Genomic DNA, 144,179 nt, shown 5'->3' on the forward strand with positions numbered 1-144,179 from the left:
ACCAAGGATCAAACCCATGCCCCCTGTACAGGAAGCAAGGAGTCTCAACCACTGGACCACCAGAAAAGTTTCTATTAGGTTTATTTTTTAACATGGGTTTTTAATTACCAGGATATACCTAATAAAGCTACTGTTACCAAGGTTATAGGACTCCTTTTTCTTAAAAAGCAAAATTTAGTTGTGTTGCTTTCACTAGGGACACACCAGTTCATCTGCCTAGGTCATCAGCAGGTAAGTAGCACACCTTCTATTGGTAAAGAATTTCTATTATTTAGAAAGTTAACTAGCTTTACTGCATGGAGGGAAATATGAAATCTAGTTGAAGCAGGTGTGGGTCAACAGGATGAGAAACAAGTGGTTTTTACTTTCTATGCTCCTTTTACAAAGAGTACACAAAAGTAAAATTTTACTAACCCTGACTCGACCTAATAATTTCAACAGACAACTCAAGAAAAGCACAGGAAACATTAGGATTCTAACAAAATTATTCATATGAACACGTTTAATGTAACATGGAATGCAGAAGATAAGAACCAGTAGTGAAGTATCTTCTTATTTCAACTTAAAAAAAAAAATTAAAATCAAAATAGGATAGTGACCAGAATAATAGTACCATTACAGTCACATTAAATAGAAAAGCTTCCATCAACATCTTACGGATGTAATAAATGTAGTATGATACATTTCAAAGTGTTCCACAACTTTGTAATCCATTTTTCATAAAAATGTTAGAAGACAGGCTTTGGACACCCCATGGAAAGATGAGAAATAAGGTTAGAAATATATAATATACCAGATTTATTTACTAACTCACTGTTAAAAAGTACCTCATATTTCTCTTAGATATTTAAACAAATGAATAATTATTATATTTCACATATAAGACAGGTAGTACTTCAGCTACATTAGAATTATAACAACTTTTAGATGTATATTTAATTGTCACATTTTATAAGTTAATCTTCATTTCTACTTCTTTTAAAGGCTCACCAGGTTGTCTGCCAGTACAGTATTAGGATTGGCAAATGTTGGACTGTACTACATTTAGTTATATCTAACATCCAGTTTCATGTAACATGTGAAATGACACACCCTTAACTGGTATTTAGATATATTTCTTTGAAACAAAAATACTAATTTTATGAATGTGATAAGAAACAATCTTATTCACTGTATGCTTTTTTTCTTTTAATGAGCAGTACAGATAGCAGACACATAACTCCTTACTACCTATACTCTGACCACTAAGAAATGAAGCCAAACCTTAGAAAAATACAATGCAAGAAAAGATTCAAGTTAAAAATATACTCCTTTGGTTAAAAATCATCCCCTTAATAATTTATTTGTAATCTAAACTCAGCATGTCCCACCAGCCCAAAGTAATCTTCTAAGTGTTGTTATACTTGTATCACAATCCAGTATTTATAGAGGTCACCTGGTTGCAGCAACAAAATATTTTAACTCAAGGAAGAGAGTATAGCCTTGCTGCATCAGCTCCTTTGATAGATGTCTTTCTTAAAAGATTTTACTTTAGAAACCTCCGGCACATGTAGTTTTCTTCAGATACTGTATATCCAAACTTTTTGTAGAAACCAACATTTTGTGGTAGACATTCCAGGGTAATCTTATAACAGTTCAGTTTCTTGCTTAGCAAAGTAAGAGTTGATAATAACCTGAAATTTTAAAAAGGGTTGGGGGGAGAGGCATAGAGCATTTGTTAATAAAAATGGATATTAATAACAATGTGAGTGAATACTTTACAAAACTTTGTTTACATTACAAATAGGTTTATATTATGGCCTTTCTTACTATATTCATTTAAAATTCAAGTTACAAATATATAAAGCATTTAAATCACCCAAAGCATTTTATTTTGTTCCAAGTATACTTTATGTAGTAATCTCTGGTCTATTAATAAACAGAAAACTCACCCCAAACCCTCTTTACAAGTAGATTTTAAAATTAATGTTAACACCAAAGACTGGCAGCCTTTTAAAAAATATGGCCAAAATTAGTCTTTGTATCTAAATTCTATTCATACTATTTAGTCAGTGTTGAATAGTCAAAACTGTTCAGTCAACATTCTCACATAAAGTGGATAAATAATTGCTTTGTTCTTTATCATTGTAAAAGCTACCTAAATATCTGTGAAAGAATGTATCAGGTTACCTATGGATTTAGTCTAATTAATATGAAGTGGAAACAGAAACATATACATCTTTATAAATCCTTAAAGACTCCAAACCAAGTATAAAAATGTGATTCTAACTGCCTTAAGGAGAGAAAACTAGGAATTTCTCATGTTGCCCATATAGAAAAAAACCTAATCATTCTGAAGACGGAACCTCTTGCTTGCAGTTACACAATTATAAAAGGTATGGCTAAGTGAACGTGCACCAGAAATACTAGAAATTGGTCTGTTTTGATCACTGAAGTGAAGTCGCTCAGTCATGTCTGACTCTTTGCTACCCCATGGGCTGTAGCCTACCAGGCTCCTCTGTCCATGGGATTTTCCAGGCAGAGTCCTGGAGTGGATTGCCATTTCCTTCTCCAGGCGATTGTCCCAACCCAGGGATCGAACCCAGGTCTCCCGCATTGTAGACAGACACTTTACCATCTGAGCCACCAGGGAGGATATTTGGTATCAAATACTTTGACTAGTATCTAGTACATATGCTTAATATTTACTGAGTGAATTCCTTAAAACTCAGAAAATATTTAAAAGCAAATTCTAACCTATGAAAGTTAAAAGACTTAGATAAATGTATAGAGGATTATACAGTGTAAGGCCAGTTCAGTATATGGTTCTAAAAGTCATATGACTGAGAACATGTCCTTTGTTTTTAAGTATGATAGACAAATTACTTGACTCACCAAAAGTTTCTTCTTCCTAGTAATATGAAAATGTACTACTATTAAAAGTTAATAACTTTAAGGTGTTGGCTGTTTTAACAGTACAGTTCCAATTTCCAAACTTTATGGCAAAAATTATATATAAAATTAAATTCAGTCTAAGCTATAGAGTGAGAATGGGTTCATAATTAATGAGGCTTAAAAAACTTCAAACAGGGAAACATTTTTAACAAGTATCTTGGCAAGAAAATGTAAACTGAAACACAGAGAGTAGCTACTTTATCTAGAGTTACCTTGTTTCTGCCTACTTACAATTTGCCAAGCTGCTTTCCTCTGCATTCATCACTAACAACAACATCTTCTACTCGTCCTCTCTGAAAATATTTACAATGTTTAAAAGACTAAGCATGTAGGTTTTGTTTTTAGTTAAATCAACAAATGATGGTAAGAATTCATTGATAAATAAATGTTTTATAAACCTTAACTTCAAAAATTGCAAAATTTTTAACTTATTATAGAGGAAATATTACAGTGAATCAGTTTGTGACCTAATTCACCCATATCCTGAACCATCCCATCCCATTATTTTAAAACAAATCTCGGAATCCACATCACCAAAATGTAATCTTGTTATTAAGGTACTACATCCATTATCCTATTCCTGCTTAAAAGCAATTTATTTCAGACATACAATACAGTATACTAATTTCTAGTACAGAAACCACACCAAAGTTCATACCTCACAGAATACATTCCAAGTGTTTCAATCATATTCTCACTGAGTTATCTAGATCTTGTTTTCTTTACTATTTCCTGTGAATCATGAGGAGTGAAGGGACTCTACAGGCATTAGAAGGGTCTTGATTAGAACATATTATTCTGAACCCTTTACCAGTGGGAAAACTGATGGGAATTTGTGTTAATGTAGTACATTCCAAGTGTCATTTCTGAAAAAAATTAGCATTAGTGATTTCAAACATTACTGCCAAATTCCACAATGCTGACTTGATTTCTCTACGTCTATACCAGTTCTCTTCAAGAAGATTAGAGATAATAAGGGAACATACCATGCAAAGATGGGCTCGATAAAGGACAGAAATATTATGACCTAACAAAAGCAGCAGATATTAAAAAGAGGTGACAAAGCATACACAGAAAAACTACAAAAAAGATCGTCACAACTCAGATACGATGGTGTGATCACTCACCTAGAGCCAGACATCCTGCAATGTGAAGTCAAGTGGGCCTTAGAAAGCATCACTACGAATGAAGCTAGTGGAGGTGATGCAATTCCAGTGGAGCTATTTCAAATCCTGAAAGATGATGCTGTGAAAGTGCTGCACTCAATATGCCAGCAAGTATGGAAAACAGCAGTGGCCACAGGACTGGAAAAGGTCAGCTTTCATTCCAATCCCAAAGGCAATGTAAAAGAATGCTCAAACTACCACACAATTGCACTCATCTCACACGCTAGCAAAGTAATGCTCAAAATTCTCCAAGCCAGGCTTCAGCAATACGTGAACTGTGAACTTCCTGATGTTCAAGCTGGTTTTAGAAAAGGCAGAGGAACCAGAGATCAAATTGCCAACATCCACTGGATCACTGAAACAGCAAGAAGCTCCAGAAAAACATCTATTTCTGCTTTATTGACTATGCCAAAGCCTTTGACTGTGTGGATCATAAGAAACTGTGGAAAATTCTAAAAGAGATGGGAATACAAGACCACTTGACCTGCCTCTTGAGAAATCTGTATGCAGGTCAGGAAGCACCAGTTAGAACTGGACATGGAACAACAGACTGGTTCCAAATAGGAAAAGGAGTACATCAGGGCTGTATATTGTCACCCTGCTTATTTAACTTATATGCAGAGTACATCATGAGAAACGCTGGGCTGGAAAGAGCACAAGCTGGAATCAAGATTGCCCAGAGAAATATCAATAACCTCAGATAGGCAGATGACATCACCCTTGTGGCAGAAAGTGAAGAGGAACTTAAAAAGCCTTTTGATAAAAGTGAAAGAGGAGAGTGAAAAAGTTGGCTTAAAGCTCAACATTCAAAAAACGAAGATCATGGCATCCGGTCCCATCACTTCATGGGAAATAGATGGGGAAACAGTGAAAACAGCATCAGACTTTTATTTTGGGGGGCTCCAAAATCACTGCAGATGGCGATTGCAGCCAGGAAATTAAAAGATGCTTACTCCTTGGAAGGAAAGTTATGACCAACCTAGAAAAGGTCTGTCTAGTCAAGGCTATGTTTTTTCCAGTGGTCATGTATGGATGTGAGAGTTGGACTGTGAAGAAACCTGAGTGCTGAAGAATTGATGCTTTTGAACTGTGGTGTTAGAGAAGACTCTTGAGAGTCCCTTGTACTGCAAGGAGATCAGTCTTGGTTGTTCATTGGAAGGACTGATGTTGAAGCTGAAACTCCAATACTTTGGCCACCTGCTGTGAAGAGCTGACTCATTTGGAAAGATCCTGATGCTGGGAAAGATTGAGGGCAGGAGGAGAAGGGGACGACAGAGGATGAGACCACCCTTATGGCAGAAAGTGAAGAGAAACTAAAAGCCTCTTGATGAATGTGAAAGAGGAGAGTGAAAAAGTTGGCTTAAAGCTCAACATTCAGAAAACTAAGATTATGGCATCCGGTCCCATCACTTCATGGCAAATGGATGTGGAAACAGTGAGAGACTTTATTTTGGAGGCCTTCAAAATCACTGCAGATGGTGACCGCAGCCATGAAATTAAAAGACGTTTGCTCCTTGAAAGAAAAGCTATGACTTACCTAAACAACCTGTTAAAAAGCAGAGACATTACTTTACCAACAAAGGTCCATCTGTTCAAAGCTATGGTTTTTCCAGGAGTCATGTATGGAAATGAGTTGGACTATAAAGAAAGCTGAGAGCCGAAGAATTGATGCTTTTGAACTGTGGTGCTGGAGAAGACTCTTGAGAGTCCCTTGGACTGCAAGTAGATCCAACCAGTCCATCCTAAAGACCAGTCCTGGGTGTTCATTGGAAGGACTGAGGCTGAAACTCCAATACTTTGGCCACCTCATGCAAAGAGTTGACTCATTGGAAACGATCCTGATGCTGGGAGGGATTGGGGGCAGGAGGAGAGGGGGACGACAGAGGATGAGATGGTTGGATGGAATCACCGACTCAGTGCACAAAAGTCTGGGTGAACTCTGGGAGTTGGTGATGGACAGGGAGGCCTGGTGTGCTGCCATTCATGGGGTCGCAAAGAGTCGGACACGACTGAGTAACTGAACTGAACTGAACTGATACCAGTTCTAACACAGAACAATTTTTAGCAAACAATTCATATTAATAACATTTTTTGTCTCACAACTCTTAAGAGAATGGGAAAATGACTAAGTGATTTCTAGAAAGCAAAACTATTCCAGGCTATATTTTGCTGTCATTTTGCAGTAAAAAGCAGTGGGAAAACAGACTTGTCTGATGCAAACTCGAAGTTGATATCCCTTTTACTCATAAGCATTAATGTGAACACATACCTTAGCACAGGAATGGATGAATTTATGTTCTATTATCAGAGTTGCTGTAGCAACTATCTGGCCTAAAGTTACATCTTCCACAACTGTAACATAGTAATCCCCAGATTTCTTCATGTGCTCAAAAGATTCTGTGGAAATTGGAAAAGAGTGTTATATAGACATTAAACTTTATTAGGTGCCAAGAAAAAAACTAGAATTAGCTGAAATAATTTAATGAATATTTAAAGCTATTTTACTACAGTAAATTACAACTTTGTGTCTAGAGAAAATGGCAGTTATTAAGAATGACCATGTATTTGAAACATCAGCAGTCAGTACTGAATAGAACATAGTACATACATTTCAAAGATCTACTAGCAGAATGAAGGAAGGCTAATACAGCTATTTTACAATCTGATAAAGTAGTTTTCAATTTTCCTTTTGTGATCACAAGTGTTTCATGATTACATGACCCATTTTAGAAATACAATCATCATTTTTGTTTGCTTTGAAAGCACCCTGTGAAATAGATAAAAAATAAGTCTCCATTTCCCAGTAATTTTTCCAAAGCCAGTTAGCAAATAGGAGCAAAAGTGGAATAAATAGCTTCCCCTCAAACTGACTTATATTGATGAAATAACAATTTCTCATCTAATATTCCCACAAAGAATTATTTCAGAATAAAAACTGAGCCCAAGAGTATTAACATACTGTTTTATTTCCACAGTTATATTCTAGTAATGGGTCTGAAATAGGAAGAAATAGATTCAAAGAAGGAAAACAATGACAAAATAATAACCTTCATTTCAAGAGGGTCATATAGAGTACAAAATAAAATTACCTATTGAAGAAAATGAAGAAGATAGGAAGACAGTGTTAAGAGCACTGGATGGAGTTAGGAAGGTTGTAGTTTTTTCCTTACCAACAACTCCCTGTGATTTTGGGTAAGTCAATTGACCTTTCTGGGTTTCTATCCTCACATATTTTTATTACATTTTTTGATGATGAAATTTCTCTGCCACCCAGGTTCTATGCTATAGTAATTATCTAAAAATAGCCAGGTATTTTGTAAAACAGTAGTAGTTACTTTTGGATTCTAGAATAGATTGGCCACATTAAACAAATAATAGCTAATTTGTTATCTGAATATTTTCCAGCTATTTGAATAAAACAAGCAGACACTGAACAGAGTTTGACACAAAAATAAAATCTTGTTTTCCTTTATTTCTTTTTCCTCAGGAAAAAGAGGCTGTAGGACTTACTCATAAATTGTTCTGGGTTGACAACTCCAGTCTCCGTCAGCTGACCTAGTACCTTAAAAAAACCTAGTTTTGAAAAACAGATTTCAAGTCATGAGAAGAGCAAATATATATTAAAAGAAGCAATGTGTCAAGCTGGTGGGCATTATTTTTTCAAAACTTTCTGTAATGAACCATTCTTATTTTAAAAGATTAAACCCATTCTTTCTATATAATCAATATGTAAAACAATAATAGATTTTACTAATGTTTTTGCCTGCATAAGATTTTTGGAATAGTGCTGACCTTAAGACTCAGTATATAGAACCAGCATATACAGTTTTAAATGTAATTTGCAGTAGATTCAATGCAAGGGATGTCAGATTTTCCTAAATACATGCTTTGGTTTTACTTAAAAATGCAAGATTCTCATTATGACCAAATATGATATTATTTGTAAAATACAACATTGTTGAGACAACAGTTTTTTTAAAGATTACTGATTACTGTTATGTTAACATGAACAGCATAGAACTTTGGGAATCTTAACTTTTATATACTGAAGAACTGATTTGACCAAAATAATTTAAGATTTCCTGCCAAAAGAAACTATAAAAAGTTGATTTTTGATTACTGAAATTTAAGGATATTATTTTGGAGAATTTAGATATTTAAAAAAGGAATACATGTAGACAAAACCTTTTGCAACTATCAAAGGCAAATTATCTTCATTCTCATTTTCCATCCAGATTTTTAGAGAAGATTCTTACTTTTGTGTCATTATACAAGGTTAATTTGCCCCTTTTGGCTGCTTAATTAGGAAGGAGCACTGTTGTATACAAGTGGTGTAATACAGTACTGTAGTACAGTAATATCTGGCCTACACACATTGTAATTAAGTTCTTAGTCACTTTAAAATTTAAGCACAAAAAAGTAATATGAAAGTCAAATATTTAAAAAAATTATCAGCATCATCATGTATGTGGAAAAAACAATGCTAACTGTAAGTCTAACTAGCATTTGTAAACTGAGCCCATACCTCTATTCAAATCAGCAGTACAAAGAGGCCTCAAAACCAAACCTTCTCCAGGATGTGTCGGGGAAATGGCTGGAGAAAATGTAGCTGTATTCTGACTCCAGTCCACTTCTTTGAGTAGACTTGGGTCAAACATAGGAGTTTCATCAGGTTTCATCTTTGCAGTAAGATCTAAAACAAAATTTTAAATGTTAAGGCATTTTATTTAATAGAAAATTTTTGATTGGCAAGATTGTCAATTTCTTAATAAAAATAAATGGCACTTAGGAAAATCTTTAACAGGTATGCAAGATACTTACTTTAGTCTATCCTGAATGTAACATCAAATGCCACAGCTAGAGCTATATGGAAAACTCAGAAATTCTGTCATATAGTAAATGAATGACTAAATTTAGAAGTTGTTACACTTTTAAACTCCATTTTTCTAACAGGACTTTTAAAACATTTTTTCCTATGGGCCAGTGCTACTAGCGTAGCATTTTGCATAACTGACTTTTAAATGACTTCCTTTATTTTTTTTTACATTATTGGATTAAGGAATAATTTGTTGGTTTTATCTGATACTAAGGAAAACTACTGAGCATGTACCGTTAAAAAAAAATACGAACCATGAACAGAATTCACTGGAATATTTGGTCTCAGCTATGATAAATTCACACTAAGTATCTATTGGATTTTGTTTTGATAGCAGGTTTTCTAAAAATCTAGAAGTTGCTCAGCTGCATCTAAGCAACTTTTTAAGAATAGCCTGTGTTTTTCATGCTATTGAAAAATGATCAATTATGGTATTTTTCTCTCTTTTTTGAACATTCAGAAATGGTCAGGTTCTTATTAGGTGTAGTCTTAATAAAACTGAAACTAAATAAAAGCTATAACGCTAGAATGAAAATTATGAAGCATAGAAATGGGTGGGGGGGGGCACAGTTCTGTAGAAGAGGGTTGCTGGAGGAAACAGTCTTCCAAACAACTAGTAGGAGACTGTGTGGTAACACTAAACTTTCATTTCTAACACCACACCCAGTTAACAGAAGCCAGAGTTGATCCTTGAACAGCACGGGTTTAGGGCGCCAATCCTCCATGCTGTCAAAAATGCACAGTAGAAAATTCGCATACAACTTGTACTCCGCCCTCCTTATCTCTGGTTCTGTAACGGGGGATTCAACCTACTTTGCACTGTGGAGTACTGTAATACTACTGAAAAAAATCTCTGGGTAAGTGGATCCTTGAAGTTCAAACCCATCTTATTAACGGTCAACTGTATTCTATTTGATACCTGCTTCTAGTTCTTTGAAACAAAGAATTAATGACAAATCTATGTATATGCATAATATACTACCATAAAGCAATACAGGACAAAATTAAAGTCCACTTAATAACAGAATAACTTCCCCCAATAACACAACTCCCAGATGTTCTATTTCATAAATCACAGTATGTCTAAGGGCAACTATTTTTAGCTTTTCCATAAAGCTAGATTATATTGTATAACCCAATGTAACTATATAGGGAATGCTGCAATCTAGCAGAGGCTTTGGGAAGGTACTGTGGTGTAATAATAGAAGTTATTATTTGTTCAGCACTTATTATGTGCCAGGCATTGTTCAAAGAACTTTACACATTACAGACTCACTGTAATAATCCTAGAGTACTGATGATGATTATCTCCATGTTAACAGATGAGGAAATGCAGGTGTAGACAGGTAACTTGCCCAAGGTCACAAAATTATAATAGCAAAGCTGAGATTGAAACCTAGACAAGGAAAGACCACAAGCTCTAGAGTCAGACATGATATTCAGATGTCAACTGTCTGATCATGGCTATGTAAATTAAACAATGTTTCTTTATTTGTAAAATGGAGATGAAACTGTTGAAGAAACGGCTTAGTGTATACAAACACCTGCCAGTGGCTCGCACATTGCGTGCTCAACAAGATATAATTTAGTTAGCTACTAATTTAAAATTTTTTTATATGTTCATGTTAACTTTTCTAACATATATTCATGTTTTTTCACTTTTAATTTAATTCATGAGTCATACTGCTGGGTACAGCGGCTACAAAAAGGTTATGCTTATGTTAAACTGAAAACATTCTTGGAAAGGAAGAAAAAACTTGCTCTAAACACTATGCTAGGATCTAAGAACAGTAAGGAAAGGAAATTGTGATGATTAAAACAATCATTCATAAAATTTAACCAGCTTATGGTCTATTTGGGGACTTCCTTTGTGGCTCAGCAATAAAGAATCCACCTGCAAAGCAGGAGATGCAGGAGACTTAGGTTTGATCCCCGGGTCAGAAAGATACTCTGGAGGGGCATGGCAACCCACTCCAGTTTTCTTGCCAGAAAAATCCCATGAACTGTAGTTGGACACACACCCAGGGTTCATTTGAAACAGGTTTTTCTATAAGTAATTTAAGCGTGTGCACTTTATTTGTCCCAGATAATTGGGCCCCTGAAGCTCTTGAGTACTCTAATCTGAAAAAAGGGGCTTCCCTGATAGCTCGGTTGGTAAAGCCACCGCCTGCAATGCAGGAGACCCCGGTTTGATTCCTGGGTTGGGAAGATCCTCTGGAGAAGGGATAAGTTACCCACTATAGTATTCTTGGGCTTCCCTTGTGGCTCAGCTGGTAAAGAATCTGCCTGCAATGGCCTAGATAATTCCATGAACTGTTTAGTCCATGGGGTACCAAAGAGTTGGACATGACTGAGCCACTTTCAGTTGGTAAAGAATCAGCCTACAATGCGGGAGACCAGGGTTCAATCCCTGGGTCAGGAAGATCCTCTGGAGAAAGGAATGGCAATCCACTCCAGTATTCTTGTCTGGAGAATCCAAAGGACAGAGGAGCCTGGTGGACTATAGTCCATGGGTTGCAGGGTAGTACACGACAGAGCGACTAACACACAAAATTTAGTCAAAGCAGCACTCATAACCTATATTTGGAAAATAAGAATTTCAGGCTAGTTAAAATTCTTAAAGCATTCTGGATAGAAATAAGAATCCATATTCTTATCACAATCAAAAATTAATACCAAAATGTGTTTATGAGCTATTTTATAAAACAGAGCCGTCTCCCGCATTGCAGGCAGACGCTTTACCGTCTGAGCCACCAGGGAAGCATATTTAAGGTTACCTTCTTTTATTTTACTATGTCCCCATGTAGTAAAATTCTGTTAAGTCGCTCAGTAGAGTCCAACTCTTTGTGACCCCATGAATCGCAGCACGCCAGGCCTCCCTGTCCATCACCAACTCCTAGAGTTCACTCAAACTCACGTCCATCGAGTCAGTGATGCCATCCAGCCATCTCATCCTCTGTCATCCCCTTTTCCTCCTGCCCCCAATCCCTCCAGCATCAGTCTTTTCCAGTGAGTCAACTCTTCGCATGAGGTGGCCAAAGTACTGGAGTTTCAGCTTTAGCATCATTCCTTCCAAATTCTGTTGGTGTCTAATTAATATATTGAGGAAGTTAAAGTAAGATGTGATTTGATACTAAATTTCAAAAGATTTTAGAAAACAGCAAAATTGTTAAGTTTGGTTTGCAAAAGATAATTTTCAGTATCTTAAAGTGCCCCCACGTACCACGTTAGGAATTTGAAGCCGAATTCTATCATCACTGGAGTCTTATTTGGGGTTTGGGGTTTTTTTGGCCAGGGGTTGGGGTGAGGGGTGTGCTGCTTGTGGGATCTTAGCTCTCCAACCAGGGATTGAACCCAGGTCTACGGCAATGAAAGCACCAAGTTTTAACTACTAGACTGCCAGAGAATTCCCTCGTTGGGGTCTTACTTTGAAAATTTTAGGTTAATTTTAAAAAATGAACCCTAACCATTAAGTATTTCTCAAAAACCTGTTTAACTACTAAGTTAGCATGTATTTAAAGGCCCATAATGCCTAAGATTAGCACAATAAATGCCTAGTGAATGAATAACAAATGGTATAAGACTTATCTGGAGGTCATTCAGAAAATCCAAAAGAAAAAAAGATTTCCAAACTGCCACAAATTATATCACAAAAACCATACAGCAAATTCATTTTTACTAAGATCACATCAGTTGGTTGACCATTCTTTGGACACAATTTCAACAGGTTTCTCACCATCTTTACTGATATACAAGGGGATGAGCTGCTGCTAGGAACAAGCAACTGAGAGCAACAAGTAATAAATACTGGGAATGAAGATTTCCGAAGTTGATATAAAAATTTAAAACAATCTAAGGTCAAATCTAAACTTGTCTTTATATCTCATGAGCTCTTGGAGCATTACTTTATGTACTAAATGTACACGGCTAAAGCAGGAAGGGGGACCTTGTGCTGTTTGAGACTTTGGGGATCGTCTACATACATTTCATAACAATTTCAATAATAATTTGAATTTTGTTTGAACCTAAGAACACTTCATTCACTGATGATTTTAATTGGCCTGGCTATATTATGCAATTACACTTCAATTGAGAATTTTAAAATTTCTTGATAGTTTATTTGATTCCTATAATTTAGGCCTTATTCCCAGTCCCTCCATGAGCACGCTATAGCACGTGGAGCTTTTGGGACTTGACCTCAAGGTAATAGCCAATGAGTGAATCTTAAATCCTCCAATGTCGTTCTTGCCCTACAGTACCATACTCAGTAGAGGCCAATCTTTACATCATCGTGCCAGACTGGGAGCTATCTCCCCTGTTCTAAAAAACGTCAGTGAATCCTGCCTAATGAAACTGACCTAAATGATTTCCTGAGATCCATTCTAGGATTCATTCACGAGTGTATATCCTAACAAGACTAGTCGCCCTTCAATTTTGTATGGCATTTTAAGAGTTCGATTTACATAAATGTTAGCTCCTGTAAGAGAAGTCACAATACTTAAGTGTCTCTAGAGCGTAGAATCCCCCGTAAGAGACAAAGGATGTCCGTCTTTCCCACAGTGAAACACCAATTTAATCAGTGCAGGAGGTGATCTTCGGAGCAGAATCAGGTCCTCAAGTGGCTCCTGACCGCCGTGGGGTGCTCCTCCGAAGGGAACAGGGGGGCCAACGGCGTTCATGCCCATTTCAAAACCGAAGGCGGCAGAGACTATGAACAGCTGTCTCAATCCCCCACGTTAAAGCTGCCGAACGAGGAGTTAATTTCACCCTAGTCTCTGCTCCTGCCTTGCCAAGGCCACCTCCTGCATGGCTGGACCATTGGCCACCATCCCTAACCTCTGCTCCAGGCGTGCGTTCGCTCAACTTGCTCCAAACTGCCCTCTACGCCCCCATGTGCACCCAGGTGACGAAGATAAATGCCTGGATCCCCGAAAGGAATCTGCCCCCGCCCCTCGCCGGGCCTAGCTCGCCTCGCCCGGGGGTAGTAGTCACACCTGTTTGATAAACCTGAAGGCAGGCCCAGCCCGGCACTCAGGGCATTCGGTCCCGACCCGCTCTCTCTCCCGACCCCCAGACCCTCTCACCCGTAGAGGTCAGCAGTCTGCTCTCCTCTCCAGGCTCGACGGATTCTCACCCACCCGGGTACACTGCACTGGATCCGGATCCGGCTTCAGAGCCAGCCCCACCTCTTCCCGCCTCCCGCGCTACAGACCGCTGCACCTCGGCCGCTGCGCTCGCAGCCTCCTAGACGTGGCAGCACCAACGCCTCCAGCCCGCCCCTGCCGGCTTACGCAGGGCCGCGAGCAGGGAAAGGGGAGGTGGCTGCGGAGGGGGCGGGGGCGAGACCCGGAGGGCGGAGCGGAGTGGAGGCGGGACCTGCGGCTGACGTCAGCACGTGGGGCGGGGGCCGGGAGGCGGTGGAGATTTCTCGGGGACTACAATCTGCCGGCGCGCCGGGAGGAATCCTCATCTCGTCTCGCACCTCCTCGCATGTCAGGCTCCCACTACAGCCTCGGTGTCGCGGTTTAACTGGAAAATAATTTTGCCTCGGAATCAGCTAAGCACTGTAATGGTGACTAGGGTGTGTATCTTTGATTCGGAGACCGCAGTCTCAGCGCCTTGCCCTCTTGTTCGCCCCTTGTTGCACCTTCCCTTCAGTCAATTCATTCATTGATTAGGACTTCGGGTACTCACTGGAGGCTCGAAGCTCCTCATCCCGTTTTCTGAGTCACAGACCCTGCCTCTGTGAGGTGGAGGCCCTGCATTCTACTCTTAAGATTACGTTTTATTTCCCGCTCAAACCGTTTTTGGATGAACACGGTGACTCTCAGCGGCGGCGACTTTGCCTCCCAGAAGGCAATTGACAATGGGTGGTCATTTTCAATCCTGAGTCTAGGAGAGAAGTGTTACTGGCCTCTCACATGATGATAGAGGTGTGGGTAGAAGTCAGGGACGCTGCTAAATGTTTTACAGAATACAGGACAGCTCCCCACAACAAACAATGACCTGGCCTGAATGTCAGTATTGCTAAAGTTGAGAAACCCTGGATTAGGATAAGAAAACTGACTTCTCTGACCTCCTACCTCCCAAGCGACTTACCTAACTAGCAGCTGTCCTCATTTCACAGATTGGGAAACAACTTCAGAGATGTTAACTACTTTACATAACCAAAGTTATATAGCCAGTAGCTCTTCCTTGTATTATATCATAAATTTCAATTTATTGACTTTGTTTTTAATACTTCAAAGGATTAGCATTTTCTGCTTATTTGTGAGACTTAAATTTCAGATAACTTTCTGATTGATGTATTCTCAAACCTTCAAATATCTCTATCCATCCTTGTTTTTGCCTTCATGTATACAAAACAATTAAGATATAAACAAAAGTAAACACTCATCTTAAGAAGGGGGCTTCCTAAGTGGCACTTGTTCAATTGCTGAGTCGTGTCCGACTCCTTAAGACCCCACGCAGCAAGCCAGGATTTCGTGTCCTTCACCATCTCCCAGAGCTTGCTCAAACTCATGTCCATTGAATTGCTGATGCCATCTAACCATCTCGTCTTCGGTCATCCCCATCTCCTCTTGCCTTCAATCTTTCCCAGCAATCAGGGTCTTTTCCAATGAGTCTGCTCTTCCCGTTAGGTGGCCAGAGTATTGGAGCTTCAGCTTCAGCATTAGTCCTTCCAATGAATATTCACAACTGATTTCCTTTAGGATTGACTGGTTTGATCTCCTTGCAGTCCAAGGGACTCTCAAGAGTCTTCTCCAGCACTATAGTTGAAAGCATCAAATCTTCAGTGCTCAGCCTTCTTAATGGTCCAACTCTTATATCCATACATGACTACTGGAAAAACCATAGTTTTGAATATACGGACCATATTTATTGGCACAGTAATGTTTCTGCCTTTTAATACACTGTCTAAGTTTGTCATAGCTTTTCTGCCAAGGAGCAAGCGTCTTTTAATTTCATGGCTGCCATCACTGTCCGCAGTGATTTTGGAGCTCAAGAAAATAAAGCCTGTCACTGTTTCCATTGTTCCCCCGTCTATTTGCCACAAAGTGATGAGACCAGATACCATGATCTTAGTTTTCTGAATGTTGAGTTTTAAGCCATCTTTTTCACTCTCCTCTTTCACTTTCATCAAGAGGCTCTTTAGTTCCGCTTCACTTTCTGCCATTAGGGTGGTATCATTTGTATATCTGAAGTTATTGATATTTCTCCCTGCAATCTTCATTCCAGCCTGTGCTCTATTTAGCCCAGCATTTTGCCTTGATGTACTCTGTTCCCAATTTGGAACCAGTCCACTGTTCCACGTCCAGTTCTAACTGTTGCTTCTTGACCTGCATCGGAGAAGGCGATGGCATCCCACTCCAGTACTCTTGCCTGGCAAATCCCATGGAGAGAGGAGCCTGGTAGGCTGCAGTCCATGGGGTCGCAAAGAGTCGGACACGACTGAGCAACTTCCCTTTCACTTTTCACTTTCATGCATCGGAGAAGGAAATGGCAACCCACTCCAGTGTTCTTGCCTGGAGAATCCCAGGGACGCCTGGTAGGCTGCTGTCTATGGGGTCGCACAGAGTCGGACACCACTGAAGTGAATTAGCAGCAGCTTGACCTGCATGCAGGTTTCTCAAGAGGCAGGTAAAGTGGTCTGGTATTTCTTTAAGAATTTTCCACGGTTTTTGTGATCCACACAGTCAAAGGCTTTAGCGTCATTAATGAAGCAAAAGTAGATGTTTTTCTGGAATTCTCTTGTTTTTTCCATAATCCAACAGATGTTAGCAATTTGATCTCTGGTTCCTGTGCCTTCTCTAAATACAGCTTGTACTTCTGGAACTTCTCAGTTCATGTTCTATTGAAGCCTAGCTTGAACGATTTTGAGCATTACCTTGCTAACATGTGAAATGAATGTAATTGTGCGATAGTTTGAGCATTCTTTGGCATTGCTCTTTGGGATTGGAATGAAAACTGACCTTTTCCAGTTCTGTGGCCACTGCTGAGTTTTCCAAATTTGCTGGCATATTGAATGCAGCACTTTAACAGCATCATCTTTTAGGATTTGAAATAGCTCAGCTGGAATTCCATCACCTCCCCTAGCTTTGTTCTAGTGATGCTTCCTAAGGCCCACTTCCCACTCCAGGCTGTCTGGCTCTAGGTGGCACTAGTGGTAAAGAACTTGCCTGCCAATGCATGAGACGTAAGAGACATAGATCCCTGGATCAGGAAGATCCCCTGGAGAAGGAAATGGCAACCCACTCCAGTATTCTTGCCTGGAGAATCACCATGGGCAGAGGAGCCTAGTGGCCTAAAATCCAAAGGGTTGCAAAGAGTTGGTCACAACTGAAGCAACTTAGCATGCATGCAATCTTAAGAAACATACAACCTTGTTTTCTTTCAGACTTCTGGCCCTATGTTTACAAGTTCCTCCTGAGCAAAAGAACTCTGTGGATTTTATAATTTGTCAGTGAAATAATCAATTACAAAATTGATCACAAACCACAGGAGTTCTAAGAGGTACCCCAGAAGATCTGCATTCAAGACATACTACTCCCTCATTGTACCTTGGGAACCCATTTCTTCCTCAACAGTCAGATTCAGTCAATCTGGCCAGACAGTGACCCTCTTTTCTTTGACTGTCAAGATGAGCTCAAGGTAGCCCAGTGACAGTATCAACTTATAGTTTAATAGAACCATTGATGTGTCCTCTAGTGATTTTTTTATAGTTTCTTTAAAAAAAATAAAATTGGCATAAAACATTGTATTAAACATTAGTTTTAGGTCTTCAACATGATGATTTTGATATATGTATTATATATATGGGGAAGTGATCACCACAGTAAATTTAGTTAACATCCATAAACCTCACATTATTGCAGATTGTGTGTATGTGTGATGAGAATTTAGGATTTGTTCTCTTAGCAACTTTCAGATATACAGTACAGTGTTGTTAACTATGGGCTTCCTGGATGATATAGTGGTAAAGAATCTGTATACAATGCAGGAGATGCAAATTCAGCCCCTGAGTTGGGATCCCCTGGAGAAGGAAATGGCAACCCACTCCAGTATTCTTGCCTGGGAAATCCCATAGACAGAGGAGACTGGCGGCCTACAGTCCACAGGATCACAACAGAATCAGGCACAACTTAGCAACTAAACAACAATTGTTAATTATAGTCACCATGTTGCTCAGTTCAGTCGCTCAGTCATGTCTGACTCTTTGCAACCCCATGGACTGCAGTACACCAGGCTTCTCTGTCCATCACCAGTTCCTGGAGCTTGCTCAAACTCATGTCCACTGAGTCGTTGATGCCATCCAACCACCCCAGCCTCTGTTGCCCCTTTCTCCTGCCTTCAATCTTTCCCAATATCAGGGTCTTTTCCAGTGAGTCAGTTCTTCCCATCAGGTAGCCAGAGTATTGGAGCTTCAGCATCAGTCCTTCCAATGGATATTCAGGATTAATTTCCTTTAGGATTAACTAATTGGATCTCCTTACAGTCCAAGGGACTCTCAAGAGTCTTCTCCAGCACCACAGATCAAAAGCATCAATTCTTTAGCACTCAGCTTTCTTTATAGTCCCAACTCTCACATCCATACATGACTACTGGAAACACCATGAAGTGAAGTGAAGTCGCTCAGTTGTGTCCGACTCTTTCTGACCCCATGGACTGTAGCCTGCCAGGATCCTCAGTCCATGGGATTTTTCAGGCAAGAATACTGGAGTGGGTTGCCATTTCACAGGGGATCTTCCCAACCCAGGGATCGAACCCAGGTCTCCCACATTGTAGGTAGATGCTTTACCGTCTGAGCTACCAGGGAAGCCGGAAACACCATAGTGAAAGTGAAGTCATTCAGTCATGTCCAACTCTTTGCGACCCCAAGGACTGTAGCCCACCAGGCTCCTCTATCCATGGGATTTTCCAGGCAAGAATACTGCAGTGGGTTGCCACTTCCTTCTCCAGGAGATCGGATCTTCCTGACCCAGGGGTTGAACCCACGTCTGCCACACTATAGGCAGACGCCTTACCATCTGAGCCACCAGGGTAGAAGAGTAATCCATAGCTTTGGCTATACAGACCTTTGTTGGTAAAGTAATGTCTCTGCTTTACAATATGCTGTCTAGCTTGGTCATAACTTTTCTCCCAAGGATATATATTTTTTTGGTGTTAGTTTTAGAAGGTCTTGTAGGTCTTCATAGATTCATTCAACTTCAGCTTTTTCGATATTAGTGGTTGGGGCATAGACTTGGATTACTGTGATATTGAATGGTTTGCCTTGGAAACAAACAGAGATCATTCTGTCGTTTTTGAGCTTGCACCCAAGTACTGCATTTTGGACTCTTTTGTTGACTGTGAGGGCTACTTCATTCTTCTAAGGGATTCCTGCCCACAGTAGTGGATATAATGGTCATCTGAATTAAATTCACCCATTCCAGTCCATTTTAGTTCACTGATTCCTAAAATGTTGATGTTCACTCTTGCCATCTCCTGTTTGACCACTTCCAATTTACCTTGATTCATGGACCTAACATTCCAGGTTCCTATGCAATATTGTTCTTTAGAGCATCAGATTTTACTTTGATCATTAGTCACATCCACAACTGGGCACTGTTTTAGCTTTGGCTCAGCTTCTTTATTCTTTCTGGAGCTGTTTCTCCACTCTTCTCCAGTAGCATATTGGGCACCTACCGACTTGGGGAGTTCATCTTTCAGTTTCCTATCTTCTTGCCTTTTCATACTGTTCATGGGGTTCTCAAGGCAAGAATACTGAAGTGTTTTGCCATTCCCTTCTCCAGTGGACCATGTTTTGTCAAAACTCTCCACCCTGACCCGTCCATCTTGGGTGGCCCTACAAGGCTTGCCTCATAGTTTCATTGAGTTAGACAAGTGATCAGTTTGGTTAGTTTTCTGTAATTGTGGTTTCCATTCTATCTGTCCTCTGATAGATAAGGATAAGAGGGTTATGGAAGCTTGCTGATGGGAGGGACTGGCTGTGGGGGAATCTGGGTTTTGCTCTGATGGGCGGGGCCATGCTCAGTAAATCTTTAATCCAGTTTTCTGTTGATGGGTTGCTTCAAAATCACTGCAGGTGGTGATTGTAGCCATGAAATTAAAAGACTCTGGCTCCTTGGAAGAAGACTATGACAAATCTAGACAGCATATTAAAAAGCAGAGGCATTACTTTACCAACAAAGGTCTGTATAATCAAAGCTATGCTGTTTCCAGTGGTCATGTATGGATATGAGAGTTGGACTATAAAGAAAGCTGAGTGCTAAAGAATTGATGCTTTTGATCTGCGGTTCTGGAGAAGACTCTTGAAAGTCCCTTGGACTGCAAGGATATCCAACTAGTCAATCCTAAAGGAAATCAGTTCTGAATATCCATTGGAAGTATTGATGCTGAAGCTCCAATACTCTGGCTACCTGATAGGAAGAACTGACTCACTGGAAAGACCCTGATGCTGGGAAAGATTGAAGGCAGAAGGGGGCAACAGAGGACAGGATGGTTAGATGGCATCACTGACTCAATGGACATAAGTTTGAGCATGCACCAGGAGTTGGTTATGGACAGGGAATCCTGTCTTGCTGCAGACCATGGGGTTGCAAAGAGTCAGACACGACTGAGCGACTGAACTGAACTTCTTCCAAGGAGCAAGCATCTTTTAATTTCTTAGCTAGAGTCACCATCTGCAGTGATTTTGGAGCCCAAGAAAATAAAGTCTCACTGTTTCCATTGTTTCCCAATTTATTTACCAGTAAAGTAATGGGACTGGATGCCATGATCTTTGTTTTTTGAATGTCGAGTTTTAAGCCATCTTTTTCACTCTCCTCTTTCACTTTCATCAAGAGGCTCTTTAGTTTTTCTTCGCTTTCTGCCATAGGGTGGTGTTATCTGCATGTCTGAGCTTATTGATATTTCTCCTGGCCATCTTGATTCCAGCTTGTGCTTCATCCAGCCTGGCATTTCGCATGATGTACTCTGCATAGAAGTTAAATAAGCAAGGTGACAATATACAGCTTTGACGTATTCCTTTCTCAATTTTGAACCAGTCCATTGTTCCATGTTCGGTTCTAACTGTTGCTTCTTGACCTGCATCCAGGTTTCTCAGGAGGCAGGTAAGGTGGTCTGGTATTCCCATCTCTTTAAGAATTTTCCACAGTTCCTATGTTGTGTGTGTGTGTTTGCTAAGTTGCTTCAGTTGTGTCTGACTCTGCGACCCTATGGACTATAGGCCACCAGTCTCCTCTGCTTCAATGTTGGATACATGTAAATCTATAAATGCTATATCTTATTATTGGATTGACCCCTTTATCATTCTTCTTCATCTCCTATTATAGGTTTGTCTTTAAGTCTTTTGTCTGATGTAGATATAGCTACCACAGTTTTCTTTGGTTTTTGTTTGCATAGACTATTTTCGTCACTTTTTGTCTGTTCTTAAAGCTGATGTCTCTTGTAGACAGCATATATTTCAGTCTTGCTTTTGTTTTGTTTTTTATCCATCAGTCATTCTATATATTTCAATTGGAGAATTTATTCCGTTTATATATAAAGTGTTAATAAATATGAACTTATTGCCATTTTGCTGATTGGTTTCTGGGTGTTTTGTAATTGGTTTGTTCTCTTCTTCTCTTGCTGTCTTCTGTTGTGATGGGTGATTTTCGGTAGTGGTTACCTTTAATTTCTTTATTTTTTGTATACCTGCTATAGTTTTTTGCTTTGTGGTTATCATGAGGCTCACATGAAATATGCTATATTTGTTAACAGTCTATTTTAAGTTGATAATAACTTAAGTTTGCACACATTCTGAAGCTCTACGTTTTTACCCCCCTTCACATTTTATATTTTTGATTTCACAATTTGCATCTTTTTATCTTGTGTATGCATTAACAAATTACAGTAGTTGTAGTTATTTTCCGGGTTTATAACTGACTAACCCACCACCCTTACAACATTAGATTATTCTGAATTTAACTCCAGGTCATTAAAGTCTTTTTTTTCTGGGATTTTATCTTGTTCTTTTCTTTGGAACTTATTCCTCTGTGTTTTCCATTTTCCCTGACTGTCTATATTGGCTTAATGCCATGTCTCAGTCTTGAAGGAGTGGTCTGATTTAGAAGATGGAACTTCTTCAATGCCGTTGCAGCGCATGCGTCTCTCTTAAACGTCTGTGGTTATCCAAGCAGCCTTCTGTGTTCTTACAGGCTCCCAGTAGTTCAGGATCTGCCAAGATTTGTCTGCATCCCAAAGGGGAGGATCTCAGTCAGCACCTAGAGGCGGACTAAATGGAAGCCAGATCCTCAGGCAGCATACATTAGTATGTGAATATTTTCCTTCAGGGGAGGACTGGTAAATGAATCTGTCTGCTCCCTCTCTGCTGAGCCCTGAGGGGATAGCCAGTTTAAAACTTTTTTTCTTTTTTGCTATCATCCCATTGAACCCATGAACACAAGGCCCACAGGTCACTGATGCCAAACCTCTGAGGGGCAATCACAAAACTCCAGGTGGCAGATGTGTGCATAAGCGCCTTTCTCAGAGACACCAGTAGTACAGAGTGGGGCACAGAGCGAGCATTAAGGTGGCGCCCACTGGCCTCCCTGGGCTGTGGAGAGGAGGGTTGTCAGCCCCTCAGGCCACAGCTATTAACAGAGCTAATAGTCTTCTCTCATAGAAAGACTGGTCAGTTCAGTCTGCTCCCTCCACCCTGGGCTCGGAAGGGATAACTGGTGAAAAGGTGTTTCTCTGTTAGTTACAGTCCGGTGGGACCCTTGAACAGAAGCCTCACTGGCCACCAAAGCCAGGAGAGCAAGCGGCATCCTCCGGGCAGCAGCCACAAAACCTGGGGCATCAGACATGCACATGAGCCCCTTTCTGGAAGATCCCGGCAACCTGGACGAGGCAGGGGGAGAGTGGGAAGATGAACCCACCAGCCTCTGCGGTTTCTGAGAGCAATACGGTCGGCCCTTGGAAGCCTTTTGAGTTAGAAGCCTGTCCCTTGGGCTTTTAAGGTTAGTGACTATCCTCTTTCATGGAAAGACTAGGTGCATTTCAGTCTGCTGCCCCTGTCCTGGGCCCTGGAGTTTAACCACAGAGAATCCACACAATCTAAGAACTATCTATTGGATTAGTTTGCTATAGCCTTGTGGGTCTCACGTCTGCAATCCCTGTTGGCTTTCAGAGCCGATGTTTTGGGGTCCATTTCTCAGGTGGAAGTCTTAAGAGCTGTGATACCAGCAGTGGGGTCCAAACCCTTCAGTCCTCTGGGAGAAGCTGAGTCGTGAGTTCTCTGCTGGTTTTGTCACTGCACGGGATGAGGTTTACGGTGAGATTATGTCTCACCTACCCGTTTTGATGTTGGGGGGTTTGGTTCATCTGATGTGTATGAGTTGCTCAGTTAGTTTCCAGATATCTTTCGAAGGAAATCAGTCTGTGTGTAGCTATAGATTCAGTGTGTCTGTGAGAAGTGGTTTCAGGATTCTCCTGTGTTGCCATTTTGAAGCAGGAAAACATTTTTCAGTTTCTTCTAAGAAATGCTGCACCACCAACATTCTTCTTGGGATGGGTAATGATATTATGTGGGAAAAAATGAATATCAGTGATTGAATTGAAAAGCAATTCAGGATGTGGGATTCAATGAGAAGTTTTAAGAATACCTTAACCGATTTATTTTCTTCATATTTTTTTCTCAGTGTATGCACAAGAACTGGATATAATGATCCATGTTTAGTTAAGTATAAAAGGCTCTTTAAGAGTTAACATTCCAAGTAAGAAGAAAGTATGTGTTATAGTTTTTCATTGGCCATATTTTTCTTTCTTAGTGGTTTATAATAAACTAATTTTTTATTGTATACCACTAAGAAAAACTAATAGTGCATCTTACAGTAGGTATATCTTAAATAAACCGCTTCATTTGGTTCTCATATGAATTCTGTGAGATCAGGCAAATGAAACTTGGGGAATTTTCATTTTCTTACCAGTGAGGTTGTATTTTATTTTATACTTTTGAACCTAACCTAAAAAACTAGTTCAGAGATTTGTTTTCTGTAACATTCAGCCACAAACTTAGAGCATTTTTACTGTTGAGCAGATCATGTTCCATAATGAGAGTTTTCTGAAAGTGGGATATTACAAATGAAAGATGAAAGATGGGAGTTAAGCGTAGGTGTTTTATGCATGGAGTCAGGGAACACTCAGATATGACAGAAAATCCTGGATAGGAAGCAAAAGATTAAGGCTGGGAGAAATGTGGTGGTATGCAGTGTATCTCAGGTCTGGTCAAAGTGCTTTCGTGGCATTTATTGTTGCGTTATAGATTTAAGTCTTGTTCTTGAATCTTTCAAAGGTGGTTCATTTCTCCTAAACTGTGCCTTCGGATATATAGCTGTCAGTTTGCCTGGATTGGTAGTCAAGTTCTTCCTTCTATGCAGAAGAAACTAATTCTGGAAGGATTATTAGTTTACAGAATTGGTGGGAAGCCTGGTGAGACCCAAGATCAGACAATGATGATAGAAGCAGCCAGTATCCCAGTGAGCTGCTCAGAATCTGGGATGACCAGGATTTTGGCCTTTCAGTTTCCTCCTGTCCAAGGTCAAATGTTGTTCAGTTCCCAAAATGGGGATTCAGATCATGGGCAGCCAGCAAAGCTACTTATACACTGTATTATTATATATTATGCCATATATGTTTTAATATCACTGAATAGAGCAGTTAAAAATACATTTAATATAGCCATATTTAGCTGTAAGGAATTATTTTTTTATTATTGCATTTTTTTTTAAAGAGCACTGTTAAGTACAGTTGTTGTTGTTCAGTCGCTAAGTCATGTCTGACTCTTTGCAACCCCATGAACTGCAGCCAGGCTTCCCTGTCCTTCACTATCTCCTAGAGTTTGCTCGGAACTCATGTCCATTGAGTCAGTGATGCTATCTAACCGTCTCATCCTCTGCTGCCCCCTTCTCCTCTTGCCCCCTAGTCTTTCCCAGCATCAGGGTCTTTTTCAGTGAGTTGGCTCTTTGCCAAAGTATTGGAGCTTCAGCATCAGTCCTTCCAATGAGTATTTATTGTTGATTTCCTTTAGGATTGACTGGTTGGATCTCCTTGCAGTCGAAGGGACTCTCAAGAGTCTTCTCCAACACCACCATTGGAAAGATTCAGTTCTTTGGCACTGAGCCTTCTTAATGGTCCAACTCTCACATCCTTACCTGACTACTGGAAAAACCATAGCTTTGACTATTGGACCTTTGTCAGCAAAGTGATGCTTCTACTTTTTAATATACTGTCTAGGTTTATCATAGCTTTTCTTCTAAGGAGCAAGTGTCTTTTAATTTCGTGGCTTCAGTCACTGTTCGCAGTAATTTTGAAGCCCAAGAAAATAAAGTCTGTCACTGTTTCCATTTTTCCCCATCTATTTGCCATGAAGTACAGTTGACCCTCTGTATCTACAAGTGTGCATCCATGGATTCAACCAAATATGGAGCAAAACCTTAAAAGAATTCCAGAAAGTTCTTAAAAGCCAAACTTGAATTTGCCCCGCGTTGGCGACTATTTACATAGCATTTGCATTGTATTAGGTATTATGAGTAATCCAGAGATGATTTAAAGTATATGGGGAGGATATGTATAGATTGTATGCAAATAACATGCCATTTTATATAAGAGACTTGAGCATCTACAGATTTTGCTATCCTCAAGATAGCCCAGTTGGAACCAACTTGTTGCAGGTATTAAGGGATGACTTTCCTGGAAAACCTGCAAAACATCCCCAGAACTTCGTCCTGCTATAGGCATGGCCATTTTTATTAATTCCTTCCTTGCCAAAAGTTAAAATATATAGGAATATTATTCTCCTAGAAAAAAATCCAGTTTTATTATGAAATATAATATGATTCCCTTGCTGAAATTCACCTATAAAACCAGGCATGCCTATATGGATGGTAGAGGGCCATTTTTAGACGTTTCTTAATTACACCAAGCTCCAGCGGTCACTTGACTTCCGTCTCTGAATTCACAGTCTTTAAGTATCTAACACGTCATTTATCTGTTTGCTTATTGCTTACTGCAAAGGTAATGAATGATTATTTTAAAATTTGCAACATTACAGAAATGCAGAACAAAGAGTAGTAAGTCCCCATAACGCTGCCCTCAGGGATAACTCCTGTTAACAGCTTGGTAGCTTGTACTCCAAACTGCCTGGGTTCCATTTCCAGCTTCTGCATTTAGCTGGCAGCCTTGGACCGGTTATTTGCCCTCATACTGCCTCACTTTCCTCAGGGTGATAGTAATGGCTTATGGGGGTTCGTGAGGGTTTTAATAAGATAATGTGTAAAGTGTTCAGTGTAGTTCCTGGCATATAGAAAGAGCTTAATGAATACTAGTTTTTCTACATGTATTCATCTGGATAAGCTAGATTATGTCACCATTAACAAACAACACCCCAAATCTCAGTGATTTAACACAGTGAAGGTTTATTTCTGGCCAGTGCTACGTGTCTTATCCAGATTGGCAGGACCGTTTCCTCATGCAGTCATTCAGAGACCCAGGGTACTGGAGAGTCCACCATGCTGCGGTCGCACCCTGGAATACAAGGCCCCTTTAGTCACCATAGCAGTGAAAAGAGACTGTAAAATCTCACGTGGAATTTTTACTGCCTCAGCCCATAATTCTCCCCTTCCAATTGCAATTTATTGGCCATAACTGCAGGTCAGCTGAGAAATGTGGAGTGAAGTGGCTGAGTGCTACCAGCTCTGTCACAATCCACTTCTTTCCCCTCAGCATGCTATATTATTATTAAAACTGTGATGTAGTTTTCTGTTTCTTTAAACTTACCATATCATGGACATCTCTCCATATCAATACATGTTCATTTATTAATCATTAAGCCCTTCTGTTTGTCAGGCATTGTTCTAGGTATGGGGTATACCAATAAAAAAAACATTTGATAATCTCTGTCTTCATACAGTTTAATGCATTGCAAATAGGAAGTGTAATAATTTTAAGTATAATATGTTAGAAGTAATAAATGTTATGATGAGGAATAGGGATGTGTTGGGAATACAGTCTTTAAAAAATTTTCATTGGAGTATAGTTGCTTTACAATGTTGTGTTAGTTTCTGCTGTACAGCAAAGTGAATCAGTTAAACATATGTGTGTATCCTCTCGTTTAGATTTCCTTTCCATTTAGGTCAACACAGAGCATTGAGCCAAGTTCCCTGTTCTCTATACAGTAGGTTCTCATGTCTGTTTTATACACAGTAAACTCCAGTACTTTGGCCACCTCATGTCAAGAGTTGACTCATTGGAAAAGACTCTGATGCTGGGAGAAGAATCTGCATGCATTGCAGGAGCCCAGGGTTCGATCCCTGGGTTGGGAATATCCCCCAGAGAAGGGAATGGCAACCCACTCCAGTATTTTTGCCTGGGCAATCCCATGGACAGAGGAGCCTGGCAGGCCACAATCCATGGGGTCTCAAAGAGTCAGACGCAACTGAACGATTGACACTTTCCTGCCGGGAGCCAGCGTGAGGAATACCACCCGTGACAAGGTCATGAGGAAGGAAGCCTGACAAAATGCAAGGACGTGATCAAGCTTCAGGGGTTCCCCCTGGAATTTCCTGAGCATCCACCCCCCCCAAAAAATAAGAATCTGCCTGCTTTTCCACTATTCTGATATTCTCTGGAAAAAGTCAAATCAGGGCTTTAGTCTTCTGCATTTGAAAGGGATGTTTCAGTTAAACCCCCTCTGATAACTCTCTAGCTTCCCTAACAGGTTCCCCCGGACTGCTTACAGCCCCCCAGCCACGAGAGGCACAAAGCTTAAAGCATCTTAAAGATACAGAGCCTTTTCTAAAGAGCTAAAAATCATATTGGTGACGGGTTTTCACTGTTGACTCAATGATTGCCGCCAGCCCTCCATATTCTTTATCTTTTAGGCACCTGGGAGGATGTTAATCAATGTAAACTGGATATGGAAAAAGATATATAATAGTTTTGATGTTAGCAACACTAGACTTTTGAGTTAATTACTTTTCTCTTTGTTATATATCACTGCGCTCCTCTTGTGTCCTTGCTATGTAAGAATGTAACTTTATTTAGTGCTTTCTGAGAGTGGCACCAGACTTTGGGAAGATCAACACAAATAAGTCTTCTGGTTGACAACACCTTATCAGAAAAAAGGCTGTAAAATGTTAATTGGCCCTTTTTGGCCAGAAGATGATGTAAATCACCTAAGACTTGTGTATACAATTAGGTATGCAGAGAGAAAAGCCTGGTTTTGATAAGAGTCTGGGCTGCTAATGCTGCATAACTTTGTGTTACCCATTGATCTCTATGTATAATCAAAAAGCATAAAAGGCCTTCTGAACAATAGAGGATGGGCCAGTCACTGGACTGGTTCCCCCCGTGTCTCCTCTCTAATTTCTGGCTGAATTCCCATCTGGGGTGTGGAGGTTCACCATGTCTACTTACTTGTCCCGGCTTTTAAGATCCACGCGAGGGGGAGCCCAAGGCGGGGCACCCCCTGATATTCAAGAGGATGCCGGTGGCCCAACGTAGATGGTGCAAGCTCCTTGTCTGGAACTTTATTGGCTTCCCACGTAAACCAAGTTATTCAGCCTTCTTTCTCCACTTAATTTTTCTACTACACTATTTCTCCCTAATCTGATCTTATATTTCTATATAAATAAATAAGTTTTCCTTGCCAACTTCGTCCACCCTTCGAATTCCCTGGATCCACTGGGGCTGGACCCTGGCGCTTTCCCTTTTACTGAAAGGTATGATGAAGTAAGTTTTGTGATTATTTTCAGAGGATGAATGTTCCAAGAAAATAAAATGATGTGTGGTTTGGTGATGTGTACATGAAAATGCATTTTTCTATTTTTGTATGTGTTTAAAGTTTTCCATGAAAAAAATTAAAAACAAAAATGTAGCCATGACTCTTTTGTAACCCCAAGGAGCTTGCCAGGCTCCTCCTCTGTTCATGTAATTTTCCATGGGTTGCCATTTCCTCCTCCAGAGGATCTTCCCAACCCAAAGATTGAAAACACATCTTTTGTCTCCTGCATTGGCAGGCAGATTCTTTACCATTGGCACCACCTGGGAAGCTAAACATTTAAAGGCATGAGCAGGTGCAAGGAATGGAATTGTCCAGGCAAGAATACTGGAGTGGGTAGCCGTTCCCTTCTCCAGGAGATCTTCTCGATCCAAGGATTGAACCCGGGTCTCCCACATTGCAGAAAGATTTATTACAGTCTGAGCCACTAGGGAGGTCCAGTTGTAAGACTCACATCTAAATTTTATGTCTGCATTTTGGAAAAGAAAAATCATGATAGAAAATTTAATAGCTCTTCATTTTATAAAAAAAAAAAGAGGGTTTATCAATTTTCTTCCTCAGAAACAATGTTTTAACTTGTTTATTTCTCTGCATCCTCACTAACTCTGGGTACTGTACAGTCTAGCATTTGATTACATTTTGCTGCTTATCACTTCATACTTGTATATGTTAGTCTTGTTTTTCTAATTTGTTAAACTCTTAATCATTACTTTATTATCTCCCTTTCAGTCATTCCTTTAACATGTTTAGACATATTAGAAATTCTCTATGGAAATTATGGAATGAGAAATAAAACTTAATGATGACTTTGTTAAATATAATATCACTAATCATTCTCACAGCATTTTGCTATGTTGAGAATGTAAAAGAAAAAAGTAAGCCACATGAAATATTATATCCACAAGCGACTTAAAAGTTTTGAGGATTAGAGAGATCAAAAATACTTTAGGCACTTTTTTCAAGTAATTGGCCAATGTGAGGTACAGTTGAATAGAGACTTTTCTTAGTCACATACTTGCCATGATTCTTCCAATAGAAATTTTGTTCTTTCAGTGATTTCCTTTCTGTTGCCATAGAAGTAGGCTACATTATGCAAACATTTGAGTAAATTCAGTTTTTCCTTAAAATGACCAAGAGTCTCAACAGTTAGATGACTATGATTGAAACGAAAAATGAAATCAGCCCAGTTCGGCCCAGAGTTTACTGGATTGTCTCACACTTACTTGACCAGATTGTGAGGGCACACCCAGGCCCCAAGGAGGAGTGTCTGAGAGAGCACTCACTTAGAACCACCCTGCATTTAATGGAAGTGGTGACAGGCTTGGTCAAGCAGTGAGAAACTCTTGTCAAATTGGTCTGTTGTTAGTCACACAACTGGAACATCATGTTTAAAGGAAAGTGCATGATGCTGCTAGGAAGCTATGTTGGAAGAGCAGTGGCCAAGGAAAAGAGAATTCAGTCTAGAGAGAACTGCACTTCATTGACCCAGACGACTTGGAAGTCTGATGCACAGAGACTCTTGTTTTCATAACTTAGTTCACCCCCGTTATGATGTATTCTGTGAGGCAGAATCTCTATTTTGAGAACAGTGTTGTTACCTCAGAAAGGAAGGATGACTGCATTATCCTGACATTCAGTTGGAAACATTTTTAGGATTTAGAATGATTTATTTTTTCAGTATCAGACTATCTACTCACCGGCCTTATTTAATCATGAAAACAGCTTTAGAATAGTGGCCATACCTCAATGTCAAGCACAGAAAACATAATAGCATCATTATAACTCAAAGGTCGCAAAACTGCTTTGAGACAATAAATGGTTATTTTGATCTCTGAACTTCAATTTCCTCCTGCGAAATGTGGAGACACAGATTATCCTCCTTCTGTATTTTACTGGTATGGTTTGAGTATACGAAAATCCCAAGCCTGGTTCTTCCAGGCAGAAACCCTAACAAAGGGAAACATAAGGAATCATAAAAGAACCATTCATATGGCACTCATATGTTCCCTATGTTAATTACTAATCCTCCTCTGAAGGAAGGATTTCCTTAGATTTCTACCTGAGGATAGAGCTTTGCTTTATACTCCTCTAATATATCACAGATTCTCTATTCAATGATCTTTCATTCATTCTTTTGTGTGTTGATCATTTGCCAAATATTAAGCTCCTACCATATACCAAGAAACAATGCTAAGGACTGGAGATCTAAAAAGAAATAAGACAGACAACTTCCAGCCCTTATGGAACTGATAACAGAGTGAGGGACACCAATGTTACAAATATCTATAAATGCACTGAGATTATGCAGACGTAGTGCAGGGTGTTATGGGAGCTTTCAACCTGTTTGGGAGGTCACAGTGGATTTTTTGAGATATCAAAGCTAAACAAGAAAAATGAGGAGAAGTAGGCTAGGTGAAGAATAGAGGGGAAAGCGATTTAGGCAGAGGTAACAGCACTGAATTGATTTTGAAGTACTTTGAGAGGAAAGCCAGAGGGGCTGTGGTGAGAGGCAGGAGCCAGTTTTCAGGGGCCTCACTGAGGGCTTCGTCTCTATTCTGAGAGGGATGGGAGGGAAGCCATTGGAGTTTCCTATTTATTTATTTTGCTGTTTTATATGTTTAAGCAGGGAAGTGACATGGTCACTTGCATTTTTAAAAGATCATTCTAGGCACTATGAGCAGAATGGAGGGGATGATCCTGTCCATATACATGTAGAGAAAGCAGTTAGGAGGCAGTTAGAGGAAATAGGTTAGGAAGTTGGCAGAGAAGAGGAAGAAAAAGAGGACTGAGTCAAGAGATACTTAAGAGACAGAGTCAATAGGATTTGATTGTGAAGAAAGGATGAATCAAGGCTGACTTCTAGATTTCTGGCCAAACCGAATGGGTGGATGTCATTTATTTAAATAAAGAATCCTGGAAGAAGAGAAGGTTTGGGAAGGAGAGTCATGAATCATAGTTGACCAGCACATAGCATACACAATAAGACATTTCGAATATAAAAACCTTAGGATGCAAATTACATGTAGATATACAAATATAGGTTCTCATCAAAACTATGTTTATTACTTAATCCCCAAGTCTTCCTTTATAAATTCTGGATATTTATATCCTTTTAGTGGTTGTTTACAGTCCTGTTCATGGGTATTTTATGTCCTTTTAGTACAGGCATTCAGGCTTGTACTGGCTTTAGCTTTATATTGCACCAAGTCTACTCATTCTTATAGAAGTCTTCCCAGGTGGCATTAGTGGTAAAGAACCCGCCTTCCAATGCAGCAGGTGCGAAAGACTCAGGTTCAATCCCTGGGTCAGGAAGATCCCCTGGAGAAGGGAATGGCAACCCACTCTAGTATTCATGCCTGGAAAATTCCATGAACAGAGGAGCCTGGCAGGTTACAGTTCACGGGGTCACAAAGAGTCAGACAGGACTGAGCACGCACACACACATATGTGCACACATTTCCTTATAGATTCTAAAACTGTTGTGAAGTCAAGTGGGCCTTAGGAAGCACCACTATGAACAAAGCTAGTGGAGGTGATGGAATTCCAGTTGAGCTATTTCAAATCCTAAAAGATGATGCTGTGAAAGTGCTGCACTCAATATGCCAGCAAATCTGGAAAACTCAGCAGTGGCCACAAGACTGGAAAAGGTAAATTTTCATTCTAATCCCAAAGAAAGACAATGCCAAAGAATGTTGAAACTACTGCACAATTGCACTCATCTCACACACTAGCAAAATAATGCTCAAGATTCTCCAAGCCAGGCTTCAACAGTACATGAACCATGAACTTCCAGATGTTTAAGCTGGATTTACAAAAGGCAGAGGAACCAGAGAACAAATTGCCAACATCTGCTGGCAAAAAGCAAGAGAGTTCCAGAAAGACATCTATTTCTGCTTTATTAACTATGCCAAAGCCTTTGCCTGTGTGGATCACAATAAACTGTGAAAAATTCTGAAAGAGATGGGAATACCAGACCACCTGACCTGCCCCTTGAGAAACCTGTATGCAGGTCAGGAAGCAACAGTTAGAACTGGATATGGAACAACAGAGTGGTTCCAAATAGGAAAAGGAGTACATCAAGGCTGTATATTGTCACCCCACTTATTTAACATAGATAGAGTACATCATGTGAAATGCCAGGCTGGAAAAAGCACAAGCTGGAATCAAGATTGCTGGGAGAAATATCAATAACCTCAGATATGTGTATGACACCACTCTTATGGCAGAAAACGAAGAACTAAAGAGCCTCTTGATGAAAGTGAAAGAGGAAAGTGAAAAAGATGGCTTAAATCTCAACATTAAGAAAACTAAGATCATGGTATTCAGTCCCATCACTTCATGGCAAATAGATGGGGAAACAATGGAAACAGTGACAGACTTTATTTTCTTGGGCTCCAAAATCACTGCAGGTGGTGACTGCAACCATAAAATTAAAAGATGCTTGCTCCTTGGAAGAAAAGCTATGACCAACCTAGACAGCATTTTAAAAAGCAGAGGCTTTACTTTACCGACAAAGGTCTGTCTAGTCAAAGCTATGGTTTTTCCAGTAGTCATGTATGGATGAGAGAGTTGGACTATAAAGAAAGCTGGGCGCCAAAGAATTGATGCTTTTGAACTGTGGTGTTGGAGAAGACTCTTGAGAGTCCCTTGGACTTAAAGGAGCTCCAACCAGTCCATCCTAAAGGAAATCAGTCCTGAATATTCATTGGAAGGACCGATGCTGAAGCTGAAACTCCAGTACTTTGGCCACTTGATGTGAAGAACTGACTCATTGCAAAAGATCCTGATGCTGGGAAAAATTGAAGGCAGGAGGAGAAGGGGACGACAGAGGATGAGATGGTTGGATGGCATCACCGACGTGATGGACATGAGTTTGAGTAGGCTCTGGGAGTTGGTGATGGACAGGGAAGCCTGGCGTGTTGCAGTCATGGGAAAGAGTGAGACACGACTGAGTGACTGAACTGAAAACTGTAATTTCTTGTTTTCTCTTATCTTGAAATGTCTCATCTAATATCTGATTCATTTGAAGATCACTCCCACAAATTGAAGTTTCTTTTTTTTACTATACTTTTTTTCCCCATGACATGCTAATAAACTCAAACACCTTCTACCTTCCAGCTACTAATCTTCCCTATGTTTTACCAGTTTCCAAAGCTGAACAAAAAATGAGAAAGCTATTATGAAGCTTCATCACAAGCTACTATGCCAAGTGTTGCTGGAGGACACCTGTTTCACAGTAATGAAACAGGACTGAACTGAATGTCTATAAATCTTCACAAAAGATACAGCTAAAAATAAGAATAGAAGAAGGTTGAAAATAAAGGCATGAAAAGTATATATCAAGCAAACAGAAAAACAAGTATAAATCTATCACTATCAGAAAAAGTAAGCTTTTAAAGCTAAGAGCATTACTAAAAATAAAGAGAGTCACTAGATATAAGAATCAAATCAGCAGAAACAACAGAGAACTGTAGAGAAGTCCCACAAATGATAATGAATGATTTTAATACCAATTTCTCAATGGTAGATCAAGCAGACAAAAAAAAATAAAGAATATAGAAAATTTGAACAAAACAATGAATATATTTGATTCAGCGGACCCATAGAACATTCCATCCCAAAACTGCAAAATACACATCTTTCAATGGAATATTTGTACCATATATTGAGGTATAAAGGAAGTATGAACAAATTTCAAAAGAGTGGTATCATACATATTGCTTTCTTTGATCACATTGGGATTAAATAAGAAATATGTACTGAAAAAATATTAAAAGCTCATGTTTGGAGACTAAGAAACATGAACCTCTTAGAAAATAGTGGGAATCTGAGAGTCTTTAAACTGAATGTTAAAAATGTTGCATATTAAAAAATGATGGGGATTGCTGTTTCTATACTTGATGTAATAACTGATATTAGGCTTAGCTTCGTGCCATAAATGACTATGAAAGTGGCAAAGCACAGAAAAGCAGTGGGCACTCTCAAGCAGTGGGCAACAGCACAGATCAATGATCCTTAAACATAAGGGAAACGTGAAGTGACCTTTACAATTGCCTTCCCTTTCTGAACAGGAGCACTTTTGGGTGTGTGGTGCAAGAGGTGGGCTGAAGTGCAGAGTAGCCGAGTAGAAGAGGCAGAGATCAGATTTGAGTTGCTAAGGTGACTGCAATTTGTGAGCCAGTACACCCAAAATGATGGAGCTGTGAAGACGGGAATCTCATAGGAGGTTGTCTTCAGGAGTGTGGCTAAGTGCTTGACTGCACATATATAAGTCAAGGCCATTGTGAGATTGGCCAGGAGAGACTATTAGGGGACTGAGAACTTAACAGAAACACCATTGCTGAAAGATTGTGGAGTTCCAATCCATCCAGAGTGGAGGGATCTTATTGAGTACCTGGGCATTCAGTTGAAACTCCAGTAAGGTCCATGCCTTAAATTAAGGACTAAACCAGAATAGGATCAAGGCAATGAAAAAAAAAAAAAGAATAGGATCAAGGCAAATCAGTGTAATCAACAATGTGCCAGAAAAAAACTCAACAAGCTTTAAAGAAAAACAGTATCATGCAGTTCCTCACAGTGTAGCAGCCAAAACTGTTCCATGTACAGGAAGAAATTATTGGACAACTAACTCAGCAAACAAGGGAATGTGACCCTTAATCAAGAGATAAGATAGCCAATAGAAACAGATATGACCCTGGAGGTTGGAATACGTAGACATAGACTTTAAAACAGCTTTTACAAATACATTGTTCAAGGGTTTAAAGCAAAAGATGGATTTTTCCTTGAAAAATGTGAGTAAACAGATGGGGAATCTCAGCCGAGAAATGGAAACTAGAAAAACAGAACCAACTGGAAATTTTATAAGTGAAAACTGACAGCTAGACAGAGCATTGAGGGAAACTTATTGTCTTAAATGCTTCTATTAGAAATGAAGAAAGGCTAGAAATTAATGCTCAGTGCATAAAACTTAGGAAATTAGAAAAGAAACAGCAGAATAAACAAAATGTATGTGAGGAGACAGTAACAGTAAGAGAGGAAAGTAATAACATAGTAAAGGGCAAAATAAGGCCTTTGTAATATAAGGAGTAAGAAAAAGAGTGAAGCAAGGGAGGAGGGGGAGCTAGTATGAAATTGCATTATGGAGCTGGCCATCATTACATGCCAGAGGTTGCTAGATCTCTTGGAATAGTCCTTCAATTCTGTCGCTCAGTCATGTCCGACTCTTTGCAACCCCAGCAAAGACTGCAGCACGCCAGGCTTCCCTGTCCATCACCAGCGATCTTTCCCAGTGTCAGGGTCTTTTCCAATGAGTCAGTTCTTTGCATCAGGTGGCCAAAGTTTTGGAGCTTCAGCTTCAGTCCCTCCAATGAAAATTCAGGACTGATTTCCTGTAGGATTGCCTGGTTGGATCTCCTTGCAGTCCAAGGGACTCTCAAGAGTCTTCTCCAAGAGTCTTCTCCAACACCACAGTTCAAAAGCATCGATTCTTCTGCCCTCAGCTTTCTTCATAGTCCAACTCTCACATCCATACATGACTACTGGAAAAACCATAGCCTTGAATAGACAGACCTTTGTTGGCAAAGTAATGTCTCTGCTTTTTAATACGCTGTCTAGGTTGGTTGTAGCTTTTCTTGCAAGGAGCAAGCGTCTTTTAATTTCATGGCTGCAGTCACCATCTGCAGTGATTTTGAAGTCCTCCAAAAATAAAGTCTGCCACTGTTTCCATTGTTTCCCCATCTATTTGCCATGAAGTGATGGGACTGGATGCCATGATCTTAGTTTTCTGAATGTTGAGCTTTAATCCATCTTTTTCACTCTCCTCTTTCACTTTCATCAAGAGGCTCTTTAGTTCTTCTCTGCCATAAGAGTGATGTCATCTGCATATCTGAGGTTATTGATATTTCTCCCGGCAATCTTGATTCTAGCTTGTGTTTCCTCCAGCCTGGCATTTCGCATGATATGCTCTGCATATAAGTTAAATAAGCTGGGTGACAATATATAGCCTTGATGTACTCCTTTCATGATTTGAAACCAGTCTATTGTTCCATGTTCGGTTCTAACTGTTGCTTCTTGACCTCCATACAGATTTCTCAGGAGGCAGGTCAGGTGGTCTGGTATTCCCATCTCTTTCAGATTTTTCCACAGTTTGCTGTGATTCACACAGTCAAAGGCTTTGGCATAGTCAATAAAGCAGAAGTAGATGTCTTTCTGGAACTCTCTTGCTTTTTCAATGATCCAACAGATGTTGGAAATTTGATCTCTGGTTCCTCTGCCTTTTCTAAATCCAGCTTGAACATTTGGAATTTCACGGTCCATGTACTGTTGAAGCCTGACTTGGAGAATTTTGAGCATTACTTTGCTAGCGTGTGAGATAAGTGCAATTATGCTGTAGTTTGAACATTAAGGAATAATCCTTATGAAGCTTTAAGAAGCCTTTGGACTTTTGCACCTAATGACCCCAAAAGTACCTGAGTACAATTTTAAAAGAATGACTTTAAAAAATTTTAAAGAATGATTGATTTTCTCCCAAAGGTAGGTAGTTGTATCTGTAAACTAAGATCCTCCTAGACCTCATTCATATCTCAGGTCCCCTTTAATCAACATCCAACACATAACTGGTGGAAATGAATAGTGGGAATAATTGAAATCCATAGAATAATAGCTATCATTGAGTAAGCACATGGCAGTTTTATATAATGTTTGATTCTCACAAAGTAGCTTTTGTTATACTGATTTTATTAATGCACAAACTGAGATTCAGCTAATTTAAGGAACTTGGCCAAGGTCACAAAACTAGTAAGAAGCAGACCAGGTTTGGGAACCAGGTCTTTTATTTTTTTTGTGTGTGAACCCCTAAAACAATGCTTTTTCTAGTATACCATGAAGCCTCCTAGAAGAAAGGATTGAGATTCCTCAATCTCCTTTTAGCCAGTACTCTTTTAAAAAAGCTTATTTGTTTTTAAAAATTAGATCATTCAAATACATGGTACAAAATTCAAGAAATAACAAGAGCATCCAGTGAAAGCTCTTCTTTTAACCCTGTCCACTCACTCAGTTCCTCTTTTCATGAGCAACTAATGTTACCAGTTACTTGTGTATCTTTCCCAAAGCATTTATAGAGAAATATAAATATTCTTTTTCATGTGTTTAACAAAAATAACATACATACACACTAGTCTCACCTTGGGTTTTTGCTTTTTACTTAACATCTTGGAATTTACATCCATATTCCTACCCAAAGCTTAGCTAACACTTTGAAATACTCTCATCACTGGAACTTTTATTATTAAAGAATACCAGAGGTAGTATACTAAAATTTATCTGCTGTTTCCCCTGTCCTACTTATCCACTCCTGAAGGAATAAACAAGAAGCAAAATAGTTAAGAATCAGGCAATGGGAAAGGAATGGAGAAACATCAAATACAAGCTCAACAGTGGCTCTTAAAAGACTTCTTTTGTTTTCTCTCAGGTTGCTTTGGCCCTAATGCATCTGCAATTTTCAGGTGTGTTTCATAAAGTAACTTCTGTTCCTGTTCCCTACTGTGTTTTTGTTCATATGCATGAGTGGGATGTGATTGTGTATTTGTCCTTCTGGCATCTCAGACCATCTGGCCCCCAGTAGTCCAAGATGAAAAGATATTGTGAAAATGAGTGGGAAGCCAAATCTTATTCTTCAAATTTCATAGTCCTAAGGTCTCCATCACACAATGTGGCACTTGATTGCATTTAGTCTAATGCTTTTCACTAGTTGTTTCTATTACCTACAGTATTACAGCCTTCAGGGCTGAGACCATACCTCACAGCATGCTACTAAAGCCACAGTAGGTGCATATTAGTGAGTCCTAGAGGACAGAAGATAGATTTTGTGATCTTGATACTTACTTCTGTATTGACAAGATACTAAGAGAGCTGCTTGGGGATGTGGGGAGAGGCGAGGATGGAAGTAGACTGGAATCACAAGGAAGATTTCTTGGGATATATGTGCTAGTCCACCCACATTCCTATATCAGCATCTCAGCTGGAGGAGGAGGAGAGAGAGAGAACGTATTCTGAGAAAGCTTCTTAGGTGATTCTCATATTCCTCCATCCTCATACCCCTAATTGACAACTGTGGCTAAGAGAAAGGAGAGGCACAAAGACAAGAGCCACTCAAATATCCTCTTAAGCTGAAAAGCATTAAATAATTTATTTTTAAAATATTTATTTACTTATTTGGCCATGCTGGGAATTTTAGCTGTGGCGTGTGGGATCTAGTTCCCTGACCAGGGATCAAACCCAGGCCCCCTGCATTGGGAGTGCAGAGGCGCAGTCTTAGCCACCAGACCACCGGGGAAGTCCCTTAATTTACTTTAAAGGGAAGAGATAGAGTTTTCTTTTTATTTCCTAATTTTCTTCTTGTCATCATAGTAGTGCACAGAAAGAGCAAACAGTAACAGTGAAAGTTGTCTATACACATAATCCAGGAGGCTCAGATGACTGTGTTCATGGTTTCCAGGTATTCTAATTTGTTCGGTTAAGGTTGTTCTGTCGTCTTTGTCTTTCCTTCCCAAAAGATTCACTCAGAAGGATGTTAATGTCCAATAATATATACACTAATATTTTCTAATTTTCTAATTCAGTGCTCCCTAAACTTAAATGAGAACCATGATCATCTAGAGGATTTGTTAAAGCACAGATTTCTGGAATCCATTCTCAGATTTTCTGATTCAGTACATGTAAGGTGGCATCGAAGAATGTTCATTTCTAACCAATTCCCATTTGATGCTGATGCTGCTAGTTTGGGGACCACACTTTGAGAATGACTGTGCTGGTGACTAATTTCATACTTACCGCTATAGAGGGGGAGGGAAACCTAGGAACTAACAAGAGTGATTGAGAATGACAATCACAATATATGTCAATAGAAGAAGATGTTGTAATGCACATTTACGAAGAAGAAATGCTCTTTTAGCATAGTAAAATCCACAAGTGTCTCCAGCATTCAGATGAGATTTCTGTGTAATGAGAGCTTTTGACCTAAAATCCATCCTTCCAATGTGAGAATTCTCATTTTAAAAAAGGGGGGCAGAAGGAGAAGGTTACCACCCATCTTGATGTTCTTTTTTCCCAATCCAGCATAAAATATGTTTTGGATACACTTACTTTTCTCTATCTTTATTGTCCTGACCCTGTTCCTAATTACAGTCATCTCCCAGAGATCAAATTGCCAACATGTGCTGGATCATCAAAAAAGCAAGAGAGTTCCAGAAAAACATCTATTTCTGCTTTATTGACTACGCCAAAGCCTTTGACTGTATGGATCACAACAAACTGTGGAAAATTCTGAAAGAGATGGGAATACCAGACCACCTGACCTGCCTCTTGAGAAATCTGTATGTAGGTCAGGAAGCAACAGTTAGAACTGGACATGGAACAACAGACTGGTTCCAAATAGGAAAAGGAGTACGTCAAGGCTGTATATTGTCACCCTGCTTATTTAACTTCTATGCAGAGTACATCATGAGAAATGCTGGGCTGGATGAAGCACAAGCTGGAATCAAGATTGCTGGGAGAAATATCAATAACCTCAGATATGCAGATGATACCATCCTTATGGAAGAAAGCAAAGAACTAAAGAGCCTCTTGATGAAAGTGAAAGAGGAGAGTGAAAAAGTTGGGTTAAAGCTCAACATTCACAAAACTAAGATCATGGCATCTAGTCCCATCACTTCATGGCAAATAGATGAGGGAACAGTGGAAACAGTGGCAGACTTTATTTTGGGGGGACTCCAAAATCACTGCAGATGGTGACTGCAGCCATGAAATTAAAAGATGCTTGCTCCTTGAAAGAAAAGCTATGATCAGCCTAAACAGCATATTAAAAAGCAGAGACATTACTTTGCCAACAAAGGTCTGTCTAGTCAAGGCTATGATTTTTCCAGTAGTCATGTATGGATGTGAGATCTGGATTATAAGGAAAGCTGAGTGCAGAAGAATTGATGCTTTTGAACTGTGGTGTTGGAGAAGACTCTTGAGAGTCCCTTGGACTGCAAGGAGATCCAACCAGTCAATCCTAAAGGAGATCAGTCCTGGGTGTTGATTAGAAGGACTGATGTTGAAGCTGAAACTCCAATACTTTGGCCACCTGCTATGAAGAGCTGACTCATTTGAAAAGATCCTGATGCTGGGAAGGATTGAGGGTGGGAGGAGAAGGGGTCCACAGAGGATGAGATGGTTGGATGGCATCACCAACTCAATGGATGTGAGTTTGAGTAAACTCCAGGAGGCCTGGTGTGCTGCAGTCCATGGGGTTGCAAAGAGTTGGACACGACTGAATGACTGAACTGAACTGAACTCACCTGGATACTCCATGGTCTCCCAGTAACTTGCCACTCAAACTGTGGCTCATAGACCAACAGCATCAGCATCATGTGGGAACTGAATAGAATTTCAGGCTCTCAGTTCCCTGCCCCCATGCAAGAATCAGCACTTTAACAAGATCTCTAGTGTATTTGTACGCACATTAATGCTATAAAGCAGTGTATGTCGCTGTTCTATCAGTTTTCATTTTTTTCACTTTTCAGTCCATTCTCCTCAGCTGGAGGGTGACCCTTTCAAAACAAATTAGATCATAATGTTCCCCTCCAACAAAACCACTCTGAAGGGGTCCCCTGGCTCTTGAAAGTCAAGCTCAGTATCTTGGCCCATAAGGCCTAAGGTGAGCCAGTCTCTTCCTCTCTAATCCATCCTCATCCTCTGTCTCGTTCCTCTCTCTCACTGGGCTCCAGCCAGACCTTACTTCTCAGTTTCTCCCACAGATCAAGATTGTTCTTACCTTCCAGCAAGTTGTTCCTTCTTCCTGGAATGTTCTCCTCCAGCATCCACTGCAAATCTAGCTCCTTCTCCTCTTTCAGCTCTCAGCCTCTGCAGGGAAATTTATCTTGGCTTTGTGATTAGAGCTCCATTTCCATCATTATTTATTTCCTTCATAGTACTAATTTATAATCATTTAATTTGTTGACTCCACCTCGAAAAAAAGGATTAAGCCTCTCTTGGTCACAGTGTCTGGCACCCAGTATGCACTCAGGAAATATCTACTCAAGGAGTGACCCCTTGTTTTTTTTACCGAGCAATGGAAAATTGGGTTGGAGGTGGGGAGTAACCTTGGATTTTAACGATAACACAGGAGATGGCCTGTGTGTTTTGAGGGAAAGGAAGGAAGTGAGGATTTCAACAAAAAATTAAGAACAGAAAACAAGGTAGAGGGATGCAAAGGGGAAATTTTTGTTGGTTGAGGCATCATCCATATGGGGACGCTCTGACGGGACAGCTGGGTGGGACCACTTCTCTTGTGAGGTAACATGGCTAGGTGGTGAATGATTTAGGTCATTAATTTGGTGCATGGTCCCATCATTTCATGGCAAATAGATGGGGAAACAGTGGAAACAGTGGCTGACTATTTCTTTTGGACTCCAAAATCACTGCAGATGGTGACTGCAGCCATGAAATTAAAAGACGCTTACTCCTTGGAAGAAAAGTTATGACCAACTTAGACAGCATATTAAAAAGCAGAGATTACTTTGCCAACAAAGGTCGGTCTAGTCAAGGCTATGGTTTTTCCAGTGGTCATGTATGGATGTGAGAGCTGGACTATAAAGAAAGCTGAGCACCAATGAATTGATGCTTTTGAACTGTGGTGTTGGAGAAGACTCTTGAGAGCCCCTTGGACTGCAAGGAGATCCAATCAGTCAGTCCTAAAGGAGATCAGTCCTGAATGTTCATTGGAGGGACTGATGTTGAAGCTGAAACTTCAGTACTTTAGCCACCTGATGTGAAGAGCTGACTCATTTGAAAAGACCCTGATGCTAAGAAAGATTGAAGGCAGGAGGAGAAGGGGACGACAGAGGATGAGATGGCTGGATGGCATCACTGACTCAATAAGCATGGATTTGGGTGGACTCCAGAAGTTGGTGATGGAAAGGGAGGCCTGGTGTGCTGCGGTTCATGGGGTCGCAAAGAGTCAGATACGACTGAGCGACTGAACTGAATTGAACTGATACTCACCACCTACTCCCAGCCTCTTGTCAGCTGAACGGTTAGCATTCAGTGGTTTGAATTTGAAATCATTGGCTACCCAGACAGAGGAGAGAAATAGACTTCCACTTCCCCAGCAGCCACCTAAGATGCCCTCAGTGCCAGTAACAGGGACACCCAGAACCCCACCCTATGTGGAGCTGTTACTCAAATGGTTAAACTTATATTTGTAACTAATGCTTTTCTCTCTCTTGTCAAAGGATATCTCCTTTCAGTCTTTCCCCACTTGCCCAGATTTTCTTTTAATAGAGTGATACAGTTCTCATTTGTACTACGAAATTGTGTGTTGTGGTTGATGAAGTTAGTTTGAAGAATAGAATGCTGATAGATTCCTTAAACATACGTACTTCCTTCTGTTCCTAAACATCTTGAATTTCTGAACTAATAAGAAGACATACTTCATTCATGTGTCAATTTTGTTAATGCTGACTGCTAGGAGGAGAAGGGGACAACAGAGGATGAGACGGCTGGATGGCATCACCGACTTGATGGACATGAGTTTGAGTGAACTCCAGGAGTTGGTGATGGACAGGGAGGCCTGGCATGCTGCGGTTCATGGGGTTGCAAACAGCTAGACATGACTGAGTGACTGAACTGAACTGAACTGAAAGTACTGAAAAGGCGGTTGTGAGTAGTACACCATAAATAAGGTACTGTGGGTTTTATTCTGTACTGGTCACTTAGATTTTTATAGAGAAAACCTGACGTGGTTATAAATATCTCAGTCAGTTATTCAGAACAGTGTTTTTCACACTTGAGAAACCAACAGCCCTCCCGTAAATACTCCTTGTAGATCTCTAAGAGTATGTCAGCAAAGGAATATTGACTTAATAAGCTAAAAGGCTTTTTATATAAAAATACTTTTTAATTGTGAATTATGATGAGGCATAATTTATAAGTGATAGACAACAGTTTTAAAAACAATCAGGGATTTGGGGATCCTAGTTTACAAAATCTTGAACTGTGTACATAGTTCATAGTTGAGAGAGTGAAGACATAGTTACTCCTCATCACTGATGGAAAAACAGTGCCATAGGCTTGTCTGTCTCCCTCGACTAAAATAAATAATCATTAAAACAATGTGGAAAGTTCCCTAAAAGAAGTGGGAACAGTAGACAGTTAACTCTGAAGATAATAGAAATTTTCCTGGAGGATGTAACATTTGAATTGAGTTTGGAGTTTATGCAGGACTTTAAAAAGCAGATGAGAGAAGGAAAAAAAAAAATCCATCCCAGGTGGCAAAAAACAAAAACAAAAAAACATTATATGCAAAGGTGGAGATGACAAAGATCATGACTCACTGCTGCTGCTAAGTCGCTTCAGTCGTGCCCGACTCTTAGCGACCTCATGGACTGCAGCCCACCAGGCTCCTCCATCCATGGGATTTTCCAGGCAAGAGTTCTGGAGTGGGCTGCCATTGCCTTCTCCGTCATGACTTACTAAATAACTGCAAATTGTGCAGAGTATTTGAAGTGCAAGACACATGGGAGAGTGGTAGGCAGTGAAGCTATAAGGATAGAATTTAGACCTCTGAGGTTCCTTCATCCAGAGAAAGTGAGACTTAATGCTGCAAGTGATGGGGAGCCCCTGGTCGAGTTTAAGCAGGCTGCCAAGGTCAGATTTGCACTCTCAGAAAGCGTACACTGCCAGCCACAAGGAGAATGAATTGAAGGGAGACAAACCAGAAGCTTGGAGATGAGTTAAGAAGTTATTGTTATGGTTCTGCATGAAGATGAGGAGTATCTGAACGGCATTCAAAGGGGAGTGAACAAGAGAAAGAAATATTTAGACATATTAATGGAGTATAATTGCTAGGACTTAGTAAAATTTGGATACGACTATGAACGTGAAGAAAGACTCAGAGGTGAATCCTGAGAGTCTGTCTTGGATTACTGAGTGGTTTACAGTGTCCTTAAACAATAGGAAATAATGAGAGACTAGTTTGGGAAATGAGCTAATGGTTTAGTATTGGGTATGTCGTCTTAGTTGCTGGGAGATGTCTATAGACAGAAATGTGAAACATGGGTTCAGATAGGAGATCAGGACTAGAGAAAAAAGATCCTGAAAATTCTTAGTGATCCCTACCATTGTAAGGTTGCTGTCCATACTCTTAACCTTATCACTGGGCCTGGTAGTTCAAGTTCAGTTTGTGTGTATAGATGAGGTTGTCCAGTGAGAGTTATAAACCATGAGAAGAAAGCCAAATCTGAGACCCTGAGAAACATTAATGTTTAAGAGAGGCATGAAGAAAAACAACTTGCAAAGGAAATTGGGAAGTAGTGAGGAAGAACAGGTAATATCAGCTGCCTTGGGGATGGGAGAGGGTAGTGCAGAGAAAAAGAAATATAAATGAAAAAATTGGAATGTTTTAAGTGTCAGAAATTAGTAGGTAATGATGGGTAGTTTGGAAACTTGTATGTTACCTCCAAACTGAGTAGCTTCACATTGTCACAGGAATGTAGCCCTGATGTCAGATATTTCAATTTTTTCAAAAGACATCAGGAATTTCAAGTTTTATGCCAAATATTTTCTTATACAAATGTTTATTCCAATTAAAACGCAAGCAAAAACTATGTATGGCCATACTTGGTAGGATATTTGAGGTAAGAAAACCAAAGAATGGCACCATCATTGGATATACATTGTGAGAATACTACCTATCTGTAGCCAGCTCCCCGGGTAGCTGTCAGTAAAGAACCTGCCTGCGTTGCAGGAGAATCAGCTTTGATCCCTGGGTCGGGAAGATTCCCTGGAGAAGGAAATGGAAAACCACTGTAGTATGCTTGCCTGGAAAATCCCATGGACAGAGGAGCCTGGTGGGCTGCAGGCCATGGTATCACAGAGTCACACTTATCTGTACAAAAGTGCTTAGACAAATCAAAACTGAAAGAGTTGTATCTGATGGTGCCATTTTCTGGGGTTAGTCTACCAAACGTACACCACTGTCAAAACATCTGAAACTATTAAAAAGAATGGCTATAGATTTTAGTTTTTTTTAATGTATCAGAAAGTATAAAAAGAACTTTTCCAAGATGGAAGTTTCTGATGAATTCTATTCAAATGATCATTTATTACTATTTGCCATATCTGACTATTACTTCTGCTCAAGATAGCTTTTGTTTGCTCTCTCTTTTCTGGTAGAGCCAGATAGTAAGTATTTTAGGCTTTGTGGTCTCTGTCGTGACTGCTCAACTCTGCTGTTATAGCACAAAAGTAGCCATTGACAATATGTAAGCAAATGGGCATCGCTGGATTCCAGTAAAACTGTATTTATAAAAGCAGGCTATGCAGCACTGTTTACAATAGCTAAGACATGGATGCAACCTAGATATCCATCAGCAGACAAATGGATAAGAAAGTTATGGTAGATATACACAATGGAATATTACTCAGCTATTAAAAAGAACTCATTTGAGTAAGTTCTAATGAGGTGGAAGAAACTGGAGTCTATTATACAGAGTGAAGGAAGTCAGAAAGAAAAATACCAATACAGTATATTAATGCATATATATGGAATTTAGAAAGATGGTAACGACAACCCTATATGCAAGACAGCAAAAGAGAGACACAGATATAAAGAACAGACTTTTGGACTCTGTGGGAGAAGGCGAGGGTGGGATGATTTGAAAGAATAGCATTGAAACTTGTATATTACCAAGTCTGAAATAGATGACCAGTCCAAGTTTGATGCATGAAACGGGGCACTCAAACTGGTGCACTTGGACAACCCAGAGGGGTGGGATGGGGAAGGAGGTGGGAGGGGGGTTTGGGACGGGGGACACATGTACACCCGTGGCTGATTCATGTCAATATATGGCAAAACCACCACAATATTATAGATTAATTAGCCTCCAATTAAAATAAATAATTTTTTTCAAAGCTACAGGAACACTAAGCTTGGTAGTCAAAACAATCAGGTACTTCTTAAGATATCACTTTTTATGAATGTGCCAGTAGCTGGAGGGGTAGCATAAGAATATGAGCAGGAGCTTTGGGGTAGTCTGAGCTGTGCCCGAATTCCAGCTCTGCTATTTCCCACAGCATGCTGCTGCTAAGTCGCTTCAGTCATGTCTGACTCTGTGCGACCCCATAGACGGCAGCCCACCAGGCTCCCCCATCCCTGGGATTCTCTAGGCAAGAACACTGGAGTAGGTTGCCATCTCCTTCTCCAATGCATGAAAGTGAAAAGTCAAAGTGAAGTCGCTCAGTCGTGTCCGACTCTTCGCGACCCCATGGACTGCAGCCCACCAGGCTCCTCCATCCATGGGATTTTCCAGGCAAGAGGACTGGAGTGGGGTGCCATTGCCTTCTCCATCCCACAGCATAACCTTAAGCAAGTTACTTTGTCCCTTTGGTCCTCAATTTTCCCATCTGTAAAATGAGGATGATGATAATCTCGTAAGGTCAGTGAGTGGTTGATTGACATGGTGTCTGTAAAGCTTTTGTAGTGTTTGTCATATAGAAAATACCAAGTATGGATGATGGTTTATTAGCACCAAACACTACTGCTACTCTATGAGTTACAAGTTTTCAGGAAACAGTTTCTTCAGCTTTTTCAAAAGCGGTTTTTAAATAGTTTCAACTAAATGTGCTCCATTTTCAGAAATACACACTAAAGAATAAGAGCTATATGAAGACAGTTATCTGTGAGAATGTTCACCATGCTGTTAGCTGTAACAGAAAAAAGGAACCTGTATAAATTCCTAAATTTATTTCACAAATTGGTAAAATAAGTTATGGTATACCAAGAAAATGACTAATCACTCTTCCAAAAAAAAGAAAAAAAGAAGGTGATAGGCCAGATTTGACCTGTTGAGCTTCCGCTCCACTGGAAGCATACCTCTGGGAGAATCTGTTCTGTGAATAGGTAAAGCCAAAGAAAACACAGGGAGAAAAAAGTTCCTTTTTTTCCCCCTAAACTCTTAAAGAGCTTAATGCACACAAATGAGCAAAATTAGCTAAACGTCCTTTTCCATACTCACTAATATTTATGTAGTTTTTGTTTGACTGTAAAACATAGATGAAACTAACTTTTATGGACATGAAGTGATCACTTTTGCATTATCAGGAGATCTGGTGGCATTAGCACTGAAGTTAAGTGAGGCTCAGCTGGTAAAGAATCCGCCTGCAATGCGGGAGACCTGGGTTTGATCCCTGGGTTTGGAAGATCCCCTGGAGAAGGGAAAGGCTACACACTCCAGTATTCTAGCCTGGAGAATTCCATGGACTGTATAGTCCTTGGGGTTGCAAAGAGTTGGACACAACTGAGCGACTTTCACTTACGTCAAAGTAAAAAGGGCTGGGACAAAAAATGTGTATGCCTGTGTATATAATATACACACATATATGTGTGTATAGAGACCACATATATTTTATATATATCAATTTCAGGTCCTTTTCTGGTTCAGAACTTGTTACTTTTTTCTACGTCTAGTGATTTTTTGTTTGATATCATAGATTATAAATGTTATGCTATTGTTTGCCCTTTGTTGTCTTTCTTCAGAGTTTTAAAGTTTGTTTTGGCACAATATTAATTGTAAGGTTACTTGTGGATTGACCTGATTTTCTTTGTTAGGTAAAAGACGACCAGGTACACCAAAAAAAATCTCTGACAGGCTTTAATGGCAAAGTGCTCCCGGGCGGGGTTCCCGGACCCAAATGGGGCAGGTCGAGGAAATCCGCGCGCCCGGACCGCCTTGGAAGTTTGTTTATATATGCACGTTGCCAGGGATGGCTGGGCTAGCGGATGGGGCTTTGGATAGCTGGCGGAGTGTGCTGTCCTTGGTCCCTGGCGTCTGGGAGGCTCCCTCCGTTAAGGACTTCCCCCGCCGGCGGGGGAGAGGAGGGGGTGGCTCGTCATGGCAACCGGCGAAGTGTGCTGTCATTGGTCCCCGGGATCCGGGAGGATCCTCCGTTACGGACTTTTTCGCCGACAGGAGGGAGAGGAGGGGCGGCCCATCATGGCCCCGGGGGTCCAACCTTACATTCTTGAGGATTATTTTAAGCCTCATTGGAGTGTGCCTAGAATAACCTTTAGTTTAGCTTTAGTAAGAAGCCTTGACCCACCCTGGGGTTTCTGTTGATTGCCCTATTGCTCAGTGAGGTCTCTCTACTCTGGCTGGCTAGAACTTGAACAGCGTCTAACTCCCTGTGTGCTAAGAATTGTTCAGTTTACATATTCTGGTAGTTGTTCTTTGCCCGGCTATGTGGAATTTCACCCTGTGTTTGTGCAGACTGGTGTTCAGCCAAAGATCAAGAAGATCTCTGTGCAGATTTTGAAAGTTCTTTCTCTGTATAGCTCCCTCCTCTCTGGTACTTTGTCCCACAAATTCCAGCTCCCTCCCCTCCTCGAAACCCAGTCTCTGTCTCCTTAATTTCATGAGACCACTGTGCTCTGAGTTTTTCTTGTGAGAATGTTCACCATAGCTGTGCTATAGTCTCACAGTTGCCACCATGTGGGACGCTGGAGCATTTTATTTTCCTTCTCTCAGTTATCTGTCTTTCCCTGTCATTTGCAAACAGTTGTCCCATATCCTTTGCCAGGTTTCTGATTGTTTACTATGGAAGAAAAAGTTCTGTGCTACTGACTTCTTTATGACCAGTAGTGGAGCTCAGCCTCTTTAAGATGCTGAATCCTCCAATCCTGGTGTATTTATTTAGGTCTTCTCTGAGATTTTAGATAAGCTTTTCAAATTTCTCCCTAAATTCTCTCCATAGAATCTAAAATTTAGAGCTTGATTTATTTCCAAGTTTTCATACTTTTCAGTCCAGTTCAGTCGCTCAGTCGTGTCCGACTCTTTGCGATCCCATGAATTGCAGCACGCCAGGCCTCCCTGTCCATCACCAACTCCTGGAGTTCACTCAGACTCACGTCCATCGAGTCCGTGATGCCATCCAGCCAGCTCATTCTGGGTCGTTGCCTTCTCCTCCTGCCCCCAATCCCTCCCAGTATCAGAGTCTTTTCCAATGAGTCAACTCTTTGCATGAGGTGGCCAAAGTACTGGAGTTTAAGCTTCAGCATCATTCCTTCCAGAGAACACCCAGGGTTGATCTCCTTCAGAATGGACTGGTTGGATCTCCTTGCAGTCCAAGGGACTCTCAAGAGTCTTCTCCAACACCACAGTTCAAAAGCATCGATTCTTCGGCGCTCAGCCTTCTTCACAGTCCAACTCTCACATTCATACATGACTACTGGAAAAACCATAGCCTCGACTAGACGAACCTTAGTCGGCAAAGTAATGTCTCTGCTTTTAAATATGCTATCTACGTTGGTCATAACTTTCCTTCCAAGGAGTAAGCGTCTTTTAATTTCATGGCTGCAGTCACCATCTGCAGTGATTTTGGAGCCAAAAAATAAAGTCTGACACTGTTTCCTTATGTCATTGCAAATGGTGTTTTTTAAAGTTATTTTTTACCTACTAATTGCTAGTATAAAGGAAAAAATAAAATTTTCATATTGCTTTTTCTACCCTACAGTAATGTAGTATACTGATTTTCCTATACAACAATTAATTGAAGATTATTTTGAATTACTTAACTGTAATTTTCAAATAATGAATGATAGTTTTCTTTAATTCCAACCTTATATATATATGTATGTGTGTATGTGTGTATATATATATATATTTTTTTTTTTTCCTTGCTGTCCTTCACTGTTTAAGAACTACAGTGTAGGGACTTCCCTGGCCATCCAGTGATTGGGACTTTGTGCTTCCAATACAGTGGATGTGGGTTTGATCTCTGGTTGGGGAACTAAGATCCCACATGCTGTGTGGCATGGCCAAAAAAAATCTACAGTGCAGTGTTGAATAGAAGTTCCTTTCTATTTCTACTTGACTAAGATTTTTAAAAGTCATAACTGTTGAATTTTATTGAAAACTTCCCACGTCTATTGAGATATTTGTATGCTATTTCACTATAATTTCATAAAGTACATTGTTTGGTTTTTATTCCAATGTGAAACCAACTTTTTACATCTGAAATAAAACCAACTTGGTCATGGTACATTTCCCTTTTTATACTGTGCTTGGTTTGCTTTGCTATTATTTTGCTAAAAGATTTCTGCATTTGTATTTGTGAGTGAGATTGTCCTGTACTTGTCCTTTCTCTTTCTGTAGGTTTTCACTTATATGTTACACTAGCCCCGAAACATTTTGGAATTAGTTCTTGAATATTTAATAGAGCTTGTCCAGTAAGCCATCTAGGACTGGAGTTTTCTTTGTAAAAAGTGTGAACCTCTTTATCTCTGGTAGGGCTTTTTGCCTTAAAGTTTTTTTTCCTCTCATATTAATCTGCCATGCTAGCTATCTTTTGGTTATATTTGCAAAATGTATATAGTTTAACATCTTTTTACTTTAAACTTTCCTGTCTTATGTTTTGGGTGTCTTTCTTTTGCAGAGGGCATCATTGTTTTTTAAAATGCGTGTGTTTTTGGCTGTGCTGGGTCTTCATTACTGTGCGCAGGCTTTCTCGCTATGTGGCGAGTGGGGAGTACTCTCTAGTTTTGGTGCGCGGGCTTCTGCTGTTGCGCAGTATGGTCTTATGCTTTAGAAAGTACACTTTCTAAAACGTTTTGAAACACTTTCTAAGTGTTTTAAAGAGCACAGTATTCACTGGGCAAAAATTTACAGATACCTGCATAACTGAAGCCAAATTTATGACAGCAAAAAAAAAAAAAAGCCCTGCAGGAGGCTGCCACCAAAAAACCTTGGCACATTCTGCCTTACCCCAGAAAATGTCTCTTTTGGCTTTCTCAGCCTGTGAAGTGGGATGGTTTAAAAACGAAAGTAAATTTTGCAAGCAGTTTTACTAATACCAGCCTAATGCAAAGTATTCACACAAAGAAGTAACTGAAAAATTGCTTCTTTGGATAGATGTATGCTGGCTCAGGGGAAGGTACTGGTAGGGATTTCTTTGAACAGGTTTAAACTGTTTCCCTTCATAGACAACCAAGAAGGTATCACAGCAAACTGGTAAAATCCAAAAAAGATGAATGGCTCCATTGTTCCACTTTACAAAGTTGGCTTTATTCAGCAGATTCAGCTAGCAACTGGAAGTGGGAATTATACATTTCTGTACAAAATTACTATGGTGAATATTTATCATGAAAACTATGAGTTATTTCAGATTCTTCACTCATACATCAGAGAAATTACAGTATTCATGGTAAAAAATCATCATCTTTCTAAACCAGTTGTTTGATGGATAAGTCTCTTAAGATTCTAAAAGAAGCTGACAAAATATCAGAGAATATTTTAGCCCAATAAATGACATAAATGACTTACCTTCTTACCAGATAATACTTATCAAAATATCACCAAAATTAGGCTGAAATTGTTATAATCACCTCTTTTGCGATGTTCTGTGTATATGTTTTCAGGGATTACCCTGTCATAATTCACAAAGGTTAAAAAATTGTTTGCTATTTGTATCTGTATCGTTAGGTGAATCTGAGTTCTCAAACTCCTATGACTCAAAAAAGAGAAAAGAAAGTGCTTAGATGCTAAACTTACGTTTGCTATTGTCTACCATTTAGTTTGTGCCCAGTATTTGTGTCTGATAAAACAAATGGGAAACTGACAAAACAAATGGGAAACTCTTTCTTCCTTGATGCTAAATTAAAAATAAAGTTTAATATTAAAACAAAAAATGGATCTATTGAATAGAGGCAAAGTTGGCCTAAACTGTCATTGTTATCCTATGACGGGTCACTGGAGGCAGCTGAGGTGGACAGCTCCAGTGTTCCCACCAAAGTGGAAGAGCAGGGGGATGTGGAGAGGGGCTGCCTCTGCCTGGGTGTGTCATCACAACACATTAGGTCCTTTTCCATCGTGTTTTCAATTGTAGTTTTTCCACCGGAATGGACAAGTACACCATGTTCCGTTTATTTCATATTAGGACCTAGTATGTTCCAGGCTCTGTGCTAAATTCTGTGAATAAAATGGTGAATAAGTAAAATATATCGAGTGTTCACAGGTAAAGGTTTTATCACCATTTGACCTAGTAGCAAAAACTACAGCAAAATTTCCTGTGAAAATTAAAATTTCTCGTGAAGCCCTGTGTAACCTAGTAAGCACCCAATAAACGAATGCCACATAAATTGTATGCAACCTATAATCCTTGACTAGATCTTGTTTGTTTGGTTTTTTAACAGCTGTAAAGGATGTCCTTGGAACAATTATGGACATTTGGATTTCAAGTAGACATTAGAGCACTCTTGTTCATTTTCTTGAGTGTGACAGTGATGCTGGGTTATGGAGACTATCATTGTTCTTAAATTTTGCTTGAAGTATTTAGGGGTAAAGTGTTATGATATCTGTAACTCAGCTTCAGTGTTTCAGAAATAAGTGTAGTTACATAAAGAATGTTAATAATGGTTAAAGGTAGGTGATAGGTGTATGGCTGCTTATCATACTATTCTTGTATCTTTTCTGGATGTTTCAGCTCAGTTCAGTCCCTCAGTCATGTAACTTTCAAAATAAAAAGTTGGGAAAATTTTTTAGTCCATTTTGTCTTCCCTGTTAAAAACAATGTACGATTGTGCAATTTCCCAAAGGGAATCTATTCCCAAAAATATGAATTAGAAATTGGAGACCGTACAGATTTAAGGCAGTTTCAGAAAGGATTTTTGTTGCTTTTCTTTTAAATCTAAGTTACGTTCAGTCAAGGGTAAACTCAGATCTTAGGCAACACTCTTTCTGAACTTTGTCACAATAGTTACTTAACTTTTATTTGACCGAGCTTCATTTTACCTAGTACGTTCACATTTGCCAGAGAAATTGTGTCTTCATACCCACCAGCAAGGTACTTGTCACTTAGTCCATACAAATGTTCCCAGTATGGGAGGCCTAGAAGGTGGGAGGCTGGACCCAAGGCCTTCAGGAGATACAATTTCACTTGGCGAGCTTACAGCTTAATTGGAAGGTTAAGCCTGATTAAGCTGAAGAACACACTCAGAACAATCTAGAAGGCACAGATGAAACCCGTGCCGTTCCAGAGGGGGCTACAAAGAGGAAGCTGTCCTTAACAGCAACGTGGAAACAGAGTGCTGTAATATTCTAGATGTAAACAGTGATTGGACATCCATAGACTTCATACCTTTCCATAAACCAAAATTTTCTTCAACTTCAAGTAGATTCAGTGTGCCATCACTGGAAATCTTTGATGCTGCCTGCATTTTCAACCCAGGCATTATTTTCTCTGAGTTGAAGCTGACACTATATTTTAATCATGGAGAAATTGTTTTCTGACCATGGTTTTCATCAAGTCCACAATGCCCTAAATGGTAAAGAATACCTCCAGTATACCAAATATCTACTGTACACTATGATACATCATATTACCTAGTAATCATGACATCTGTGGGCCTTAGAGTAAGACTTAAGATAGTGTCATGGTTTCTTTCAAGCATTGCCAATTTTCTCAAGGTTTATCCCATAAAAAAGTGACAGTAGGAAAAAAATGAGTTAAATTTGCAGAGGAGCTAAGAAGTCTTGCAGATGCTGTGACAGATTCATTTTAAGAATTTGGTCCTCTATTGTAGAGACTATGAAAATTTCGATACATTTATTCAGGCAACTTCTGCTAACGTAAAATTTATTGACTTGATATTTTGCTGAAGACTCAAGATTTTTTAATTTAGGGAAAACGTGTAAAAGTATTTCTTTTTACCTCTAGGTGGTGCCGTGTATTGTTCTATGTTAGGCACAAGACTGCCTAGTTTTGAAGTGCTGTGTTTTATTTTATAGGTGAACACACTGAGACTCATTGAAATTTTGTCTTAAGATAAAGAAAACTTGATTTGAGGCAGATCTTGGACTTTTTCTTTTTTTCAAAATGTTTAATGTGTGGTTTATTTGAGGAAAAATTAGTCATCCCATCATTATTTCATACAGTTCTACATATACTGTTTGTGTCAGGTTTAAGAATTTATTTCACTTTATTGATTGATAAAATTTTCTGTAAGACATTATAAAAGAAAATAATATGCCCAATTTAAGTGACAATAGATTGTTAGGAAAGATAATGAGATATCATATACATAAATATATCTATATGTATATCTAAATATTTTACCAAAGAACTCTCAATGGTTGGAGGATACAAAGAGGAAATATAAATTGCTAGTAATTATGTAAAAATAATTTAAACTCATTAATAATCAAATCAAAACTGAGGAGCAGTATAGTGCCTCTTTTTCCTCCCAGATGAGCAAGAAGTGTGTAATGTTCAACCTCAGAGATATGAAGGCATTGGTAAGACAGGCTCCTTATCTACTGGCAAGTAAGTAAGTAAGTAAGTAAGTAAGTGTTAGTCGCTCAGTTGTGCCTGACTCTTTGCAACCCCATGGACTGCAGCCCACCAGGCTCCTCTGTCCATGAGATTTTCCAGGCAAGGATACTGGAGTGGGTTCCCATTTCCTTCTCCAGGGGATCTTCCTAACCCAGGGATCGAACCCAGGTCTCCTGCACTGCAGATAAATTCTTTACTGACTGAGCTACAAGGGAAGCCCCCTATCCACTGGCAAAGAGAGTGTAAATCAGTGCAACTTTTCTGAAAATTAATTTGGCAGACATCAACAAGAACTTTAAGTTGTTCAAACCGATCTAGTAGTTCAAAGTCTAGGCTCCTCTCTGTAGGAATAATCAGGAATGTGGACAGTGATTTACTTATTTATTTACATTCTTAAAGAATTATTTGTATTGCTAGGACCTAGAAATACAGGTGATTATTTATCTTTGGCCGCTCTGAGTCTCTGTTGCTGGGCACAGCCTTTTTCTGGTTATGGCGAGTGGGGGCCACTCTCTAGTTGTGATGCGTGGGCTCTCCTTGAAGTGGCTTCTCTTGCTGTGGAGCACAGGCTCTAGGGCACCAGGCTTCAGTAGTTTGGCATGTGGGCTCTAGAGCATGGATGGGTTTAGTACTTGTGGCTCACAGGCTTAGTTGCCCCTCCGCATGTGGAATCTTCCCTGACCGGGGATTGAACCTGTGTCCCCAACATTTGCAGGTGGATTCTTAACCACTGAGCCTGCAGAGAAGTCCTATTTATTATTATTACTTTTTGGTTGTGCTGGATCTTCATTGCAGTGCATGGGCTCTTAATTGCAGTGCACAGGCTTCTCCAGTCACAGTGTGCGGGCTTCTCTCTACTTGTGTAGTGGGTTTCGTTGCTTCATGGCCAAAGGGGTCTAAGAGCCCCCACCAGGGATTGAACCCTTGTCCCCTGCATTGGAAGGCAGATTCTTAACCACTGGATCACTGGGGAAGTCCCTGGACAATGATTTATATACAAAGATATTTGTATTTATAAACATTTATAAATAAGAAAATCGTTATATAAAGTGGGCTTCCCTGGGGGCTCAGACAGTAAAGAATATGCTTGCAATGCAAGAGACTGGGGCTCATCCCTGGGCTGGGAAGATCCTCTGGAGGAGGGCATGGTAACCCACTCCAGTATTCTTGCCTGGAGAATTCCATGGACAGAGGACCCTGGCAGACTATAGTCCATGGGGTCACAAAGGGTGGGACACCAATGAGCGACTAACATTCACACTTTTTGATATATAGCAGCCATTTACAAATTACTTGGAAAATAATTTTAAATGACAAAAAGAGATAGTCATAATACTTTACTGAGTTAAAGATGAGGTTAAAAATCTATAAACATGGTATTATCTCATATAAAATATTACTGCATTTGGAGAAAAATAATGAAAAACATAAGCAAGCATTAATAAAGGTCATCTGGATGTGTCCCAAGAAGAATGAGTGCTTTTCTTCTTTTTCTCTCTGTCTTTCAAGTTTTCCACAAAGTTTACTTTCTACAGAAGTACAATAAGTACATTTATAGACAGGAAAAAAATGTTATTTTTAAAAAAGAAACAGGTAGCATTTTAAATGATTTTGAAACCTGTCACTCTGCGGGTCATCTGAGGCCGGCACCTTTTCTGCCTTTCTTGTTTGCTCCCTTGAACTGATGGTCAGAGGGAGGAAACCCTACCACATCACTTCCACGGAATTCCACTACAGAATTATTACATACGTCCCACTCGCTTTCCCTTTTAACTCTCTGATTAAGAGTGAGAACATTTGTAAATTCCAAAGTCTGACATTCATTTCGGACAGTAGTGAATAATCACATGTAAACAAACTTCCCTGAATGTCTGTCGTCCACTTTTCTTCTGCAACATTTTCTTTCTCTTTCTTCATTGTTTTCTGTGGTTTTTATTGACACAGTTTTTGAGATCTAATTTTGTGCCTTATAATGCTTATCAAGTTTTCTAACTAATATAAAGGTCACTTATTCAGATATTTTGCTAGCTGTTCCTTAGTTCATACTTGAACTGGTTGACTGAAAGGTTCTCAGTTTAATTGAAACAGCCTCTTGTTAGTTCCCAATTCACAACTTAAAGCACTTCATTCTTGTCATTGGAGGAAATGTTAGCTCATCTGAACCTTCCTTTCTTAATTCAGATTGTCTTGTAATGATGCAACTCTTAAAAAGCATATTTAGGGTTATATAGTGAGAAGGGACTAGAAGTAAATTGCAGGAGACCTTGACTTTTGTCCTGGGGCTCAGTTAGAAGGACAGTGAGGAATGAACTGGTTGAACATTTCCATCTGGCACTGATTACTTGTGTGATCTTTGGAAAATTATTTATTCTTGATTTCTTTGCCTGTAAAGTTAAGGTGGTGGCCCAGATGACCTACAACTTGATCTGACAGAGGAGCAGCATATTTGAAATTGTGCTTGCAAGGAAAAATCTGGGTCAAAAAGGCTCCCATACATTTAAGGTTCCTTCCGATTCTGAAATGTTTTTCTGGTCACAGTGTTCCTTTGAAACCACACAACTCAGGTTAGGACTTGAATCCACAGTCTTTTAATGGATCACATACCTGGCATCAGGACTTGCTAAAGTTTCAGGTTCTTTATGTCTCAAAGCAGAAGAAATTCAAATATTGTTGGCCTAAAAGGCAAAGTGATAGTTAAGAAGTTGATTTACTGAGATAGAGACATACTCCACAGACAGAATGTGGTCCATCTCAGAAGGCAAGAGGCCCCAAAATACGGGGCAGTTAAGTTTTTTTGACCTACGACTTTCATAAACTAATGAGTAGGATGATTATTCCAACTGTTTTGGAGAGAAAGGGCAGGGATTTTCAGGAATTGGGCTACTTGCCCTCTTTTCTGCCTTTTGTGGTTGGCTTTGGGACTGTCACGGCCCCTGTGGGGGTGTCATTTAGCTGATGTATTACCGTGCGTGTATGATGAGGCTCAAGGTCCACTGGAAGTCAAATCTTCCACTATCTTCCACCTAGTTGGCTCTAACCAGTTTATGTCATATCCTCAAGGGCTATTTCATCTTGTTTTTTAAAAAATGTATGTATTTTTTTGGCTGCATGCACGGCATATAGGATCTTAGCTCCCTGACCAGGGATTGAACTCTTGCCGCCTGCAGTGGTAGCGTGGAGTCTTAACCGCTGGACTGCTGGGGAAGTCCCTACTGCCATTCTTTTAAAGATTGTGTCTTGTCCCCTTGTATCCTGTTTCACCTTTATAATTTCATAATTCAAAACCTTCATAATTTCACCTTTATCTACAGCAGGTGCCTTGTGGGTCCTTGTCTTTCAAGGTTTTTCCCATAGTTTAGAGGACACTGTTTGCTTTTATTTCTTAGTTATTCAGAGAAAGAAGTATTTAAGTGTTGGAGCTGGTGGCATAAAAGCTGCTACTAAAGCCCTGGAATAATGTCTTGTATCAACCACAGCCATGAACACGTCTGGAAGGGTACAGCAGCGTATGCATGAATGTTCCTTTGTTTTACCCAGGGATTTGTTAGCAGAAACTCTTAAGCGTAGCCATTCCCTAATCCTACCCATCCAGGACCAGCCTTAAAGAGGATAGAACACATAGCTGGTATGATTTGACCCCTCAAATACCAGGCAGGATGCTTCATTCAGAAATGCTTATTCCACTGCCTCTTAAGCCAGCGTTATTAAGCTTAACTTTGGCTCTTGAAAGCTACCACAAGTGCTTACAAACACACCTTTCAAAAAATGGAAAGAAATCTAATCTTAGAAGAACAGGAACATTCATAGAGTACAGTGGGTCAAGTTCAAACTAAAACTTTCAGTGAGACATTAAGAAAGATATTTCAGTGTATATTTCCTCTGACAGGAGGCCAAGGTCATCTACTTCTCACCCCGCAAACAGCACATTAACATCTTCACATTTCTCCCTACTCGTTCCTGGGTTATCAAGTGTACCATTCTTTAACGCTCAGTCACAAAGTTTACTCTGAGTAAGCTGAGAGTTCTCAGTTTACCTGTGTGTGTGAGTTGCTGTTGAAAAAGATTTCAGATTAAGATTTCCTTTGTGCCTGTTTTTAGAAGTATTTATTTGGTCTGAGTCATATTCCATTATTGGTGTGTTTATAGGCAAACTTCTTACACTTGTCTCTGGGTGTTTTGTTTAACTACATTTAAAGGCATTAATAATGAAGTAATGTTTAAACAAGAGGTTATGAAAATGTATTAGATACAGGGGAAATTTTTATACCTTTTTATTGTAAATTGTAAGCAATGAACAGCTTTATTTTCTGTCAAAGTTTTAGCATTATAATCTATAAACATAGTGTTATATAAGCTTATAACATAAATTTATACTTTTAAACTGTTTATATTAATTGGTGAGGAAGACAAAAGTAGATTCTGAGAAAACAGAACTGTGAGCATCCCAGATGAATAGTGTGACCTTGTTTGGCCAGAGCTTACCTAGTGAGGTTTATGATGTGCTTGACCCATTTTGTTGATTTTTCTGTGATTCTTCTGCCTCCTGCTCATTAAGAATATTCTCTGAAGTTTTAGACACTTAGCCATTTGTTCAACAAATTCTGTCTTATTCACCCACTGTGTTCTGGACACTGCTTGTACCTGCAGCTATGAAGATAAGGAGTCCCTTCAGTGTGAGACAAAGACAGTGATGACGTGGTGACACACAAAATATGCTTGAGATGCCAAGAGGTTTCTGGGAAGGCGCTCCCGGTTCTGCTGGGAGAGTCAGGGAAGGCCTTTCCGAGGAGGGAGCACACCCTCCCTCAGGAGTACACGCCTGCCGTCAGGAGCTGGAGCAGGAGGAAGCAGGTGTGTGATGCTGGCCCCAGGGCACCTCGGCCTGCCTGAAAGGTTCTGGGAAGGTGCTTGGAGAAGGACCACTAAGGGTTGGAGGAAAAACATGGAACAGGGGACTCTTCCAGGAGGGCCAGGGCACAGGGGTGTTTGCATACTTTATTTAAGGAATGACAGCTCAGAAAGGCCAGGTGACAGGGTTTGTGAGGGGAGTTGATTAGGGAGGGTGTGGAATTTTAACCGTAGCTAGTACTTAGTTCTTACCACGTGCAGGGCACTATTCTAAACCCTGAGCGTCCATTAGATCCTTTACTCCTCGTATAACACTATGAAGTTACTATTAGTATCTCCATTTTTCAGACGAGGACATTGTGGTGGCATTAAAATATGTCCGCAAACTTTTTAATCTGCTTCCCTATAAGTAGACCCTAACTCCTCTCCCCTTGAGTCTGGGCTGGCTAATGACTTGCTTCCAACTAATAAAATATAACAGAAGTGACGGTTTGTGACTTCTGAGACTAGGTCATAAAAGGCATTAGAGTCTCCTTCTCCTTTTTGCTGTCTCATTCATTCTGGAGGAAGCCAGCAGCCATCTAATGAGGACACCTAAGCAGCCTTATACAGAGGCCCACATGGCAAGAGATAGATCCCTCCTGCCAGGAGCCTCCTGCCATCTGCCCTGTGAGGGAATGATTTTGCAAAGAAAATTTAGCCTCCGTCTGGTCTTCAGAAGACTGCAGCCCCAGCCTCGACCGCAACCTATGTAGTGTGGCTGCTTCCAAATTCCTTATCTCCCAACGTCTCTGGGATAGTAAGTATTTGTCCTTTCAAGCTACTAAGTTTTTTCCCCCCTATGGCTGTGCTGGGTCTTCCTCGCTGTGCGGGCTTTTCTCTGGATGTGGAGAGCAGAGGCTCCTCTTGAGCTGTGTGATAATGCCTTATTGTGGTGGCTTCCTTTGTTGTGGAGCACAGCCTCTAGGGTGCTTCAGCTTCAGTAGTTGCTGCACCCGGTAAGCTACTAAGTCTCGAGGTAATTTGTTACACGGCACTAGGTAACTAATACATACACCGAAGCATCACACATTAGTAACATTTCCGGGGTCACACACGTTGTAAGTTATGAATTTGAAATTTGAACTCAGGCATTCAAACTTCAGACTCTATTCACTTCTACAATACTATTCTGCCTTGAAAAGTAGGTGGGCCTCTTTCTCTGGTGATCTAGTACTTATATTAATAATACACTTACACACACACACACACACACACACTATTTCCTTTCTTTCTGTTTCTTTGTGTGTTTTTTAGGACTTGATCTTGATAGTGATAGGAAACCACTGACAGCAGTTGTGCATTGGAAAGATCCTTTGGTGTGGAGGCCTGACTGTAAGGAGTTCTAACTGGAATTAGGAAGAATACTGTCAGGTGATGGGATAATCCAGATGGGAAATGTGAGGTCCTGAGCTAAGGCTTGGGATGGAAAGGATTAGGCAGGTTCAAGAACTATTTCGTGGGTAGACCTGAAGGACCCTAATGTGCTGACTAGGTATTTGTGATGCTCGGCTGTGAGAGGGCGGGAAGTCACTGGATAGATCTGGTGCCGTGGTGGGTGGGTGGAGAGGGGAGTGCTGAGCTGGTGGAAGAGTAGGGGAGGGTTGTGAGGCGCTCTGCCTTGGCCTTGGTGCATTTGAGACATTTAAGAGATACCTGAGAGGTGGGGTCCAAGTGCCACTAGAGAGGTCTGAGCTGAGAGGGGGACCCGGGAGTCCTCAGCCCTTCTCTCAAGGATGCTGACGTGATGGCATGGACCGCTGCACCCTGGGAGAATGTGTGGAATGAGAGGACGAGCGTCTATCCAAGGAGGCCTGGCCTAACCTTGACGAGGGTTGGGCAGAGAGAGGAGCCAGAGAAAGGAAAACCAGGGAAAATGGCATGCGAAAACATAGGGAGAGAGAGGTTTGAGCAAGAGAGTATCATTCCAGTGTCAGATGCTGCATCTGTATCTGACAGCTGCCACTTTCCAGTCCGTGAAACCTGACCATTGTGACTTCTAGGCCTGCCCCTAGAAAGAGCACCACCCCCTCCCCCATGGGCATCTTTCCCCGATGCTGCAGGCTGAAGCACCCCCGAAGGCTCCCTGGGGAGCTTCATGTGGTGGCCTGGCCTTGGCACATCAACTTACTTAACTCATTTCAGTTCAACCAACATTTATGCAAAGTTGAGCACATAGCAAATGATTTGCTGGATGACTAAATACTTACTAATAATACATGCAGGACACTGGTAGGGCAAGGCGTTACTCTCTTCACACGTGCAAAAGTAATATAAGAAGATTGCTCCGCAAGTCCATTGACTTACTAAGTAGCTGCAGATTTTAATGAGGGCTTGATATCTCCTATAGAGACATGGAATTTTGTTTCTGTTGGGGAAGAACTATTCATGTTAATAACAACAGGAAAAGGAATTTTTCCTAATATTTTACTGTGTCTACAAAGGTAATCTCAAAAGTTAACATGGATTATTAAGCTGAAATTTTTAAAAGGGCGTCTTTAATGAAATAAGCTTCTTTCAACTCCAGCTATTCTAATGGCAGCTTCTTGGTTTAGCTGACAGTCATTATTTTTATAAGTTGTATTTAAGTTAACTGAAATGTCACTACTTAAGCTCTCTTCGTGATTAGATATGGTGATTAGAGTCTCTTTTAAAATTATGCTCAGATTTTTTTTATTAGGAAAACCACAGCGGAGCCATGACACAATAGGTCCGTAATAAAGTTTCAAAGGTCTGATAACTTTTATGTACTAAATACTGAATTTTAAGAAATTGAATTCTGTGGCTTTCCTATTAAAGGCAAGCAGAAGTTTCCCACATCTTTAAATAATTAAGAGAAACCTTTACTGAGTCCAAGCTCGCTCTTATCACTGCATGTCAGGTCAGTGAATTCATTAAGAGATGAGGTGTTGAGGCAAGGAAGAGATTTTAATCAGGGAGCCAGCTGACTGAGAAGGCAGGCCGCTAAGTCACTTCAGTCGTGTCTGACTCTTCGCGACCCCATGGACTGCAGCCCACCAGGCTCCTCCATCCATGGGATTTTCCAGGCAAGAGTACTGGAGTGGGGTGCCACTGCCTTCTCCGGAGAAGGCAGGCTAGCACCCCAAAATAAACATCTTGTCAGGGCCTGGTTGCCAGGTCCTTTTATGGATCAGAGGTGGTGGGGAGGTGAGGCAATAAAGAAAAAGACTATTCAGTCCTTGCAAATGTCCCCTAGAATGGCAAGCCTCAGGCCTGGGAATGTGTTAGTTTCACTTCTTACAGTCCTTCACAGGTGGGCCGCTCAGGTCGCAGGCCGTTATGTATGCTTACAGAAACAAATAGGGTTAAAGTCGCAGAAGCAAATCCGGTGTAAATTTAACTCTTCCAGGTTACACTTCCAATAGGAAAGACACACAACCAGAAAAATTCCCAACAAGAGGTTAAAGCTGGAACAAGATGTGGTACATATATACAGTAGACTATTTCTCACTCTTTAAAAAGAGCTACTGAAATTAGGGAGTTAAGACACTGTTAGCCACAGGGATGGACCTTGAAGGATCTAGGCAAAGGGAAGCCAGGCAGGCAGAGGAAGACTATGGTATAGGATTTACCTTCCCAGAAGAATAAAAATAGGCATACAAGGCAAAAAATTTACAATCCGAAAAGAGACTCAGAGAATTCAAAGACAAACAAAGGGTTCCAGGAAAAAAAAAAGTGAATGGCCTTGAATGAATTAGGAAGTCCTTACCCTCATAGACAAGAAATGTGAATCTGTAATAGATAATCCACAAGGAATATTCTTTTCTCTCCTTCCATCCTCTTCCTTGCACAGATCCACAGAAATCTGATTATCTCTAAGAGATAATCCACAATAATTGTTTTTTCTATGTATACACAGAAAAGTATAATGAGATATATAATTCAGAAGGACCTGATGTTCAGCACTCTTCTCATCCTTCTATGGCAAAAAAAAAAAAAAAATAGAGATGTCACGCAAGTATATGTGCCTCGGTTCTTTGTCTCATCACAACAAAGATTTGGAGTGACAGACGTTAAAGCCCCCTTGGCGTGTCACAGCTCTCAGGTCTTAGATAGACCGTGTTATAGCTCTCAGGTCTTGAAAGGACCGTGTTATAGCTCTTAGACAAATCAGTGTTACAGCTCTATTTTATTTAGAAGATAACAGGAAAATCCATCTTCGAGGCATGAGGGCACATCGACCCGAAGACACGAGGAGAAGAGCACCCCAGCGTGGGAGAGAGAGAGCCAGCTTTGGCTCCTCTTTTTATATGTTTATCTCTCCCTGGGCCTGTCCTGTGTAAATTGGGCCAGCCAGGAGTGTTGTTTGTTTTACCTGAGGTCCTCACTCTGTTCCTCGGGCCTTCTTTTGTTCTATTTTTGCGGGCTTCCCCCTTCTTTGTCTTTTAGCCACCGCCATTTTGGACTCCTTTTCCCTACTGTACCTACCTAACAGAGATACCCCGCCCCATAAATACACATGCCTGAATCAGGAGGCTGTATGCTGCCAACAATCACAAGGCTGAAGATCGAGTCTACTGCACTGCAGCATTGACAAGATGGCAAGAGAAGGAGAGAAAAGCAGTGCCTACTCTCTTATCTCTGCCCGCCCTGACTTGGGATGCACGTCCCTGGAGCCTGGACAGGCTTGAGTCTCACTGCTGAACTGGGATGGTTGACACAATCCGGCAGGGTGCCCTTGGTTGACCCTTTTAAAGGGCTACTGTCTCCTACATTCTGGCTGGGACCAGAGTCCTGCGTGGCATCAAGGCCTCAAGGGATTTGAAGGCAAGGTTCAGCTAGCCTTGAACTCTCCTGGGGCTGGGGATCCCAGCTCAAGCCTTGTTCCTGAGGGTGTAGCCTCCTAGCACTAGCTCCTAAGCACACTCAGCAGAGTCCTGTGATCCTGGAAAGATTCACCAGGGCGGGCTGTTTGTGTGATGCTTTAGGGGGAAAGATTACTGAGACTCAAAGCCCTTTTGGGTTAGCCCAGGCACATTACTCCCAATTTCACTGCCCAAGAAGCAAACTTCCCCTAAGGTTTTTGTTACCCCAGAAACCAATGGTAGGCCTGAATAATGCTGCCACCCTGTGGACATTTTCTGTAACTACAACATTTTCTCCCGTGTTCACTGGCAACTCAAATCACAGGGCTCAGTTCAGTTCAGTTCAGTTCAGTCGCTCAGTTGTGTTCGACTCTTTGCGACCCCATGAATTGCAGCACGCCAGGCCTCCCTGTCCATCACCAACTCCCGGAGTTCACTCAGACTCACGTCCATCGAGTCCGTGATGCCATCCAGCCATCTCATTCTAGGTCGTCGCCTTCTCCTCCTGCCCCCAATCCGTCCCAGCATCAGAGTCTTTTCCAATGTGTCAACCCTTCGCATGAGGTGGGCAAAGTACTGGAGCTTCAGCTTTAGCATCATGCCTTCCAAACAAATCCCAGGGCTGATCTCCTTCAGAATGGACTGGTTGGATCTCCTTGCAGTCCAAGGGACTCTCAAGAGTCTTCTCCAACACCACAGTTCAAAACATCAATTCTTCGGCGCTCAGCTTTCTCCACAGTCCAACTCTCACATCCATACATGACCACTGGAAAAACCATAGCCTTGACTAGATGGACCTTAGTCGGCAAAGTAATGTCTCTGCTTTTGAATATGCTATCTAGGTTGGTCATAACTTTCCTTCCAAGGAGTAAGCGTCTTTTAATTTCATGGCTGCAATCACCATCTACAGTGATTTTGGAGCCCCAAAAATAAAGTCTGACACTGTTTCCACTGTTTCCCCATCTATTTCCCATGAAGTGATGGGACCAGATGCCATGATCTTCGTTTTCTGAATGTTGAGCTTTAAGCCAACTTTTTCGCTTTCCTCTTTCACTTTCATTAAGAGGCTTTTTAGTTCCTCTTCACTTTCTGCCATAAGGGTGGTGTCATCTGCATATCTGAGGTTATTGATATTTCTCCTGGCAATCTTGATTCCAGCTTGTGCTTTTTCCAGCCCAGCGTTTCTCATGATGTACTCTAGATATAAGTTAAATAAATAGGGTGACAATATACAGCCTTGACGTACTCCTTTTCCTATTTGGAACCACTCTGTTGTTCTATGTCCAGTTCTAACTGTTGCTTCCTGACCTGCATACAGATTTCTCAAGAGGCAGGTCAGGTGGTCTGGTATTCCCACCTCTTTCAGAATTTTCCACAGTTTATTGTGATCCACACAGTCAAAGGCTTTGTCATAGTCAATAAAGCAGAAATAGATGTTTTTCTGGAACTCTCTTGCTTTTTCCATGATCCAGCGGATGTTGGCAATTTGATCTCTGGTTCCTCTGCCTTTTCTAAAACCAGCTTGAACATCAGGAAGTTCACAGTTCACGTATTGCTGAAGCCTGGCTTGGAGAATTTTGAGCATTCCTTTACTAGCATGTGAGATGAGTGCAACTGTGCGGTAGTTTGAGCATTCTTTGCCATTGCCTTTCTTTGGAATTGGAATGAAAACTGACATTTTCCAGTCCTGTGGCCACTGCTGAGTCTTCCAAACTTACTGGCATATTGAGTGCAGCACTTTCACAGCATCATCTTTCAGGATTTGAAACAGCTCCACTGGAATTCCATCACCTCTACTAGCTTTGTTTGTAGTTATGCTTTCTAAGGCCCACTTGACTTTACATTCCAAGATGTCTGGCTCTAGATTAGTGATCACATCATCATGATTATCTGGGTCGTGAAGATGTTTTTTTGTACCGTTCTTCCGTGTATTCTTGCCACCTCTTCTTAATATCTTCTGCTTCTGTTAGGTCCAGACCATTTCTGTCCTTTATTGAGCCCATCCTTGCATGAAATGTTCCCTTGGTATCTCTAATTTTCTTGAAGAGATCTCTAGTCTTTCCCATTCTGTTGTTTTCCTCTTTTTCTTTGCATTGATCACTGAATAAGGCTTTCTTATCTCTTCTTGCTATTCTTTGGAACTCTGCATTCAGATGCTTATATCTTTCCTTTTCTCTTTTGCTTTTCACCTCTCTTCTTTTCACAGCTATTTGTAAGGCCTCCCCAGACAGCCATTTTGCTTTTTTGCATTTCTTTTCCATGGGGATGGTCTTGATCCCTGTCTCCTGTACAATGTCACAAACCTCATTCCATAGTTCATCAGGCACTCTATCTATCAGATCTAGACCCTTAAATCTATTACTCACTTCCACTGTATAATCATAAGGGATTTGATTGAGGTCATACCTGAATGGTCTAGTGGTTTTCCCTACTTTCTTCAATTTAAGTCTGAATTTGGCAATAAGGAGTTCATGATCTGAGCCACAGTCAGCTCCCGGTCTTGTTTTTGTTGACTGTATAGAACTTCTCTATCTTTGGCTGCAAAGAATATAATCAATCTGATTTTGGTGTTGACCATCTGGTGATGTCCATGTGTAGAGTCTTCTCTTGTGTTGTTGGAAGAGGGTGTTTGCTATGACCAGTGCATTTTCTTGGCAAAACTCTATTAGTCTTTGCCCTGCTTCATTCTGCATTCCAAGGCCAAATTTGCCTGTTACTCCAGGTGTTTCTTGACTTCCTACTTTTGCATTCCAGTCCCCTATAATGAAAAGGACATCTTTTTGGGGTGTTAGTTCTAAAAGATCTTGTAGGTCTTCATAAAACCGTTCAACTTCAGTTTCTTCAGCATTACTGGTTGGGGCATAGACTTGGATAATTGTGATATTGAATGGTTTGCCTTGGAGACAAACAGAGATCATTCTGTCGTTTTTGAGATTGCATCCAAGTACTGCATTTCGGACTCTTTTGTTGACCATGATGGCTACTCCATTTCTTCTGAGGGATTCCTGCCCGCAGTAGTAGATGTAATGGTCATCTGAGTTAAATTCACTCATTCCAGTCCATTTTAGTTCGCTGATTCCTAGAATGTCGACGTTCACCCTTGCCATCTCTTGTTTGACCACTTCCAATTTGCCTTGATTCATGGACCAGACATTCCAGGTTCCTATGCAATATTGCTCTTTATAGCATTGGATCTTGCTCCTATCACCAGTCACATCCACAACTGGGTATTGTTTTTCCTTTGGCTGGGCTGGATTTCTGTTAATGACAGAAATTAACATTACCCACCTCAGGAAATGTCCTGGGGTGGGTAATGGAGAAATAAATTCCAAACACAGATGAGTTTCGGTAGACCAGTTGTCAAAGGCAAATGCTCCTGACAACCTTTTAGGAAAAATAAAGCCAAAACAAAGTCAAACCTTCACAACAAGACAACATGCTGCTGCTGCTGCTGCTAAGTCGCTTCAGTCGTGTCCAACTCTGTGCGACCCCAGAGATGGCCTCCTACTAGGCTCCTCTGTCCCTGGGATTCTCCAGGCAAGAACACTAAGGATCCCTAATTGCTGGAGGAGTGCCATTCAAAATGACAATGGGAAATAAATTCCCTCCAGGCACAGTGGTCATATCTACAACTGATAAATGTGGGAGAGAGCCTGGAGGAAAAAGAATCCTCCTAAGCTATCTCTGGGAATATACATTGGCAACAGTCAGTAGAATGGACAGTTTCTGAATGCCTGAAAAAAACCACTCAGAGAGATTAAAACTAGGATCTGACATTCCCACACCTTGGCCTATATCCTGAGAAAACCACTGATCAAAAGGCACAGACACCCCAACAAAGCTTCAGCCCTGCTTCCGATAGCCAAGACACACTACCGGCAAAATCGGCAATGAGGGACTAAAGCTGAAAAAAGGAGTGGTACGTATATACAGAAGATTCATAAAAAGCCATCACTGAAATTAGGTAATTATGACAGTGCTAGCCACAAGGATGGTCTTCGAAGGATCATACACCAAGGGAAGTCTCTCAGGCAGAGGAAGACCATGGTGTATGAGGTACCTTCCAGGCAAAATAAAAGTAGACATACAAAGCAACAAACTTACAACCCCAAAAGAGACTGAGAATTCAAAATCAAACGAATGGTTCCAGAGAAACATAAGTGACAGCCCGGGGATGCATTAGGGTGTCCGTGCCTACATACATGAGAAATCTGTATTTAATAGATAGTCCACAGGGATTATCCCCTTCCTTCTGTTGCACAAACCAGTAATCAAGAAACCAAGCACTAGACTTGGAGAGTTGGAGAACTCAGGTTTATTACACCAGCGGGCCCAGAGGAGTTAACACTAAGCTCTGAGCCCTGAACAAAGGGGTTGCAGAGTTTTTATAGACAGACTATAGTGAGCAACACTACCTGCTAGTAAGCTGGTTTAAACTAAGGGGTTTCATGTGTGTGGGAACAGCAGTCAAGATGGGGAGGGAGACGCCTGACCTTTACACAGACAGGCATGGTTAAGCCTGCAGGGACTGGACAATTGCAAAGAGCAGGACAAGGGTGAGTGAGATAAACTCCAGTTCCTAGTACTGTAAGTCCTGACTTTCTGAGACTATGTGACCTACGTGATCCAGACTTTGCATGGAGAAAGCTGAGTTACAGAGTCAGAAGGAGCAGGGGGTTATGTAAAATTTTAACTTTTCCTCTTCATTCCCCCCTCTTAATGCTTCTATCACTTGTTGTAGAAAGCATCATCTCATGTTTTGGTAGGACATTCAGAGCTCCCCATCGTTTAGGGGGCTATATTGAGCTATTACCATTTGTAACTTTATGGATTTAATCCGAGAACTGGGTTGTGAACTGGGTGATTGCATTGAGAATACAAGGGCCAAACAAGAGTGCCGCAAAGAGCGTGAGAGAGAGGACCTGTTAAAGGGAGAAGCCACGATGCCAGCTCCAGATATTGTTCCAATTACCCCAGAAATTGCCTAGTTTCTCTCTCCTTTTTATGATTTGTTCCCTTATCTTTTGGGCCATGTCCCTGACTATTTCTGATTGGCTTACATAAAAGCAGCATTCTTCATTCAAGAAGAGGCAGAGTCCTCTCTTTTCAGCTGTCAGTAGGTGCTGCTGCTAATTCGCTCAGTTGTGTCCGATTCTTGGCGGCCCCATGGACTGCAGCCCACCAGGCTCCTCCGTCCATGGGATTTTCCAGGCAAGAGGACTGGAGTGGGGTGCCATTGCCTTCTCCAGTCAGTAGGTCTAGCCCTCTCCTATTCTGTAAAACCAGAGTCTTACAGTTCTGTAAAGCCAGGGAGTCTAGTTGGTTCTGTAACAAAGAGCACAGCAATAATACTGATTAGGGATTGAGGCCAGGGTTGACAATGAAAATCCATCGATATCTTGATCCTCAAGCTGCCTCCATGTGTTGACCAGCCAGCTGCCAGAGTGTGACTGGAACAAGGCTGAAGAGTCTTCAAGCTTCTGCCATGCATTGACTAATCAGCTTCTGGAGTGACTAAAGCAGGGCTCAGCATCCTTTATGGGTGAGGGCTGTTGTCTTTGGAACCGGACCTTGGGGAGTTTTTTGGGGTCCTGAACTTCTTTCCAGGTGTCCTCATCACAGGAAGTAGCTGCCTTCTGGACTCTGGTGTGGTGGATGCAAGGGATGACACCTGTAACTTTATCAGCAGTAGGGGTTGCCAGGATGACTGTGTGAGGGCCTGTCCAAACTGGCTCAAGTGGTTCCTTCTTCCAATCTTTAACCCATACCTCATCTCCTGGCTGATAGGAATGAACCCAATTGCCCAAGTAAACGGATGTCCTTTCTAAGGTTTCTCAGGCTATATGGCAGAAAACTTTTCCAGGGCCTGGAGGTTTCAGGACATCTCCAGGTCAGCTAGTTATTGGTGGTCTCCCTTGAGCTTTTCTATCACTGAGGGTGTTCTCCCATATAAGATCTCAAAGGGAGACTAGCCTGAGGACCTCAGGGTACATTTCCACAGAGGGAGATGAGAGTCCACAGAAGGATAAGGCAGCTTGTTCTAGCATTGTCTGGGTGTTGGCCGGGGGATATTCTTGTCGTATTACTACTTAGAGAAACAAATTTAACGAGAAAGTTAAAGATATATGGCCCAAAGATTAATAGACATAGGAAAGATGCTGAGGGGCTAGCCAGGAGAACCAGGTCCAGACATTGATTCGTGACATTAGTGTTTCTCTAGGTATGAGAAGATGCAAGAATTTAGACTCATAAAAATCTTTACCTGAAAACATCTGACTATCTGAAGGCCTGTTTTTTTTTTTTTTTCCTTCTTCTTCTTTTTTTCCCAGAGCACAGAGTGCCTTATTTTTTGTCTCTATCCTGAACTCCTTTCAAAGGGGTGTTGAAGGTCAGCATCTTGTAGTGGTCATGATTTAATCTTTGTAGAGGCAGCCGGCAACGGCCAACTTTCAGTCAGCTGGGCCCCTTCATAGCCACATATTTGACCATGTTTGGGGGCATTTCATGGTCATTGTGACCCGCAGTGCTGGGAAGGCTCATTCCCGGGTCTAGCAAAAATTCCATTGACAGGTCACTCAGAGTGTTGTCACTAGACCAGGCCTTGTAAGTAACAAAATTCTCTGCACCATACCTGTCTTGCTAGCCTCGTGGTCCAGGAAAATATTTCCTCTTGCTGATGCTTCCCATATCTAGGACTATATTATTACCATTATTGATCTCATATGGAACTGCATGTCAGCATTTTATCACAGGCTCAGTCACACATTTGGGAATGTAAGAAATAATCTTCTGAAACAAGCTGCATAGAAAATAATATAGCTAGCTGTTATTAGTAAGGTCACAAACAAGAATTTAAGTCAAGAACTTTCACTGGGTATAGCCTGGTATACCCCAGGTCATCTGACTCAGTTAAATGATAATACTCAAGTGTTAATCTCCTGGTGTACATCATGGAGCATCTGACCTTTATCCAAAGACTGGTTACTGAGACAAGCTTTAGAAACAATCTTAGAGTGTCCTTTTTAATAACTTAATTAAATCTTTTAGCAATATAACATAACAAGGAACTATTTCAGAAGTGTTAGTAAGCACAGACCTTAATTAACAAAACTAGAAGTTAACATTCAGTGAAACATAATTTTTTCTTTCTTTCTTTTTTTTTTTTTTGAGAACTCATTGTGAGGACATTAACACTGTAGCCAGGGAAGTCTTTAATGCATCAAATAAAAAGGAGGTCTGTCAGGGAGCTGGGAAAAGCCAAGCGGCCATCTTGGATTTCCTATAGCCCTGGCTCTTTGATTTTCAGCTGTTGTTTATCCATTTTTACTTTCCTGACTTAGGAGCAGACTGTTGCCATGTTTTAAGGACATCTGGATAGCAAAAGTCTAACCATGAGGAGTTATTTTTGTAGAAGCAGAATGAGCTTTGTCTACATGTCCCACAATCTTAAATAATGTTTATTTACCTTACCAAAGTAAAAAAAAAAGATTTTAAATACAAATATAAATCACTTAAAGACAAAGAAATTCATAATCTGGTTCCAAATAGGAAAAGGAGTACATCAAGGCTGTATATTGTCACCCTGCTTATTTAGCTTATATGCAGAGTACATCATGAGAAAAGCTGGGCTGGAAGAAGAACAAGCTGGAATCAAGATTGCCAGGAGAAATATCAATAACCTCAGATATGCAGATGACATCACCCTTATGGCAGAAAGTGAAGAGGAACTAAAAAACCCCTTGATGAAAGTAAAAGAGGAGAGTGAAAAGGTTGGCTTAAAGCTCAACATTCAGAAAACGAAGATCATGGCATCTGGTCCCATCACTTCATGGGAAATAGATGGGGAAACAGTGGAAACAGTGTCAGACTTTATTTTTTGGGCTCCCAAATCACTGCAGATGGTGACTGCAGCCATGAAATTAAAAGACGCTTACTCCTTGGAAGGAAAGTTATGACCAACCTAGATAGTATATTCAAAAGCAGAGACATTACTTTGCCAACAAAGATCCATCTAGTCAAGGCTATGGTTTTTCCAGTAGTCATGTATGAATGTGAGAATTGGACTGTGAAGAAGGCTGAGCGCCGAAGAATCGATGCTTTTGAATTGTGGTGTTGGAGAAGACTCTTGAGAGTCCCTTGGACTGCAAGGAGATCCAACCAGTCCATTCTAAAGGAGATCAGCCCTGGTTGTTCTTTGGAAGGAATGATGCTAAAGCTGAAGCTCCAGTACTTTGGCCACCTTATGCGAAGAGTTGACTCATTGGAAAAGACTCTGATGCTGGGAGGGATTGGGGGCAGGAGGTAAAGGGGACGACAGAGGATGAGATGGCTGGATGGCATCACTGACTCGATGGACGTGAGTCTGAGTGAACTGCGGGAGTTGGTGATGGACAGGGAGGCCTGGCGTGCTGCGATTCATGGTGTCGCAAAGAGTCGGACACGACTGAGCAACTGAAGTGAACTGAAGAAAACTTTGTTCTCTAACAGAGAGAAGACCAAATTCCAGTCTGGTACCAGCTTACTGTTAATAACAAAATTTGTTTATCTGCTTAATCTTAGAAAGTCTTTTCCAAAAATCTTGAAGAACTAGCAGTATTCTTCTAAAGGCATGAGAGTAAAACCATAGAAGGCATGTTTAAAATCTGATTCTATTGCAATTGACAAAGAAACCTGGTCCTAACACTTTAATATGATAACTAGAAATATAATTGACCATATTTTATAAGAGCATATCAGATCTATATGAGTTTCACATAATTCTAGGATATCTATATTAGTAACATCAACCATATATAACCTGAAAAGATTTATCACCCCTTCAGCAGTACTTCTTATGTAATTTAACATGTGCGATGAACCCAGGTAGCTTAATAGCTCTTTGGGATGTCTCAGGGGCCCTCTGAAGCATCCCAAAGTTAGCTAGAAGTCAAGTTACTTAGGAAGTTTTATCAATAAATGTTGAAAGGGTTTATAACACTCAGTCAGGCAGGATCATATAAATTACTGTGAAATAATAGTTATTTACTTAGCCAAAGTTAGCAAAAGATTTCAAAGGCAAATATAGAACAGATCAATTAAGAGGTAAAGAAACTTAAATCTATTATTAAAAGCAGTTCAGCATCTGAAGAAAGTACGTCCTCCTAACAGAGAGAAAGGCCAAACTCAAATTTTTGCACCAGCTTACTTTAAACTCATTTATGTAAACTTAATTAAATTTATTTTAAACTTAGTCAGTCCTAACCATGCCCAAAACTTTTTTTCAGGGTCCACTTTCCCCCAACCTTTTAATCACTTTCTGTAACAGCCACCTATAAGTCAGACCTACTTTCTTTTCCCCTTATAAAATATAATTTTATTTTTAATACCTTCTTTACTAAAAACATACATCCTACTTTCCTTATTAGATTAGTAAACAAACATTAATACTAGATATTTAATATTGAATATTTTCCAGTTCATGTGAATCTGAAATTTATTTAGGTTAATTTTTCTTGTATTTGGAATTGTTTGATTTATAAGCACTTACTTTTCTTTAGGCCAATTAAATTAGAACTCATTTATGACTTCAACAGTATTATCAGAAAAAAACAAAAGACATACACTGAAACATACATAAATCCAGACAGTCAGACAGAGAGAGATCTTATAGTTTTCTGTTTGAGATTTAAAATATCTCTTTGGCCCCTTTTTTTCCTTGCTTGAAGTTCTAGTTTGCCCAAGGCTGAGGTCTTAGGCAAATTGGGCTATGTATTTCAAGGACCTGGAGAGGGTTAACTTCAAGCTTTTTCCTAGGCAGGCCTTTTAACAAGCTAAATGTTTTTAATTGCATATGCAAAAAGAATTGGTTTTGCAGTTTCCAAAAAGAAAAATTTCTCTCACTCTGTTCAATCAGCAATCACGCACTCACAATCTTTCAGAGGCTATCACAATGCCTCCCTTCTCCTGAGTCCCCAGGTTTCCTTAACTGTTGCTCCCTTCCTGGGAGCTCCAAGGAGATGATCAGTCTCCTTTCCTACCCATTGGGGTAGAACCTGACTGGGGACTGGCCCTGGGGCCTTACCTGATCCTGTGGCCATTCCTGGTGAGTTGGTCCATCCCTCCAGTGAGTCCAGTCGGGGCTCAGCTGTCTGAAGAGTCAGAACACCAGTCTGAAAGAGACCCCGGAATACTCTCAGGTGGCAAGCCTCCTTGTTCGTCTTGGAGTTCCCTTGCTCCAGCCCAGCCGAGCCACCAGTCCAACGGCTCAAGGGGCTGGCGTGGTTGGAATCTCGCTGGGGCCTCCAGAAATGTTGTAGAAACCAGTAATTGAGAAACCAAGCACCACGCTCGGAGAGTTGGAGAACTCAGGTTGGGCCCAGAGGAGTTAACCGTCTAAGCTCTGAGCCCTGAACAAAGGGGTTATAGAGTTTTTATAGACAGACAGTGGGCAACACTAGCTGCTAATAGGCTGGTTTAATCTAAGGGGTTTCGTGCATGTGGGAACAGCAGTCAAGATGGGGAGGGAATACCTGACCTTCACATGGACAGGCATGATCAAGCAGGTTTTTAGGGGCTGGGCAATTGCAAAGGGCAGGACAAGGGTAAGTGAAATAAGCTCCAGTTCCCAGTATTATAAGTCCCCACTTTCTGAGACTACGTGACCCACATGATCCAGACTCCAGAGGCAAAACGAGCAGGAGGTTATGTAAAATTTTAACTTTTCCTCTTCACTTCCTTTCTGCCTCCCATATGTAGATAGCAATCTGTATCTCTAAAGACAGAAATCTGTATCTAAGAGACAATCCACAAAAATTGTCTCCTAACTTCTTTATATACACAGAAAAGTGTATCTGAGATATGGAACTCACAAGGACCTGATGCTTGGCACTCTTCTTGACCTTCTATCTATGTTAAGTTCAAAAATGCAATAGAGATACACCATGGATACGTTATACCTGAATCCAGCAGCTATACACTGAAGACAAGCACTGCAAATCGACTATCCTCCAACATAGCACTGGCATGATGTTATAGAAAAAGAAAGAAAAGCAGTGCCTGCTTTATTCCCTCTGATCTTCCTGACTTGGGGTGTGATCCATCCTAGAGTCTGTATAGCTTGGGTGTCCAGGCTAGACTGCTGTGTTTTTGAGACAGCCTGGCAGGGTGTTTGTTGAGCCCTTGTTAAGCATATACAGTCCACTGTGCTCTGGTAGGGACCAGAGACTCGAGTGGGATCAAGTCCTCGAAGACCTTGGGGGCAATAGTCTCCTAACCTCCACGTCTCCTTGTGCAGGAATTCTCAGCTCAAGCCTCCTTTCTGAGAGTGCAGACTGCTAGGCACTGAAGCACAGTCAGCAAGGTGCTGTGGCTTCCTTTGGGATTAGTCTGGAAGCCGTGTGTGTGTGTGTATCTGTGATGCTTTATGGGGAATAAGTAGTGAAATACAAGCCCTTAAATGTTCACTCAGGTACTTTGCACTCTATTTCACAACCCTGGAAGCCATCTTTGCCTAATGCTCTGCTTGCCCCAGGAACCAGAGTGGGCATCAAAAGGTGCTGCCACCTGTGGACCTTTTTTGTAACTACACCTTGACCAAAGGCATTTAATGGCACCTCCAATTCACAAGGGGGCGGGGGGTGCTGTCAATGACAGCTTGCCTTAAGAAAGGTCTTGAGGTAAATATTAGAGAAATAAATTGCAAATAGATGGGGAAACAATGGAAACAGTGAGAGACTTTATTTTGGGGAGCTCCAAAAGCACTGTAGATGGTGACCCCAGCCATGAATGAAGACACTTGCTCCGTGGAAGAAAAGCTATGACCAACCCAGATGACATACTAAAAAGCAGAGACGTTACTTTGCCGAAAAAGGTCTGTCTATTCAAAGCTATGGTTTTTCCAGTAGTCATGTATAGATGTGAGAGTTGGACTATAAAGAAAGCTGAGTGCCGAAGAATTGATGCTTTTGCACTGTGGTATTGGAGAAGACTCTTGAGAGTCCCTTGGACTGCAAGGAGATCCAACCAGTCCATCCTAAAGGAAATCAGACCTGAATATTCATTGGAAGGACTAATGCTAAAGCTCCAATACTTTGGCCACCTCATGCAAAGAATGGACTCATTGGAAAAGACCCTGATGCTGGGAAAGACTGAAGGCAGGAGAATAAGGGGATGACAGAGGATGAGAGGGTTGGATGGCATCACTGACTTGGTGGACGTGAGTTTGAGCAAGCTCTGGGAATTGGTGGTGGACAGGGAAGACTGGCATGCTGTAGTCCACGGGATTGCAAAGAATTGGACATGACTGAGTGACTGAACTGAACTGAAATTGCAAACACACCCAACTTGCAAGATGCCAATCAAGACATAAATTTTTCCACACATGCCTAAAAGAAAAAAAAAAAAAAGAAAGAAAAAAATACCCTAACCACCACAAGATTCTAGGTATCCCTAATTATTGCAGGAGGAATGCTAATCAAAATGACAACAAGAAATCAAATCCCACCAGTCAAGAATGACTATTCTCACAAGTTTACAAAAAATATATATGGGAAAGAGAAGGGAGGAATGGGGAACCACTCCCCACATGCTCGGCCGAAGGAACGCTGGCAACAGCCACTAGAACTGACAGCCTCTACGTGGCAGGAAAAAAAATTCAAGAGAGCTAACCTGCTGGGAGCCAGCATGGGAGATCCCACCCATGACAAGGTCATGCAGGACTTGAGGGACTCCCTGGGCCATCCCACCCATGACAAGGTCATGTGGAAGAGTCCTGACAAGCAAGGCCTCAGGACTCGATGGACCTCCTGGACCTGCTCGAGCATCTACCCCAAAACCAGAATCTGTCTGTCTTACTATTTTATGTCTTTCACCAACTCTTCTGACATTAACAGGGGGCTGTCCCCGACCACCTTTCTCTGGAAAGAGTTAACTTAGGGCTTTAGTTAATAAGTCTCCTGGACGAGATAAGAGTGTTTCAATTCAAACCCCCTGTTAGCATTCTAGCTTACTTGGCAGGTTTATCCAGACTCTTACAACATTGTTGAGCCAATGCTTGCTACCAAGTTCTCACATCCCTTATCCATTGTGTTCCTGGGAGTGCATATAGTCAGGATGTAGAAAAAAACAAGCAGCAGCTTTAGCATTAGCAACATTAGACTTTGAGTTAATAAGTTCTTTCTTTGCTGTAACCCACTGAATCTTTGCTCCATAAAAATGTAACTCTGTACTTTAAGGGTGACGCAGGCTAGAAACTTAAGAAGAAACACTTTAAGGGAAAATTATTGTTCTGGCTGACCAACCTTTATCAAAAAGGGGTCATAAAATATCAACAGGCCTCCGGGCCAGAAGATAATGTACAAAAAATAAGACTCTTGCAGAAAAGAACCTGGTATCGATAAAAGTTAATACTGATGGAATGTTGAGTTGACTCTGCATTTTTCACCTTGCTGTATGTACAACTCAGGGTATAAAGGCCCTCTCTGAAAATAAAGTAACGGGCCTCACTCACTGAAGCTTGGTCACCCCATGTCATTCTTTCCTTATCTCTTTCTCTATCTTTCTTCGTTTGCTGACGTCGTCCATCCTGAGGAGATCCCTGGACTCTGCTGAGGCTGGACCTCGACACTAAGCCTAGGATCTGACATCCCCACATCTCAGCCTATATCCTGAGAAAACCATTATTCAAAAAGTCACATGCACCCCAACATTCACTTCAGCACTACTTACGAGAGCCAAGACACAGACCCCATGAAATGTCCACTGAGAGATTAAAGCTTAACAAAGACCTGGTACTTATAGACAATGGACTATTATTTAGCAATGAAAAACCGCCACTGAAATTATGAATTATTCCACTTGTAGCCATAGAAATGGATACTGGAGGATCACATACAAAGTGAAATCAGCTGGACAGATGGAGATAAGAGCGTGTGATGTCCCTTCTAGGCAAAATTTAGGAAGAGATACAAAGGAACTAAATTACAACACAAAAATTGACTCTGAATATGCAAACATAGGAATTTTTTTAAAATTAAAAGGCCAAGAAATTAATTAGAAGGTTGAGAATAACACAGACACAGATATTTGTGTTTATACTAGATACTCCACAAGGACCTGGTGATCAGCACAGGGAACTATGCTGACCTTCTGCAGAAACCTCTATGGCAAAAGAATAAATAGAATTTGTATGTACGTATATGTCATAAATGAATCAGGCAGCTATACACTGACGACAAACAGAAAACTGCAAAATTAGTATATTCCAACATTGTACAGGCATGAGATTAAAGAAAATACAAGTGTTGCCTTCTTTATTCTCTCCAGCCTTCCTGACTTGCACTGCTATTCCATCCTTGGAGCCTGAGCAGGCTTGGGTCCCATCGCTGGATTGGGGTGGAGTCAATACAGCCGAGCAATGAGCCCTTAATTGTGACCCCTCTTAAACGTCTTCTGTCTGGTTTCCCTGACTGAGACCAGAGTCCCTAGTGCTCCCAAAGGATGGGAACCCGACCCTCTATCTTCCAGGACCTTGGAAATGTTACCTAGCCCCCAGGACCTCTGGTGCTGGGGTCCCCAACTCAAGCTTCCTTCTTGAAAGTGCAGCCTCCTAGGCCCCTCAGGAGGGTGCTGTGGCCCCGGTTGGAATGAGTCTGGAGGGGAGGGGTGAAGCTTTAGGGGGAAGAAGTGAGACCCAATCCCTTAAGTTGCTCAGGCACATTCCTTTCCAATTCACAGCCCAGGAAGCTAAGTTGCCCAAGGAACCAGAGGTGGCCAGGAGAAAGTGCTGCCACCTTGTGGACACTTTCTGTAACTACAACTGCACCTCCACGCTTACTGGCACCTCTGTTTCTCTAGCGTTGGGGTCTGTTAATGACAGCTGTCCTCAGATCATGTCCTGCGGCAGGAATTGCAGAAATAAATTCCAAACACAACCGGCTTTCAGGAAGCCAACTGCCACAGGTAAAATTTTCCTCACACCGTTCATGGAAAAACATAAGACTCAAACTTCTACCACAGGACAAGATGCTCAGCATCCCTAAATACCGCAGGAATGCCAATCAAAACGGAAACAAGAAATCAAGTCCCACCAGTCCCATCAGAGCATCCTCAGGAGGCTACAAACACAAGGCAGCAGAGCCAGAGGAAAGGGACGCCCCTACACAGGAGGTGGGAAGGCACACTGACAACATCCAGTATAATGCAGTCTCTGAATGCCTGAAAATACACTATCAAGAGAGGCCAGGTTTCAGATCAGTCACTCAGTCGAGTCTGACACTTTGCGACCCCATGGACTGCAGCATGTCAGGCTTCCCTGTCCATCACCAACTCCCGAAGCTTGCTCAAACATGTCCATCGAGTTGGTGATGCCATCCAACCATCTCATCCTCTGTCATCCCCTTCTCCTCCTGTCTTCAATCTTTCCCAGTATCAGGGTCTTTTCCAATGAGTCTGTTCTTCACATCGGGTAGCCAAAGTCTTGGAGCTTCAGCTTCAGCGTGTCCTTCCAATGAAAATTCAGGACTGATTTTTCCTTTAGCACTAACTGGTTGGACCTCCTTGCGGTCCAAGGGACTTTCAAGAGTCTTCTCCAACACCACAGTTCAAAAGCATCAATTCTTCAGCACTCAGCTTTCTTTATAGTCCAGCTCTCACATCCACACATGACTACTGGAAAAACCATAGCTTTGACTAGATGGACCTTTGTTGGCAAAGTAATGTCTCTGCTTTTTAATATGCTGTCTAGGCTGGTCATAGCTTTTTTTGTTTCAAGGAGCAAGCATCTTTTAATTTCATGGCTTCAGTCACCACCTGCAGTGATTTTGAAGCCCAAGAAAATAAAGTTGATCACTGTTTCCATTGCTTCTCCATCTATTTGCCATGGAGTGATGGGACCGGATGACATGATCTTCATTGTTTCAATGTTGAGTTTTAAGCCAGCATTTTCACTCTCCTCTTTCACTTTCATCAAGAGGTTCTTTAGTTCCTCTTCACTTTCTGCCATAAGGGTGGTGTTGTTGGGGGAGCGTGTAATTTCCTCGGTTCTGTTCTTGCTGCAGCAAGAATTTGAAGCGATGGATGGATCGCTGTTACAGCTCAGTTTTCTTAGGAAAAACAAAGGATAGTACATCCTTGAGGAGTGAGGCCGGGCTGACCCAAAAGACAAGATAAGAGAGGCCTCAATCCTTCTAGGCTTCCTCCTTTTATACACTTGTCTCCTCCCCCCTCAGCCTGCCCTATGTAAATTGGGCTAGCCAGGAGGGCTGTTTGTTTTACCTGAGGTCTTCACTCCGGTCCTGGGCCTTCCTTTGTTCTATATATGTGGACTCTTTTTTTTCCTATTCTAACTACCAAGCAGTGTCATCTGTGTATCTGACATTATTGATATTTCTCCCAGCAATCTTGAGTCTAGCTTGTGCTTCATCCAGCCTGGCATCTTGCATGGTGTACTCTGCATATAAGTTAAATAGGCAGGGTGACAATATACAGCCTTGACGTACTTCTTTCCCAATTTGAAACCAGTCTGTTGTTCCATGTTCAGTTCTAACTGTTGCTTCTTGATCTGCATACAGATTTCTCAGGAGGCAGGTAAGGTGATCTGGTATTCCCATCTCTTGAAGAATTTTCCACAGTTTGTTGTGATCCACACAGTCAAAGGCTTTGGCATAGTCAATAAAGCAGAAGTAGATGTTTTTCTGGGACTCTCTTGCTTTTTCCATGATCCAGCAGATGTTGGCAATTTGATCTCTGGTTCCTCTGCCTTTTCTAAATCCAGCTTGAACATCTGGAAGTTCAGGGTTCATGTACTGTTGAAGCCTGGCTTGGAGAATTTTGAGCATTATTTTGCTAGTGTGTGAGATGAGTGCAATTGTGCAGTAGTTTGAGCATTCTTTGGCATGGCCTTTCTTTGGGATTAGAATGAAAACTGACCTTTTCCAGTCCTGTGGCTACTGCTGAGTTTTCCAAATTTGCTGGCATATTGAGTGCAGCACTTTCGCAGCATCATCTTTCAGGATTTGAAATAGCTCAACTGGAATTCCTTCACTTCCACTAAGTTTGTTTGTAGTGATGGTTCCTAAAGCCCATTTGACTTCGAGTTCCAGGATGTCTGGCTCTAGGTGAGTGATCACACCTTGTGGTTATCTGGGTCGTGAAGATCTTTTTTTGTATTGTTCTTCTTCTGTGTATTCTTGCCACCTCTTAATATCTCCTGCTTCTGTTAGGTCCGTACCATTTCTGTCCTTTATTGTGCCTATCTTTGCCTGAAAAGTTCCCTTGGTATCTCTAATTTTCTTGAAGACATTTCTAGTCTTTCCCATTCTTTAGTTTTCCTCTATTTCTTTGTATTGATCACTGAGGAAGACTTTCTTATGCCTGAATAAGACATTTCTGAATGCCTGAAAATACACTATCAAGAGAAGCTAGGTCTAGGATCTGACATTCCCACACTGATAAATCCATCATTCACAAAGGCACATGGATCCCAACTAGCACTGCAACATTACTCACAATAACCAACAGAGAGACAGCAAAATCTTCACCGATAGATTAAGCTTAAACAAGATATATATGTATGATGTACATATATATGATGGACTATTAGCCATAAAAACCAAACCTGAAGTAAGGAAATTATGTCACTGGTAGACACAGGGATAGATCTAGAAGGATCATACCCTAAAGGACCTCAGGCAGACAAAGGAAGCCAATGACACAAGATGTCCCTTCTAGGCAAAATAAAAAAGGTGAAACAAAAGAAAGAATTTACCACCCGAAGACAGACTATAAGAATTCAAATGTAAACCAAGAGTTCAAGCAAAAAGTGAAGGGCCTGGGATGAATTAGGAAGTTGGGATGAATATAGACACAGAAATCTGTATCTGTAATAGTAACCCACAAGGATTATCAGCTTCCTTCCTCCCTCCCACATACACACAGAAATCTCTATCTCTCATCTATACACAAAAACGTGCATCTCTAAGAGATATTCCACATAGACCATTTTCTTCCTTCCTTCCTTCCTTATATACACAGAACAGTGTATGTGAGATAGATAACCCACAAGGACCAGATGCTCAGCACATTGCTTGACCTTCTGCAATAAACTCTATGGGAAAAAAAACAAAATGACTAGACATGTTCCATGGATACGCCATACCTGAATCAGCCTACTGTACCCTGACATCAAGCACAGGGGTGCAGGTTGACTCTACTCCTGCTTCGTCGGCATGAAGTCAAAGGAAAGGAGAGAAAACCAATGCCAACTTTATTGTTTCCAGCCTCCCTCATTTGGGCTTCTACGGCATCCCAGGAGCCTGACTAGGCTTGAGTCCCAAGGCTGGACTGGGGTGGGGTCTAGACAGCCTGGCAGGGTGCCCTTCATTGAGTCCCTTCTTAGGTATTATTATTATTTCTGAATCCCTTTGAAAATCACAACTGTCTGCTTGTCTCAGCTGGGACCAGAGTCCCGAGTGGGATCAAAGCCTGGAGGATCATGGAGGCAACAGTCACCTAGCCTGCACATCTCCTGCTGCTGGGATTCCCAGGTCAAGCCTCTTTCCTGAGAGCGCAGCCTCCTAGCACCTAAGTACCCTCAGCTGGGTGCTGTGGCCGTGGTTGGGGTTAGTCTGGCGGTCGGGTGTGTGAAGCTTTAGGGGGAAGAAGCAATGAGTCACAAGGCTGCAGGTATTTTTCTCTGGCACATTCCACTTCAACTCGCAGTCCAGGAAGCCCACTTTCCCTGAGGCTCTGGTTATCTGAGGAACCAGAGGCGGGCAGGGGAAAGTACTGCCTTGTGGAGACTTCTTATAAAGATAACACACCACCTGTTCAGTTCAGTTCAGTTCAGTCGCTCAGTCGTGTCTGAATCTTTGCGATCCCATCGACTGCAGCACGCCAGGCCTCCCTGTCCATCACCAACTCTCAGAGTTTACTCAAACTCATGTCCATTGAGTTGGTGATGTCATCCAATGATCTCATCCTCTGTCATCCCCCTCTCCTCCCACCTTCAATCTTTCCCAGCATCAGAGTCTTTTCAAATGAGTCAGCTCTTCACATCAGGTGGCCAAAGTATTGGAGTTTCAGCTTCAGCTTCAGTCCTTCCAAAGAATATTCAGGACTAATTTCCTTTAGGATGGACTGGTTGGATCTTCTTGCAGTCCAAGGGACTCTCAAGAGTCTTCTCCAACACCACAGTTCAAAAACATCAATTCTTTGGCGCTCAGATTTCTTTATAGTCCAACTCTCACATCCATACATGACTACTGGAAAAACCATAGCCTTGACTAGACGGACAAAGTGATGTCTCTGCAGGAGATGTGCAGGCTAGGTGACTGTTGCCTCCATGATCCTCCAGGCTTTGATCCCACTCGGGACTCTGGTCCCAGCTGAGACAAGCAGACAGTCGTGATTTTCAAAGGGCTTCAGAAATAATAATAATACCTAAGAAGGGACTCAATGAAGGGCACCCTGCCAGGCTGTCTAGACTTTCCTTCCAAGGAGTAAGTGTCTTTTAATTTCATGGCTGCAATTACCATCTGCAGTGATTTTGGAGCCCAGAAAAATAAAGTCAGTCACTGTTTCCCCATTTATTTCCCATGAAATGATGGGACCAGATGCCATGATCTTAGTTTTCTGAATGTTGAGCTTTAACCCAACTTTTTCACTCTCCTCTTTCACTTTCATCAAGAAGTTCTTTAGTTCTTCTTCACTTTCTGCCATAAGGGTAGTGTCATCAGCATATCTGAGGTTATTGATATTTCTCCCGGTAATCTTGATTCCAGCTTGTGCTTCTCCAGCCCAGCGTTTCTCATGATGTACTCTGCATAGAAGCTAAATAAGCAGGGTGACAATATACAGGCTTGACGTACTCCTTTTCCTATTTGGAACCAGTCTGTTGTTCTGTATCCCAGTTCTAACCACCTGTGCTTACTGGCATTTCTATTTCAAAAGTCCTTGTTGTTCAGTCACTCAGTCATGTCCAATTCTTTGTGACCTCATGGACTGCAACCCGCCAGGCTTCCCTGTCCTTCACCATCTCCCAGACCTTGCTCAAACACATCCGTTGAGTCAGTGATACCATTCAACCATCTCATCCTCTGTCGTCCCTTTCTCTTCCTGTCTTCAATCTTTCCCAGCATCAGGGTCTTTTCCAATGAGTCAGTTCCTCGCATCAGGTGGCCAAAATATTGGAGCTTCAGCTTCAGTCCTTCCAATGAATATTCATGACTGATTTCCTTTAGGATTGCCTGGTTGGATCTCCTTGCAGTCCAAGGGACTCTCAAGAGTCTTCTCCAACACCACAGTTCAAAAGCATCAATTCTTTGGTGCTCAACTTGCTTTGTAGTCCAACTCTCATATCCATCCATGACTACTGGAAACACCATAGCTTTGACTGGGTGGACTTTTGTCAGCAAAGTAATGTCTCTGCTTTTTAATATGCTGTCTAAGTTGGTCATAGCTTTTCTTCCAAGGAGCAAACGTCTTTTAATTTCATGGCTGCAGTCACCATCTCCAGTGATTTTGGAGCCCAAGAAAATAAAGTCTCTCACTCTTTCCATTATTTCCCCATCTATTTGCCAGGAAGTAATGGGACCGGATGCCATGATCTTTGTTTTTTTGAATGTTGAATTTAAACCAACATTCAAATGTCTTGGGGGGTTGTCAATGACAGCTGCCCCCAGGCCATTTCCTGGGATGGGCATTGAGGAAAGAAATTCCAAACACCATGGACTTTTCAGGAAGTCAACAGCAAAGGGGAATTTTCCACACAACCTTTAAGAAATAATGCAAAACCCAAATCTCCACCACAGGCCAAGATTCTCTGCATCCCTAATTACTGCAGGGATGCCATTGAGTAAGAAGAACCCCCTACCCAGTCGGTGGGAAGGTAGTCTGGCAAAAAGGATAGTTGACAGTCTCCGAAGGCCTGAAAGCAAACTATCAAGAGAGGCTAAGCCTGGGATCTAACATCCTCCCATCTGATCCTAGATGCCAAGAAAGCCATCTTTCCAAAGACACATGCACCCCAACGAGCACTGCAGCACCAGCTACAAGAGCAACACCAATAAACAGCAAAATCCTCACCAACAGATTAAAGCTTCAACAAGACGTGCTCCGTACGTATGATGGACTATTGCTCGGTCATACCAAAACCACACTAAATGAGGAAACTGTGCCCCGGGAGCTGCTCGGGCCTACATGGGGGCTCGTGGTAGAAATGGCTCATTATGTTGACCTCGCAGACAAAGGATAAAATCACAGCGACCCTTGAGACTGACCAAATTAATGACACTCTGTTTTCCCGCTGGCGCCTACCTTCTCAAAGCTACAAGACCACAGGATTCCAGACCTCTGGCTACGAGACCATGGGACTCACCTACAGGCTAAAAATTAACCATCCCTTCAGAGAATTCTTCATTGGCAGATTATAAGAAAGACCCCATCAGAAAGGGAGGACACTGGTTCTCTTTAAGGGCTAGTCACCCTCTCTTTTCCCTCTAATAAATTTCCTTTTCTTGCCTGACTGCCCAGCTGGCTCTGTTTTTCTCTGCACTCGCCTTACATTCTGGTGCTGAAACCCGGAAGGAAAGATCCACCGCAGCTGGGTGGTTCCCTCTGTTGGACCTTGCCAAGAAACTGAGATGAGCTCCGGGACGGGACCATCCACCTGTCTTGCTGGACTGACGTCCACCCACCAGCCCACATTTCATCCATCTGTTTCAAGGGTGAGTGAAATCCCATTCCCTCGGATCTTCTCTCTGTCTCTCTCTCTCTCGCCTTGTTTCCAAGCCCTAGCGCTAGGCAGGAGGATCTCCACGGCCCTTGGGCCCTCGGCCTTGTGCTCCATCTGACTTTGAAATTAGGGGACACCCATTTCAAAGCAGACTATTATTACTCTCTGAGAAGGTCCTGAGAACAGGGATGCCTTTTCTCTCGGCCCTTTCTCCTTGCTCTCCCTCGCCCTTGTCTACCCTTCCTATTTGGCCACAACGGGAAATTCTCAATCCCAGCCCTCAAAATCTGCTCCTCTAGGATGCCTTCTCTGAGACCTAAAAGCCTTGGGCTTCCAAGGGGCGATTGGACCAAAAAGACTTACCTACTATTCTAACACTGTCTGGCCACAATACACTTGATAATAGGTCCCGATGGCCAGAAAACAGAACTCTGGATTGTAATCCTCTACGGGACCTCAGTAACTTCCACCGCCACAACAGCAAGTGGTCAGAGACCCCCCATGTCCAGGCTTTCTTCTCTTTCTGCTCACGACCCTCCCTCTGTGAATCCTGTTCTACTTCTTGAATACTCTTAGCCCACTCTGGGCCACATCCTCCTCATACAATGTCTCCTGATCCCTGTTCAGACTTGTCTTCTTCCTTCGATCCTCCTGACCACAGTCCACCCCCTGTCGCTCCCAATCCCCTTGCAGCTGCTCCAGATCCAGTTTCACGGCATCCACCTTACGGCCCCTCCTCCCTCCCCCCTTCTCAAGCACAGGCCTCCACCACCACTCCCAGCCCCCCTCCCCTGCCCTTGCCTGAGATAAGCTCTGAGACCTCAGCCCCACGCTCTACCGGAGGGTCCCCAGGCTTTACCCTGACCTCCCTAGATCCCCTCCCATATCCAGTCCTGAACAAGCAGGAAACTCTACAGCAGGACCCCTCTCCTTACCCTGCTCCACTCCTCCCTGTATGGGAAGCAGCTGGAGCAGAAGGCATTGTTGGGGTTCATGTCCCATTCTCCCTCACCGATCTATCTCAAATCGAAAAGCAGCTTGGCTCTTTCTCTTTAGACTCTGATAATTATCTGAAAGAATTCAAGTATCTTACCCAGTCTTACGACTTAACCTGGCATGATATTTACATCATTCTTTCCTCTGAGTAGGAACGAGGATGGCAAGCCTCTCAGGCACAGGCTGATGAGATACACAGGACAGATGACACTAAAGCCCACAGGGCCACGGCTGTCCCCTGAGATGATGCCAATTGGGATTTTCAGGGAGACCTGGAGGAGCAGCCCGTAGTCACATGGTTGCTTGCCTCATCATGGGCCTTCAAAGGCAGGACATAAAGCCATCAACTTTGATAAGCTCCAGCTAATAACTCAAGGACTAGATGAAAACTGGGCACAATTTCTAGCCAGGTTAACAGAAGCCCTACAAAAATATACAAGATTAGACCCCACTTCAACAGACGGCATCATTGTCCTTAACAGCCATTTTATCTCCCAGTCATCCCCAGATATCCAAAAGAAACTAAAAAAGGCAGAAGGCCCTCAAACCCCTCAACGAGACCTTTTAAATACAATTTTCAATAACCAGGAAGAGAAGACAAATCTAGAGAAGGCCCAGGGGGGTCAGGTTAAATACCGCCTATTAGCCACTGCCCTACATGGCTCCACATTTCCACCAATCAGCAAAGACAGGAAGCCCCGGGCCCTGCTTCAAATGCGACAAAGACAGTCACTGGGCCCTCATGCCTAAACCAGGGCCCCCTCCAGGTCCGTGTCCCAGCTGTGGCATAAAGGGACATTGGAAGGTCAACTGCCCAAATCCCCCTCCAGGAATCCGGACATCTCCTCCTGGTCCCGAGCAGGAGTCCTCCGACCCAGCTCTGCCCAGCCTCCTTGGACTTGCTGCTGAAAACTGAAGGTGCCCAGGGCGCCGACTCTCATCACCTCTACGGAGCCCAGGGTAGCTTTCTCAGTGTCAGTTGAGTCGATCTCTTTTCTCATCGACACAGGTGCCACTTACTCTGCTGTGCCTGCCTACTCTGGAAACACCAAGGTCTCTCAGGTCTCTGTTACAGGGGTTGATGGTTTAATATCTACACTATGAATAACTGAGCCTCGACTTTGCACATTTCAAGATACCCCATTTTCCCATTTTTTTCTCATACTCCCAAAATACCCCACTCCTATTCTTGGAGAGACCTGCTCTCAAAATCCAAAGCCTCTGTTACTGTCCCAGGCCCATCTTCTGATCTAGCCTGGCTACTGCTCCTCAACCCCACCTTCTCTTCCCTGACCCCATTGCCCTCCTCGTCCATAAACCCCATAGTTTGGGATACAGACAACCCATCTGTCACCTCTCACCACGCTCAATTCATATCCTCCTCAAAAATCCCTCTAAATTCCCCCAATCAACCACAATATCCAATCCCCAAAAAACATCAACAAGGGTTAAAGCCTATCATCACTAAACTCCTACATCAGGGTCTCTTGCGCCCAAGCCACTCTCCCTATAACACCCCTATCTTACCCATCAAAAAGCCAAAACGGCTCCTATTGCCTGGTCCAAGGCCTGAGAGTTATCAGTGTGGCTGTCATCCCCATATACTCAGTAGTTCCAAATCCCTATACTCTTCTCTCGTTCCCTCTTCCACTACCCACTTCACTGTTCTACACCTCAAGGATGCCTTCTTTACCATCCCTTTACACCCAAACTCTCAAGACCTCTTTGCTTTTATCTGGACCAATCCAGACAATCATCGCTCCCCACAGCTGACAGGGACAGTCCTCCCACAGGTCTTTCGTGATAGCCCTCATTTCTTTGGCCAAGCTCTAGCATCAGACCTAACCTCTCTTGACCTTACTCTGAGTACTGTCCTCCAATATGTGGATGATCTCCTCCTTTGTAGTCCTTCGCTAACACACTCTCAGCAACACACTATACAACTCTTCAATTTTCTAGCCGATCGAGGCTGTTGAGTATCTCCTACCAAGGTTCAGCTCTCTCTTCCTAGAGTCACTTATCTTAGAGTCCTTTTATTACCAACCAAAAGATATATTACTACCGATAGAAAGTCCCTTATATCTACCTACCACTCCCTACATCAAAAACAGAGATCCTGTCCTTCTTGGAGTTAACTGGGTATCTATACTTCTGGATTCCTAATTTTGCCCTCTTGGCACAACCCCTGTATCGAGCCTCCCAAGGAGATCTTTCAGAACTAGAGATAAAATCAAATATCCATTCAGCCTTTAAAACCCTTAAGCAAGCCATTCTCTCAGCCCCAGCTCTCACACTTCCTGACCTTTCTTGCCCCTTTATACACTACTGAAAGACACAAAATTGCCCTAAGAGTTTTGAGACAAAATTAGGGCCCCTCCTTCACCCCTGTTGTTTATCTGTCAAAGCAATTAGATGCCACAATTCGAGGACGGCCAGCCTGCCTACATGCTCTGGCAGCAGCTGCACTCCTCGCTCAGGAAAGTAAACAACTTCCTTTTGAACCACCCACGGTCATTTGTTCACCACATGACTTTAAGGACTGTCTCACAAATCCATGACCCTTCTATCTCCTTCACACATTCAACTAATTCATGTCACCCTTCTTGAATCTCCCAAGTTTTCCTTTGAACTCTGTCCTGCTCTCAACCCTGCCACCCTTATCCCAAATTCTTCTGCGCCCCCCCACCCATACTTGCAAAGAGGCATTAGAGGACCTGATGCCCCATTTCTGCCACATTTCCTCAATGCCTTTAAATAACCCTGAATTTACTTGGTATATTGATGGCAGCTCCTCTACCACATCAGAAGGAAAAAAGGTAGCTGGATGTGCAGTTGTCTCTGACACTGAAATTATTGAACCCCAACCTGTCCCTCGGGAACCTCTTCCCAAAAGGCAGTACTTATTGCACTAACTAGAGCACTTACCCTCGCAGCTAATGAGAGAGCAAACATATACACTGATGCTAAGTATGCTTTCCACATCATACACTCAGATGCTGCCATCTGGAAGGAGCGAGGGCTCCTATCTGCCAAAGGTTCTCCCATAACTAACGCCCTGCTTATACTCCAGCTTTTAAAAGCAGCTAATATGCCAACTGAAGTAGGCATCATACATTGCCAAGGTCACCAGGGGCCCTCAGACCTCATTTCATGGGGCAACAACACTGCAGGCAGAGAAGCAAAACAAGCCTCACTCCAATTACCAGCTCAACAACTTATAGTAACCACCAACAGAAAACCCCTTCACCTCCCTGAAGACACACGATTGTTACAGGAGGGAGCACAACTACAAGGAGGCTGGTTACAAAAACAGGGCTGCTATGTCCTTCCTCAATCTCAGGCCACACCGATTCTTACAGACATTCATCAGGCCCTACAGGTAGGCACTAAACCTCTTTATCATCTCTTAAGACCTCTTATGGCATCACTGACTCGATGAACATGAGTTTGAGCAAGCTCTTGAGAGTTGGTGATGGACAGGGAAGCCTGGCGTGCTGCAGTCCATGGGGTCGCAAAGAGTCGGACACGACTGAGCAGTTGAACTGAACTGAAGACCTCTTATCACCTATCCTAACATTCTTTCACTCCTACAAGTCACTCACTCTTGCATTATCTGCTCCTCAGTCTTACCACAGGGGGCCCTAAAGCCTATTCTCTCACTCTCAACATGTCAGTCTTGAGGGCATATCCCAGGAGAAGACTGGCCAATTGACTTCACGCACATGCCTCCAACACGAAAATTAAAACTCAGGTTCACTGTCAGAGACACTTTTTCAGGGTGGATTGAGGCTTTTCCTACGAGATCAGAAACTGAGTAACGCTGAGTTTCTCATGTGAGAAGTCATCCCTCGCTTTGTCCTCCCACTCTCTCTCCAATCTGATAGCGGGCCAGCTTTCATTTCCCAAATCACTCAACAAGTAGCCCAATCCTTTGGCATAACCTGACAACTACATATTCCTTACAGACCCTCCCTATCCCACTAATTCATAACTGACCCAAATGGGCAATTCAATTCATTCCTCTATTAATAAGTATAGGAATAGCAGCTGGGGTTGGAACAGCGACTGCAGACTCACAACCTCTTTAAATTAGTACCAACGCCTTTCTAAAGACCTCACTGAGAGCCTAGAAGAAATAACTGCTAGCCTTATCACTGCCCAAAACCAGCTAGATTCCCTGGCAGTCGTGGTCCTCCAAAACAGAAGAGGATTAGACCTTCTCACGGCAGAAAACAGGGGCCTGTGTCTATTTTTGGAGGAAGTGCGCTGCTTCTACACCAACAAATCAGGCGTTGTAAAGAAAGAAAGTGAAAGTTGCTCAGTTGTGTCCGATGCTTTGCAACCCCATCCAGGCCAGAATGCTGGAGTGGGTAGCCTTTCCCTTCTCCAGGGGACCTTCCCAACCCAGGGATCGAACCCAGGTCTCCTGCTTTGCAGGCAGATTCTTTACCAGCTGAGCCACCGGGTTGTAAAGGAAGCAGCAAGAAATTTGACAAACAGAGCCTCTAGAATATATAAACACCTCAGTCATTCATGGGAAAACTGGCGAAGCAAATGGAATTGGTTGCCCTGGGTCCTACCTTTGCTAGGCCTTCTTCTTCTACTTACCATTATTTTAACTTTTGGCCCATGTTTAATGCATCTTTTTTCAAAATTTCTTCAGGACCGCTAATGAGCATTTACCAACTGAACTATCCATGAGCTACTTCTAGCTCACTCAAAAACTTTGACCCTACACAAATCCCCTTGACTCACATTCCAGACTTTTCTCATCTCACCCCCATGTGCCCCCGTCCTGCAGGAACCAGTTAGGTAAAATTGACCTTAGGCTCTTATCCCAAATCAAAAAGGCTGAATGTTAGAGTCTATTTAGGGGTCCATGGTAGAAATGGCTCATGATGTTGACCTTGAAAACAAAGAATAAAATCACCGTGATCCTTGAGACTGACCAAATTGCCCAAAAAACATTCTGTTTTCCCACTGGCGCCTACCTTCTCAAAGCTACAAAACCACTGGATTCCAGACCTCTGACTATGTGACCACAGGACTCAACTACAGACTAAAAATTACCCATCAGAGAATTTTTCATTGGTGGGGTATATGAAAGACCCCATCAGAAAGGGAGGACACTGGTTCTGCTTAAGGGCCAGTCACCCTCTCTTTTCCCTCTAATAAATTTCCCTTTTCTTTGCCTGACTGCCTGGCTTGCTCTCTTTTCTCTGCACTCGCCTTACAGTAGCCACAGGGATAAATCTAGAATACTCATACACTAAGGAAACTCAGCCAGACAGAGTAAGGCAATAATTCAAGATGTCCCTTCTAGGTAAAATAAAAAGAAAGTGGAAAAAAAGAGCTAATTTACAACCCAAAGAGGTTTTATTGAGTCCCAGCTCACTCTGCTCACCACAAAGTGATGTCTCTGCTTTTTAATACGCTGTCTAGGTTTGTCAGAGCTTTTCTTCCAAGGAGCAAGCATCTTTTAATTTCATGGTTGCAGTCACCATCTGCAGTGATTTGGGAGCCCAAGAAAATAAAACCTGTCACTGCTTCCACTTTTCCCCCTTCTATTTGCCATGATCTTGATTTTTTGAGTGTTGAGTTTTAAGCCAGCTTTTTCACTCTCCTCTTTCACTTTCATCAAGAGGCTCTTTAGTTCTTCTTCACTTTCTGCAAGTAAGAGTGGCTTATCTTTGGGAATGCAACCTATCACATTAAAGATCAGAGGGGGAAACCACTGTAATTTCTATTAAGAATAACACTTGACTTTGAGTTTTCTGCCTATGTTTTCCTCTAAGAGTTTTATGGTTTCTGGTCTTACATGTCTTTAATCCATTTTGAGTTTATCTTTGTGTATGGTGTTAGGAAGTATTCTAATTTCATTCTTTTACATGTAGCTGTCCAGTTTTCCCAGCACCATTTATTGAAGACACTATATTTGCCCCATTGTATATTCTTGCCTGTCTCCTTTGTCAAAAGGCAGACTTCCCTAATGGCTCAGATGGTGAAGGAAGTGTCTGCCTACAATGCGGGATACCCAGGTTCAATCCATGGGTCGGGAAGATCCCCTGGAGAAGGAAATGGCAACCCACTCCAGTACTCTTGCCTGGAAAATCCCATGGACGGAGGAGCCTTGTAGGCTACAGTCCATGGGGTCACAAAGAGTTGGACACGACAGAGCCACTTCACTTTCACTTTGTCAAAAACAAGGTACCCGTAGGTGTGTGGGTTTATTTCTGGGCTTTCTATCTTGTTTCACTGGTCTATATTTCTGTTTTTGTGCCAGTACCATACTGTCTTGATGACCACAGGTTTGTATTATAATCTGAAGTCAGAAAGGTTGATTCCTCCAGCTCCATTCTTCTTTCTCAAGACTGCTTTGGCTATTCAAGGTCTTTTGTGTTTTCATATGCATTGTGAAATTTTTTGTTCTAGTTCTATGAAAAATGCCATTGATAATTTGATAGGGATTGCATTGAATCTGTAGATTGCATTTGGTAGTATAGTCATTTTCATAATATTGATTCTTCCTACCCAGGAATATGGAATTAAAGACCTAAATGTAAGACCAGAAACTATAAAGCTCTTAGTGGAAAACATAGGCAGAACACTCGATGACATAAATCAAAGCAAGATCCTCTATGATCTACCTCCTAGAGTAATGGAAATAAAAACAAAAGTAAACAAGTGGGACCTGATTAACCTTAAAAGCTTTTGCACAGCAAAGGAAACTATAAGCAAGGTGAAAAGACAACCCTTGGAATGGGGGAAAATAACAGCAAATGAAAAAACTGACAAAGGATTAATTTCCAAAATATACAAGCAGCTCATAGAACTCAATACCAGGAAAACAAACAACCCAATCAAAAAGTGGGAAAAAGACCTAAACAGACATTTGTCCAAAGGAGACATACAGATGGCTAACAAACACATGAAAAGATGCTCAACATCGCTCATTATTAGAGAAATGCAAATCAAAACTATAATGAGATATCACCTCACACCTGTCAGAATGGCCATCATCAAAAATTCTACAAACAATAAATGCTGGAGAGGGTATGGAGAAAAGGGAGCACTCTTGCACTGTTGGTGGGAATGTAAACTGATACAGCCACTGTGAAAGATGGTATGGAGATTCCTTAAAAAACTAGGAATAAAACCACCATATGTCCCAGCAATCCCACTCACTCCTAGGCATATACCCTGAGGAAACCGGGGTTGAAAAAGGCACATGTATCCCATTGTTCATTGCAGCACTATTTACAATAGCCAGAACATGGAAGCAACCTAGATGTCCATCGACAGATGAATGGATAAAGAAGTTGTGGTACATATACACAATGCAATATAACTCAGCCATAAAAAAGGAATGCATTTGAGTCAGCTCTAATGAGGTGGATGAACCTAGAACCTATTATACAGAGTGAAGTGAGTCAGAAAGAGAAAGATAAATATCATATTCTAATGCACATATATGGAATCTAGAAAAATGGTTCTGAAGAATTTATTTACAGGGCAGCAATGGAGAAACAGACATAGAGAATAGACTTATGGACATGGGGAGAGGGGAGGAGAGGGTGAGATGTATGAAAGAGTAACATGGAAACTTACATTACCATATGTAAAATAGATAGCCAACGGGAATTTGCTGTATGGCTCAGGAAACTCAAACAGGGGCTCTGTATCAACCTTGAGGGTTGGGATGCGGAGGGAGATAGGAGGAAGGTTCAAAAAGGAGGGGATATATGTATACCTATGGCTGATTTATGTTGAGGTTTGACGAAAACAACAAAATTCTGTAAAGCAATTATCCTTCAATAAAAAAATAAAATTTTAAAAGTATATTAAAAAAGAATTACACTTGAACCAGTGTAATTAGGCTACAAAGAAGAGATGAAAGTCATAGGAATTGGAAATAAGACATACAAAACCATCATATATTGTATACAATATGATTGTGTCAAAAATCCAAACGATTTTTAAAATAAATTTGAATTTAAGATGATCTCTGGACATAGGTCAGTGATCCATTGTACTCCTTTATAAAAATAAAAAGAAATTGAAAACAAAAGAATTTTAAATGTGATTTACCAAAAATGCATAAAAGACCAAATACCTAGGAATAAATCTAGTACAAGTTAGACTGCAAACTATAAAATATTACTGAAGAAAATTAAAGGGGAAACATTTAAAAACCTAAATAGAGGATACATCAGATTTGGGGGTTAAAAATTTCAATATTGTAAAGCTATCAGTTCTTCTCAGATTGATCCATAGATTTAATCTTAATTAAAATCCCAGTAGAATGCTCCAATAATTTTTTTTTAATCCCAATAGAAGTTGTTGTGGAAATTATCAAGATGGCTGTAAAATCATGTGTCAAGTCAAAGGGTTTAGCATGTCCAAGCAAGAAGAAGAAACCTGGAGAATTTACATCATCATCTATGGAGAATTTTTATTACAAAGTAATTAACACGGTAGGAAATTGATCCATGGAGAGAAAACTCAACTGAGGGAACAGGATTGAGAATTTAGAAGGAAATACACACACAGAGAGATTTACCTGATTTATGATAATAGGGACGATGTAATGGAAACAGTGACTGTTTAATGATGGTTCTGGGTTGATTGGCTCACTATAGGGGAACAAAATGCCTTGAAACCCAGCATTAAAAAAAAAAAATCAATGTCCAAAGTATTCCAGGTGTAAAAGTGAAACGTAGACTCATGTGGCTAACTGCCTGGGAGTATTAAGTATGCCATAAGCATTGTTGTATTATGTTGCTTCCCCATTTCTCTTTATGGTGTGTGTATGCGTGCTCAGTCAGGTCTGACTCTTTGAGGTACTTACTCACTGCTTGCTAACTGAATGGAACAGTGGTGTAACTCAAAATAAGAACTGGAGTCTCACATTCTTTCTTGTATAGCTCCAACTATAACATTATTAGTCTTTTTGCTATAGACATCTTTCAGTCCAATTCAGTCACTCAGTCATGTTCAACTCTTTGCAACCCCATGGACTGCAGCACATCAGGCCTCCCTGTCCACACCAATGCCTGGAGTTCACTCAAACTCATGTCCATTGAGTCGGTGATGCCAACTAACCAGCTCATCCTCTGTTGTCCCCTTCTCCTGCCTTCAATCTTTCCCAGCATCAGGGTCTTTTCAAATGAGTCAGTTCTTTGCAACAGGTGGCCAAAGTATTGGAGTTTCAGCTTCAACATCAGTCCTTCCAATGAACACCCAGGACTGATCTTCTTTAGGATGGACTGGTTGGATCTCCTTGCAGTCCAAGAGTCTCTCAAGAGTTTTCTCCAACACCAAAGTTCAAAAGCATCAATTCTTCGGCGCTCAGCCTTCTTCACAGTCCAACTCTCACATCCATACATGACCACAGGAAAAACCATAGCCTTGACTAGATGGACCTTTGTTGGCAAAGTAATGTCTCTTCTTTTTAATATGCTATGTAGGTTGATCATAACTTTCCTTCCAAGGAGTAAGCGTCTTTTAATTTCATGGCTGCAGTCACCATCTGCAGTGATTCTGGAGCCCAAGAAAATAAAGTCTGACACTGTTTTCCACTGTTTCCCTATCTATTTCCCATGAAGTGATGGGACCGGATGCCATGATCTTCGTTTTCTGAATGTTGAGCTTTAAGCCAACTTTTTCGCTCTCCTCTTTCACTTTCATCAAGAGGCTTTTTAGCTCGTCTTCACTTTCTGCCATAAGGGTGGTGTCATCTGCATATCTGAGGTTATTGATATTTCACCCGGCAATCTTGATTCCAGCTTGTGCTTCCTCCAGCCCAGCGTTTCTCATGATGTACTCTGCATATAAGTTAAATAAGCAGGGTGACAGCAGCCTTGACGTACTCCTTTTCCTATTTGGAACCAGTCTGTTGTTCCATGTCCAATTCCAACTGTTGCTTCCTGACCTGCATACAGATTTCTCAAGAAGCAGGTCAGGTGGTCTGGTATTCCAATCTCTTGAAGAATTTTCCACAGTTTCTTGTGATCCACACAGTCAAAGGCTGTGTGGTATTTAATGAGGTAAGCCATCCATTGATGTAATACATGCGAATGATATGCATTCCACTTTAAATTATATACTAATCGCATTAGAATGGTTTAAGAGAAAAACCTTTACAATGCCTTTACAAATGTTGCCATCTTTATGCATTTCTGTGCACCTAAGAGGAATTCAGCATGCTGTATTTTCTCCATCTAGAAAGGTCTGCTTTCTCTTATCCCTCTACAGTATCCAAGAAGCCCATCATGGTTATCCTGTCCTGAATTGCATCAAGGACATGCTTTTGCTTCCTTCCTGAACTTCTGTACTCTCTGCACTTGTTGGTCACTTATCAAGCACTGCCGTTCTTTGTCAGAAAATTAAAGTATTAGTCATTCAGTCGTGCCTGACTCTTTGTGACCCCATGGACTGTATGTAGTCCCAGGTTCCTCTGCCCATCCAGGCAAGAATACTGGAGAGGGTTGCCATTCCCCTTTTCCAGGGGATCCTCCCAACCCAGGGATCAAACCTGGATCTCCCACACTGCAGGCAGATTCTTTACCAACTGATACACCAAGTGTAGTATAAAGCTGTGTGGCTTCTGACGAATTTTAAACCCCTTTGCTGAAAGTAGAAATCACGCCAATTTAACAATAATCTAACATTACATTTTGGACATAGCATAATTTAATTGACTAGTTACACAGACTGATCAAGATTGAGCTCTCTAACATCTAATATATGAAACAAATCTACAAATATTAGGAATGATATCTCTTGAAGATAAAAGTTGTAATTAACTTCCAAGTAATGGAAGTCACAAGGAAGTCTGAGGTTGAAGAACAAAAATAAAGCCTATTCACAGAGTGAAATTTGCTCAGGCCTGTCCAGCTCTTTGCGACCCCATGGACTATACAGTCCATGGAATTCTCCAGGCCAGAATACTGGAGTGGGTAGCCTTTCTCTTCTCCAGGGGATCTTCCCAACCCAGGGATCAAACCCAGGTCTACCTCATTCCAGGCGGATTCTTTACCAGCTGAGCCACAAGGGAAACCCACTATTCACGGAAGTTTGGGTTTAAAAAAACAAAAATGAAACCTATTCAAAAACAAATAAAACTGCTTATAAACCTTCAGAGATGGTAGAATGTTAAAACGTTGTGAAAAATCAAACATACTCCATTTAGTTACCGCTATATTCCAAAAAGACAGCAAGGAGATCCAGTAGGTTTCATCAACTAGTCAGTTGCTAAGCAACTCATTGTTAAGATGGATGTAAAGTGCCTTGATAATGATAATGGGCATCAGAGGATGTCCTTGAATTAGTACAGTGACACAATCATAGAGAAATGCAAAAATAAAGAAGGATAAAAACCAGGTAGTCCTCAGATGCTAACCTCAAACAACAGACCTTTGAAAAGATCTTATGTCTTAGCACAAACATAAGTACTGAACACTTGACCATTTCACAGCAGATATTCTTCATTACAGAAGTATAACACAAGTCACGAGTACTACAAAAACAATCTGAGTAATGATGTGCTTAAAATAAAACAAAAATCCTTATTTCCATTTCTATTTCCATATTTTCAATTTATGTTGTAAAATAGTATGCTTAAAATTAAATCCCAAATTCTTAAGTTATTATCACTGTCATTTTCACTGCTGATGAATAGAAACTTCATTTATAATAATAATTTTTAAAAAGTCCTAAAAAGTGTACTAGTCGCATGGGAAGGTTTTTGAAAATGCACCAGGTACCCTTTACTAACTAGTGGCAATTACATTTTTTATAATTACACAGTCATGCAGAGACATAAGAGCATACTGAAATTAAAGAGAATAATAAAATAGCAGAGCCTTTCCCCTTGATCATAAATTCTCAGGAGACACAGATGGGGACACTCTACAAATTGATGACAGCCTGAGATAATCTTCTGGCTTCCCTGCTGGCTCAGATGGTAAAGAATCTGCTGCAGTGCAGGAGACCTGGGTTTGATCCCAGGGCTGGGAAGATCCCCTGGAGAAGGGCATGGTAACCCACTGCAGTAATCTTGCCTGGAGAATTACATGGACAGAGGAGCCTGCTGGGTTGCAGTCCATAACCTGGCTGTGTGAGCACACGGCCATTAACATCATGAGCTGTTTCTGCTTTGGGGTTCACCCCAGAACGTTCTACATGTGAGTGTCTTATATATATATAACAGAGCAGACTTCAAAGGAAAATGAACAGTACTCTTCAATTTTCTTCCTCTCAGGGTAATTTGAAGATTGTTTTCACTCTGATTCATTTATGGCCTCAAAAGTTAGACCATCTTACTACCAATAAGAGTTGCCAAGAGCTACACAGAACAAGGTTGAAAAAAGGTGGGATTAAAAAAAAGCGTAATTTTTAAAAAAATAACAAATACATAATCTTTCACGGAAACTTCTAAAAGTTACATTTGTATCTCAATTTCTAAAGACCAATTTTTATAATTTAACAAAAAACTAAATTAAAAGTGAAATATCTCTGATAAATTAACTATGTGAACACTTGAAATACTTAAAAATGATAAGCTTGTGTTCACGGTGTTGGCTGAATTCACGTGTCAGCTCTCAGGCGCAGTGTGAGTGCCTCTGAGCTGAGAGCTCTCTATTGCTGTTGTTCAGCTGTTCAGTTGTGTCTGACTCTGTGACCCCACAGACTGTAGCCCACCAGGGTCCTCTGTCCATGGGGTTCTCCAGGTAAGAATACTGGAGTGGGGTGCCATTCCCTTTTCCAGGGAATCTTTCAGACCCAGGGATTAAATCCAGGTCTCTGACATTGGCAGACAGATTCTTTACCAATGAACTACCTGGGAAGACCCCAACTCCTCTGAGCCAAGGTTACTGGCCTGCTGTCTGTTTATTCTGTGGAAGCTGCTATGGAAACGACAACCAGCTCCCTGCCCCTCCTCAGCTCAGAGGGCAAGTGGGCAGCTCACCGCTCATGCCCCATCATGCCTCACAGAACATCCTCTGGCCAGCATTTTCCTTTGGAGCCATTGAACAGGCCATTTTCGTATATTTGGTGTGGATTAAGTACAAACAGCACTGTGCACCTCCATTAAAGTAGAAGCCTAATTGTTGTGACTTTAACAAAAGTAAGTCAAGTGTTACTGTTAACAAATAAAAAGACCAACACCTTTGGGAGCTGTCAAGGGTTTTCACAGACTTCTACCTTCAGCAAGTCAGTTCTTCTTTCTCCCTTTTCACTCCATTTAATCAATTAGAAAAGGCGAGTATGTTTATTTTCAAAATCCACATTATTGAAAGCCCAGAAAACAATTATGGAAAGCGGGGCAGAGCAAAATGCCACAGTCATTCATGGTGTTTAAAGTTTTCCTGAACATCTGTTTTCTGTAGCTTCTTTCTCACTTAAATGGGTCATACCTACACCCTGGAAAAACTAGAGTCTGGAATATGAAGAATTGTTTTGGCACAAAGCTAGTGGAGGTGATGGAATTCCAGTTGAGCTATTTCAAATCCTGAAAGATGATGCTGTGAAAGTGCTGCACTCAATAGGCCAGCAAATTTGGAAAACTCAGCAGTGGCCACAGGACTGGAAAAGGTCCATTTTCATTCCAATCCCAAAGAAAGGCAATGCCAAAGAATGCTCAAACTACTGCACAATTGCACTCATCTCACACACTAGTAAAGTAATGCTCAAAATTCTCCAAGCCAGACTTCAGCAATACGTGAACCGTGAACTTCCAGATGTTCAAGCAGGTTTTAGAAAAGGCAGAGGAACCAGAGATCAAATTGCCAACATCCGCTGGATCATGGGAAAAGCAAGAGAGTTCCAGAAAAACATCTATTTCTGCTTTATTGACTATGCCAAAGCCTTTGACTGTGTGGATCACAACAAACTGGACAATTCTGAAAGAGATGGGAATACCAGACCACCTGACCTGCCTCTTGAGAAATCTGTATGCAGGTCAGGAAGCAACAGTTAGAACTGGACATGGAACAACAGACTGGTTTCAAATAGGAAAAGGAGTACGTCAAGGCTGTATATTGTCACCCTGCTTATTTAACTTCATATGCAGAGTACATCATGAAAAATGCTGGGCTGGATGAAGCACAAGCTGGAATCAAGATTGCCAGGAGAAATATCAATAACCTCATATATTCAGATGACACCACCTTTATGGCAGAAAGTGAAGAGGAACTAAAAAGCCTCTTGATGAAAGTAAAAGAGGAGAGTGAAAAGGTTGGCTTAAAGCTCAACATTCAGAAAACTAAGATCATGGCGTCCGGTCCCATCACTTCATGGGAAATATATGGGGAAACAGTGGCTGACTTCATTTTTCTGGGCTCCAAAATCACTACAGATGGTGACTGCAGCTATGAAATAAAAAGACGCTTACTCCTTGGAAGGAAAGTTATGAACAACCTAGACAGCATATTCAAAAGCCGAGGCATTACTTTGCAAACAAAGGTCCGTCTAGTCAAGGCTATGGTTTTTCCAGTAGTCATGTATGGATGTGAGAGTTGGACTATAAAGAAAGCTGAGTGCCGAAGAGTTAATGCTTTTGAACTGTGGTGTTGGAGAAGACTTTTGAGAGTCCCTTGGACTGCAAGGAGTCCATCCTAAAGGAGATCAATCCTGGGTGTGCATTGGAAGGACTGATGTTGAAGCTGAAATTCCAATACTTTGGCCACCTGATGCGAAGAGCTGACTCATTTGAAAAGTCCCTGATGCTGGGAACGATTGAGGGCAGGAGGAGAAGGGGACGACAGAGGATGAGATGGTTGGATGGCATCACCGACTCAATGGACATGGGTTTGGGTGGACTCCGGGAGCTGGTGATGGACAGGGAAGCCTGGTGTGCTGCCGTTCATGGGATTGCAATGAGTCAGACATGACTGAGCGACTGAGCGACTGAACTGAACTGAACTGAATACAGAATGTACTTCCTTACAATACCAAAAGTAGAGGTCAGAGTCTTAGAGAGTAGGTAAAAACATCCTTTCTCTTTTGGTCTACTAATTTCTTCTATCTGATGAAGAATGATCTGATTTCTTCAAGCTGATTTGATCCAAATCCAAAATAGAGCTAATGTACATAGTTTGATTTTGAACTATTAATAAATCAGTTTTAGCTCATATTTACTGTTTTATGTATCTCACAAGAACTTTCACCAACTGATCCGTAAATAAGGTGACTAAATAGAGTTTTGTAATTATGTTTTTGAAAAAAAATTCATTACCTTCAGGTAATTGTATTACGGCTTTATTTTGAGGATTATTAGTTTGGAATATTTTATATCAGGACACAGTTGAGAAAAGCCATAATAATGCCTTTCAGAGAAGTAAGAAGCACTATGCGCTCTTGTGCTGCTATCTCTGCCCAGCACTGAGGAGACAGGGCTCAGCATAAAACTATCTGCTGAAGAATTGCAACTTACCTATGCTCAGTATTAGCAAGAGCCCCAAGGCATCACCGAAGATGTTGTCAAAGTGTAGCTGAGAACCTGTTAGCTGGGAATCTGTTGATGGCAGCTTTACAGTCATCAGTTTGAAACTTGTAAGCCAGAGTTTTGGTCAGAGTGCACGCTTTCTGCAGATGTATGAAGAAAGCCTTTGTGCTCTGGCTGTGTGTGTCTAAAACCTGATGAAATAACTGTGTGATTTGACACGTGTGCTCAACTGTACACTTAGGTAACGCCCAAATCAAACTGGTTACCTCAGTTTTTTGGGGCTTCCCTGGTGGCTCAGAGGTTAAAGGGTCTGCCTGGAATGCAGGAGACCCGGGTTCAATCCCTGGGTCGGGAAGATCCCCTGGAGAAGGAAATGGCAACCCACTCCAGTATTCTTGCCTGGAGAATCCCATGGAGGGAGGAGCCTGGTGGGCTACAGTCCATGGGGTCACAAAGAGTCGGACACAACTGAGTGAATTCACTTCACTTCACCTCAGTTTTTAAAAGTGAAAATTTCAGGGACCTCCCTGGTGGTCTGGTGGTTAAGAATCCACTTGGCAATGTAGGGGGACTAGGGTTCAGTCGCTGATCGCTGATCAGAGAACTAAAATCCCACATACCAAGGGGCAACTGAGTTTCCATGCTGGAGGAAAGTTACATGGCTCAAAATAGCCTGGAGTTAAAACTCCCCTCCAGGTCCTCCCCACCATTCTATGCAAAACAATGAACTCTCTCACCCGAAGGAAAAAAATGGATATTAAGGTTGATTACGCCTAGCTCCCAGCCGGTCCCAGCCTCTTGCGGATCTCCAGATTCCTTGCCCCAGCCGTTTAAGAGATAACTAATCCGAAACAACCTTGGAGAAGACCAGGCCTCCTTAAGATAAGTAGCTTTCCACATATACGCCTATATATACTTACTCTTTTCTTGGGTTAGTGCAGCAGCGCACTAATCTGATTGCTGCTCCTTCTCGCCTCATTAAAGGTGATCTGTTCCTGGAAAGGGCCGGTCTCCTTTTTCCGAACCTTGCCTTCTCTAACTCCCTTACCCTACACATGCCACAGCTCCTGAGCCGCAGAGCCACAACTAGAGTTTGCACAGCGATTCAAAAGATCCCACAGAACACAGTGAAGATCCCGTGTGCCCCAACTAAGACCTCATGCAGCCAAACAAGCGTATAATAAATAAGTTCTTCAAAAAGGTGAAAATTGTCAGCCATTTGGAAGAATAATACATTTGAAATCTGGGTGAGTTAGTACATTTCTGAAAGAGCCGATTTCCTGGCACCACATGAGGGGGGTTTTAAAAGTCTGGAGAGAGTGGAAGCTGTGGGAAAGACACGGGGTTAAGGGAAGGCCGCTGTGGCCAGACACACGAGTGGAGGAGGCTAGACCAATTGCAGAGAGGAGCGGCTAAGGGTAGAAATTCAGTTGGGAGGATGCTACCATCACCACCATCTGCTTCCTGACAGAATTTAGAAGCTTAGGAAAGAGTTTTCTCACTCTCTCTCTTAATGAGATGCTTGGGGCAGGTTATCTGGGAGCTCAGCGTCTACGGGACGCAGGCGGAGCCTCATGGGAGCTGCCGGCATCAGAAGGCTTGGCCGGAGCTGGGCGTCCGCCTCTGTGTGGTCCAGCTACACAGGTGAGAGTGGGAGGGAGGCCCCACTTATGGGTCACCTGTGTCTTTCCAGAGCTGCTGTGTCCCCCCCTCACGAGGCAGCCACTTCCCCTCAACAAGGGTCCCAAGCGGAGGCGGAGGAAGCGGCCAGTCCTGTATCAGGAAAAGAGTACATTAAGGCTGTATATTCTCACTCTGCTTATTTAACTTCTATGCAGAGTACATCAGCAAAATGCTGGGGTGGATGAAGCACATGCTGGAATCAAGACTGCAGGGAGAAATATCAATAACCTCAGATATGCAGATGATACCATTCTTATGGCAGAAAGCGAAGAGGAACTAAAGAGCCTCTTGACAAGGTGAAACAGAGGAGTGGAAAAGCTGGCTTAAAACTCAACATTTAAAAAACGAAGATTATGACATCTGGTCCCATCACTTCATAGTGAATAGATGGAGAAATAATGGAAACAGAGACTTTTATTTTCTCGGGCTCCAAAATCAGTGTAGATGGTGACTGGAGCCATGAAATTAAATGACACTTGCTCCTTGGATGAAAAGCTATGACCAACCTAGACAGCATAGTAAAAAGCAGAGACATTACTTTGCCAACAAAGGTCTGTCTAGTCACAGCTATGGGTTTTCCAGTAGTCAGGTATGGATGTGAGAGTTGGACCATAAAGAAGACTGAGCATCGAAGAACTGATGCTTTTGAACTGTGGTGTTGGAGAAGACTCTTGAGAGTCCCTTGGATGGCAAGGAGATCCAACCAGTCCATCCTAAAGAAAATTAGTCCTGAATGTTCATTGAAAGGATGGATGCTGAAGCTGAAGTTCCAATACTTTGGCCACCTGATAAGAGCTGACTCATTGGAAAAGACCCTGATGCTGAGAAAGATTGAAGGCGAGAGAAGGGGACGACAGAGGATGAGATGGTTGGATGGCATCACTGACTCAATGGGCATGAAGTTCAGCAAACTCTGGGAGATGATGAAGGACAGGGAAGTGTGGTGTGCTGGGGTCCATGGGGTCACAAAGAGTCAGACACGACCGAGAGACTGAACAACAACAAATCTACAGAAAACTGTACAAGATCATATTCACTGGGAGCTGCTCTTACATCTAAATTAAAATGTTCCTACTGGGATAGCAATGCATTTTCACTTATTCTTTTTTGGGTGAAGAATAATGCCTGTCCACCACCTCCCAATGATAATGGCAAAGGTGAGCAATGAGCAGAGAAAAGAAAAAGAGGTGAAAAGGCAGGACTGGAAAGGGAAGAGAAGAGCCTGTACGTCAGTTATTGGACCAGACCTTCTGCTCTGTGGGCTGCCGTCACCATCAGTCAACAGAGAGGAAGGGCACAGGGTCAGAATTCATTAAAGTAAGGAGCTCAGAATCTGCCTGCAATGCAGAAGACCCCAGTTCGATTCCTGGGTCAGGAATATCCCCTGGAGAAGGTATGGGCTACCCACCCAAGTATTATTGGGCTTCCCTGGTGGCTCAGTTGGTAAAAAATCTGCCTGCAATGTGGGAGACCTGGGTTCGATCCCTGGGTTGGGAAGATCCCCTGGAGAAGGAAACAGCTACCCACTCCAGTATTCTGCCCTGGAGAATTCCATGGACTGTATGGAGGTCGCAAAGAGTCAGACACAACTTTCACTAAGGAGCTCAGGAAGTCACAAAGATTTAGAGTCAGTGGGAGGTGAGAGCTTCCTGTCACAGCTCCTGAAACCCTTAGTCTCTGGTTGATAGAAGCTTATGCTCAATGACATGTGCGTACATCAGTGACCCTTCCATGCTTATGAGGTCTATTACACGTCAGCAGCAGTGAACTCAAGCCTCGTGGTTTCTTGTGAGACAAATCACTTACCAGACTGTCTTAGGACATCTGAGCTGTCTCATTTTTTTCATTCCCTTTTATGAAAATGCCTGAGCCTGATGGGCAAAAGCACTGTGTGGTTTAGTTTCTCAGAGAAGAGTTTAAAATAAACGGAAAGAATGTTTCAAATTTTAACACAGAAATGCAAGATTGACAAAAGTTTGGGTTATTTCAAAATCATTCCTTTCAAAAAGAAAGACCTATGTCCAAATAATTTGGAACATGTTATATAATAATCAGATTTCTAACTTTGGTGGTATTATTTTTTCTGCTAACACAGATGAAGGATTTCCCTAATGGCTTATATGGTAAATTAAAAAGAAACAGAAGTTACGTTGTCTAGAATTTAATCAGGGTACAAAGGTGAGAAAGCAGAAATAACATTACAGCAAAATAGAAAATATATTCAGGTCACCTGCCACCGACAGCACATTGTGTATCAATGTTACTATAATATGGAATAAAGGTTAATTTTAAAAACAATACTCAGGAAAAACACAAAAGCTTTTGGGTTTTCATTCAGGTACATTCCACAGTAAATTACAGCCCTGAATTAAAATTCTGGAAAGCTTTCATTTCCCAGGTAACCACAATTGGGCTTGAGAAAAGCCTGTCACCTTGTAGCCATTCCCTGCAATAGCAACCGTAAAAGTTTTGCTTGAGTTCTTGTTCAGTCGCTCAGTGGTGTCCGACGTTATGACACAAATTATTCACAGCACATACAGCTCACTGTGGGGCTTCAGCGTAGTGGGTCACCAGGCTGGGCCAGGCTCCAGGCCAGGGAAAGCAGGTCCACCGTCCAGAAGAAAGCCTTTCAGGGGAGGCGCTCAAGTATACTCCTGGATAGGATAATCACGATGGTGTGATCACTCACCTAGAGCCAGACATCCTGGAATGTGAAGTCAAGTGGGCCTTAGGAAGCATCACTATAAACAAAGCTAGTGGAAGTGATGGAATTCCGGTTGAGCTATTTCAAATTCTGAAAGATGAGGCTGTGAAAGTGCTCCACTAAAGATGTCAGCAAATTTGGCAAACTCAGCAGTGGCCACAGGACTGGAAAAGGTCAGTTTTCATTCCAATCCCAAAGAAAGGCAATGCCAAAGAATGCTCAAACTACCACACAATTGCACTCATCTCACACACTAGTAAAGTAATGCTCAAAATTCTCCAAGCCAGGCTTCAGCAATACGTGAACTGTGAACTTCCAGATGTTCAAGCTGGTCTTAGAAAAGGCAGAGGAACCAGAGGTTAACTTGCCAACATCCGCTGGATCATCAAAAAAGCAAGAGAATTCCAGAAAAATATCTATTTCTGCTTTATTGACTATGCCAAAGCCTTTGACTGTGTGGATCACAATAAAATATGGAAAATTCTGAAAGAGATGGGAATACCAGACCACCTGACCTGCCCCTTGAGAAACCTGTACACAGGTCAGGAAGCAATGGTTAGAACTAGACATGGAACAACAGACTGGTTCCAAATAGGAAAAGGAGTACATCAAGGCTGTATATTGTCACCCTGCTTATTTAACTTATATGCAGAGTACATTATGAGAAATGCTGGGCTGGAAGAAGCACAAGCTGTAATCAAGATTGCCAGGAGAAATATCAATAACCTCATATATTCAGATGACACCACCCTTATGGCAGAAAGTGAAGAGGAACTAAAAAGCCTCTTGATGAAAGTGAAAGAGGAGAGTGAAAAAGTTGGCTTAAAGCTCAACATTCAGAAAATGAAGATCATGGCATCTGGTCCCATCACTTCATGGGAAATAGATGGGGAAACAGTAGCTGACTTTATTTTTCTGGGCTCCAAAATCACTACAGATGGTGATTGCAGCCATGAAATTAAAAGATGCTTACTCCTTGGAAGGAAAGTTATGACCAACCTAGACAGCATATTAAAAAGCAGAGACATCACTTTGCTAACAAAGGTCCATCTAGTCAAGGCTATGTTTTTTCTAGTAGTCATGTATGGATGTGAGAGTTGGACTATAAAGAAAGGTGAGGGATGAAGAACTGATGCTTCTTCAATCTCAAGAGAAGACTCTTGAGAGTCCCTTGGACTGCAGGGAGATCCAACCAGTCCATCCGAAAGGAGATCAGTCCTGAGTGTTCATTGGAAGGACTGATGTTGAAGGTGAAACTCCAATACTTTGGCCACCTGATGTGAAGAGCTGACTCATGAAAAGACTCTGATGCTGAAAAAGTTTGAGGGCAGAAGGAGAAGGGGAGGACAAAGGATGAGATAGTTGGATGGCATCACTGACTCAATGGACATGGGTTTAGGTGGACTCCAGGAGTTGGTGATGGACAGGAAGGCGTGGCATGCTGCAGTCCATGGGGTTGCACGAGTCAGACACAACTGAGTGACTGAACTGAACTGAACACTCTGGTTACCTCTGAGAGGATACTGGGAGTTTTCCAGGCAGTCAGGAAAGAGCAATGGGTGCAGAGGTGATGAACAGAAATAATCACAAATGACTCTGAATACCTAAGATGAAGAAATGTTTGGGTATAAGAGAAAGTGAGGCAATTTGCAAGGTTCAGATTAGGAGCACTTCTTCTTTTTTTTTTTTTTTTTTAGAAACAGTTTATTTTCCATCAACCAAATTTCCATTTTGGTGGAAGTTTGTGGAAGTTCTACAAGCGTTTGGAAGAACAGCTTACGACCACTCAGTGGTGGTTCCTACCCATTCAGTGGCCTGAGCCTTGGGAGCTGCAGAGCAGTCTTCAGTGGAAGGCGGATCACTCCAGTCTTCAGTGGGGAACTGCTGAATAGGCACCTTCAGACCAGTCTGCCACCTCAGGCTGAGTAGCAGTGAACTCTGGAGCTGGAGCAGGCCATTCACCCTGAAATTCCTCCATGGTCACAGCCTTCTCAACTGCTGCCCGCTCTTCCTTTTCAGTCTCTTCAGGATCTCTGTAGAAGTAGAGATCCGGCATGACCTCCCAGGGGCGTTCTCGGGAGATGGTGCCACGTATGCGCAGAGCTTCCCGGGCGCGCATCCACCGCATCAGACTCGCTGAGTGCGCTCCCCTTTTAGGATCTCAGAGTAGGATACAAAAACTGAGAAACCAGAAAAGTTAAGTACTGCCTGAAGAGTTAGGAATATTGAAGAAGAGGAAAAAAGCTATTTTTTAAATGTTTTCACCTCTCCTTAATTAAGCTCTCATTCCTTAAAATCATAATTTTGTAGCAAGTATTACTATCCAACTCCACTCATTGGGCCAGAGACCCTTGTCGTGTTAGCGAAAAACTTGCCCCTCGTGTAACACACTACCTACACTTGTGAGTTCATCGGCCAGTGGCCTCAGCTCCAAGCTCTAACAATGTGCAGGGAGCGCTTCTGTGTACCATTTGATTTTGCACACAGGAATGGAGGAAACACTGAAACTTTGGAAGAGGAGGTTGGTGTTTGAAGGAAGACCCCCTGAAGACAGAAGGCTTCTCATGGGGCTGATCTAAATGACCCCAATAAGACCTATTTTTTGTTTTTTAATTTTAAAATTTACTTTATTACTTTTACAGCTTTAAGGAAATAATTGACATACATCACTTGCTAAGTTTAAGGCATACAGCATGACAGTTTTGACTGATATGTATTGTGAAATGAGTAGGCTCAGTTAACATCCATCTCATTCATCATTTTCTTATCTCATGAATTATGCTTTGAGTACTTCATAAGACTTTAAAAGATTCATGTATCTCTAGCTGAGCTGTGCTCATTCTAATGCCTTTAAACAGAATTGTAACAGTCTCATTATTTTTCTTTACTTTATTTTAATTGGAGTATACTTAGTTACTTTACACTGTTGTGTTAATTTCTGCTGTACAGCAAAGTGAATCACCCACGTGTATACACATATCCCCTCTTGTTTGGATTTCCTTCCCATCTGAGTCACCACAGCACTGAGTAGTTTCCTGTGCTGTATAGTAGGTTCTCATTAGTTATCTATTTTATACATCAAAGCCTGGTCCTGCCGAAGGGGTTTGCATAACTCAATGAAACTATGCACCATGCCGTGCAGGGCCACCCAAGACAGACAGGTCATAGTGAAGAGTCCTGACAAAACGTGGTCCACTGGAGAAGAAAATGGCAACCCACTCCAATATTCTTGCCTGGAAAACCCCATGAACAGTGTAAAAAGGCAGCAATCCATGGGATCGCAAAGAGTTGGACACAACTTAGCAACTGAACAACAACAAAGTGAATATAAGACCCAATTTTTAAAAAAGTATTTCCTGTTACTTTTATAGAAGTACAATGGAAATATCTAGATTACTGGTAGCTGCTGTTCCTTAAACTGTTTCATTGAAGTACTGAACTGTAATTGTCATATGCATGCTTTGATCATGTCCTACTCTTTGTGATCCCATGAACTGTAGCCTGCCAGGCTCCTCTGTCCATGGGATTCTCCAGGTGACAATACTGGAGTGGGTTGCTATTTCCTCCTCCAAGGGATCTTCCCAACACAGGGATCAAACCTGCATCTCCTGTGGCTCCTGCATTGCAGGTGGATTTTTTTACCCCACTGAACCACCGGTGGAGTCCTGTAATTGGCATATAAACAATGATGTTCTGTGCTGTGCTTAGTTGCTCAGTCATGTTCAACTCTTTGGAGTTCAACCCATGGACTGTAGCCTGCCAGGCTCCTCTGTCCATGCAGATTCTCCAGGCAAGAATACTAGAGTGGGTTACCATGCCCTCCTCCAGGCGATCTTCCCAAATGAGGGATCGAATCCAGGTCTCCCTCACTGCGGGCAGATTCTTTACTATCTGAGCCACCAGGGAAGCCCATAAACAATGATAGTTTGGAGGAAATCAGTAAAGGTCTATTTGATCAGATGTGCTTGGTGTGTCCCACAAAACAGAGTGACTCAGAGACAGAGGAGTGAAGAGTATTTTTAAATTCATGTTTAGGAAAAGTAGGACTGATGGTACTATTAGCTCCACACACACTTCATCACTCACTCTCATCTCCATGACCTAAATAAAGCAGATGAAATCTAAGATACCATGTCGCAGTAGAGAAAAGTGTATAAAAAATGGAACCATAGTGAATTTATTTCAAATAGTAAATGCTCAAGTATAGGACCAAATGTATCATAAAAGAAAGGATAGTGGCAATGAGATGAATCAAAAATACTGAGTCCAGGGACTTCCCTGGTGGTCCAGGGGCTAAGACTCCACGTTCCCAATATAAGGGTGTGAGTTCAATCCCTGATCACGACAGGTTGTTGCTGAGCCATGAAAGATGCTAGGATTCTTGGCCTCCAGAGGAGAAGAATTCAACCCAGGGCCAATGATGAGGCTTGATCGCTCAGAGCTTTTGTGTAATAAAGTTTTATTAAAGTATAAAAGAGATAGAGAAGGCTTCTGATGTAGACATCAGAAGGGGGCAGACAAAGTGCCCACCTGCTAGTCTTTAGCAGAAGTTATATACCTACTTGGAGAAGGAAATGGCACCCCACTCCAGTACTCTTGCCTGGACAATCCCATGGACGGAGGAGCCTGGTAGGCTACAGTCCATGGGGTCACACAGAGTCAGACACGACTGAGCGACTAAGCAGCAGCAGCATATACCTACTAGCAGGCTGCTAATTAGAGAAAGGATTGGAGAAGGAAATGGCAATCCACTCCAGGACTATTGCCTGGAAAATCCCATGGACAGAGGAGCCTGGTAGGCTACAGCCCATGGGGTCGCAAAGAGTCGGACAAGACTGAGCGACTTCACTTTCACTTTCAACATCTCAAAACTCAGAGTGGCACCAGGCCTCTCACCTGCAATATGCATTTTGGCATAACACTGGCGAAAGGTGAATTGGCCCAGGCCGTAAAACTATTGACCTGAATCTTGAATCAAGGCAGGTTTCTAAGCAAATACATAGCCTCATTAACATAGCTTAAGATAATATTTGCATAAGTAAAACACTAGCTTGTTGAGTAAAACACACTGGTTTGTCAAGTCAGTTCAGCGTCTTAGGCACTTGAAGAAAGACAGTCTTAGGTAAATACACAGTTCATTAACATAGCTTAAGAAAAACATTTCCATAAGAAAACACATTGGCTAGCTCAAGGTTTGAGAAAAGTCAAGTTCAGGTGGAGCCAGGTGTTGTCTTGGCAACGCAGAATGAACTTGGCAACAACAAAGAAACCTCCTTTTAATTTTGTGTAGAGAAGGGAAAAAATCTGACACTTCTAGTTTGTTTCCTCCTGCCACTTAAGAGAGATAAAAAACGTCTGACCCTTGTAGCCTATTTTCTCCATTTGGCGACCCCTAGCCTTCCTGCTTGTTACCCTCTCAGTAGATCCCACATGTCACAATTAAAGAGTCCGAATGCTGCGATGAAGATGAGACATTCCACATGCTGCAACTAAGGCCTAGGGCAACCAAATACATTTTAAAATAAGTTTTAAGAAAAAGAAATATTGAGTCCATTGTTACTAAGTAAGAATACTGAGTAATGTTATATGATTGCAAAGAAATGTTACAAGATGGTGAAATGTGCTGAAGGAAAATATTATTGTAGCAACATTTAAACACTTCAGATAAACAAGGACTATAACCATCATTTTATTGCAAGAAAACTATGCATGCTATGGCTGACAAAAGTGGCCCTTATTTTTCTCATGTAATTGGCTCTCTTTTTGTCATGCTATTCTGCCAACTAAAGAAGCCCACTGAGATGCTTCCTGAAGGTTTGCAGCAGGCTGAGTCTGCACTCCTAGAGCCCAGTAATTTTTCCAAGTGAAAACAAGTTGCTTGACTTATAAATCTTGACTTATAAAAATGTTACAACATATTCCTAAAGTGTAGAGTAGGGAACTGTGACAATTCCCACAATTATAATACAATGTAACAGGATCTAAAATGGAAATATTTTGGTTCATGTTACATAAATGGCAAGAGAAGAGTAGAGGTTCAGCTCTGTACTTACTATTATAAAGTCATCAGCAGCAGAAATAATGTCTGTATTTCATTATCATTTTTAGTCTCCCTGTTTATGATCTTAAGCACAAAGTCAGTTAAGCACATATTAGACAATTTACAATTTATTATAAGAAAGGATTACATTTGAATTATTTACCCAGGTGTGTAAAAAAAAAAAAAAGATTATACTTGTTTACTCATGACTAGTAATCTAATACAAAACAAAGGAAAACTTGTTCTCAAGCATCTGGGACGACAGAAACATTTCAGAGCCCACTGGGGTTCACTGTGAAAACTAACGTGTTTACATCAATAAAAACTAGACTGACGTTTCTGATGACTGTTTCTCAGGAGTAAGTAGACTGATAATCATCACAGCTTTATTTTCAGGGAGACGCGCTTGGAGGAGATGAACCCGAGGTGCCTTCTCTGATGAAGGAGGAAGCGCACTGTTTGCTTGGATGACTGTGGGGCTGACCTCCACTCCCTGGCTTTGCTCTCACCTAAGGAGCGGTTCGGACTTCCCAGGTAATTCAGTGGTAAAGGATCTGCCTGCCAAGCAAGAGACATGGGTCAGAGCCCTGGGTCAGGAGGATCCCCTGGAGAAGGGAATGGCAATCCACGCCAGTATTCTTGCCTGGGAAATGCCGTGGACAGAGGAGTCTGGCGGGTTCCAGTCCATGGGACCCCAAAGAATCTGACGCAACTGACTGACTGACCTTTCACTTTGAATGAACAACCACAAGGCAAAGGGAGGCACTGAATCACATCCACCGACCACCAGCGTTTACAGCCTCAGCCAGACCTGGGCTGTGAGGTCACCCAGCCTGGGACCAAAGGCATGAGATGAAGAGGAGCAACGAATGCCTGTGTCCTATGTGGTCGGTCTGCCCTCGGGTACGTACATCTGTCTCCTTTTTACAAAACAACATTTTGAGTTCCTGCGGCAGTTGGGTCCCTGGCGTCCATTAGGTAACTTGGTTTAGCCAGCCCCGCCCTGGCTCCCACCCCTGCACCGATGCGCTCTCTCTCATTCAGGCACCAAGTGGAACCTCAGAGGTCTCCATGCACAGCGGGCATCTCCACCTCCCTATGCGTGGAGACCACCCCCACCCGCCCCCCGCCCCCCCACCTCCCCCTCGCCCTGCGACCACGAGCCCTGCATCACACCTGCGTGGAGTCAGGGGCGTGAAACCTCTGTGAGCCTAAAACCAACACACCAAGATCCAGGGGTACAGTGTCAAGTATCAGGACTAACAAGTGGGACTTCCCTGGAGGTCCACTGGGTAAGCTTCCACCTATCAGTGCAGGGGACACAAGTTCAATCCCTGGTCTGGGAAGATCCCACATGCTGCGGGGCAACCAAGCCTGAACGCTACAACTACTGAAGCCGGTGCACCGAGAGCCCACAGCATGCGCCACACAAAAAAAGAAGTCACCGCGATGAGAAGCCCTGGCGCTCTCGGGAACTAGAGAGGAGCCCCCTGTCGCAGCGACTAGACAAAGCCTGAGTGCAGCAAGAAGACCCAGCACAGCCGAAAATAAAATAAAAATCAAAGCCAAAATATAAGACTCACAAGTGATCCATTCTGTGTCTCAAATAGCAAAACTATAACTGTGCTGAAAAGTGTGAATAACACATTTATTGACTGCAGTGACCTACTCTTAGAAGGGAGTTTAAAAATAAATCATTTTAATGATCTTTGCTGTTTATCTGCTTTTTAAAAGCAACTTTCTGTTAAACAAATGTTTTCTAACGATCAATAAAGCGAGTTAGTACAAACTCACATTCTTTACAACAGAAAGAATACACACACATGAAATATTTGAAAGTGGGAAAGTGCCTTTTTTAGAGTACTATGGTTATAGAAGGATTCGTATAACCACATTCGTATAGAAGTGTGTATCATCTCCTAAGATGGTTTCACATTCATGAGACAGTCAGCATCTCATTCTCCAGCTGCTACTGGACCCCTGGGCATTTCTAATACTTTTCTTCATTTGACAATATGCTCAGTCGCTCAGTCATATCTGACTTTTTGAGACCCCATGGACTGTAGCGCACCAGCCTCCTCTGTCCATGGGATTCTCCAGGCAAGGGTACTAGAATGGGTTGCCAGGCCCTTCTCCAGGGGATTTTCCCGACTCAGGAATCAAACCTGTGTCTTTTGCACCTCCTGCACAGGCAAGTGGATTCTTTACCACTGCACCACCCAAGAAGCCCTAATATGACGTTACAAACTTAAAAGCAAATCCCCTGTGTGATAGAATTGGAGGCTAAATGTAAACCTACTGGCTGTTCACACTGAGTCGACAAGGCCTCTCTTTACCACCCCCTCCAAAGCCATCCTTTCACCGGGCGCGGGAGCCACAGTCATCACAAGAAACAACCTGTGAGCCCTGAGTCTCCTCGGTCCTGCCCCCTCTCCCTGGCCCCAGACAGACAGGCTTCCTCGCTGCGCCCTGCCTCGGGGCCTTTGCAGGTTCTCTTCCTTCTCCTGAGAACAAGCTTCCACAAGTGTCCCCTTCATTTCTGGCACACAAGGAGCTCCTGCACTCTCAGGCTGTTGTTCAAATGTTACCTTCTTAGAGAGATACCCTTAACCATCTTTACAAACACTGTATCAACACCAGAAATTCCCTAAATAGCTTCCGTGCTTGCTTCGTTCACAGCGCTTAATGACATATATCTCTGCAGTTTCCTTTATTTACAGATTTATGAATCCCCTGTCTTCTCTTTCTCCTCACTAGACCTTGAGCTCCATGAGGACAGGTTTTGACTGCTTATCCATTGCTTGCAACCCTAGAGCCTACTCAAGTGCCTAATATGCAGTCAGGCTTTTTGTTTTGTTTTGTTTGTTTGTTTTCTAGTGGGGTATAGATGCTTTAAAACGTTGTGTTCATTTCTACCATACAGCAAAGTGAATCAGCTATACGGATCCATAAACCCCCTCATTTCTGGATTTCCTTCCCATTTCAATCATCACAGAGCACCGAGTAGAGCTCCCTGTGCTGTGCAGTAGGTTCCCCTTAGTTATCTATTTTATGCACAGTAATGAGGGCTGAGGGGTAATTTCATATCAAGGGAAATATATATTTTTTTACTATTCAATAATATCTGCCTCTGAAGTCACATCTTAGAATGTGAATTATCACCAGCACATCAACGTAGAGCAACTATGCTCATCCTAACCCTATTCTGCCTGAGGCCTTGCAATGTGTCCCACATTCTCCTGTGGTCCACACCAAAATGGGGACGCACAAAGCCTGACTAGTAAAATTCCATCGCCTGGTTCTGGTGACTCAGCCCTGACATGACACTGAAAGTCAGCTGTGGATGGAACTGTTTCGAAGGCTGAATGTGGTAATCAGAGCCAATATTTAATCAATACACTATTTAAACAAGAAGTGAATACTCTCATCTCCTCACAAATATGTTTTTATGGATTCTTCTCTTTCTTAAATCTTTGTCTTTTTTATTTCAGTACTACAAAATGGACATTAGGCCATTTATTTGAAAGGCTGTTTTATTTTTCATGTCATTTTTAAATTGTCTTATGAAACAATATCATCTTTATTCATGCAAACAAAATGCCATAGTCAAACAGCTTAAACTTGTGTTTACTTTAAAACAGTTTCTGCTCTGTTTTCCAGATGATTGTACAGGAGGCAGTGATCAAGACCATCCCCAAGAAAAAGAAATGCAAACAGGCAAAATGGCTGTCTGTGGAGGGATTACAAATAACTGAGAAAAGAAGAGAGGTTAAAGGCAAAGGAGAAAAGGAAAGATAAGGATATACCCATTTGAATGCAGAGTTCCAAAGAATAGCAAAGAGAGATAAGAAAGCCTTCCTCAGCAATCAATGCAAAGAAATAGAGGAAAATAATAGAATGGGAAAGACTAGAGATTAAACACAAGCTGGAATCAAGATTGCCGGGAGAAATATCAGTAACCTCAGATATGCAGATGACACCATCCTTATGGCAGAAAGTGAAGAAGAACTAAAGAGCCTCTTGATGAAAGTGAAAGAGGAGAGTGATTAAAGCTCAACATCCAGAAAAGGAAGATCATGGCATCCGGTCCCATCACTTCATGGGAAATAGATGGGGAAACAGTGGAAGCAGTGTCAGACTTTATTTTTTTGGGCTCCAAAATTACTGCAGATGGTGATTGCAGCCATGAAATTAAAAGACGCTTACTCCTTGGAAGAAAAGTTACGACCAACCGAGATAGCACATTCAAAAGCAGAGACATTACTTCGCCGACTAAAGTCCGTCTAGTCAAGGCTATGGTTTTTCCAGTGGTCATGTATGGATGTGAGAGTTGGACTGTGAAGAAGGCTGAGCACCGGAGAATTGATGCTTTTGAACTGTGGTGTTGGAGAAGACTCTTGAGAGTCCCTTGGACTGCAAGGAGTTCCAACCAGTCCATTCTGAAGGAGATCAGCCCTGGGATTTGTTTGGAAGGAATGATGCTAAAGCTGAAACTCCAGTACTTTGGCCAGCTCATGCAAAGAGCTGACTCATTGGAAAAGACTCTGATGCTGGGAGGGATTGGGGGCAAGAGGAGAAGGGGATGACCGAGGATGAGATGGCTGGATGGCATCACTGACTCGATGGACGTGAGTCTGAGTGAACTCCGGGAGTTGGTGATGGACAGGGAGGCCTGGTGTGCTGCGATTCATGGGGTCGCAATTGAACTGCGAGATCTCTTCAAGAAAATTAGATATACCAAGGGAACATTTCATGCAAAAACGGGCACAGTAAAGGACAGAAATGATATGGACCTAACAGAAACAGAAGATATTAAAAAGAGATGGCAAGGATACACAGAAGAACTGTACAAAAAAGATCTTCAAGACCCAGATAATCATGATGGTGTGATCACTCACCTAGAGCCAGACATCCTGGAATGCAAGGTCAAGAGGGCTTTAGGAAGCATCACTATAAACAAAGCTAGTAGAGGTGATGGATTTCCAGTTGAGCTATTTCAAATCCTAAAAGATGATGCTGTGAAAGTGCCACATTCAATCAGTAAGTCATTTCAGTCGCTCAGTCATGTCCGACTCTTTGCAATCCCATGGATTTCAGCACACTGGGCTTTCCTCAAACTGGAGGTTACTCAAACTCATGTCCATTGAATTGGTGATGCCATCCAATCATCTCATCCTCTGTCGTCCCCTTCTCCCCCCACCTTCAATCTTTCTCAGCATCAGAGTCTTTTCAAATGAGTCAGTTCTTTGCATCAAGTGGCCAAAGTACTGGAGTTTCAGCTCCAGCATGAGTCCTTCCTGAATATTCAGGAATGATTTCCTTTAGGATGGACTGGTTTGATCTCCTTGCAGTCCAAGGGACCCTCAAGAGTCTTCTCCAACACCACAGTTCAATACACCACCAAATTTAGAAAACTTAGCAGTGGCCACAGGACTTGAAAAGGTCAGTTTCATTCCAATCCCAAAGAAAGGCAATGCCAAAGAATGCTCAAACTACCACACAATTGCACTCATCTCACATGCTAGCAAATTACTGCTCTAAATTTTCCAAGCCAGGCTTCAACGGTACATGAACTGTGAACTTACAGATGTTCAAGTTAGATTTAGAAAAGGCAGAGGAACTGGAGATCAAATTGCAAACATCTGCTGGATCATCCAAAAAAGCCAGAGAGTCCCAGAAAAACATTTACTTCTGCTTTATTGACTATGCCAAAGCCTTTGAATGTGTGGATCACAACTAACTGTGGAAAATCTTTCAAGAGATGGGAATACCAGACCACCTTTCCTGCCTCCTGAGAAATCTGTATGCAGGTCAAGAAACAACAGTTAGAACTGGACATGGAACAACAGACTGGTTCCAGATTGGGAAAGGAGTACATCAAGGCTGTATATTGTTACCCTGCTTATTTAACTTATTGTGCAGAGTGAATGATGAGAAACGCTGGATTGGATGAGTCACAAGCTGGAATCAAGATTGCTGGGAGAAATAGCAATAACATCAGATATGCAGATGACACCACCCTTATGGCAGAAAGTGAAGAGGAACTAAAAAGCCTCTTGATGTAAGTGAAAGAGGAGAGTGAAAAAGTTAGCTTGAAACTCAATGTTCAGAAAACTAAGATTACAGCATTTAGTCCCATCACTTCATGGCAAATATATGGGGAAACAATGGAAACAGTGGTGGACTTTATTTTGAGGGGCTCCAAAATCACTGCAGGTGGTGATTGCAGCCATGATATTAACAGATTCTTGATTCTTGGAAGAAAAGCTATGACCAACCTAGATAGCATATTAAAAAGCAAAGACATTACTCTGCCAACAAAGGTCCTTTTAGTCAAAGGTATGGATTTTCCAGTAGTCATGTATGGATGTGAGGGTTGGACTATAAAAGAAGCTGAGAGCTGAAGAATTGATGCTTTTGAACTGTGGTGTTGAAGAAGACTCTTGAGGGTCCCTTGGACTGCAAGGAGATACAACCAGTCCATCCTAAAGTAGATCAGTCCTGAATATTCATTGGAAGGACTGATGCTGAAGCTGAAACTCCAATACTTTGGCCACCTGATGTGGAGAACTGACTCATTTGAAAAGACCCTGATGCTGGGAAAGATTGAGGGCAGAAGGAGAAGGGGACGACAGAGGATGAGCTGGTTGGATGGCATCACCAACTCAATGGGCATGAGTTTGATTAAACTCCGGGAGTTGGTGATGGACAGGGAGGCCTGGTGTGCTGCAGTCCATGGGGTCTCAAAGAGTTGGACACGACTGAGTGACTGAACTGAACTGAATTGAGAGAAGAGTGTTCTAAAAAGATTCTGGGGGCTTCTCTGGTGGCTCAGTGGTAAAGAATCCACCTGCCAATGCAGGAGACACGGGTTCCATCCCTGGTGCAGGAATACCCCACACGCTGCGGAGGAACTAAGCCTGTGCCACAACTATCGAGCCTGTGCTCTAGAGGCCGGGAGCGACAAGAGAAGCCACCACGCACCACGCCTAGAAAAAAGTCCACACAGCAATGAAGACCCAGCTCAGCTGTAAGCAAATAAATCACAAATTTTAAAAAGATTCTGTGGTGTACAGTAGGTTCTCGTTCATTACCTATTTTATTCATAGTATCAATAATGTATATATGTCAATCCCAGTCCCCCAAATCATCTCACTCCTCTGTCTCCCTTGGTGACCTAAATGAGAAGGAAATCCAAAAGAGGGGATATAGTTATACATACAACAGATTCACTTTGCAGTGCAGTGGAAACAAACAGAACACTGTAAGGCAATTATACTCCAATAAGTTTTTATTTTAAAGGAAAAAAGAGATTCTGGTCTCACGCACCATTTAAACCCTACCTTAAAAACAGATCTCTCTAAAAAGAATGAGTCAGGTGAAAGCAGAAGTGGCCTTGAACCTGCTAAATTACTTTAGCTGGCTTGTACAGTCACCTGAGACCACACTTGTGAGTTTCCATATCACACAAAAACAGCATGTCAAGGACTCAGGGTGGTTCAGTATCTCAGGCAATGATTCTCTATGTAAACAAACATCTGATGAGGAGACTTTCGTGTGGTTCCCAGGAACAGTTTATTTATTCTTCAGAATCTGTCATTTAGGAATCGCCCTGTTGGGAAGACCTCGGTCAAGACAATGTCTGAACTGTCTTCCTATATGGCCATGAATATCTCGTCTCCAAGACAACCAGTCACTCACACACACATGTCTGCCACGGAGTTCATCACTTCCTCCTGACACAGTCACGTTCTCAAGCTTCCCTGAATCACTTGCACTGATGCCCTCCCAGCTTGTACATACAATGTGTGGTCTCTGAGTATAGAGAGGATGAAGTCGGACTAACAAAACTGCATGTTCAAAGCTTTAAAAGTTATTATCATCTAAATGTCACTGGTGACATCTTGCTCCATTACACTGGATAAGAAGCAAAAGTGTGTCAATTGCTTCAGTTGTGTCTGACTCTTTGCGACCACATGGACTGTAGCCCACTAGGTTCCTCTGTCCATGGAATCCTCCAGGCAAGAACCCTGGAAGGGATAGCCATTCCATTTTCCAAGGGATCTTCTCAACTCAAGGCTTGATAATCAGTAAATCAAGTCAAAACCTAATGTGCACTTTTTCTTGGCCCTAAGGAATGTTGCTTTTGCTTATAAGCTCCAAGGACTTCTTCACGACATTTTTATGTTTGAGTGTCATTTTTTCCCAATACTCCAGGCCTTCACCACACCTGACCTCAAGAGAAACCACTTTACAGAGGCTAACCTACTCAGGTTTCCTCACTGCCTAGCTGCCCTGGGGCCAGGAACTACCCACCTCTGTTCCAGTTCTGAATCCCACGTGGGAGAACGAAACATCTGGAGTGGAGACACACAAGTGGAAATTACCACAGGAGCCAGTCCTGGGGTAGGAAACCCTTAACTGTAATTTATGAGTTGCCTGAGGCTCAGGGATGACAACCTGTGTTAAAAACTCCAGAAGGACCTAATGATGGACACCCACAAGATCGTGGGCTTTTTCCTGAGGAGTTCAACCTGGTCCTCACATTAAATACCAGTGAGAAAACCCTTTATGCTCTAACAGAGGGAGCACTCTGTTCTTCTTAATAAGGCTGCACTTGGGGAAACCTAGGAATGAGAGCCTAACCCTCCTGGGGTCATCAGGGCCTAACTGAAGGAGCAGAAAGAAACAAATGAAATGGATGAACCAATTTGTTGTTGTTCAGTCACTGAGTCACGTCAGACTCTTTGGAATCCCATGGACTACAGCACTCCAGGCTTCCCTGTCTTTCACTGTCTCCTGGAGTATGGTCAAACTCATGTTCACTGAGTCACTGATGCCATCCAACCATCTCATCCTCTGTTATCTCTTCTCCTCCTGCCTTCAATCTTTCCCAGCATCAGGGTCCTTTCCAATGAGTCAGTTCTTCACATCAGGTGGCCAAAGTATTGTAGCTTCAGCATCAGTCCTTCCAATGAATACTCAGGGTTGATTTCCTTTAGGATTGACTGGTTTGATCTGTTTGCTGTCCAAGGGACTCTCAAGAGTCTTCTCCAGCACCACAGTTTGAAAGCATCAGTTCTTTGGTACTCAGCATTCTTTATGGTCCAACTCTCACATCTATACATGACTACTGGAAAAACCATAGCTTTGACTAGATGCATCCCTGTTGGCAAAGCGATGTCTCTACTTTTTAATATGCTGTCGAGGTTGGTCATAGTTTTTCTTCAAAGGAGCAAGTGTCTTTTAATTTCATGGTGTGGTCATCATCTGCAGTGATTTTGAAGCCCAAGAAAATAAAATCTGTCACTATTTCCATTGTTTCCCCAACTATTGCCATGAAGTGATGGGACCGGATGCCATGACCTTTTTTCAATGTTGAGTTTTAAGCCAGCTTTTTTACTCTTCTCTTTCACTCTCATCAAGAGGCCCTTTAGTTTCTCTTCACTTTCTGCCATTAGAGTGGTATCATTCATCTGCATATCTGAGGTTGTTGATAGTTCTCCCGGTAATCTTGATTCCAGCTTGTGACTCATCCAGCCCAGTGTTTCTCATGATGTTCTCTGCATAGAAATTAAAGAAACAAGGTGACAATATACAGCCTTGATGTACTTCTTTCCCAATTTTGAGCCAGTTCATTGTTCCATGCCTGGTTCTAACTGTTGCTTCTTGACCTGCATTCAAGTCTCTCAGGAGGCAGATAAGATGGTCTGATATTCCTATCTCTTTAAGAACTTTCCACAGTTTGTTGTTATCCACACAAACAAAGCCTTTAGCATAGTTAATGAAACAGAAGTAGATGTTTTTCTGGAATTCTCTTTCTTTTTCTATGATCCAGTGGATGTTGACAATTTGACCTCTGGTTGCTCTGCCTTTTCTAAATCCATCTTGTACATCTGGAGGTTCTTGTACTGCTGAAGCCCATCCTGATGCATTTTGAGGATTACCTTACTAGCATGTGAAATAAGCACAGCTGTGTGATAGTTTGAACATTCTTTGGCATTGCCCTTCTTTGGGATAAGAATGAAAACTGATCTTTTCCAGTGCTATGGAAAACTCGCTGATGAGTTTCCCAAATTTGCTGGCACACTGAGTGCAGCATTTTAATGGCATCATCGTTTTTGGGGTTATGAAACAATACTGGCTGGAATTTTATGCTCAACCTACATAAGACCAAAGATAAACAAGAAATCCTGAGAGACACCAGAGCAGGGAAAAACAAAAGCAAAGCACCTTGTCTGGTGCTGAAATACCTTTCTAGGTCCAAAGTGGGGCTGCTCCTGCCTAGGGTGCCATGACAGCAAATTGAAACTACATGACTTTTGTGTCTCTGGACATGTTCCTCTTGACCAGAAACATTGCATATCCAGTCAGTCAGTCCCCAAAGGCCAAGCCAGTTCTGAGTTCTATACTTATTACCTTGCTCCTTCTTGACCTAAACAAGATTGACTACATTGCCCAGACAATCAGAAATTTTCTGTTTGTCTCCATCTTGTTCTTCATTCTTTCTTAGAAAAGCTTCTTGCTTTTTGCAGTTTTCCAAATGGAGACTGCTGCTTCATGAAATGTTAAAGTTTGTTTGTAGTTCCTGAATTTTCTTTAATCATTCTCTAACATCCTAGATGAACAAAGCTAAGAATTACATTTGATTTCTCAGAATCCATGACATCAAGAAGAGAGTACAGTATTTAGTTTTGAGAAAAAATGACCAAGTTAAAATTCTATATCCTGCAAAATTATCTATCAAAGATAAAGGAGAAATACAGACGTTCTCAGACACACAAAGACTGAGTGAATTTGTTGCCTTGGAGGAAATGGCTTAAAAAAATTGTTTAGAGAAGGAGAATAATAAATTGTTTAGACAGAAGGAAAAAATAATTGTTTAGAGAGAAGGTCAGAAACTCAGGCCTATATAAAGGAAGAAAGAGCACTGAGGAAAGAATAAGTGAAGTCAAAACAAACTTTTGTTTTTCTTAGTTCTCATGCATTTATCATCTATCATGCATCTATTTTGTTAAATAATTCTACCAATGATATATTCAATTATGTAATCATATATTATATACTTATATATGCTTGTGTATGTTTCTATATGGGCTTCCCAGGTTGCTCAGCAGTAAAGAATCTGCCTGCCAATGCAGGAGATACAGATTTGATCCCTGGATTAGGAAGATCCCCTGGTGAAGGAAATGGCAACCTGCTCCAGTATTCTTGCCTGGGAGATCCCATGGACAGAGGAGCCTGGCAGGCTACAGTCCATGGGGTCACAAATAGTCAGACATGACTTAGTGTCTAAACAACAACAACATGCTTGTATATACATTTTAAAAATGACAGCAAAGATTCAAGGGATTGAAGGAAGGGACTAGGATTATTTTGTTACTTTAAGGTATTTATACTACCTTTGAATTTTGACATTATTTGAAAGTGGCCTACTATTAGCTCTAAATGTATGATGCAAACTCTAGGGCTACCCCTAAAACAAGTAAAAAAGAATATTTAAGTGAAATGCTAATAAAAGGGAGAAAAAGACATCAAAGAAAATGTACAAAAAGCAGGAAAAGTGTCAAAAATTAGCTGGTAAAGGGCACAAATAAACTACAGTAACAAATATGGTAGATACGAATCCAACTACATCAGCAATCACTTTGAAAGTCAGTGATCTAAATGACCAATAATTGATTGTAAGCTGGGTCAAAACAGCAGACTCAATCACACATTGTCTATAGGAAATTCACACTGAATGTAAAGACAAACAGATGAAGGAAAACCCACATATAAATAGTAGTCCAGAGAAAACAGGAGTAACTTATTAATTTCACAGAGAACAAGCTTCAAAGCAGGGAAGGGTATCAGGGATAAAGAGGGTATTAAATAATGATAAAGGGGTCAATTATCAAGAAGACATAACAATCCTTCATGTGAATGAACCTAATAATGGACAAACTGTGTGAAGGAGAAACTAATAGAATTGCAGAAGATGTAGGTAAATCCATTATCTGAGCTGGAGATTTCAACACAAGTCTATTAGAAATGGACAGATCATCAGGCAGAAAATCAGGAAGGAAACTTAACAATAACATCTAGGAGCTTCCCTCGTGGTCCAGTGGTTAAGAATCCATGTTGCAATGCAAGGGACACGAATTCAAACCCTGGTTCAGCAACTAAGATTCCACATGCCATGGAGCAACTAAGCCCGTGTGCCGCAACTACTGAACCCACATGCTTTAGAGCCTGTATCCCCAGCCACTGAGCCTGCAGGTCACAACTAGAGAGCCTGTCAGCTGCAACCAAAGATTCCACATGATGCAACGAAGATCCTGCTGCAACTAAGACCCGACACAGCCAAATAAATGAATATTAAAAACGTACCATTCATCAATTGGATACAATTCACATCTATGAATTATGGCAACAACAGAACGTAGGTTATTCTCATGCTCACCTGGCAGATTCACAAACATACACCATGCCACATTCTGGGCCACAGACACACTTTAACAAATTTAAAACAACAGAAATCATATAATGAACCTCCCTGCTGGTACAGTGGAGAAGAGTCCATGTGCCATTGCAGGGGACACAGGTTTGATCTCTGGACAGGGAAGATTCCACATGCCACAGAGCAGCTAAGCCCATGCACCACAGCTACTGAACCTGTGCTCTAGAGTCCACGCTCTGCAAGGGAAGCCGCCTTAAAGAGAGGCCCGTGCAGCACAGATGGAGAAGAACCCCCGTCTGTCACAACTAGAGCAGAGCTCACAACGATGAAGGCCCAGCACAGCCAGAAGTAAATTCTAAAAAATGAAAGGAAACCACAGACCAACGCATCTCATAAACATAAACGTGAACTACTGCTACATGGAAATATTAGCAAATAGAACCCAACAATGTATAAAAATAGTTATACACAACAATCGAGGGTGGTTTGTGCCAAGTATGCAAAGTTGGTGCAACATTTCCATCCATTAATTTTAATTTTAAAAAGAATAGTAATCCTGGTTGATCACATCTGGCTTTTTGCTAGGAGCCAGCATGGGGAATCCCGCCCGTGGCAAAGGTCATGAGGAAGAGGCCTGACAGGCAAAGGTGAGATCAGGCCTTTAGGGAACCCCCCTGGATCTTCTCGAGCATCCACCCCCAAAATAGAGTCTGTCCGTCTTACTGCATTATGCTTTTCACCAACTCTTCTGATATTAACAGGGGGCTATCCCCCACCACCTTTCTCTGAAAAGAGTTAACTTAGAGCTCCAGATAATAAGTCTCCTGGGTGTAACAAAAGTGTTTCAGTCCAAAAACCCCTCTGATGGCTCTCTAGCCTGCCTGACAAGTTTATCCAGCCTCTTACAACCACACATGTGGTTGTTCATAGCCTCCCAACCGTGAGAGGAACGAGATGCTCTAAACTTTCTAAATACAGAGTTTTTTTGAGAAGTTAGAAATTATTAGTGTAGTATTAGTGGGTTGTTAGACATATATATACCAGTGGAGGGTTTCATTGTCGAGCCAATATTTGCTACTAAGTCTCCATATCCCTTGTCCCTTATATACATTAATTGATATAACTGGCATATGGGAAAATAAGTAATAACCTTTGATATTAATCACATTAGACCTTAGGCTAGTAAATTCTTTTATGGATTATAGCCCACTGCACCTTTGCCCTGTAGGAATGCAACTTTATCTGGTCCCTTTGAAGGGTGGCACCTGGTTTAAGAAAAATCACCCTTGGAAAAAATAAGTGTTCTGGTTGACTGACCATTTTCAGAAAGAAAGGGTCATAAAATGTTAGCAGGCCCCTGGCCAGAAGATGATGTAAAACCACCTAAGACCTTTGTATGCATGCATAAAGAGTGCCTGGTCTCGATAAGGGTCAGTTTTGTTGACCTTGCATGACTTTGTACTATCCTTTGATCTCTATGTACAACTTAAAGTATAAAAGCTTCCCTGAAAAATAAAAAGATGGACCAGTTCCTGAAAAAACTGGTTTCCCCGTGTCTTCTTTTCTTTCTCTCCTTTTCAGGCTAATTCCTGTCTGGAGCACAGAGGCTCACCATGTCTACTTATTTGCCCAGGCTTCTAAGACCCACGTGAAAGGGAGCCCAAGGCGGGGCACCCTCCGCTGTTCAAGTGGGCACCTGTGGCCTATGTAGACGGTGCAAGTCCCTTGTCTCAGGGCTTTATTGGTCTCCTGTGTTAACAAAGGAATACAGCCTCTTTTCTCCTCTACTTTCTCCACTACACTATTCTTTCCTAATCTCTCTTCCTATCTCTAAATAAATAATCTTATCTAATCCCTGATGCCGTCCCTGATTCGAATTCCCTGGATCCACCCGGGCTGGACCCTGGCTGCTTTTAAATTTATCTTGTTAAGTAAGAAGTTAGAAAAAGCAATAACTCAAAAGTATGGCCCAGGGATGTTCCGTTCAGCTCCTGCTACATTTGTATCTCCCCCAGATTCATACGTTAGATCTTGATGCCCATGTGATGGTATTAGGAGGTGGCCCGGGAGAGACTCTTCATCGTGAGAGTGGAGCCCTCAGGAATGGGGTCAGTGCTGTTACAGAAGGACCATGGAGCCCCTGCCCCTTTTTCCTGTGAGGTCCACCTGGACCTAGCCCTGACCCCAACCACACTTGGCCTTCAGCCTCCAGAATGGTCTATTATTTATTAGCCTCCATGGCTGTGGTCTTTTGTTACAGCAGCCCAACGGGACCAGGGCCCTCCCCTCAGTCTACTTCCATGAAAAATGTTCTGTGTGTGTGTAGCATGTGTCCTGTGTTCTGTGCATGTGCTATGCAGGTGTTCTCTGCGTGTGTTCTGTGTGTGTGTGTGTTCTGTGTGTGTGTGTGTTCTGTGCATATGTTGTGTGTGTGTTGTGTATGTGTGTGTGTGTTGTGCAGAATAAGGCCACTGACTCTCACATTTTACAGGGATGAGCCCTAGGAGGTGATCAGACAAGCAGGGTTTCCTCCTGCCAAGCTCTTTGCTCCAGATCATCTCTCATTGTCATGAGGGTGACATTCTCATCCATTCAATAATTTTAATCATTTGTTGCATGCTGGGAGGCGTGGTAGGGACTGAAGTCTGATACTCCAAGTTGCGTGGCCCGTGGTGGTGGCTGTGGTCCTCCTGCTGGGGTCCCGGGCTCTGGGGACCGTCTGATGTAGGCATGTTGTCCATGTTGTCATGTCTACCACCAGAGGCCATCATAAAGGCGTTGGTGATGAAGCTTGCTTTGTCCTTTCATGATCTCTCTTTTCCTTCAGGATCTCGAGCAAGTGTTCGGGTGTCCTGGGTTTGAGAAGCAGATTAAATCACACACATTAATGCTCAGGAACCTCCATGTAAAAGCCAGTCCGATGGATCTGAGGGATTGTTTTCTTTCTACATGAAATTCTGTGGGCATGCATTCTAGTTCTCTAGATGAAACTTGCTTACCCATGCTCCCTGATGGTAGCATGATGACTAACTTACTCAGAGACGTGAGATTTAAGCAAAGGAACAGCATTGAACTTGGGTTTACAGGAAGTTCTAAAGGTCCATGTGCCCAAAGGAACAGAGTTACAGCATCCTGTTTGTTGCCCTGAGGACTAAGAGCCTTCCACTCTTTCGGATGTAAAATAACCAACGTCCTTTTCACGCAGTCACAAACTATGGAAGACAAAAGATGTGCTGCTTCTTTCTCATGTCCTCAAATTATTGAAATTATCTGATAAAGGAAGACACTAACTTAAAATATCATACCATGCCTGGATCTAGTCAGCAATTTTCCAATTAAAAATCCCATGGCAACTAGCTAATCTACCTGTTTCATTGGTTGGACAAATGTTTTAATCTATTGTTCTGTGCCCTATCTTAGATTTACAGTGATACATATTAGCAAACAAATGCTAGTTATCTGCATGTCTGTATAACTGCTGCTATATATGTAAATCCCACCTACATGACATTTTTAAAATGTATGAAATAGCCTCCCTCAGCATTTAACACTGTTGGAGAAATCTAATTCCGAGATTATCATCATTGAAATGCCATTAAACATTTAATACTCTCTCCCTGAGATTCACAAAAGAGTTCAAGAACATTTGCATCAGAGCTTCTTCAGTTTCTTCTTTTTCATAATTTTACGTTTAATACCATCTTTCTGTTTTATCTAAAATAAATACATTGCTAGAAATTCTCATTTGGTGAGAATTAAGAACCTTTCAAAACATCATGCTACTTTCTGCCTCTCTGCTGTTCATCACTTTTATGAATGAAAGACACAAATAGGTACAAAGATACATCAGGATCCCTGACTTGTGTCCTATCTACAAGAATGGTTGGACGATGGCCACTCTGACTGGTGTGAGGTGGTATTTCATTGTGATTTTGATTTGCATTTCTAGTAATTAGTGATGCTGAGCATCTTATTATGTGCCTATTGTCCATCTATTAAGTTGGGGCAAGCATAAATGTGGTTTTGAACTGTGAGTTTTAAATCATTATAACTAGGCTCAAACATATCTTTATTAATCAAAATAGGAATCATTAGAATCAACACATTTTTGCCAATGAGAAATAAGTTTGTTTATTCCTGTAGCAAAAAAAAAAAAAAATAAATCCATGCTTTGGGATATGACAAACTCTTGGACAGCTTTTTTTGCATCCTGCTGGTTGTGGAAGTGTTTTCCCTATAAAAAGTCATCAAGATGCTCGAACAAGTGGTAGTCAGTTAGTGAGAGGTCAGGTGAATATGGTAGATGAGGCAAAACATCGTAGCCCAGTTTGTTCAACTTTTGAAGTGTTAGTTGTGTGATGCGCAGTGGGGCATTGTCATGGAGAAGACTTGGACCCTTTCTGTGGACCAATACTGGCTGCAAGCCTGGAGTTTTCGGTGCATCTCATTGATTTGCTGAGCATACTCCTCAGACATAATAGTTTTGCTGGGATTCAGAAAGCTGTAGTAGATCAGTTCGGGCAGCAGACCACCAAACGTCTACCATGAGAGTTTTTTCTTACAAGGGTGGCTTTGGAAAGTGCTTTGGAGCTTCTACTCAGTCCATCCCCTGAGCTGGTCTTCAACAGCTCATATTTTAAAAAATGGTACATATTAAATAATTTCATTGAGATTTTTGATAAGTCCATCTGGGCAAAGTGTATGTTACATGACACACACACTCTCACCAACTGACTACCACTTGTTCAAGCATCTTGATGACTTTTGGGGGGGGGGAAATGCTTCCACAACCAGCAGGATGCAAAAAAAGTCTGTCCAAGAGTTCATCATATCCTGAATATGTGTTACTGTTGCATTACCTGAAGAGAGAAGTTACAGTTTTAAAGGCTCTCATTTGAGCTTCGGTAGAGAAGAAAGGCTAAACCCTTTTGTTAAGTAACCATTATAGAATAAATAGAATAGAATAACATTCACAGAGCTTAGCCTTCATCAAGGAGAAAGAAAAGCAGTACACAAAGCAAGCAAAGCATGCTTTCCTTTACCTCAGATCCCCAGACACAGAGGGAATGAGATCAACAGTCCTGCTGGTGCTGTTGTATAGGAAGCAAAGCCCTCCTCCTCGGGTCGGAGGAACACGGTGTCTCAGAGGTGGCTGAGGCTGTACAGAATGAGAGATGAAGGAGTTCAGCCTCAGAACCAGAAAAGACAGAGATGCCTGGACAATCACAGTCCATAAAAGGACTACGAAATGGATTTCACTGTGTTCGTTCCAACTTGGCCAATTCTTTCTGTATTTTCTTAGAGTTTCCATAGAGACAGTCTCACAAAATGATCCTCTTCTAAGCCACAGAGAAAAAAACATAGACAAGAAAACCAAGAAACAAAGAGAAGACAGAATTTAATTTAAACTTATAATGATGGGAAATGGAAGAGAAATCCTTTTCTTTTGCTGGTGTGATTACTTGGAAAGGCAGTAATTTTGCTAAACAGACTTTTCTGATGGTGTTCAGGAATGGCCTTGCACTTACTGTTTACTGCAAGCCTCGAATAGTGGAATTCTGTAGAATGAAAATTCTGGGGAGAGTTATCTAAATGCTATTTTACACGGAAACATTGATTTTTTTCCCCCAGGTAATCTCTTTTAAAAATTATCAAAGTTATACATCTATGGGAGAAAATTCATTACTTACTGCAAAAACAAACAGAAAGTTTTGATCATTTTCTGTGATTCCACTACCCAGAGAAAACTGCCACTAATGATATTTCTGATTAGTGTGTGTGTGGATAGACACACAGTTCCTTGTTCTCTCTCCACAGCATTCCACTACATCAACTTCCTGCTTAGAGGCACGTGCATTGCTGTGTTTTTAAGAAATGATTTTAAACTATTATGCAAACAAAGCTTTAAATATATGAGTGAAATGATACACTCATTACTTCCTTCTGAAGAATTCTAATTTCGGGACCTGTTTGCATGTATGGCTTCCATAAAATTCTCTTGTGTACAAATCATGTCATGGGTTTCCTTCATGGTCCAGTGGTGAAGAATCCGCCTGCCAATGCAGGGGACGTGGGTTTGATCCCTGGTCCAGGAAGATCCTACATGTCGTGGAGTCATTAAGCCTGTGCACAACTATTGAGCCTGCGCCCTAGAGCCAGGGCTCTGCAACAAGAGAAGCCACTACAATGAGAAGTCCACACCCCAGAGCTAGAGAGCAGTCTCCACTTGCCACCACGAGAGAAGAGCCTGAGCAGCGACGAAGACCCAGCACAGCCAAACGTAAATGAACAAACTCATAATTTAAAAGTGAACTACTTCATTTGACTTTTAAAACTATCCCGTGACCTGGATAGGCCCACTCTGACCATGGTTAAAAGTTTATCGTATGGATGAGTAAACTGAAGCTGTTTGATGGAAAGGCAAAGAGTCGGACACGACTGAGAGTCCGAACCGAACTGAATTGAGTGGAAAGCCGCACTTGAAGTGAGCTGTATCTCCATAGATTCTGCGTGATTTTACAAAAGCAAATGGCAGAGATACCCATGGTACATCAAAGTGTTGTCCCGGGTAGCAGTTGTAAGTAATTGACAAAGTGAAAGTGAAAGTCGCTCAGTCATGTCTGATTCTTTGCGACCCCTTGGACTATAGAGTCCATGGAATTCTCCAGGCCAGAATACTGGAGGGGGTAGCTGTTCCCTTCTCCAGGGGATCTTCCCAACTCAGGGATCAAACCCAGGTCTCCTGCATTGCAGGCAGATTCTTTACCAGCTGATTCTTTACCATCAGGGAAGCCCAATAAATTGACAAGCTCCATGTAATGCCCGTGTGGTGATGTGCCGAGAGTGGTGTGGCTGGGTTTAACACAGACGCTCTATGTCAGCTGCCAGCTTGGTTCCTGGAGAGGCTCCTGGAACTGAGGTTTTGTTTTGTTTTAACAAAAGCCACCATACAGAGCCGCTTTAAATTATCACAATTTTGCCTCAGGGAATGCAAAATTGTGTCCCTGTCCCATTTTCCAGTTAATTCTGCTGAATACATGCCCCTTCCCCTCTAGACCATCCACTGGGCAAGAAGCAGACAGCGTGAGGACCTAATTGTGCTCCAGCTAATAAAATCCTGTACAAGCCCCCATGTCCTTTTCTTCTGAAGTAAAATGTTGACTCAGGGTACTGATGAACCTATTTGCAGGGCAGCGCTGGAGACAGAGACTCGGGGACACAGTGGGGGAAGGAGGAGGTGGCACAAACGGAGAGAGTAGCATTGATGTACACACACTACCACGTGGGAAGCTGCTGTCCTGCACAGGGAGCTCAGCTCTGTGCTCTGTGATGACCTAGAGGGGAGGGGTGGGGAGGAGGGAGGCTCAGGGAGAGGATATATTTACTACACCTCAGCTGGCTCACTTCATTGCACAGCAGAAACCAGCACAACATTGTAAAGCAGCTATACCCCAATAAAAGAGATAATGTATGTAAAAAAAAAAAAGACATCCCTCTGGACCTGCCATGTACCTCAAACAAAATAAGCAATAAAGTACATTTTAATAATCTTCAAAAGAAAAAAAATGTTAAATATTTCAATTCTAGCTTTAACTCAACCCAAACTACTACACCGAGTAGCAATATATCACTTAAATGCATAAAACTTATACTTAAAAAATCCTACTCAACTTGGTGATGTAGCTTAATAATTAAAGTGGAGCCCTATAAATACCTGGATGGATTTAATAACCCCATAAACATACAAGTTCCAGTCTACTAATGTCTAATATTGATACAGTTATACATGTAATTATCTGCATCTGGTGAGAAAGGTCTCTAAACACAGAAGATTAAAAGGAGCAGACACCAGGTACACAAAAAGGATGCCTGTGTAACCCTGCCCCGTGGGAAACAGCAGGGATGGAGGTAAGCCCTAAGAGGAGGCTCAGCAGGTAGAGAACCCCTGCAAGGCAGGAGACACAGAAGATGCAGGGTCCACCCCTGGGTCGGGAAGGTCCCCTGGAGGAGGAAATGGCAGCCCACTCCAGTGTTCTGGCCTGGAGAATCCCATGGACAGAGGACCCTGGCAGGCCACAGTCCATGGGGTTGCAAAGGGTCGGACATGACTGAGACCAAGCACATACGAGAGAAAGTCTGCGTGAGTTGTATCAACTAATTACGGTTAGCACGTTGTATGTCAGCTACTTTGGTCCTAGGATTAACTCATATCAGTAGAAATCCAGTGTAAAGCATGTTAAGGATTACCTCAAAATAAAGTTAAGTCCTACTGAAGCTGTAAATATACATAGCTAAAAGAAAATCAACTACAAAATAAAATTAACACTGTGTATGTTACCTATGAAAGTTAAGAGAATCTTAAGAGTTCTCAACACAAAGAAAAAATATTTTTTATATTTATTTAATGTATTTATATAAGATTGGATGTTCAATATTTTTTTGTGATAATCATTTCATCATGTATATAAGTCAATTTATTACAGTGTATATTTTAAAATTATACAGTCTCTATTATGTCAATTTGGAGAAGGAAATGGCAACCCACTCCAGTACTCTTGCCTGGAGAATCCCATGGAGAGAGGAGCCTGGTAGGCTACAGTCCATGGGGTCGCAAAGAGTCAGACACAAGTGGAAGACAAGTTTTTAAATTAAAAAATAAAATAATAAAAAAAACATAAATAAGCCATGAAGCTGACTTTAACACTTCTGATGACACCACAACGAAGATCCACACTGGGATGAGATATCCCTCTATGCTTAGCCCGACATTCACGTAATCATAACAACAAAATTATTCACGAGAATAGGACGAGCATCAGCCTAAAAGTCAGAGAGCTTGGCGGTGATTCACGTTCCTCTAGAGAAGCCTGTTTGATAATCGACAGGCTCTTGTCAACCCCGTCCTCGGGGAACCCAGGGGAGGGCAGCAGAAAACATATTTGCCGTAATTGTCAGATGTTCGGTCAAGGCACAGCCCACGGGAGGGGAAGACGCAGGCTGCATTCTGTACCTCAGGAACATAACTTATACAAAAGTCTTTAGGAAATAAAAAACCAAAGGAGAATTTAGTGGTAAATAAGGAATATCAGTAACCTCAGATATGCAGATGACACCACCTTTATGGCAGAAAGTGAAGAGGAACTAAAAAGCCTCTTGATGAAAGTGAAAGAGGAGAGCGAAAAGTTGGCTTAAAACTCAACATTCAGAAAACTATGACCATGGCATCTGGTCCCATCACTTCATGGGAAATAGATGGGGAAACAGTGGAAACAGTGTCAGACTTTATTTCTATGGGGTCCAAAATCACAGCAGATGGTGACTGCAGCCATGAAATTAAAAGACGCTTACTCCTTGGAAGGAAAGTTATGACCAACCTAGATAGCATATTAAAAAGCAGACACATTACTTTGCCAACAAAGGTCCATCTAGTCAAGGCTATGGTTTTTCCTGTGGTCATGTATGGGTGTGAGAGCTGGACTGTGAAGAAGGCTGAGTGCCAAAGAATTGATGTTTTTGAACTGTGGTGTTGGAGAAGACTCTTGAGAGTCCCTTGAACTGCAAGGAGATCCAAACAGTCCATTCTAAAGGAGACCAGTCCTGGGTGTTCATTGGAAGGATTGATGCCAAAACTGAAACTCCAATACTTTGGCCACCTCATGCAAAGAGTTGACTCATTGGAAAAGACTCTGATGCTGGGAGGGATTGAGGGCAGGAGGAGAAGGGGACGACAGAGGATGAGATGGCTGGATGGCATCACCGACTCAATGGACGTGAGTCTGAGTGAACTCCGGGAGTTGGTGATGGACAGGGAGGCCTGGCGTGCTGCGATTCATGGGGTCACAAAGAGTCGGACATGACTGAGCGACTGAACTGAACTGAACTGAAGGAATAGAGAGCTTGACTGAGCCACGAAGCGCACAGTCATCCCTGCAATATCAGTAACTTCACAACCCGTTAATAAGCTCCCAATATACAAGAGGAGATAAGTCCTGACAAGATGAGCATCCTGGAAAGAGTGCTTGGATGGATCAAAGTGAAGCCTAGAGGGGATTTTAAACTTCAGAACACTGCTAAAACCAGACCAAACTTCCCACCAGATTCAACTCTCACAAGTAAATAAAAGACTCACTTAGCATCTATGTGTAGAAGATGGACATTTAGAGCTGGTGCTACAGATGAAGTACCATAAAGGATGACTGAACTAAACTGAATTTATTAATAAATAGAAGCAATATTGTTCATGCTAGTAACAAGAAATGTTTCTCCTTGCATAAAGCTTATATCAGAATGCATAAACCCACTGATAGTAAAATAAACCTAAGTGAAGTGAAGTGAAGTCGCTCAGTCGTGTCCAACTCTTTGTGACCCCATGGACTGTAGCCTACCAGGCTCCTCCATCCATGGGATTTTCGAGGCAAGAATAGTGGAGTGGGTTGCCATTTCCTTCTCCAGGAGATCTTCCAGACCCAGGGATCGAACCCACATCTCCTGCATTGCGGGCAGATGCTTTACCCTCTGAGCCACCAGGGAAGCCCCAAATAAACCTAAACCAATACCTAATTATTTATTAAAACAATTGTGAATCAGCATGTTACTGGAAGAGTACTTGGGGTCTGGCTGCTCTCTGCTCAAAAGCCAATAAAGAGGCCAGGCTGGTGGAAAGGAAAGCGTGCTTTATTTTAGATGCTGGCAATTGCGGAGAGCTGGTTGGTGGACGTCTGTCCAGTGGCCATTCCCACCACTGCAAGCAGGGCATGAGAGCTTTTATAGACGGCTGGGGTGGGGGGGAGAGTGGGAACAGGGAGACGGCTACATGCAGCAGCAGCACAGTCAGCTCTGACAGTCATCCTGAAACTGGTCATCTGAGCAGCAGCATCTTGTTTTAAGGACAGTTAACCTTCAGTTCCAGGGCCAGTTGCTCCCATTTCTTTGTGGCCAGTTCTCTGAACTGTGGCAGTTCGTGTCCTGGGTACAGTCTGGGTACATCACGCAGTCAGCCTCTCCACCGGGGTTTTCAGTATCTATAAGACAGCTCAAGGATGTGGCCAGAATATCATCTACAGACCTTGAGAAAGAACTGAAGGCCCTCAGCGAAGCTTACCGACAGCATTGTTATTGTTTAGTCTCCTTTGCCTGTTTCCCTTTCCTTCAGCATTTCTCATTTCTCTGATTAAACTTGCTTTTTGACTGTAATATCAATATCTCCACAGGCAAAAGGCGGGCGGAGGACGTGGGGGTGGAGGGCAAGGACAACAGGGTCCTGCTCTGTTTCAAGCGCAGACATACATTCAAGGAAAGATTCAAACAAGGGCATGAACTCAGCAACCACAAATCCTGCCTGTTGTTTCAAGAACACTGCCCTCGTAGTTCTGGTATTAGAGGCACGGCCTGTCTGGTGACACCCCTCTAACTGGGATCCTGCCTGCGGACACGTAGCATGGACGTGTATTATCTGAATAAGGAACTGCAAGAATGGCTACATATGGGTTTTACCAAGTATTTTATTTTTAATTAAATTTTTTTAATATTTGTAATTTATTTATCATAATATTTGGCTGAGGCTGGTCTGGCACAAGGGATCTTTCAGCTGTGGCATGTGGGATCTAGTTCTCTGACCAGGGGATGAACGTGGGTCCCCTGCATTGTAAGCACAGACTGTTAGCCACTGGACCACCAGGGAAGCCCCTATCCTGTCCTTTAATCACTGAAATTGACCTTCCTGGGAAGAGGTGGGAATAAAACAAGAGAAGATCCTACGAAGTTTTGATTAATCCATTAATCCAAAAAATAATCAAATTTTAAGGGAAAACATAGCATGTCCTCTGCCTGCCTCCCATCTGTAGAAAACCTTTAGACTCCCAGGCTTCTCTGCGTTCCGAAGAGTACATTTAACCAGAGAAGTGAGAATATGCAGAAAGAAAGGAAAACTGTCAAAGAAGAGAAAACAATAACTTAGCCATTAAAGTCAAGGATCTACGTTCCTCCTCAAGGGCTGTAGAAAATGTCCTGAGCTGTATCCTGTGAGCTGTCTTATACACGCTGAAACACCCATCAGGTGGAGAAATTGACTGCGTGCTGCCCACAAGCACGCGGACTCCAGACCCGTTAGAATCAGAAGGCGATGATGCTCACTCCCAGTGACCTCACCACCAGCCAATCAGGAGAAGGTCCCTGAGGAGATCACCCACTCCATAAGCCCTTCCTTAACCTTGTTTTTCCCATGAAAGCCTTCATGGAGTGTGAGCCTTTTAAGCACGGCCTGCCCTGGCCTCCTTGCTCAGCACCCACAACACATACTTCCTTTCCTTCCCCACAACGTGGGGTCAGTGCAGGCTTCACTGTGCCGGGGCCAGAATCTCAAGTAGGGTTCAGAAACTGTATACCAAGCGTTATCGGTCACTCAGCAGAACACGGAGCACAGCTGTCCCAAGGCGCCTGACCTCATGTGAATGCAACAAGAGGAGACAAATGACCACAGGTAAATCAGGGCGACACCCTCAGCTCAGATGCTGGGAATCTCAGGGGAACAAGGCATGCTACAGGAAAAGGGGAGAGAGGCGGTCTCTGGGTACACACAATCCTGAATCGTGGAGAGGGGTGAGACCCACACAACCCCCTGACCCTGCACCTGAGGTCACACGTGGACACTCTCAAAGGCGACCCCACGCCCAGACCCTTACCTGGGGTCACATGTCCACAGGGATCCACACAGATAGACCTTAAAGGATCATTTCTAAGAGAAGTCAGTCAGGCATAGGAAGGCAATAGTGTGTGATGTACCTTCTGGGCAAAATACCAACAGCTTCGGTTCAGTTCAGTCGCTCAGTCGTGTCCAGCTCTTTGCAACCCCACGGACGGAAGCACGCCAGGCCTCCCTGTCCATCACCAACTCCCGGAGTTTACTCAAACTCATGTCCATTGAGTCGGTGATGCCATCCAACCATCTCCTCCTCTGTCATCCCCTTCTCCTCCTGCCCTCAATCTTACCCAGCATCAGGGTCTTTTCAAATGAGTCAGTTCTTTACTTCAGACTAATATATGCACACTACTATTTATTAAATAAATGACCAGGCCCATTGCATAGCACAAGGACACTTGCTCCACACTGTGTGATAACCTATATGGAGAAAAAATACTCGATATGTATTAATAGAAGTGAAACTAGTTGTGGTAGAAGGGGAAAAAGAACACCCACAAGACTGGAATTCACCTATATACTCCAATTCAAATGATGAGAGAAAAACAGCAAAAGCAAAAAAAAAGTGCTGGGTCTGTCTCCCTCAGGACATAGTGACCTGGGCTGATGTCACAGCCCTGGAACCTGACTAGCTTGGGTCCCAGGATTGGAGTGCCTTGGAGCTGAGGGAGCTGGGAGCATGTGGCAAGCAGCAAGCCTCCACAATGAACCTGGAGCGCCTGTTGCCTTCCAGAAACAGGTGGGATAATTTAAGCGATTGGAAGTTATTAAATCCCTTATATATATATAACACGTTTATGTATATATTTAATATACATCAAATAGATGATCAAAAAGTACTTAATAGCATAGGGAAGTTTATTAACACACTGTGATCATCCATATGTGAAAAAGAAACCAAAAGAGAATAGAAGAGTGCCTATGTATTAATATAATTGAATCGAGTTCCTGTACATCTGAAACAAACACAACATTGGAAATCAATTATATTCCAATAGAAAAGAACAAGAAAATTATAGTGAAGAAAAAAAAAAAGGGCAGCATGGAGAACTGCTGCCGCCTTGTGGCCACTTTCTGTAACAACACCAGGAAGAGCGGTTCAGTTCAGTTCAGTTCAGTCGCTCAGTCGTGTCCGACTCTCTGCGACCCCATGAATCACAGCACGCCAGGCCTCCCTGTCCATCACCAACTCCTGGAGTTCACTCAGACTCACGTCCATCGAGTCCGTGATGCCATCCAGCCATCTCATCCTCTCTCTTCCCCTTCTCCTCCTGCCCCCAATCCCTCCCAGCATCAGAGTCTTTTCCAATGAGTCAACTCTGCATGAGGTGGCCAAAGTACTGGAGTTTCAGCTTTAGCATCATTCCTTCCAAAGAAATCCCAGGGCTGATCTCCTTCAGAATGGACTGGTTGGATCTCCTTGCAGTCCAAGGGACTCTCAAGAGTCTTCTCCAACACCACAGTTCAAAAGCATCAATTCTTCAGTGCTCAGCCTTCTTCACAGTCCAACTCTCACATCCATACATGACCACAGGAAAAACCATACAGCTGGGCATTTAACATTCACAAGGATTCAAGGTCTATAAGTTGTTAACTAAAAAATATAGTCACAACCTGAAAGTAGAAAGTTATTTTACTTGGTGGGAATGTTTACAACTCCAAGTCTGAGAGACAGCATCTGAGTAGCTCTGAGAAAACTGCTCCAAGGAGGCAGGACGGGGAGTCAGTCTATATACAAGTTTGCGACGAAGGGAGCGGGCAGTCTGAACAGCAAAGATCAGATATCCAGTTAAGGAATTTAGCGTTCTATGTATGGGAAGACGCAAGCCTCTGGGCTCACTGCATTCATTCCTTTCTGATGAACTTCAGCTATCTGGGGCCGACCCTGTTTCCTAGTTCACCTTGCTTCTTGCATCCCACTCCTCAGCAATCACCGTGGGGGTTGGCAGCATCCTCTGTATCGCCATTTGGGGGGCCCTCATTCACATTTGGAGGCCAGAAATCGCTGATGGCTGTGACATGTCTTGTTTATTAATATGGCAGGAGATATTTTCATTTCACAAAGTCAAAGACACCTGCCCTCCTAAGGCATGGAGAAATTCCTTAGGGGTGGTCATTGGAAAACAATCTAAAACGAGGCAGACATTAGCAAAGCCAATTTCAAGAAGTAGGTTTAACTCATACCCTTTAAAATAATCACAAGAAAAGACGTCAGCATTACTATTTATTTCCTTTTCCAGTGCATGAAAGTGAAAAGTGAAAGTGAAGTCGCTTAGTTGTGTCCGACCCTCAGCGACCCCATGGACTGCAGCCTTCCAGGCTCCTCCATCCTTGGGATTTTCCAGGCAAGAGTACTGGAGTGGGTTGCCATTGCCTTCTCCTTACTATTTATTAGAGAAATGCAAATCTAAACTACAGTGAGGTATCACATCACACCAGTCAGAACGGCAATGGCCAAATACTCTAAAAGCAGTAACTGCTGGAGAGGGTGTGGGGACAAGGGAGCCCTCCTCCTCCAAAGCTTGGGATGTAAACTGGTAACAGCCACTACAGAGGACATTGTGAAGCTTCCTTCAGCCATGCAATTGAGAATGAGGTTAGAATACTCCTTAACGCCATACACAAAAATAAACTCCAAATAGATTTAAAAATCTACTTGTAAGGACGGATACTATGAAATTCTTGGAAAAAATATAAACAAGAGACAATTTGACATGAATGCAGCAAGTTCTTTGTGGATCTACCTCTTAGAAAGATGAAAAATAAAAAAAAATTAAAAAAAATAATAATAAAAATGAAAAATAAACCACAAATCAGAAAATGGGACCAAATTAACCTTAAAAGCTTTTGCATACCAAAAGGAAACCCTCAAGGAAAGATAGGGACAACCCTCAGAATAGGAAGAAATATTTGTGAAGGAAGACACCCACAAGGAATTCATCTCCAAAACATTCAAACAGCTCATGCAGCTCAATATCAAAAACACATGAAAACCAAGAAAAAATAAAATGGGCCAAAGATGGAAATGGATATTTCTCTGAGGAACGCCTACAGATAAGAGATAGACACGGGGAAAGATGCTCAGCATCACTAATGACTAGAGAAAAGCAAATCAAAAGTCCAGTGAGGTAAGCACTCATATTCATCAGATTGGCCACCTCTAAACATCTTAAAGAGTAAACGCTAGAGAGGGTGTGGAGAGAAAGGAACCCTCCTGCACTGTTGTTCGCAATGTACTTAGGAGAAATCTTGGCTTTCTCTGTCCACTGAAGTTGAATAAAAAAAGATGGAGAGAGAACTTGGAGGAAACAGAAAGGTGGTTTTAATCCTCAGCCAGTGGAGAGGGGATCACAGTGGGCTGGTGCCCCAAGAACTGTGCCCCCCTCCTCCATGAGGAGTCTAGGGGCTTATATAAGGCAAGGGCTAGAGGTGATGAGGAACAAATGTGTTAGAATCTTCTCAAAAACAGTCATAGGCTGGCATCAGTAACCCAGTGATTGAGTCTGGCAGGTCGGTGGCTCTGCAGCCTTCTTTCTGATGTGTAACTGCAAGGGGAAGGGTATCCTAAGGGTAAGCAAAGGACAATAGGTGTGAAGTGTAGCTCCTGCAGAGTAGGGGGCAGAAAAGGAAACTAAGTTACAGACATGCGGAGTTAGGAGCAGCTAATGATGGCCCACACCCAAATCAGATTGATTATATTCTTTGCAGCCAAAGATGAAGAAGCTCTATACAGTCAGCAAAAACAAGACCGGGAGCTGACTGTGGCTCAGATCATGAAGTACTTATTGCCAAATTCAGACTTAAATTGAAGGAAGTGGGGAAAACCACTAGACCATTCAGGTATGACCTAAATCAAATCCCTTATGATTATACAGTGGAAGTGAGAAATAGATTTAAGGCACTAGATCTGATAGATAGAGTGCCTGATGAACTACGGATGGAGGTTCGTGACATTGTACAGGAGGCAGGGATCAAGACCATCCCCATGGGAAAGAAATGCAAAAAAGCAAAATGGTTGTCTGAGGAGGCCTTACAAATAGCTGTGAAAAGAAGAGAAGCAAAAAGCAAAGGAGAAAAGGAAAGATATTCCCATCTGAATGCAGAGTTTCAAAGAATAGCAAGGAGAGATAAGAAAGCCTTCCTCAGCGACCAATGCAAAGAAATAGAGGAAAAGAACAGAATGGGAGACTAGAGATCTCTTCAAGAAAATTAGAGATACCAAGGGAACATTTCATGCAAAGATGAGCTCGATAAAGGACAGAAATGGTATGGACGTAACAGAAGCAGAAGATATTAAGAAGAGGTGGCAAGAATACACAGAAGAACTGTACAAAAAAGATCTTCAAGACCCAGATAATCACGATGGTGTGATCACTAACCTAGAGCCAGACATCCTGGAATGTGAAGTCAAGTGGGCCTTAGAAAGCATCACTACGAACAAAGCTAGTGGAGGTGATGGAATTCCAGTGGAGCTATTTCAAATCCTGAAAGATGATGCTGTGAAAGTGCTGCACTCAATAGGCCAGCAAATTTGGAAAACTCAGCAGTGGCCACAGGACTGGAAAAGGTCCGTTTTCATTCCAATCCCAAAGAAAGGCAATGCCAAAGAAGGCTCAAACTACTGCACAATTGCACTCATCTCTCACACTAGTAAAGTAATGCTCAAAATTCTCCAAGCCAGGCTTCAGCAGTACGTGAACCATGAACTTCCAGATGTTCGAGCTGGTTTTAGAAAAGGCAGAGGAACCAGAGATCAAATTGCCAACATCTGCTGGATCATGGAAAAAGCAAGAGAGTTCCAGAAAAACATCTATTTCTGCTTTATTGACCATGCCAAAGCCTTTGACTGTGTGGATCACAATAAACTGGAAAATTCTGAAAGAGATGGGAATACCAGACTACCTGATCTGCCTCTTGAGAAACCTGTATGCAGGTCAGAAAGCAACAGTTAAAACTGGACATGGAACAACAGACTGGTTCCAAATAGAAAAAGGAGTACGTCAAGACTGTATATTGTCACCCTGTTTATTTAACTTATATGCAGAGTACATCATGAGAAACCCTGGGCTGGAAGAAGCACAAGCTGGAATCAAGATTGCTGGGAGGGGAGAAATATCAGTAACCTCAGATATGCAGATGACACCACCCTTATGGCAGAAAGGGGAGACGAACTAAAAAGCCTCTTGATAAAAGTGAAAGAGGAGAGTGAAAAAGTTGGCTTAGAGCTCAACATTCAGAAAACTAAGATCATGGTATCTGGTCCCATCACTTCATGGGAAATAGATGGGGAAACAGTGGAAACAGTGTCATACTTTCTTTTCTTGGGCTCCAAAATCACTGCAGATGGTGATTGCAGCCATGAAATTAAAAGATGCTTACTCCTTTGTAGGAAAGTTATGACCAACCTAGATAGCATATTCAAAAGCAGAGATATTACTTTGTCAACAAAGGTCTGTCTAATCAAGGCTATGGTTTTTCAGTGGTCATATATGGATGTGAGAGTTGGACTGTGAAGAAAGCTGAACAGCAAAGAATTGATGCTTTTGAACTGTGGTGTTGGAGAAGACTCTTGAGAGTCCCTTGGA

General features: G+C 41.9%; 1 protein-coding gene, 1 non-coding gene and 1 pseudogene across 3 annotated transcripts; all 3 read right to left on the reverse strand.

Moving 5' to 3' along the window:
• Positions 1-454: 454 nt before the first annotated feature.
• On the reverse strand, positions 455-75,059 carry GNPNAT1 (glucosamine-phosphate N-acetyltransferase 1). 2 transcript variants are annotated; one of them, XM_040225870.1, is made up of 6 exons: positions 74,936-75,059; positions 8,626-8,793; positions 7,611-7,673; positions 6,370-6,497; positions 3,166-3,227; positions 455-1,673 (listed from the first exon to the last, which is right to left on the reverse strand). In XM_040225870.1, exons 1-6 carry the CDS (start codon positions 74,949-74,951, stop codon positions 1,526-1,528), a joined length of 585 nt encoding a protein of 194 aa, XP_040081804.1. In that variant the 5' UTR covers positions 74,952-75,059; the 3' UTR covers positions 455-1,525. The 2 variants fall into 2 exon arrangements, with proteins under 2 accessions (XP_040081804.1, XP_040081805.1); XM_040225871.1 differs by lacking the exon at positions 74,936-75,059 and adding an exon at positions 14,061-14,260.
• A 34,052-nt stretch (positions 75,060-109,111) lies between these two features.
• LOC120852566 lies at positions 109,112-109,684 on the reverse strand (annotated as a pseudogene).
• A 33-nt stretch (positions 109,685-109,717) lies between these two features.
• LOC120853772 lies at positions 109,718-109,867 on the reverse strand. Its single transcript, XR_005718830.1, has one exon. It is a non-coding gene; the product is annotated as a small nucleolar RNA SNORA62/SNORA6 family (small nucleolar RNA).
• Positions 109,868-144,179: the final 34,312 nt, after the last annotated feature.

The sequence above is a fragment of the Oryx dammah genome, unplaced genomic scaffold (assembly GCF_014754425.2).
Source record: "Oryx dammah isolate SB20612 unplaced genomic scaffold, SCBI_Odam_1.1 HiC_scaffold_26, whole genome shotgun sequence".
NCBI lineage: Eukaryota > Metazoa > Chordata > Mammalia > Artiodactyla > Bovidae > Oryx > Oryx dammah.

What these genes read in the sequence shown, in the direction of transcription:
- GNPNAT1 (XM_040225870.1), bottom strand. An exon ending in TACTGCTGATTTGAATAGAG is followed by an intron (nt 7,674 to 8,625) that starts GTATGGGCTCAG and finishes TTTCAAAACTAG; the next exon opens with GTTTTTTTAAGGTACTAGGT. An exon ending in CAACCCAGAACAATTTATGA is followed by an intron (nt 6,498 to 7,610) that starts GTAAGTCCTACA and finishes CAATTTCCACAG; the next exon opens with AATCTTTTGAGCACATGAAG.